Source organism: Lytechinus variegatus, chromosome 13, assembly GCF_018143015.1.
Source record: "Lytechinus variegatus isolate NC3 chromosome 13, Lvar_3.0, whole genome shotgun sequence".
Lineage (NCBI taxonomy): Eukaryota > Metazoa > Echinodermata > Echinoidea > Temnopleuroida > Toxopneustidae > Lytechinus > Lytechinus variegatus.
The window spans coordinates 10048850-10160803 of NC_054752.1; the positions used below are offsets into that span (position 1 = coordinate 10048850).

The 111954-nt window shown below is 36.6% G+C and overlaps 1 pseudogene; it reads right to left on the bottom strand.

Moving 5' to 3' along the window:
- Nucleotides 1–30712: 30712 nt before the first annotated feature.
- Nucleotides 30713–102508, bottom strand: LOC121426248 (annotated as a pseudogene).
- Nucleotides 102509–111954: the final 9446 nt, after the last annotated feature.

Consider the following 111954-nt stretch of genomic DNA (forward strand, 5'->3'; position numbering starts at 1 on the left):
CGATGAAGTTCCTCGCCATCAGCTTCCTCCATTTCTTCCCTATCAAGTTCGTCCTAAAAAGCCTGTAGCTCGGCTCTAGATGAACTTGCCTGTGTCTCAGTCATGAAGGCCTGAGTGTCGTCGACTCCGTAGGCCTGCGTGTCGTCGACCGTAGATGTTTCAGGGTCTCCTGAGTTTCTGGGACTCTGGACGTCTCATGATCACTGATGATACTATCATTACTGCGAGATGACAAGGGTATTGTTGATGATGATGGTTTCTCTTGGGATGATCGCATCTCTGAGATGTGTTCAGATGATGAACCATGATCAGCGGCGTTATCATCTTCGCAGACTTCTGTACCGGTTTTGGAACCAATCGCCACCTGACTGCCGTCAACATACTTCGCTTGGGGCTTTACAGCATCGGCCATCCCATGTGCCTCATTGGAGTGGTAAATTGCAAATTCGTCTACTGCCATCCCGTCCACTCACCACATGGTCTACATTCATTTCGTCTAATGCCATTTCGTCCAACATTTCGTCTACCACCCATTTCGTCCAATCACCATTTCGTCTAATAGCCATTTAGTCTAATAGCCAGTTAGTCTATAGCCAATTCGTCTACAACCATTTCGTCTACCAACCATTTCGTCTAAATCCATTTGGTCTAATGCCAAATCGTCCATTAACCAGTTCGTCCACCGTTCATTTGGTCCAATAGCCATGTCGGCTAATTTCAGTTGGTCCAATATCCACATCGTCTACTTATCAACTCGTCCAATTGCCATTTCGTCTAATAGTCATTTCGTCCATCAACCATTAGGTCCAATAATCAGTTCGTCTACCAACCAAATCGTCTACTAACCATTTCGTCCAATTCCCAAATCGTCCAATAGCCATTTAGTCTAATAGCCATTTCGTCTAATACAAATAATTTGCGTTATCCGAGGAGGGGAGCGAAATGACTTTAATACCTTGAAATTATTGATATTAGTTTTAAAAAAACCCTAAAAACTATGATAACTACTATCGCAAGGGTCGATTCAGTGGGTACAGCAATTCAGGCACCCCACCCCCTAAAACGCACACACACACGCGCACACACACACATATAAAAGGGGGAACTAAGATGGGGAAAATGGAAAAGGGTCCTTTTATTTTAATTTGTCGCTCAATTTTTATTTAAAAAAAAGAAAGGAGAATATTGTATTCCGATATCAAAATACGATAAACAGATGAAAGACAATATAGCCTTTTAAAGAAATATTATTGATCAATATACCCCCCCCCCCCAAAAAAGAGCTCTTCCCGATCTGTCCTATCTTCTTTCCCTGTAATATCCTCTCCCTTTTTGTTCGTTTCCCGTTGCTAGAAGCCCGCCTGCGCCTAAAATAAATGTAGGCCTAGTAGTATTGACAATAACGATGAGTATCATGTTTGTGATATACTCATGCTGTAGCAATTAATGGATATAATAATAAGAATGATAATCATCATAATGATACTAATAAATAATAATAATAATAAAATTCACAATAATACTACTAATAATAATAATTATGATGATCATATTACTAATATTAAAAAAAATGATAATAAGGATAATCATAATAGAAATAATATACATAATAAAAATAATTACTACTACGTAGGCGCGGATCCAGGAGTTTTTGAGGAAGGGGGGGTATTGAAATCACTAGAGTAGATTTTTGGTCGCGAGTATATAGGCCTGCCGGGTATAATTATAACACATCCCTTTTGCGGATCTAGCTTTTGCTAATGGGGGCAGGGGGGGGGGCTGTTGCTCGAAAAATGTTCATTCATTTATATATTCCCCTGTCTGCGGATCGAAGAGGGTTTTTTCCGTGTTTTTTTTTTTTTTGCTTGCGCGAGCTGATCTTTTTTTTTTTTATAAACATTTTATTTCATGTAGGCCCACTATTATTTTACACATAAAAATCGTAAGTCTTGACACTGTTTGAAATCCTGAACATTTCTCTAGATTAATAACTAATGCGAGGATTGCAAGCGCGCAGCGCGAGCTGAGAATTTTCCATATACTGACATGAAACGGGCGTTTTAAGGACTGCGTTTAGGATGTCAATTCTTCCGCAGCCCTCTTGTTAATTTCGGACCGTGCTTGTTCCACCGCGGTCCCATCCACGTTCGGAGGATGAGAATGCTCCATGTTCTCGGTTGGGTCTGGGTACCCCTCAGCTGCTCCTCCGCCTGCATCTTGGGTTACCAACGTGCCAGAGCACGTTGTCCGCTGGCGACATCGCCAGTATACCATTCCGTTTTTCCTCGCCCGTATCGTGTATGTATAACCTCGATAAGACACACATTGCTTCCCCCTTTGGGTGGAAAACACTTCCATAATGCAAAGTAATCAATGACGAACAACACTAGTCAACAGTGATAAAATAAATCAAGAAGTTGAAGAGAATTGGTAATTAATTAGGCCCACAATCGCGAATAGAGTCGACTCGGGTCGTAGAGGGCGCTAGTGCAGCATAGTAGACCAGTATGCGTATTAGACGAAATGAATATTAGACGAAATGGTGATTAGCCAAAATGGCAATTGGACATATTGGTTATTAGACCAAATGGCAATTAGACCAAATGATTGTTAGCCGAAATGAGTTTAGACCAAGTGATAGTAGACCAAATGCAGTTAGACCAAATGGAACATGGACGAAATGAAAGTAGACCAAGTGGTTATTAGACCATTTGCCTTTAGACCATTTGGCTATTAGACCAAATGGGAATAGACGTAATGATATTGGACAAAGTGGCTATTGGACCAATTGGCAAAAAAATACCATTAGACCAAATGGCTATTAGACCAAATGATAATAGATGAAATGGCTATTAGACGAAATGGTGATTGGACGAAATGGTAATTGGACCATGTGGATAGTGGACCAACTGATGGTAGACGAAATGATATTAGACCATGTGGGTAGTGGACAAAATGGCAGTGGACGAAATGGCAATAAACCATTGGAGTTCCTCCTATTCCTCGCAAGCTCCATATCCAGGCGTTGGTTCTGGGTTTGCAGGTACAAAAACATCTGCATGATATCTGGACTCTCAGCTGTACAAAAGGACTAATACGGAGTGTGGATATGCTGGGACTGGTGGACGAACAGCCAGCCATGCTACTGGCGCACTGGAAGGCGTGAGCTCGGGCGAGCTTGTAGACCGGGGGGGGGGGGGTGGCTGAGTAGTAGAATCTGCTCGGTGGGCCCACTTGGTGATAAAGCATCTGGTCCGCCGTGGGAGATGATTCTTCACTCGAGGGAAAATCTTTGAAGTTGCTGAAGACCAAATTGCTGGTTGAAATGAGCTGTCTTAGTCTTGCAACAAATTTGGTATGGTTTCTTAAGGCTTTTGTATACCTCTGAACTATGTGTTGTTTGCAGTATGGCAAAGCAGTACAGGATGAACTTCTTTCCCTTATTCGAGCTAAGCTCGGAGATAGCATGAAGCATATGAGCTGCACACAGGTGTTGGAATGTCTTCCCCTTAATGCCCTTTGGCTATTTGTTGACTATAGCCCATGTTCTTTCGAAGTAGCCTCTGCTGTTATCTGAGTGAAAGGATGATCATGCACCCTATATCAGTACCAATAAGAAGTTTGCTTCAACTTTATCTGGTACAATATTCATGAGATGTCTGTTCGTTGTAATTGCATTGATGAATCTGACAAGGTTGTTTGCAGTACGGCAAAGTAGTACAGGATGAATTTCTTTCCCTTATCCGAGCTTAGCTCAGTTACTCGTCTAGAGACAGTATGAAGCATATTAGCTGCACACAGGTGTTGGAATGTCTTCCCTTTAAATCTCTTTGGCTGTTTGTTGACTTTAGCCCATGTTCTTTCTAAGTAGCCTCTGCTGATATCTGATTGAAAGGATGATAATGCACCCTATATCAGTACCCATGAGAAATCTACTTCAACTCTATTTGGTACAATATTTACGAGATGTCTGTTCGTTGTAATTGCATTGATGAATCTGACAAGGAAATGCTTTATTTCTGATGAGTGTTGGACAGTTGATAACATCCCCATTATTGAGATGGCAGCTCTTATTGTGTTTGGCATCACCAGGGCATAATACAACACTTGTTTATCTGGTCCCAGAACTTTCTTTCACAACAGATCCTGTGGTATTAAGAGCTCGAGGTGGTGCCAGGAAACTGAATATCCGCTTGTGCAATCAGTGCACGGAAAGCTGGCTTCGAACACAGTGCCTCCTTAATGGCAAGCCTAGCTTTGAACACTTCTACTCCGTAAAACTTACTCCTGGCGAGTTCTTCCGGTGCAATGACTTTGTCCAACAGTGTAACTACCAGGTCCTTTGGGCCGGTGCAGGCGGCATAACACCTCTCATAAACACTCCTGTCCATCCTCCATGAATCAGTCGTGGAACCAATCACCACCTGACTGCCATCAACAAGGGCGACGTACTTCGCTGGGGGCTTCACAGCATCAGCCTTCACGTGTGCCTCATCGAAGTTCCTTCTTATCCTCGCAAGCTCCATCTCCAGGCGTTGGTTCTGGGCCTGCAGGTACGAAAACATCTGCATGACATCCGGACTCGCAGCTGTACAAAAGGCCTGATGAGGAGCATGGATAGGCTGGGGCTGGTGGACGAATGGCTGGCTATGTTCCTTGTGCAGTGGAGGGCGTGAGGTTGGGTGAGCTTGTAGAGCTGGGGGATGGCTGAGTGGCCCAGTTGGTGGTAAAATCGTCTCGGCGGGCCCACTTAGTGGTAAAGTGTCTGGGAGTGTTGGGTGGTCCGCCATGAAAGATGATTCTTCACTCGAGGGAAAATCTAAGTCGCGGAAGTCAAAATGGCTGGTGGAGTTGAGCTGTGTCGGTGGTGTGGGGGTTGATGCCCGAGTTGGTGGCATAGCTGCTGGTGGTGTGGCTGTTGGCGATGTGGCTACTGGAGGCGTTGGTGTTGGTGTCATGGTAACGGCAGGTGTGGCAGCTCTTGGTGTTGGTATTGGCTTGGAGGCTACCCTGGTAGATGCCTTTGTTGCCTTTGCAGTTCCTCTAAGGTTTGGTCATACTAAGCTGTTTTCTTTGTATTCATCTCTGCATCCTATCACCAATCTATCCCTAAGCATATTGTTTAATTCCTTAAACTGACATCCCTCAATGTTTTCTCTTCGTCTTGCAACAAATTCTGGTATGTTTTTGGGGGGCTTTTGTATACCTGTGAACTATGTGTTTGCAGTACGGCAGAGCATTACAGGATGAACTTCTTTCCCTTATCCGAGCCTAGCTTGGTTACTCATCTAGAGATAGTATGAAGCATATTAGCTGCACACAGGTGTTGGAATGTCTTCCCTTTAAATCTCTTTGGCTGTTTGTCGACTGTAACCCATGTTCTTTCTAAGTAGCCTCTGCTGATATCTGATTGAAAGGATCATAATGCACCCTATATCAATACTCATGAGAAATCTACTTCAACTCTATTTGGTACAATATTTACGGGATGTCTGTTTGTTGTAATTGCATTGATGAATCTGACGAGGAAATGCTTTATTTCTGATGAGTGTTGGTCAGTTGATAACATCCCCATAACTGAGATGGCAGCTCTTATTGTGTTTGGCATTTCCAGGGCATAATACAACACTTATCTTGTTCCAGAACTTTCTTCACAACAGATCCTGTGGTATCAATATTTAGTGTTACTTGCGCTGGTCAAAATACAAGATCTGTTCGTCTATTGTGAGGTGCACTTTGAAGGGGAAAATGGAATAGTACTGGATGAATCTCCCTGGGGTGAACTTAGATATTGGATGAACACTTGCTTATCTTGTCCCAGAACTTTCTTCACAACAGATTCTGTGTTGTCAAGATACAGCGTTACTTTTCTTGCGGTGGTCAAAATACTACAAGATTTGTTTGTCTATTGTGAGGTGTACTTTGAAGGGGAAAATGAAATAGTACTGGATGAATCCCCTTTGGATGAACTTAGACATTGGATGGATTTCCTGGGCCCTGTCTTACAAAGAGTTACGGTTTGACAATCAACAAATGAGGCCCAATTTAAATCCATCTATCAGTTTACTGAAAATTTTATCTTTTTTCTAGGGCTTATTCTGAAGGTGGGTTTTCTTCCCTGCATTTGCATTTGAAGCCCCCTGTGAGGGATTGGCTTGCCATTCCCTCTCTACTAAAAGTCTTCGTCATTAGATCTTTTAAGAATTTAGCTGCGCTAGTGTTGACTGTTTTCCGTTACTTCGAAGAAATGGGATCCTGCATGAAATAAGATCAGAGGGATATATTACTGCACATAGATCAATTGCAAATAGCAATTAGATGTATTCAAAAATCTATTGGCCCACGCATGAGAACTCTGACATCCGGAACGCTAGCTTCGAACACAACACGTCCTCAATGACAAGCCTGGCATTGAACACTTCCCATCTGTAAAAGTGTCTGGATGGTCCGCCATGGGAGATGATTCTTCACTCGAGGGAAAATCTTTGAAGTTGCTGAAGACCAAATTGCTGGTTGAGATGAGCTGTGTCTTAGTCTTGCAACAAATTCGGTATGATTTCTTTAGGCTTTTGTATACCTCTGAACTATGTGTTGTTTGCAGTATGGCAAAGCAGTACAGGATGAACTTCTTTCCCTTATTCGAGCTAAGCTCGGAGATAGCATGAAGCATATGAGCTGCACACAGGTGTTGGAATGTCTTCCCCTTAATGCCCTTTGGAAGTAGTCTCTGCTGTTATCTGAGTGAAAGGATGATCATGCTCCCTATATCAGTACCAATAAGAAGTTTGCTTCAACTATACCTGGTACAATATTCACAAGATGTCTGTTGGTTGTAATTGCATTGATGAATCTGACAAGGTTGTTTGCAGTGCGGCAAAGAAGTACAGGATAAATTTCTTTCCCTTATCCGAGCTTAGCTCAGTTACTCGTCTAGAGACAGTATGAAGCATATTAGCTGCACACAGGTGTTGAAATGTCTTCCCTTTAAATCTCTTTGGCTGTTTGTCGACTGTAACCCATGTTCTTTCTAAGTAGCCTCTGCTGATATCTGATTGAAAGGATGATAATGCACCCTATATCAATACCCATGAGAAATCTACTTCAACTCTATTTGGTACAATATTTACGAGATGTCTGTTCGTTGTAATTGCATTGATGAATCTGACAAGGAAATGCTTTATTTCTGATGAGTGTTGGTCAGTTGATAACATCCCCATTACTGAGATGGCAGCTCTTATTGTGTTTGGCATCACCAGGGCATAATACAACACTTGCTTATCTGGTCCCAGAACTTTCTTCACAACAGATCCTGTGGTATTAAGAGCTTGAGGTGGTGCCAGGAAACTGAATCTCCGCTTGTGCAATCAGTGCACGGAATGCTGGCTTCGAACACAACGCCTCCTTAATGGCAAGCCTAGCTTTGAACACTTCTACTCCGTAAAACTTACTCCTGGCGGAGCTAGAGTTCTTCCGGTGCAATGACTTTGTCCAACAGTGTAACTACCAGGTCCTTTGGGCCGGTGCAGGCGGCATAACACCTCTCATAAACACTCCTGTCCATCCTCCATGAATCAGTCGTGGAACCAATCACCACCTGACTGCCATCAACAAGGGCGACGTACTTCGCTGGGGGCTTCACAGCATCAGCCTTCACGTGTGCCTCATCGAAGTTCCTTCTTATCCTCGCAAGCTCCATCTCCAGGCGTTGGTTCTGGGCCTGCAGGTACGAAAACATCTGCATGACATCCGGACTCGCAGCTGTACAAAAGGCCTGATGAGGAGCATGGATAGGCTGGGGATGGTGGACGAATGGCCAGCTATGCTGCTGGTACACTGGAGGGCATGAGGTTGGTTGAGCTTGTAGAGCTGGGGGGTGGCTGAGTGGCCCAGTTTGTGGTAGAATCGGCTCGGGGGGCCCACTTTGTGGTAAAGCATCTGGGGGTGTTTGGTGGTCCGCCGAGGAAGAAGAAAATCTTTGAAGTCGCTGAAGACAAAACCGCTGTTGGAGTTTAGCTTTGTCGATGGTGTGAAGGTTGGTTCCCGAGTTGGTGGAATACCTGCTGGTGTTGTGGCAACTGGAGGCATGGCATCCCTTGGTGTGGTATTGGCTTGGAGGCTACCCTTCGTCGCCTTTGTAGTTCCTCTACCGTTTGGTCGTACTAATCTGTTTTCTTTGTATCCATTTCTGCATCCTACCACCATTCTATCCCTAATAATATTGTGTAATTCCTTAATATGACAACCCTCAGTGTTTCATCTAAGTCCTGCAATGAATTCCCGTATGGTTTCTTTAGGCTTTTGTATTCCTGTGAACTATGTGTTTGCAGTATGGCAAAGCATTACAGGATGAACTTCTTTCCCTTATCCAAGCTTAGCTCAGTTACTCGTCTAGCAATAGTATGAAGCATATGAGCTGCACACAGGTCTTGGAATGTCTTCCCCTTCAAGTTCTTTGGCTGTTTGTGGACTGTAGCCCATGCTCTTTCCAAGTAGCCTCTGCTGATATCTGATTGAAAGGATGATCATGCACCCTATATCAATACCCATGAGAAATCTACTTCAACTCTATTTGGTACAATATTCACAAGATGTCTGTTCGTTGTAATTGCATTGATGAATCTGACAAGGAAATGTTTTATTTCAGATGTGTGATGGTCAGTTTATAACATCTTCATTACCGAGATGGCAGCTCTTATTTTGTTTGGCATCACCAGGATGTAATACAACACTTGCTTATCTTATCCCAGAACTTTCTTATATGTAGCGTAACCTTTCTTGTACCGGTCCAAATGCCACAAGATCTCTTCATCTATTGTGAGGTGTACTTTGAAGGTGAAAATGGAATAGTACTGGATAAATCTCCCTGAGGTGAACTTAGATATTGGATGAACACTTGCTTATCTTGTCCCAGAACTTTCTTCACAACAGATTCTGTGTTGTCAAGATACAGCGTTACTTTTCTTGCGCCGGTCCAAATTTCACAAGATCTCTTTGTCTATTGTGAGGTGCACTTTGAAGGTGAAAATGGAATAGTACTGGATGAATCTCCCTGGGGTGAGCTTAGATACTGGATGGATTTCCTGGGCCCTCTCTTGCAAAGAGTTTGATTGATCGATCAACATCAACATGAGGCCCAATTTATATCCATTGATCAACTTACTGAAAATTTCATCCATTTTTTAGGGGTTAATCTGAGGGTGGGCCTCCTTCCCTGCATTAGCATTTGCTATTCCCTCTCTACTGAAAGTCTTCGTCATGTGGTCTTTGAGGGATTTAGCTGCGCTAGTGTTGACTGTTTTCCGATACTTTGGAGAAATGGGATTCTGCATGAAATAAGATCAGAGGGATATACATGTACATTTACTGCACATAGATCAATTGCAAATAGCAATAAGATGTATTAAAAAAAATCTATTGACCCACGCATGAGAACTCTGCAGCATTTTGAAGAATGATGTAAATGGATCATATTAATTTGTAAATTAAAAACTATTACAAGAGTTAATAAACAAGCTCAATCAATGCATTCCAACCACACAACAAATTTCCCTTTCCTTAATCTGTAGAAAATTTCAAAGGATATCAAAGTAAGGGAATAAAGTCTTTAAAATTGAAACCTATCGTATGAGTCATTGATTTGAAGATGGCGACAGTGATGATGTGGGAGTACATGTCCCTTTTAGTCTCCTATATGTACGAAAATGGCAAAAATTTCTTTTTTTTACTCGCCGTATGGGTCCCAGAGTGGAATTTTTCTACAGAAAACCTTGCGTAGTTATGACAATTTTTTGCTGACATGTTCAATATTTTGTGCACACACATTACTATCTCCCCTCCACAGACTTTGGAATTACCTGCAGTTCTTCGTTTTCAACAGCTTTCTTCCTTTCTGCACATTGGTGCTTAATGCACCCATACATGCAGGTCATCTTGTACGTTCCCATGATGACAAAAGGCACTCCATCACTTGGGATGAATGATGTCACCCTGACATCATGAAACCTCACTAGAATAGTTAAAACCTTTGAAAGAAATAAAACATTGAGTGATTATTTCTTAAAAGTAAATAAAACTGCTGCCTATTTGATACTAGCTTGACTTGGAAATTATAAATTATGAACTTAAAAATATTTACGTACACAAATTTCTCCACATTTTTTCAGTAGAGATCCACAATCAAAATATTCAAAACATAATTGTTAAAAAATCTAACATCTCAATTACATTAACATGAAATTGATTCATCAGACTATGCCACCAACAGATGTAATTATTTATATGTTTTCATAATTATATATATGATAATATATTATAACAAAATAATGCTGAAGATAATGCTTTCATTGCCAGTAAAGTTTTTATTGTTCGCTCAAATTTTCGACGGTCCTCCATCTTCTTCAGGAGTATATACAATTGGTATATACAATATATATATATATATATATATATATTTATATGTTACCACAAGAATATGTGTGGTACCACAAAATGTGTGTGGTATTGTCTGTGGTATTATGGATTACCACATAAATACCATAGGACTACCACACAGCATTTTTTAGGGTGGTCCTGTAAAATCTGCCTTGTGCCACTCAAGAGACATATTCCAAAGGACCAAGCAAGCAAGTATATTTGTTAATGTAGTGCCTTCCTTCACACGCAAATCATTGAGACAAGAGAATCTCCTCTTCCAACGGCCAAAGTTGCCCTCAATAACACATGAGCCTCTTATGTGCGTTACTGCAAGAACAGTTGGTACCGAGATACTAAATTCCTCAAAGACCCCGGTACCTTAGAGATATTTTTGGTGGGTAAAATGGTCCTCAATGATTTGCTCTCTCCTGAGCCTACCAGCAACTACATCATGAAGGCCAGGAGAAAACAGGTCCAGTAGCATCCCATTATCTGGCTCTGGTCCTGTAAAATTTGCCTCGCACCACTCGGGAGAGATATTCCTTAGGGCCAAACAAGCCAGTATATTTGTAAATGTAGTGCCTTCCTTCACACGCAGATCATTGAGACAAGGGAAATCTCCTCTTCCAACGGCCAAAGATGTGCTCAATAACACATCAACCTCTTTTATGTGCATTACTGGAGCGAGAGCAGAGGGTATCAGGTTACCTTGAAAATTATCCTGCAAATATATAATTGTACACTTGACAACACTAATGCCTATTAATCATGTGTATTCACATAGTTCACGGCAAACAAAGCAACACGAGCACTTTTGGGTAAGTGCTTCTCTTTGAACACTTTTTGTTTTTCTTGCATTTTCTTGGTGGGTTGAAAGTTGGTGTACATGCAACATCAATACGTAATACCCGTTGAATATTTGATAACATGTATGCTGGAAGATTTGTGCATGCCAAATGATACCTTAGTTGACATTTCTTGTGGTTACACTTAATCATGTAATCACCTGGGGGTTCATTGCATATTGGGCAGTTTCCTTGTGAGTTCTGTGTCTAAGAAGTATCCACTCCTTCTGTAGCTTCATGAGACATATCAGCCATTATTTTTCTTTGTTACGTGCACTGGAGACGCTGACAGGTTAATGTCCGCGTAGCGTAGAGGATGACGCGTATCTATGGTGAATACAGTTCTCTGCCTAGGCCTAGAGTTGAAACCGGTTCCATGGTAACTTGTTTTCTTGTGCGCGTCTAAAAACAAAATTCACTTATTTTCTCTAGAAAAGGTTGAAGTTTTTTTGGAAATTCATCAATTACTCCAAGGATAATTTGTTTAAGGAGTATATAATAAGCACCTTCCAAGTCAGCACACTGTCCGCTATCTGATGAAGTAAAATTTATTGGCAGAGATATGATATTTCCCGAAATAAGTATCCAAAAGTAGGAGCAACTAAAAACACGTCTGTCAAAATTTTACTAACAATGCGTTTGTATTCCCTTATTACTGGACGATAATGCTGCTTGGCATGCTTGCCTCTTCTTCAGCCACTCCGTGTGTGTGAATGTTTTTCCCACACTGCCCACACTTCATTACGATTTGTTTTTACTTTGGACATGACATGTAATCACATGCCAGCAAGTAAGTGCTGCTGACATCAACTGCCATTTGCAGCTTGTTGTATACCCCTATTGCTGACATGATTTGTTCCGGTAAGCCATCATGGGGACAGGTCAGGCAAACGTGCCACAACACATGCGACATGCAAATGAATAGTCGATGACCAAAATACTGCCTGTTAATAGTTTGAAACCTGGTGGGTGTTTCATAAAGCTGTTTGTAAGTTAAGAGCGACCTTAAGAACGACTGGTGATCCTTTCTTTTGGTAAATGGTATACACCATAGGTGATGGTTTAGTGCGTAAGAAAGGTCCACCAGTCGTTCTTAAAGTCGCTCTTAACTTACGAACAGCTTTATGAAACAGCCCCCTGGTGATATTGCCATTGTAATTATTTATTTGGTAAGTGAAGATAATACAAGAATACATATTTTAGAAGAAAAAAAATTACCGGTAACTATAATTGAAACTAACCATTCGAATGCCAGGGGCATATACATGTACAAGGATAACTTTAACTGTGGCAGTAAACTCTGTTTTTCTTCTCAATCACCGTCTAGCATGGTGATGACGTAGAGGGCGGTCTCTATCAAGCAATATCGCACTTGAAAGCTTGGTCTTCGTACAATTTAAGTGAATTCATCCTATCACAAAGACAATAACATATCAGTCACATTGGGCCCATGCAACTTCTCTCTTTGTTTTAGCCTTATATAAAAAATACCTACTCAACCAAACATTTCATGTTTAGCACTTTGAAGATCAGCAATGGACTGCACACAAAAATGGAAAATTAAAACCTGACATGAAGTATAATGCAACTGACCTTGCAGCAAGAGAAGGGTGTTCTTTAGAGCATCCTTTTCTCTCCTCTCAGACTTCAAAAGAGACTGTAATTCACGTTTTTTTTTCCAACTGTCGAACCTGGTCTTCTAAATCTAATGCAGTTCCACTAGAGTTGCCCTCATTGTCAGATGAGTCACTTATAACACTACCATGTACAAGGATAACTTTAACATAGATTGAGGTACATAGTTGATTTCAAAATTTTAAAACAAAATATATGTGTAAAGTCTGTAAAAATCTTTCTTTCATGAAAGAAAAAATTTAACAACAACTTGCTAGACAGTATTTATGATTGTTAACATAGAATATTCAATTTTCAGTGGATAATGGGAACTCGCCAATGGCACAAAAACGTAAAGTTGTCAAAAGTTGCCAATAAATAGGTTCATTTCACTCTGTTTTTCTTCTCGATCACCGTCTAGCATGGTGATGACGTAGAGGGCGGTCTCTATCAAGCAATATCGCACTTGAAAGCTTGGTCTTCGTACAATTTAAGTGAATTCATCCTATCACGAAGACAATAACATATTAGTTCTATGTATGCTTGGAGAAACAAGAGAAATTCAAACTGTTTCAGAAACTCACACTCGTTTTTGAAAATGGTTGAAGACATATCCTTAGTTTATTGACTAAAACAATCTTTTACATGTACCTTGACTTTTTGACCTTATATGCATTCCACTTTGTCTTTGATACTTGATTAGCCTTGTTTACAGTTTCAGGAAAATTGAATGATCATATATGCAAATCAAAATCCTTGACGTTTTTGCTCCCTAAGTTAAGTTTATTGACCTCAAATGACCTTTAACTTGACTTTAGTGTCCTGAAATTCATGTATAAAATTCATGTGTCACATTTTTATGAAAGTTGAATTAACACTTATGGAATTTGGGAGAACATTTTTCTTGGAAATAACCTTTGGGTTTAGTGTTTGCAACATAATTAAACTTTATTGACCCCAAATTACCTTGGTCTTGACTGGACCTTAGCTTCTTGATAAGACTTTGTACTTTTTGAAAATTTAAACATGATATAGGAAAAGGGTCATTTAGATGGCTTAGAGGGGACCCCTCCCCCCCCCCTCGCAATACAATTTGAAATTGGCAAAGGCTTTAAAGCATAGAGGTCGGGTTGGTGCTTTCGTACTTACAAATATTTACTATTAATTCTGTGCTACAACTTGATTTTGACATGTGAAAATATCTAAACTTGCCTTGGTCATAGATGTATGCATGTTTTGTAGATTTTTAAATAATATTTGAAAGAATATATTTAAACTTGCTCAGCTCCACGTCTTAAAGCTGAAGCACAAAGAAAATAATTTTGGCTAAAATTTTGTATTGTTTGGCAAAAAATTGTATCGAGAATATAGTCTTCATTCATTTGGATTGCAAGGGACCTTTCAAGAGATGCAGTCATTATATGGTTAATACATAAAATGAAGGAAAAACAAAGTTTTCTTAAGTGGATAAGAATTGTGAAAATGTGCCATAATAAAAGTTAAAATAACTTGCATGCATTCTGGATATTCCATACAATTTTACCAAATTAATTTGGAATGAATGTGTTATACATTCATTACTCATCTACCAAGCCTACTCATTAAAGCAACATTTCACATGTAGACAATACAAAAGTTTTGGTATTGTCGAACAGGTGACGTATAACTAGGGTCTGTAGATCAGGAGCAGGGGGGGGGGAGTTGCTTCCTGTTTATAATATAGTACCTTGATTTTACACACAATGTACTACTGCTCACTACCTCAATGGCTCAAGTTAATACAGGAAAAATTCAGGAAAAGGGAAGGTGAAAATGTAAAATCTGGATGAGAATGAGCACAATTCTGAATGAAATGCTTAAAGAAAAATGCCAGTAGTTGCGGTAAACAATGATTCCATGAGAAAGTCTGTAAAACCAGGCTTATTTGTCATATCATTGAAGATCTAGATCTGGTACAGTTACATAAACTGAACTTTGTGAAATCTTGAAATCTACACTGAAAAACATTCACACTGAAGATCACCAACACAGATAGGCACACGTGGGACAGTGTATTATTATTGCTGGAATAAAGACCCAACGGAAGTGACTGAATCCGCACTTATTTTGCTTATTTCTCAGCAATTACACAATTTCTCCCAGAATCCTTTGGCACATATTTTTTATTCATACAAACAGACACTTGGGTGGTCATTTTATTATATTCTGTAAAAAGTCATTTTGAGATCGTTACCAAAACTGGCATTTATCTTTAATATCGAAATGTACATGTGGATGTAGCAATAGCGAATATAAATCCATAAAGACTCAAGATTTTTTAGGGTCATCAGTCACATTGGGCCCATGCAACTTCTCTCTTTTTTTTAGCCTTATATAAAAAATACCTACTCAACCAAACATTTCATGTTTAGCACTTTGAAGATCAGCAATGGACTGCACACAAAAATGGAAAATTAAAACCTGACATGAAGTATAATGCAACTGACCTTGCAGCAAGAGAAGGGTGTTCTTTAGAGCATCCTTTTCTCTCCTCTCAGACTTCAAAAGAGACTGTAATTCACTGTTTTTTTTTTTCCAACTGTCGAACCTGGTCTTCTAAATCTAATGCAGTTCCACTAGAGTTGCCCTCATTGTCAGATGAGTCACTTATAACAGTACCAATCTAAAAAAAAAAAAAAAAAACAAACAAACAACAAAAACATGAAATCAAAGTGGGAACAGCTAGGGCATAACACCAAGGAGCAGTTTTTATGCAAATTGTGCTGCATGAAATGCGAACACATTAATTGGCAGCAGTAACATTGTACATGTTAGTTCTCAAAAATTAAACTACTGGTAAAAGTTGGAATAACAAGTAAATAGAGCACAGAAAATAAGGACAATTTACATAATTTAATAATAATCAACATTTATAAAGCGCTTAATACGCGTTGTTTCTACCCTTGTTAGATACAACTGAAATGGCAGAAAAAGGAAACTGCAAATTTTTTAAAGGTAAATGTAGACTAGCATACATGTACTTACAGATGGTAACATTCATAAGAGCTTGTGATGTTTTTTTTTATTTTCTTCAAACTATAATTGCTAAATACACAAATCATTTTAAGTCAGATATATGGTCTATGTTACTGTCTTTTCTGTGGTAATACCATGGTAAAACCATGAATACCATGGTAATATCATGGTTTATTTTTGTAAGGGTGATCCCATGTAAGGTGTCCATCAAAATAGAATTCAGATTTCATTACAATGTAATATAACATAAATCCATTTTTCCCATGAAGAAATGATAAATCCCCGCTTCTTTCTTTTCAAAAACACACTATTGTATTTCTATAATTATTCTCAATTATCCATAAAAGCTGAAATAGCAATAACTTAATACAGACTCCCTGCTCAAAGAAGCTTATCGATCATGATACCTGATGTAAGCTATACTTTTTGTTCTATCATACATGTAACTTTGTCTTCTCTTAGGGCGAGGGTTTCATTCTCCTTATTCATCAAGCAGCTCTGGACCTTTTGTAGGGCTAAGCGGATATACTCCTTCCATAGACCTCCTAGATCCTATCCCTTAACTCCCATGAAATAGACTTCAAGTGGGAGGCGGGGTCTGTAGCTCTCTCGGCACTAAATTCATCCAGTACCCCTTGAAATATATTTCTGCTAGAGATAATCACTCTCTTGTAGGGCTAAGCTGAGAAACTCTTTCCGGAGACCTAGATCCTATCCCTTAACCTCCATGAAACAGACTTTAATTGGGAGATGGGATTTGTAGCTCTGTGCTAAATTCATGCAGCAAGAGAAGGGTATTCTTTAGAGCATCCTTTTCTCTCCTCTCAGACTCAAAAGAGACTGTAATTCACTTTTTTTTGTCCAACTGTCGAACCTGGTCTTCTAAATCTAATGCAGTTCCACTAGAGTTGCCCTCATTGTCAGATGAGTCACTTATAACACTACCAATCTACAAAAAAAAAACATGAAAATCAAAGTGGGAACAGCTAGGGCATAACACCAAGGAGCAGTTTTTAGGCAAATTGTGCTGCATGAAATGCGAACACATTAATTGGCAGCAGTAACATTGTACATGTTAGTTCTCAAAAATTAAACTACTGGTAAAAGTTGGAATAACAAGTAAATAGAGCACAGAAAATAAGGACAATTTACATAATTTACCCTTGTTAGATACAACTGAAATGGCAGATACAGATAAAGGTAAATGTAGACTAGCATACATGTACTTACAGATGGTAACATTCGTAAGAGCTTGTGATGTTTTTTTTTTATTTTCTTCAAACTATAATTGCTAAATACACAAATCGTTTTAAGTCAGATATATGGTCTATGTTACTGTCTTTTCTGTGGTAATACCATGGTAAAACCATGAGTACCATGGTCATACCATGGTTTATTTTTGTAAGGGTGATCCCATGTAAGGTGTCCATCAAAATAGAATTTAGATTTCATTACAATGCAATATAACATAAATCCATTTTTCCCATGAAGAAGTGATAAATCCCTGCTTCTTTCTTCTTTTCAAAACACACTGTATTGTATTTCTATAATTCTCAATTATCCATAAAAGCTGAAATAGCAATAACTTAATACAGACTCCCAGCTCAAAGAAACTTACCAATCATGATACCTGCTGTAAGCTATACTTTTTGTTCTATCATAACTTTGTCTTCTCTTAGGGCGAGGGTTTCATTCTCATTCATCAAGCAGATATACTCCTTCCATAGACCTCCTAGATCCTATCCCTTAACTCCTATGAAATAGACTTCAAGTGGGAGGCGGGGTCTGTAGCTCTCTCGGCACTAAATTCATCCAGTACACCTTGAAATATATTTCTGCTAGAGATAATCACTCTCTTGTAGGGCTAAGCTGAGAAACTCTTTCCGGAGACCTAGATCCTATCCCTTAACCTCCATGAAACAGACTTTAATTGGGAGATGGGATTTGTAGCTCTGTGCTAAATTCATGCAGCAAGAGAAGGGTATTCTTTAGAGCATCCTTTTCTCTCCTCTCAAACTTCAAAAGAGACTGTAATTCACGTTTTTTTTTCCAACTGTCGAACCTGGTCTTCTAAATCTAATGCAGTTCCACTAGAGTTGCCCTCATTGTCAGATGAGTCACTTATAACAGTACCAATCTAAAAAAAAAATTAAAAAAACCAAACAAACAACAAAAACATGAAATCAAAGTGGGAACAACTATGGCATAACACCAAGGAGCGGTTTTTAAGCAAATTGTGCTGCATGAAATGCAAACACATTAATTGGCAGCAGTAACATTGTACATGTTAGTTCTCAAAAATTAAACTACTGGTAAAAGTTGGAATAACAAGTAAATAGAGCACAGAAAATAAGGACAATTTACATAATTTACCCTTGTTAGATACAACTGAAATGGAAGATACAGATAAATGTAGACTAGCATACATGTACTTACAGATGGTAACATTCGTAAGAGCTTGTGATGTTTTTTTTTTTATTTTCTTCAAACTATAATTGCTAAATACACAAATCGTTTTAAGTCAGATATATGGTCTATGTTACTGTCTTTTCTGTGGTAATACCATGGTAAAACCATGGTAAAACCATGAGTACCATGGTCATACCATGGTTTATTTTTGTAAGGGTGATCCCATGTAAGGTGTCCATCAAAATAGAATTTAGATTTCATTACAATGCAATATAACATAAATCCATTTTTCCCATGAAGAAGTGATAAATCCCTGCTTCTTTCTTCTTTTCAAAACACACTGTATTGTATTTCTATAATTCTCAGTTATCCATAAAAGCTGAAATAGCAATAACTTAATACAGACTCCCAGCTCAAAGAAACTTACCAATCATGATACCTGCTGTAAGCTATACTTTTTGTTCTATCATAACTTTGTCTTCTCTTAGGGCGAGGGTTTCATTCTCATTCATCAAGCAGATATACTCCTTCCATAGACCTCCTAGATCCTATCCCTTAACTCCTATGAAATAGACTTCAAGTGGGAGGCGGGGTCTGTGGCTCTCTCGGCACTAAATTCATCCAGTATACCTTGAAATATATTTCTGCTAGAGATAATCACTCTCTTGTAGGGCTAAGCTGAGAAACTCTTTCCGGAGACCTAGATCCTATCCCTTAACCTCCATGAAACAGACTTTAATTGGGAGATGGGATTTGTAGCTCTGTGCTAAATTCATGCAGCAAGAGAAGGGTATTCTTTAGAGCATCCTTTTCTCTCCTCTCAGACTCAAAAGAGACTGTAATTCACTTTTTTTTGTCCAACTGTCGAACCTGGTCTTCTAAATCTAATGCAGTTCCACTAGAGTTGCCCTCATTGTCAGATGAGTCACTTATAACAGTACCAATCTAAAAAAAAATAAAAAAACCAAACAAACAACAAAAACATGAAATCAAAGTGGGAACAGCTAGGGCATAACACCAAGGAGCGGTTTTTATGCAAATTGTGCTGCATGAAATGCGAACACATTAATTGGCAGCAGTAACATTGTACATGTTAGTTCTCAAAAATTAAACTACTGGTAAAAGTTGGAATAACAAGTAAATAGAGCACAGAAAATAAGGACAATTTACATAATTTACCCTTGTTAGATACAACTGAAATGGCAGATAAAGGAAACTGCAAATTTTTTTAAAGGTAAATGTAGACTAGCATACATGTACTTACAGATGGTAACATTCATAAGAGCTTGTGATGTTTTTTTTTATTTTCTTCAAACTATAATTGCTAAATACACAAATCGTTTTAAGTCAGATATATGGTCTATGTTACTGTCTTTTCTGTGGTAATACCATGGTAAAACCATGAGTACCATGGTCATACCATGGTTTATTTTTGTAAGGGTGATCCCATGTAAGGTGTCCATCAAAATAGAATTTAGATTTCATTACAATGTAATATAACATAAATCCATTTTTCCCATGAAGAAATAAATCCCCGCTTCTTTCTTTTCAAAAACACACTATTGGATTTCTATAATTCTCAATTATCCATAAAAGCTGAAATAGCAATAACTTAATACAGACTCCCTGCTCCCTGCTCAAAGAAGCTTATCGATCATGAAACCTGATGTAAGCTATACTTTTTGTTCTATCATACATGTAACTTTGTCTTCTCTTAGGGCGAGGGTTTCATTCTTTTTACTCATCAAGCAGCTCTGGACCTTTTGTAGGGCTAAGCGGATATACTCCTTCATAGACCTCCTAGATCCTATCCCTTAACTCCCATGAAATAGACTTCAAGTGGGAGGCGGGGTCTGTAGCTCTCTCGGCACTAATTCATCCAGTACCCCTTGAAATATATTTCTGCTACAGATAATCACTCTCTTGTAGGGCTAAGCTGAGAAACTCTTTCCGGAGACCTAGATCCTATCCCTTAACCTCCATGAAACAGACTTTAATTGGGAGATGGGATTTGTAGCTCTGTGCTAAATTCATGCAGCAAGAGAAGGGTATTCTTTAGAGCATCCTTTTCTCTCCTCTCAGACTCAAAAGAGACTGTAATTCACTTTTTTTTGTCCAACTGTCGAACCTGGTCTTCTAAATCTAATGCAGTTCCACTAGAGTTGCCCTCATTGTCAGATGAGTCACTTATAACAGTACCAATCTAAAAAAAAAATAAAAAAAACAAAACAAACAACAAAAACATGAAATCAAAGTGGGAACAACTATGGCATAACACCAAGGAGCGGTTTTTAAGCAAATTGTGCTGCATGAAATGCAAACACATTAATTGGCAGCAGTAACATTGTACATGTTAGTTCTCAAAAATTAAACTACTGGTAAAAGTTGGAATAACAAGTAAATAGAGCACAGAAAATAAGGACAATTTACATAATTTACCCTTGTTAGATACAACTGAAATGGCAGATACAGATAAATGTAGACTAGCATACATGTACTTACAGATGGTAACATTCGTAAGAGCTTGTGATGTTTTTTTTTTTATTTTCTTCAAACTATAATTGCTAAATACACAAATCGTTTTAAGTCAGATATATGGTCTATGTTACTGTCTTTTCTGTGGTAATACCATGGTAAAACCATGGTAAAACCATGAGTACCATGGTCATACCATGGTTTATTTTTGTAAGGGTGATCCCATGTAAGGTGTCCATCAAAATAGAATTTAGATTTCATTACAATGCAATATAACATAAATCCATTTTTCCCATGAAGAAGTGATAAATCCCTGCTTCTTTCTTCTTTTCAAAACACACTGTATTGTATTTCTATAATTCTCAGTTATCCATAAAAGCTGAAATAGCAATAACTTAATACAGACTCCCAGCTCAAAGAAACTTACCAATCATGATACCTGCTGTAAGCTATACTTTTTGTTCTATCATAACTTTGTCTTCTCTTAGGGCGAGGGTTTCATTCTCATTCATCAAGCAGATATACTCCTTCCATAGACCTCCTAGATCCTATCCCTTAACTCCTATGAAATAGACTTCAAGTGGGAGGCGGGGTCTATAGCTCTCTCGGCACTAAATTCATCCAGTACACCTTGAAATATATTTCTGCTAGAGATAATCACTCTCTTGTAGGGCTAAGCTGAGAAACTCTTTCCGGAGACCTAGATCCTATCCCTTAACCTCCATGAAACAGACTTTAATTGGGAGATGGGATTTGTAGCTCTGTGCTAAATTCATGCAGTACCTCTTGAAAGAAGTTCCTCCTGGAGATGACCACTTTATATGTCTCTCATTGCATTGCTGTTTCTGAGAGTGTCGGGTCTGTAGGGAGGTTCAGAGCCCTGCCCTGGATGAATTCATGTCCTTTGACAAGACAAGACGATCTTTTCCCTCCATAGATCCTCAGATTGGCCGTTAGGCAGAGCCAGGTCAGATGAGGTACTTCTCCATCTTGGACGATGAATGGCTAACACAATTACAATCAGATTCATAGCAGTTTGTTAATACATGCATATTCACGATGCATGCGGTCTAATTCTCCATGCTTACATAAAGGCATGGTCACACCACCCGAGCGTGGTTGGAGCGGTAGGGAGAGACAGTCAAATTTCGCTCACAAAATTGGGGAAAAAATAAAAAAACAATCGAAATCGAAAATGGTGAATGGTAGCGAGTGGTGATTTTTTCTCACCGCTCCAACAACGCTCGCGCGGTGTGACCAGGCACTAAGCCTTGTGTTGCACAACATTTCTAAAAAAACTCCTTGCTAAAGACTATTCATACCAGGTTTGCATCGGTATCCCAGTCTTGGCCAAATAATATGTACAGTATGTGCGTAGCATGTATGTAAGCCACAAGTTGGGGGCTGACTTAGATTTAAGCAAAATACTTTAAAAGCCAAAAGAGTGTATTTAAACAGCAAAGATGGTTTAATGTTTTAGTCAAGCAGAATACTGAGTAAAAACTTGAAATTCTGGCTTAAAGTATCACATTAAACACCTGCCCAGAGCATTATTAGTATCACATGTGTTTTAGTCCCTCTGAAGTATGGAATAAGGCATTCTTCCTACAGAAGATAGTGTTTTTTTTTTTTTTTTTAACAAAGGACATGGCACCACAAATGTGCTTCCAGGGAATATAATTATATTTTATATGGTACAAAGTTTAATATCCTTTCAGTTTGTATGTAAAAAAAAAAAATATTTGAAATTACGGATACTTTTTGAAGGTGGCCTTCTTGTCCCATTAACTGATTTATTGCCTTGCAAAATCTGCGTATACTGTGTTATGTAACACTGGTCCTATTAATGCCGGTCTCTGCTTTGTGCATTTGTTTTGTCACATTTACAGTTGAATTTGTATATAACTGAGCATGTACATGACGGTATGTATGATGAATTAATATATATTTTTGAAGAAATAAATTTGACATGAAATCAAAGATATGCATTGTGATGTTTTATGGTGTTTTTATGTCTGTCAAAAATTGTCAAAATAACCCATTTGGGGGGTACCAACAGGGATGATTTATCAATTCTTTTGAAAGAGAAGTACATTTTAACGATAAGTTTTAATAAAAGCACAAATTAGAGAGAAATGTTTGCCAAGGTTTGATTATATTCCATCTACGAACAAGATGGTTATGCATTTTAAAAGTTTTTATTTGTGACATATGCGAACAGCTCCCCTTATACCATGCAGTGTGAATTCCATAAATTCTAGTTCTTTTATAGAACATGACGAATAATATCATTCTGATAAGAACAGGTTTTAAAATGTTTCTGATGATATATCAACCGCACAGTTAAAGTCACTTTGACTTTTTTTAGAAAATGCATTTTGTAAAATTTATAATACACAACATATGGAAGAGCTGCTCGTCTGTGACTTAACAAAATCAGAACTTTAGAAATTCATGACTCCATCATGTTGATTTTCATCAAGCCTTCAAAATATTTTTCTCTATTTTTCCTGCTTTCATTAGAACCAATGTATCACTAGAATGAAGTTTTACAACACTGAATACCTACCTACTGAATACTCGAAGCAGTAGATAAAAATTCCTTTTAATCAATCAAAATTACATATTTTATTTTTTTCCTTATATGTTTCATAACCCTTCATTTGAGTTGGTAACAGTCTGTATGCGTTGTCTATAAGAATTGTGAATGTTGTTCATTTCGCAAAATTGGTTCAAAATAATCATTGGTTTTATTCATTTTACGAGCATTGTGTAGAGCTTTATAATCCCTCACAGAGGAAGATTCTGTTCTGTGTGTGAGGCTAGGAGTGGATAGAAATAAGATGGCAGTGATGACTATGATGATGGTAATGATGATGGTGGTGATGATGGTAATGATGATGGTGATGGTGATGATGGTAATGATGATGGTGATGATGATGATGGTGGTGATGATGGTAATGATGATGGTGATGACTATGATGATGGTAATGATGGTGGTGATGATGATGATGGTGGTGGTGATGATTGTGGTAGTGATGATGGTGGTGATGATGGTGGAAGTGATGATGGTAGTAATGATGGTGATGATGATGGTAATGATATTGATGATGATGTGGTAATGTAATGTGGATCATAATTACCACCATCACCAAACATTAAAACCACAACCACCAAACTTATCACAGCCACCACCTTCACTATTAACAGGAACATTGTCACTAGTCCACTACCACCATCATTACAAATTCCATCATTATCCTCAGCAGCATTATCAATGTTAATACCAAAAACTCCATTATCATCATCGCCATCATCACCACCAAAAGCATAATTGCTGTCATCATAACCATCATTATCATCACCATCATCATCACCATCACCACCACCATCACCATCGTCATCATTACCAGCATCATCATCACCACCACCATCATCATAACCATCATCACCACCATCACCATCATCATCACCACCATCATTACCATCATCATAACCGTTATCACAACTTTCATCATCACCACCACCATCATCATCACCACCATCATCATCATAACCATCATAACCATCATCACCATCATCACCACCATCATTACCATCATCATAACCGTTATCACAACCATCATCATCACCATCATTACCATCATCATAACCGTTATCACAACCATCATCATCACCATCATTATCATCATCACCACCACCATCACCACCTCCATCATCATTATCATCATCATCACCACCACCATCATCACCCTCCTTCCTCTCCTGAATAATTTCCATGGACCCCAAACACAAAAATTTCAATAAATGTCAATTTTGGAAGGTTGAAAGTGAGCTGACAAAAAATGTGGAAAACAATGCTGGATTCGCTTCTGCCATTTTGCGACTGATTGCAAATATCTGTGCTATAGGGCCATGGAATTATTTGATATTAACACTCGCTAACCTCATGATTCCTTCATTATGACACAAACATATCGGTATGAATTCTTTTATATTTTATTAGCATATACATGTATATATATTATACAAGAATGGACATGAATCAATACACTGTATAACATAAATAAAATACTTTCTTTTCTGTCCCATTCACCAACCATGAAATAGAAACAATCCTATGACTATCGATATCAATTGTAATAAAAATCATAAAACCATATGAATAGCCAACCAACCCAATATATATTTTAATTCAGATCTATATATTTCTGTAATACATTGGATTGGGTGAAATAAACTTATTTGGAATTGATAAACCAGGAATTTCTTGGAATACATTTCTTACGAATAAATGAATACATAGTTTATCCAGTACCTCACAGGAGAATAATAAAATACATGTGAGTGCTACGGACAAATATTAAAAGTAAATTCCATGGATATACAGAATACATTATAAATTAGTTGTGCAAGATATTGCAACAAAAATCATCAAGTTCAAGCAATCTTTCAGAACAACAAATTATTTGCTCTTTTGAATGCATATTCCATACTTACAAATTCAATACCACATACTTGTCAAGTATGATACATCTATTTATAAGAAAATCATATAAAGTGTAAAAGAACAAACAGGTGCACTAAATTCTTCCGTCATCTGACTGGACATTTACACCAGATACAATGGGCGTAACATGACGTGTGTTAAGAGCTAAAATGACATATGCAGTGGAAAGTATGTAAAATGTTCAAAAATATGAATTTACGGTTGTATATTGAATAATTCTATGACATTCACCTTTATAGAGCGCTGTTTATCAGAAATCATCTATGCCTTATTTGTGCTCTACAGAATGAATTTTAACTGTACATGCTTCCCTGATTGTTTGTCCTGAAAAAATTCATAATTTTTTTTTTAAAAGGCCATAATCAATCTGCTTATGAATATCACCAATATCTTGCAAACTTTAGAATATTTATACAATCTCTGAATAGTTTCTTGAGTTACAGATACTAGTTTTGGTTTGCACCCAGAATGCAAAGACTATATACCTGATTTGGGTAAAAAAATCTGGGGAAAATGTCTTCCATTTACTTTTTTAGTCTCACAAAAAATAGGCTGCTACTAGTTTATGTATGCAAACTCAAATATATTTTCTTTTTTATATTTGGGCATACATGTATATATCTTTACAGCCAGATATATTTCTAAAATCCTAGCTATATGTATGTATCCATTTTGTTATTTCACGTTCCATGATCTATTTAATGCCATTATTAATATAATAACAATACAAATTTTATTTCACATAAAAATTCCAGTTGGAAATGGTAAAAGGTTTCCAAAGTATAATCTTTCATAAATATGATAAAAATATTTGTTTTAAATATAAAAGAAAAAGTGTTTAAGAAGATATTCAATAATATTCACAAAAGATAGCTCATTAATAATACAGTTTGACATGATTAATTATTCATGCCAAAACAATGACAACGCATATACGTAATAAGGATAAGCGTATAAAGTAAGAAATATGTCAAAGAGGAAAATAGCAGTACTGTTAAAAATTGATTAATGATAAAAAAGAAAGTAATTAAATATATCTCAGAATTGGTCAACATATATTTTGAATATGTAGTTACCAATATAGTTACATTATCATGTATTAGCTAATTACTACGACCCATATATTTCTTTGCAATGTATGGCTTGCATACAATGGATATTTTCTTTTCATTATCGCAGGATTTATTTAAGCAAAAGAAAAGATTAAGCACCAACATAAAAACAAACACAAAGATAACAAATTTGAGAATATTTCAATAATAAAATTTCATAAAGCATATATGATATCAATGTATACTTTACAGGATAGATACTTAAAAACAGAAATAACTTTGAAATCCCTTTCTCATATTTCACTCTGAAATGAACTTCTATCCACCAAAAGAAATATATGGACACTGAACTGCATTATGGGCGTATAAACATACACATTTTGTACCTCACAACAAAAAAATGATATTTGAACAAAAAATGTTTTTACAAATGCAAATGTTTTTTTACTGCCCTTCTTGAAAATTTAAAAAAATACAAATTTTCAAACTTGCTTTGGATTTAAACACATTCTATCAGTAAATATACTGAACGGAAGTTTTTTATGTATAAATGATTTAATCAATTCAAAATAAAATTACCCTTTTCTTTTCGATCAACTGCTTTCGATTTGCAAGCTATTTCCTTTGGTCGAAACATATATCTAGCACCCACTCAAATGTACATTTCAAATACAACTATAGAAACAATCCTTATCTATTGATATCTCAAATCTGTCGTACAGTGATATTGTGTACAAAGATATACTATTACAAATACCACTCAAATTCATATGTTACAAAAATGATAAAAATACAGCATTTATGTATTGAATTTGTGAAAGATCCATGTTAATTACGAGGAAAATGAATTGAATTTTTTTTTCATTAGAATGATTTAAAAATCAAGGAGAATACTCAATAAGGCCTAATTGGACAAGGCATATAGAATACAACGGTCTTAAAAAGACAGCTTAATCCAATTTCACATTAAAAAAAAAAAAAATTTCACACTCGGGAGGTGCTCCACGGAGAGACAAGATGACTAAAAGTCATGTGCTTACGGTGGATATAAAAGAACTAGATACAGCTTGTTGTATACTGCTGCACACACACAACATTGAAGCTACAGAAAAAGTACTCCATGACACAAAAACCAGTATATGGGGCCATACAAACACATAAGAAACAACATGCACACTCACACACAAGAGAAAAGTGTGTAACGTCGTCCGCACTTGACCTTTTGGAGTACTCTTTGGTGTTTCTGGTTGCCTCAAAATACAGAAGTGCATTGTTGCTCTATTGCTTTTTGTATATCAATGGTGCCAACGTGCATGTGATATTTTGGTTACACTTCGTAATTCCGAAACACGCAAATTGCCTATTCTTCGATGTTCGTTAATACGAAAACGTAAAAGGGTTCGTTAATCCGAAAACGAAATAAGGTTCAATGTTCCGAAGGTTCGATAATCTGGAAACAAAATAAGGTTTGTTTTTCCGAAGGTTCGTTAATCCGAAAACGAAATAAGGTTCGTTTTTCCGAAGGTTCGTTCATCCGAAAACGAAATAAGGTTAGTTAATCATATAGTTTTCGGACTAGCAAACCTTCGGAATTACAAACCTCATTTCTTTTTCGGATTGACGAACTTTCTTAATTACGAATCTCACTTCGTTTTCGGACTAACAAACCTTCAGAATTACGAACCTTTGGAAATACGAACCTTCGGAATAACGAATCTTCGGAATATCCGAACCTTCGGAATAACGGAGCTTCGGAATTACGAATGTATGTAGATATTTTAACACACAATTTCAATGTTTTGTGCCCAGTAGAAGATGTCCTATAATAAGCATGATCTGACCAGTATGGTGATGTGTTGTTTACCCCACACAATTGGGAATTTCAGAGCAAATTTTTAGTACCTGAAATCTTTGTGAAACGCCCCTAGTAGTTTCTCATCAACCTTAGCTACATGTACCAGTCAAGGTGTTGGCCCACTGAAACAGGTATCACACACCCCCCCAAAAAAATCCAACTGTAGTTCTTACTTTACAAATCCACTTGAAACTGGATCCAGCCGGAAAAGCATTCCATTTTGGGGGCCATATTGTTTGTGCACAATAGTCGGCAACTCAAAATCTAGCTGGATCCGTGACCGTTTGAAACAACTGCAAACTGCAATTTCACGAGTTTGTCTTCACAGATATTCTTCATAGATTGGTCGTTCAAGAAACAACTAAGGACCCCTTTTACACGAGTGACAGCTGTCAAAGTCAGCTCCGGAGTTGGCTTCATGTCTTATACTAAATACACACATGTTAAATGGCCTCCGGCATCGGCCTCAGTCCACTTTGATATACACATGTAATAGAGGTCTAACTTAAAATAAATCCACACTTGTGTCGTGTTGGTGCAAGAACGCACTTTAGTACACATTTTGGTGCACCGCTTTGGTGCAATAACGCCCTTATGCAATGCACTTATGTATGCTGTCAAGGCCTTTTTGCATGCATCATGCATTGTGAAAAAGCGTGGTGTTAAGGGCATTCTTGCACCAACACAAAGAATTTGAACTACATCCACTTCATTGCAATCCCACATAAATTTATATCCAACCTTTCTTCTCTTTGGGGGCTGGCTTTTCAACTACAGTATATTACTCAAGACTGAATACAAAAAAGGCCACATCATCAAACTCAATTTGGTCTCTCTCAAATCAAGGTGCTTAAAACATTCATATTTAACTCAATGCTCTATCAAAAAACAATGATTCAATCTTTATTTCAATCTACTCTCATAAATGCAAGGCAGTCTTCTGACAATAATCTCAATCAATAAATCTCTTTAAGACAAAAGCCTTGACTACTTCATACTTGGAATACTCAATTAAAAACACCATTCATGATATACAGAATACATCTTGTCTGAATAAAGAAATACAAATTCTTCACAACTATTTTTGTATGATCACAATTAATGTTCAAGATATAGCTTAATTACAAAAAAGAAATATCTGCACAAATTTGTTGTGTGTGTTTTCTCACTTGTCAACATCACAATATTTTCATCTGGTTTAATAATTTCATATGAATTTATAACAAAGTAGCGCTCTGTAACATAAAGCTTAGTGACTAATCCCATATTTATGTTTTACAATCAATTGTACACTATAGTTTTTGGAATCAATCATAGAAATATGCACGATGATCAATTACTTTGCTTTGGATTACAAAGTTGATTGGTTCATTGCATAAAGAGTTGCAATCAATTGCAATTCCAAACACCAATCGCAACTTGTTTTCTAACCAATGAAAAGTATACATTAGGGACTTACAAATGATTTCTTTTAGCTAAGATCAAAAATATCTCTCAGTGAAACGGGGCCCTGAAAGTCCATCCTCCGACTTCATTAATTATGCACCGCATGGAGGGGAATAAGACACTAGCAGAGATGCTGACCTTCTTTACCAAAAAAAAAATGTTTCATAGAAGACAAAAAGAAAGAGTATTTTCTGACAGAAAAGTGTACATTACTTTAAAAGAAATTTCTCCCTGTCAATATTGCAAGCCGTAAAGCTAGCGAGAGAAGGGGTATGAGGTCAGATCGACCCATGTGCCTGATCACTCTAAAGGACTGTGCAGATCCCGAAACCGAACAAATTTCTGATGTTCCATCTATGAAAAGCCGTTCGTGAATAATATATACACGGCACATACTCCATAATAATAATTTAAAAGTATTGCCTTGGATACATAGCCAATATAAGGAACACAGATAGAAAAGCCCCCTCCCTCCAAAAAAAAGGAATGTCATATTCACAGGAAAAAAAAAATTGGCATGAAATTGTTTCGTAAAAGGTCACGTGGTGTCGCGATGCTATACCTGTATGTCGCGAATTGCCATCTCTGCACCTACATGTACATGAAAACATGGACGAAATAAGGAATGACAGAGGTGACATGTTTTGCCACTTTGATAAAAAAATTCAGAGAAAAAATGTCAATTCCATCAGATGTAAAAATTTCTTTACAAGAAACCTTTTTGAAAACAAATTGTTGCATCACAAAAATGCCTATTTTCTTTAATTAAAGCTTAGAGTGTCAGAAAATACAGTCTGTACATACATGTAAAGGTTCAGTAAATTTTGACACATGTAATTTGAGAATTCTGCTATAGACCTGTACAGATTCCAAATGACTGATATTTCAGAATTCTGCCAACTTTACAGATTACTTTATAATCTAATCAGATTTATCTTTAAGAAATAGGAGTAAAAATGTGCCGAAGACTCCAAAATATAACACTGACACCAACATTGACATTTTATCAACTTTATATTAATTGAAATGTCTTTACAACATCAATATGAGAAATGTTATCCCAGTTTTTTGCCGGGACCCTGCTTTTGCAGGGAGCCCTCTATTGGTGGAAGGGGTATACTACAGTGAATCCTCAACAGATACAGTATCTCAATGCACACAAGTGAATCGTTCTCTGACAACAGCTTATGTACATGATATCACACGGCCTAAGAGACCAAAGTGCGCCCTCACTCAGAGGACAAGCGGGATTGCTAGAGGATATTCATTCACATGCGTAGTTCCGATCAAGTTCAGACTACATGCTTCTAAAATCTTACTAAAATGGCAAATTTTTGATGCATTGTGAGATTTAATAGAGACAAAGACTTGTTCCTCTAATGCGTATCGACAGTTTTGTAGCATCGTGGAGGACGTACTCACAATAAGTGATGAATGTATACATATGATAAATGTACGCATGCCTTTGATAAAGAATTGCAGCAAATACCGGGATGCTACGACGGCGTGGCCTGCCCAGCGAGAGCAATCACAGGTAAAGGGTGCGTTGGCACGACCAAAGTTTGTCCTTTAACATGCGTCCTGACTGGTTACATCAATGAATAAGGTCAACAGTGTCTTCTTCTTCAATAGCTATGTATCCTATGTGTCTCCTGCGCGTGTCCACGAACTGTTTTCTAAGGCAAGCGCCAAAACGAACGTTGTGCTAGAGTTTTGTGGTTTCCGTTTGCTCACATCTTATGAGGGGTAGGGTGCTCACTTCCCCAGCATGAACATCTGTATGGTAGCATCGAAAAAAAATAAGAATAAAGATTTAAAACTACATCCATGATCTCTTAATTTGAACAAATACAATTTCAGCTCCTAGTCAACTTATTTTCTATACCCCCCTCCCTCTTCCTCCACTCCGACATTGCCAAAATCCAAATGAAAAGCCTACAATGGCAGTATTCTTTTGCGGACTGGCTGTAAAACGATACACGACTTACGTTACTGCTACCATTTCTTCCAAATTCAAAATATTTAAAGCAAATTCAAAGAAAAGAACACAAATAAACAATGTGTGATTTGTCAATGATAGTAAATAAAAGCAAATCACTGCAAATGTGCATGCACTGCAAAGAATGAACTAAATTTTGTCTCCTGTATACTTACCATAGGCATGCTTGTTGAAGAAATATGCATGATATTGTAACATTAAATTCCTAGTCAACTTCGACAGCAAATTACATTAATGTAAGAATATTATTATTAAAAGACTGTATATAAAAAAAATGATTCACTTGAGCTGCATGGCTTTAAATTGACAAGGATGCTTGCTCTGTTAATTGTAAATGCAAAATGAATAGAAAAAAAATCTTGCATGCGCCTAGCATTATACTGATGCCTAATATAAAAAAACAAAAACAGCCTAGATGGCATCAAATGAACTCCTAATCCTTATATTAATTGCTCACATTTTCCCTCTGCATTCACCTACCATCAACATCAAATGATAGCAGTTAAATTAGAATTATTAAAGCTACATACAAAACCAAATTAGAAAAAAAATTATGAAAGAGAACACGATTTCTTTCACTTTTCAAATGAAAACATATCAAAAATGACTCTAGGAAAATATGATATCAGACTGAAATCTAGTTTGTGCATCTAAAGATGAGAAAAGTGAAATATTGATGAGCATTTTGCATGCATTTTTTAAAGGATAAGCAGGCTGTACACACTGGAAACTCAATAAAAAAATGATCTAAGAATAGTAGTAATATTCCTGTAAAAATTTCACACTTGGTCCACATACTTGGAATCATTTTTTTATTGTCAAATACTGAAATGAAAAAGGTTTTGACCTTTAACTTAACGATCACTTTTCTCAGAACAAACATATTGGTGCAATACAGTGAAAAAAAAATGGCAGAAAAATAAATTATACCTTTAATACTTCCATATTTTTTTACTGAGACAATATAATGTACATGCATACATGTATAAGAATCATTTACATTGAGTTTCCATTGTACCATGGGATCTATGATTAACATTTTAGGGAAAAGTTTTTAACTTTGTTTCTTGTTTTATTCAAAACAAAACATAAATCGCTTCCACTTGTAAAGAAAATGAACACTCATCTTTCTGATACAAGTTGTGAAGAATTATGTTCCTTGAACTACGAACGTGTTTATCGCACAGTCTTTGAACATGTTTATAGCACGATTGGTCTTTCAAATGCACGATCAAAGTCGACCTTCCTCTTTGAATGTAATGTTTTTACATTCCTCAATCCTAATAATACTGCCAAATTACTGCTCATTTATAATGAATACAATGATTCAATGTTAAAACCTTATTAAAGGTGGGAGGAAAACAACTTTCTATGCATTCCCTTTACTGAACATATTTTTTTATTCTCTAACCATGCATTTAAAAGAAAAAAGATCTTGTTGTTTCCAATTTACAGTATTGGTATATTTTCAATACAAAAGATGGGGAAAATTGTGGTGCAATGAATTCAATACAGTGATGTATTTATAAGCAGTTCTTGACAGCATATGTGCTTTTAAGCTTTTGATTGGTACTTCTCCAAATTTAATATGAACATAAGAAAAATATAAAACAGAAGAAAACTCTTAAAAGGAATAAAAAGGCAAATAATATTCTGAGCAATTGACTTGTTTTACAGTCTTTCATAAGGTCATGCAAAACTTGACAGAAAGTATCGCTCAATGCACACCACAACATTGAAAAAAAAATCATATCATCATTTGCTTCCAGAAATGTAGGAATCATTTGCAACTGAACACCTAAGGAAATTAATAAGTGATCAAGCTATAGTGCCACAGTTTGCAAAACGCTTTTCAAACAACATTTATCAATTTCATCCCCATAGCATTTTTTAAGAAAGAGAAAATGCGAATGCAATTTTTATGCTATTTTCCATCCACTGACGTCCACATCCTTTAAATAAGATGGAATACAAGTGTAATATTCAATTTTTGCATGAATTAGAGCCATGGAATCGACTAAGCACTTAATGACAAATCCTATAACTAACATTTTATTGTAAGATGCTTCTCAGCCAATCAAAATCAAGGCAAGATGACAGATCTGACAACTTGTCGGACAAAAATGTTGATGAAACGCTCCCCTGGCCTGGTTTACTCTGGTGCGTGAAAAAAAATTACATGGGGACTCTTTGCAAATTGCCACCCCCCCCCCCCCCCGAATGCTCTAAAAGAGCCATGGAAAAACTAATAAAGAACCCCCGAAATTCCGATAGGGTCCGATGCAAACTCTAATACAATGCAGCAAAATTGAGCTGGGGCTTGAAAGAAACCCCAGAAAAAAGAAATCATTATTTTTTTCTTTGCTCTGGTGGGCATTTCATAAAGCTGATCCTAAGTTAAGAGTGACTTTGAAGAACGACTGGTGAACCTTTCTTAGGCGCTAAATAATCGCCATTGAATATTCAACAGTGAATATCATTTACTTTTACATGAAGAAAGCATCCTGTCATTCTTAAAGTCGCTCATAACCTACGAACAGCTTTATGAAACGCCCCCCTCCCTGTAAATATTTTTTTTGACTTGACCAGAAAATTTGACTAACAAAAAAAGAAGATTGAATCATGCAAAGTCAACTAGGTCTCTAAATATAGATCATACAGTTTGTTCTAAATCTACACTTATGATGGGGTGTCCAAACTTCGCACACTTTTCAAAAATATTCATCAGGCTTAATTTTGTCCACAAATTATTCATAATTTATACAAAACCAATTCAAAAAATAGTTACCACATTGACGGCAAGATCGTAAACTATAAAATCATGGACGAAAATGTAAAGTAGGTCACGGGGTTTTGCCGCTATCGCGATCTCAAAATTCTATTCCGATCGGCGAATGCGGGCTGTGCTGGAAAACCGTTCAGAAAAAGTGTGACCTAACTTCGCGCACCAAAGCTTTTGTGGAGATTTAAACAAAGACTCAAGCTCAAAAAGTGAAATACTTATATCAGATTGATGGCAAAATGCTATGGAATCGGTTAGTACCACATTTAACTCACATTTTTTATGATTTCTGCTTGTAAAATGGTGATATCGTGATGCTTGTTGCTTTCTTCAAAACGGGCGCTAACGGTGACAAATTTGCTGATCTTTTGCCAATATTTTCATGAATACTGGACTAATTCACATTGATGTCAGATTTTAAGGATATTGGCTAGTTTTGGAGATAATGACCGTCCGCAAAGTTTGGACACGCGCGAAGTTTGGACTCACTGCCATACATAACCATTTGACTACATTTAATACTCGAGCCTCTTCTACCGCTACATCAGCTACAAAATTTCTAACTATCAGAATCTATCGCATGCAGGTAACAACTAAGATCTTTTCTACATTAGGTGTTGAAAATGTGGTATTCTAATCGCAGTGACTACAGGTAGTTTAGCTATTGGTCAACTTTAAACGCTTTCATGGGGTACAAATCACAAACTCATGAACTACAAATTTGTTATACACCTGCAGAGAATTTTTTTCCCGAAAATTAACCAAACATGAATTTTGTTCAGAAATGCGAGGAAAATGATATGAGCATAGAATGAATTTAAATCTGATCTGTGTGTACAGTTCATTTTCTTTTAATGAATATTGGACTAATCATGGGCTGAAATCCCTGGGGGGACACGTCCCTCATACTCAAAATAGTAGGGGGGACACAATATCAAATGTCCCCCCTACTATTGTGGGTCTTTAGTGATGCTAAGAAATATATCACTCAAAATGGGAATAAAACGTACGTTCTTTTTTTGCTTGCAAATATATTTTCATCAAAATGACCTTAAATTTTAGGTAATAGCCTTTTTTTTTTTGCTTGTCAAATTTTCCAGACCCTTGTCCCCCTACCTTTTGGGAGAGATTTCCGCCCCTGGGACTAATAATTCAGATGTAACATGATTTAATGGAAGTACGAACAAAAATTCTTGTTTAGTTTTTAGTGAATGATTGTGTAGGATGGTTGTTTTGCTTAGTATATAACTCATCCTTATTGTTGCATTTATGCTTGGTTCAGTTATAAGAATACCACTAATAATGAATAAACAGACCTTTTGGAAATGTGAATCCCCCCATTTCCAGTCAGAATAAATATATGTATGTTCTTGCTTCATGAAGCTAGTGGTGCTCTTGATATGGATCTACAGGGTTTCGGATGGGATTGATAACTTTCTGTAGTTTGTGGATATGAAAGGAAGATAATATGCATCTGTTTGGGTGTGTAACTACCTAATGAGGTGTAGTCAATATTATGGTGAGTTTAATTGTATGTGACAAGTGCCCCCCCCCCCCTCTGCCTTCTCAATCAGTTTAGCGAATAGAGTTCTGTCATACTCATTTAGCAGTCAACATACACAGGGACGGATCCAGGATTTTCAAAAGGGGGAGCACATTTTCAAGAGGAAAATTTTACTTTTAATAAAAAAAAAAGTTCTCACTTGTGTATGAATGACATTTTCCCATTAAAAACTATGTGAATTTCAAAAGGTGGGGGGGCACACTTGTGTAAGTAAGGTATATTTACATTTAAAATTTTGATTATGGCTCTCAAAATGGGGGGGGGGGTTTACAGGGCGAATGTGCCCCACCCCTAGATCCGCCACAAAACCATGGATAATCCAGGAATATCTGCTCCTCAAAATATGACATTTGATCCACAACCTTCCCGTTTAAGTTCCAAAAGAGTCTCTGAAAATGACTAATTAATGATAAATCAATCAAGACGAAAATAATGCTCTAATGATAACTGTTTCTTCACAGTTGGGATTTTGTGATTGCCATACATAGAGATTTTGCAGAGAGAACATTCAGTTCCAGAAGGTTATGGCAGAATATTCTTAGAGAGACTAAAATCAACGATATAAACACTCAAGTGCTTTCTGCAGATTAATTGTCGTGTTTTGAGGACAGGGAATTTCTGAACTGTGTCATACAGCTCCCGAAAAGTACTCATTTGAAAATATCTTCAAGACATTAAACCTACATGTACCTCTAAACAAACATGCAGCAAATATTACTTTACCCCACACACCTACCTTTTCTCCCAAAATAAAATAAAAACAATCTGCTCTAAAGAGATGACATGTTCAGTTTAAAATCATGAAAATGAAAGCTTTGCTAGAGTCCAGCAGAAAAGATGGCAGGCAAAAAGTGCTTAAAAAAAATGTCTTGTTTACCTACCCATTTCAGACTTGTCTTCACCATTATTCAAATCCCTGTGCCAACAATTGCATATAAACATTCTTTAATGATTTGAAAAAAAGGCAATGCACTTCAAATTATTAAAGATTTAAAGTGAAAGAAAGTGGCTTGTTAATTTAATGCAAATTAACAAACTTGTCATTTTGAATACATGTAAGATGGTTTCATGCAATTAATTGCAAATATTCTATTTTCTACAGTATTGATTGCATCCACATCAATTTATGCATCATCTAATATGGATATAAATGTAAATACACGAGCATAATTCACTAATATTATTATAAATAATTCAATAAGGAGTCATGGAAGATTATAATTCACTAATTCTATATATAAAAAAAGAGTAATAATAAAAATCCATTCAAGAGCGATGAAAAATAGCTTAATTTAAGTCTAATTTCATTTTAATTCTGCATGATGAAAAGTAATTTACTGCCGATTGATAATCCATATTCCATAATATGTGAAAATGAACAAAGTTTTAGCATTAAATCCTCACATTTTTCATTTAATATGATAGAATCTTCTCGCAGAAAATGACTAAAATTCTGCTTCTCTAATATTCATATCCACTCATGCCTCTGGTGATTTATTGATATAGAATGAGGACTTGATAACGAGGACTACTCATTGAATATGATGGTACTATCACAAAGTATTAATGCATAAAAACAACATGCAAACATATGAAAATTATACATCTGTGAGCTCTGCACAGCACTTAGTAATTTTTGACATCAAAAGCAGCTTCACTATCAATATACTACAAGCATAAATATGCATCAATATTGTTGGGATTTTTTTTCCTTTAGTAATTTCTTGAAAACATACAACACGCCAGAATGTTATAGGCTCCCCTATCAATTTTTTTTTTCCCCGTCACTTGTGAAGGGATATTTTATCGCAGATTATTGAAGCCTGCCACAGAATAGCTTAGAAAGGAAGTAAAACCTCGGAATGCTTGACTATTGATACAAAATGTCCTTTTCATAGCATTTTAATTTTGGTGGTTTTTAAAAAAATTCTCTCTTCATTTCTTCTTCAATCAAGTTGGAAATTTATGACTAAGTATTATCTGTTATTGATTTTGGACATATTCAACATTTTGCATACGCTGCAGCTATGATGGGCTTTCACATTGAATATTTCTGAAGAGACTAGATATTTTTTCTAGATAGATGGCGTTATATAAATGCCTATTATCATCATGCACTAGTCATCACTACATATACTATTACAAGCATTTGTATTAGGGTTCACCGTCAACAAGATAGAATACTTACACTTCTGAGATCTCTGACCTTCCTCACATGTGCCGAAGAGTATCCCTCCTGAGTCTCTGGTGCCGGCACCTTTGCATACATGGAAGCTGGTCTGAACGGACGCGGTCCCTTCTGAGGTTTGGGCATGACACTCGGAGGCAGTTTCTTGCTTCCTTGGCTACCGACCGGTGGTGAAGTCACTTCCTTCGTAGAAACGGACGGCGACGTCTCGGTATTTAACGTCATTGTCTTGGTATTGTTATTGCTTTCATTAGGGGAAGTGTTGTTAGACAAGGGTGATGCTATGGATGGGGAGGTTGGGGTATCCTCTAAAGAGGAAGGCTCGGATGAGGTGGGTGAAAGACCATTGGTGACGGGGGAATCGTTGATAGGAGGAATGGATTCAGTTCTTAGTTCAAGCTTAGGGGTGTCGACGGAGAGAGATGCCGAAGCCGTGCCTTCTTTGGAGGATGTCGAGGTAAGGGATGAGTTGGAGTCACTACGTTGTCTTTGAGCCTCTCGTTGAGCGGACAGAACATAGGAGGATTTAGGAGCACTTTTCTTCTTGAGGATATCAGCAAAGACATTCCGTCTCCCACTAGGAGCAGCCTGTGTATCAGACTGAGGTTTTAATGGAGTTTCTTGTGGGGAAACCTCAGTGGATTTATCACCTTCTTTACTTTCCTCTTTCGTGCCAGAATCAGTTTCGTCTCCAACTGCCTTAGGCAAGGAGCCCTTAGCTGGGGAATCATGTTGGTCAACGGCAGGAGTGGGCGCAACCTGAGGCGGTGTGACCTGTCCGTAGAGAGGCATGGGCTGCATACCCATAGGAGTGTACATCATCTGCTGCGGAGGCATCATCACGCCCCCACCGGGCTGGGGTACCATGACGTAACTGCCCATCGCCTGTTGCTGCTGCTGCATCAGCATCTGCTGCTGCAACATGATCTGCTGTTGCATCTGTTGCATTTGCTGCGTCTGGTACGGGTTCACCTGCAAAGCAGCAGATGCTGAGGTAGGATTCAGTGCCAACTGTTGCTGCAACAGAGCCATCTGTTGCTGGAGTTGTCTATATTGTTCAGTCAATTGTTCCATAGTGGGCTGTTCCACTTTGGCAGTTGCATCTATCGTTTCACCTTGTTTCTTCGTCTCTTCCGTCTCCTCCTCTTTCTTTTCTTCTACAACAACCTTCTCTTCATCTTCTTTCCTTTCTTCTTTCCTTTCCTCTTTCTTTTCTTCAACATCCCCTGGCTCTTCTTTATCTTTCTCTTTCTCCAAACTAAGAGATTCCTCAACCGCATCTTCGGCCTTATCATCATTGTCCTGCAACGTTTGATCATCAAGCACTTCTCTCGTGACCGACCCTGACAAGGCAACCAAAGATTTCTCTTCCAACATACTCTCAGACTCCTCCCCTTGGGTCGGGGAGTAACTAGTAGTCTCTTTACTATCCTCGTCCAGACTTAGTTTCATCATTTTAGTCATGGCCGCCCTCTTCTCTGTTATGTCAGTAGTAGAAGCGTCTGTAAAGCAAGTTAAATAAGGCACACATTTAATGGGTTAGATTAACCTAAGAGATTTAGACTTGCAAGCCTCATACTGATGGTAAAACTAAGCTAAAAATGTTAAATCATATTTTTGGAAGAATTCATTAAAGTAAGAAAAAAGAAAATGAAGAACGGGGGAATTTAACAGTTTCTAAAAGACTAGCATTCATTGTTCTATTTATGACTTGAAACTAAGTTAAATAACTATTGATAAATCATTACAAAGTGAACATATTTGCCAGATCTAATATTCGCTTTAAATTTGCATCCTTTGAAATGGGCATGAAGTGCAAGGTACATGTAGCAAGAATAGAAAAAAATAGCACGATAGAAGAGAATAATGTTAAAAGAAGTGAAATCTGGTATTTTCATAAGTAGACTTCATATAGAATTCACTGCTCCAGAGTACCCTCAGCCAGAAGCATCCAATCAAACTAAGTTGAAATTGAAATCGATACTGACATTGGAATAGAAAATGAAAATGGAATTGAAATAGAATTTGAAATTGGAATTTGCATTAACATTGAAATTGGAAATAGAATTGGATTTTGAAATGGAATTGAAATTAAATTTGAAATCGACATTGAAATTTGAAAATTGAATATTGAAATTGAAATCAAAGATATATGAATGCGCATGTTCATGAAAATGGATGCAGCGAAGATATCACCCACATTGTCTAATAAATTGTTTATCACCATTAACCTTTTGGGGAGAATATGATAAAAAGTCTTATCAATGCAACATACATTTATATTTCGTTTTACATGAACCAAACTATCATTGATTTGTTCATCATATAGTTGAATTTTGTATTAATAAGTCACTTAACTCTTTTATTGAAGGAAATCTTCATTAACAAGCTATGCTTTTCCGGAGGTGGTCATGTCATTTCATTATATTGTATTCAATTTCGTCTTAATTTGCAAATTTCATTGTTGAAAATTTGAAATGAAATAAATTCTTTATCAATTAGTTAATCAAAGTATATTATAGCTCAACCATTATGTTTAAAATTTACAAAATACTATACACCATGAATATTTGTATATTTTAGAGTGTACATGTATATATTCTATCTCCGCCACCGCCACCACCACCACCCTAAAAGATGCGACAATAAAATGCAAATACAGATAATTGATATAATTATAATCAAAAGCATGCAGGAAAAAATGGATACAGATTTGAAAGCTCAAAATTGTTAATGGCAGGATTAGAGGAGCCTGAAATCCCATACAACATTTAGCGTGATTACAGAATAGCATGCAGATGATGACTGAATAAGAATTGAATATAAGAGTTAGGGAGCATATCGCTTGATCTTTATCAAGCTGAGTCTAAATATATATTGAATAGTTTAATAGGTAAGATATAATAAGACTAGAAACTGGGATAATTATAAAGGGCTCTCGATAAAATCCAGATTGCCTTCAGGAAACTGAAAGAATATAGAATCAAATGGAAATTCGGAAGTGAGAACATCATCTACGCTAAATGACCACTGCGGACAGACCATTGTGCAAATGAATGAAGAGAGCACTAGGATAAAAGAGTTTGACTGATAATTGGAATATAATAATTAGGAGAATATGATATAAAGAGGCTGACCTTTGGTTTTAGGAATGACAGGAGATGAAGAAAGATTGGGGATATTCTCCACAACTACTGCCTCTGACGAGATGAATTCGCTCTCGAATCCTGAAGATATCTCGTCCTCCATCCCCTTCTCTTTCACATCCTCTGGCCACAAAGATATCATTTTGTTCTTGTCTACTGCATCTGCAGACTCCAGGTAGGTGGCCGATTGCTCAGAACTGTGGGCATCTGGTTCGGACGGAGCATCGGCGAAGGAGTCATCGAGGAAAACATCATCATTGATATCGATGGTGTCAAAGCTATCATCAAACTTCATTGACCGGTGAAGGAGCATCAGGCGATTCTTGAGTGTGCCTTCCAATTCACCACTGAGAGAGTTTGGTTGATCAGGCTCTGAGTCGGGCACGGTTTGATCAACAGGAGATTTGACTTCTACAGGCTTTTTTTTCTGTTGATCTGGGAGTTGCATTTCTGTCCTTTGTACTGGTATTAAGATCAAGAGTGCATTCTTCACCAGCTGTTTTTCCAGTCGATCCCTGGGCTACGGGAGAGAGTTTGTCTTGCTTTGCTTGCCGAGGAGGAGCCACAATCTCCACTTCAACTTCAAAGATGTTTGGATTTTGATGAGAGCCTGGACTCGTCACAGAGGGTTTGCCATCTTTTTTATTGTCTGACTCATTCTGAGCTTTCTTCGAAGACTTTCTTGTTCGAATGGCTGGGGTTGGCAACGTCTCTGTACTTTCTGCTGCCACCTTCTGTGGTGATGAAACCTGATCACTCATAGAACCAGAGGATTTCTTCTTTTTTCTTCTTGCAGGAGCAACTGGTTTGGATGTTTCTTGAGGGTTACTGCTAGTCTCTACTTGCTGGGTTGCAGATGGTTGCTTCAGATTGGAAGTGATGTCAACTGATTTGACAGAATTTACATCAGTGGTGGATGAACTTCTGTCTTTCCTGAACGTAGGGGGCAGCGGAGGAGGCCTTAACGGTCTGTGTCTCAGAACCGGGGCAGTTGCAACCTTGCTGACATGCTGCTTCTTAAATGCTTCTAAGAAAGCCGACTGAAGAGCACTCAACGAAGAATCTCCATTATCCAAGCTCAGAGTCAGCGGAGGAGGACGTCTTGGAGCTTTCCTTTTCTTGTATCGCCCACTGATCTGATCAACAGAAGTCTGCTTGGTGATCTTCTTAGGAGCCTCATTGCTCTCTTTGCTGGGAGAGCCAAGCTGCGGATCGGAGGAGAACCTAGTGATCCTTGGCTTTGGTACAGGGACACCCGAATCCTTGTTTACATCGCTCACGCTGCGATCCCTTGATGCACCACACTGGCTCTCATTGGACGACTGCGGAGTCAGAAGACTTCTAGGTTTAGGAACAGGCTTCACAGGTCCATTACTGGATTCTGTGGTTAGTTGTACCATTTCTTGCGGTGATGGTTTAGTAAGACTGCACCCACTATCAAGCTTGTTGTTAGAGGTTAGTAGTAGCGGTGAGAGGGCTGATGAGGGGATGGTGCAAAGGAGTTAAAAGCAGTCAGGAGGAGGGGCAGGAGGAATGAGGCATGCCAGGAAGAAAAAAAAAAGAGAGAACAATTCACAACAGAGAGAGCTTAAAAACTGAAAGCAAAGGAAAACATAGTGGTGATGATCGATATCACAGGACTAGATCAAAAGAGGTGTAGGTGAAACCTTAGAATGAGAGGGATCACATCAAAGCTTTGGTCACACCAATGAAACGACACAAAACCGACTGATGATATATCATCGGAAAGGACATAAAAGCTTTGATCAGTACGGAGTCAGTTTCACTGGTGTAACAGTACCCTAAGAAGGGAGCATGCATGGACATGCATATAGGATTACTAAAACTGCCTAACTATATCACTTACAACAAGCTATTCAATACAGATCATTTCATGGGTGAGGGGGGGTGGTTCACATGCTTTTTTTCAGAGGTAGATACTGTTAATGGATTCCAAAGACATAAGGGTGCACATAAACTGCCCTTTCTCTATATTAAACTACAATACAAAAGGCACTTCTACTGCACAACAGCATACAGAGTGCACCAAAGAACTAATAAAAATAATAATATACAACATTTATATAGCGCTTAATACAAATGTTTCTAAGCGCTGCATACTATCAATCTAACAATCTGCATTGTGATGTACATATGGATTAGTTGTGTTGCAAAAACCTTAAGTTACTATTAAGATTCATTTATGCTCTAAAATTCATGAAATTATATTTTCAATGGAAACTTTCTATTCTTAAAGTAAATGTTAACTAAATATCTATTACCTAATTCAGAGTTATCAGATTCTGTGGAAATGTTATCTTTTCATTTGTTTTACATGTGATCTGTCCTATAGTTATAAACTCTAAATTAGATACATAAATGTGCTTAAATACTCTCGTTCAGTATTCTATCAAGCTTAGCTTCAACCCTTATAGGCTATATCATGAGTGATCGGTGCTCCATTATACTAATTCCTATGATATCTAATATTCTAATGCCCCAACTACTTTAAGCTACATTAATCTATGGAGGGAATGAGAAAGTGAAAAACAAGGAATCATTAATACTGGTTTGAATTGGGAAAGGGAACAAGAAATGAAACTCACAATAACATATCATCTTAAATGTATTTTAACTACTATTAACAAAATATCTTTAACAAGGTATTTTGTGTCATTATGTACCATTCATGCACAAAGATCACACTTGATTAAACATGCAAGTTATAGACGTTGCCCTACATTAACATTAATTTTATTTCATTTTTTGTCCTACATTTGAAATTTAATCTTTAAAGAAATCATTGATTATAAATTCTAGATATATTACATCTTTAGTGTGAACAAACAAAACAAATATTGAATTTAAGTTTACATTTTCACATCAGTAATACTTTGTTTTCATGTGTTTAAAGGAATTGGTAATAGTAATATTGAGGACTCTTGCTTTCATCTCGTAATAGGATGCATTGTCATAATAAAATTTATTATCCTATTAGTCACTGTACAGCTTGAAATTGATCAAATTATCTTATTTATTCTCAAAGAAACTTGGTTGAACAAGCACCTACATGTATCTAAAGGACTTAAAGTTTTATTTCCCTTTCTGAAATCAAAGTTTAATTCTCATACAACCTATCACTTTTTGAAGAATTTGTTTTGGTTGGAACATCGCTCTCATGTTGCAAAAAGAAATATAAGTAGGGAAGTTTCATTTGAAAGATGCGCTGCAAAAAGTGTTTAGAGAAATTCTATTCAGAGAAAATTTAGAGATATGAATAAGATTTTTTTTTTAAAGAATATGTGCTCTTCATATGTAGAATTGCAAAGTTTGAGTAAGAAATGTTATTCACAGCATACATTAGATGAACGATGAGAATAGAAATTAGTATGACGGCAACACAAGGGAAAACCAAACGCAATAGAAACTATTAGGCCAAATCGGGATTGTTAGGAATATCACAAAGTTCACAAACACCAAAGTATAGTATAACACCAAAACAAAATCACTTCAAAATACAGATAAAACCAAAAATGACACATTAAAGGAAGCCACAGCTAGATTAATAGGGCTTGAGATGATCAGAAATGTTTTGTCTTACCTTCTTTGTTGTCATCTGTCGCTTGTTCTGATTGGTTGGTTGGTGCATCGCTTGAGCTAGGCTCCGTGGTATCCTCATTCTCATTGGTCAGAGTTGAATCTATTTGAACTTTCTCCCCCGACTCGGGATCCTCTGGCATCGATTGGTCAAAGCTTGCTACGTTGACCTCTGGCGCGTCGACCTCTGGTGCATTGACCTCGGCCACACTGACCTCCGACACGCTGACCTCTTGTTCTGCTGTGACATCACTAGCCAAAGCTAGAGGTAATGATAAAAAAGGTAACTACTTGGTACAAAAAGTTCTCATGGTTTAGGGACAAGTACTCATTATGGTCTGCGAGGTCCAACAATTAAAAAAAACACAAAGAAGTTCATGTCTGCTAAAACCTACTTGCTGTTAATCACTGATCTTTTATGATATCTATGTTCTGAAAGGATGTTTCTCAAAACTAATCAATCAACACTCATTTCATATTGTTCACTTTATCGATTCACAAATACATTGTACTGTGATATCAGAAGCTGAAAGTGGAAATTGTACACAACATTGGAATCGGTACATTTTCCTTTTATTTTGATTAAAAAATCCTTCCATTTTAAACATTAATTTCTTATATGATGAAAACATATGAGAATTTGAGTTCTATTTATTGCAATCTTTATTCTACATGTATCTTGTGTTCATTCGCCAATTCACTTCAGGGTAGACTATAATCCTCAATATAGATACAGTCATTGCTCTCTACCATACCCCACCCCTTTCCATTTGAAAGGGGAATCCAACCCAAATGAAAATTTGTTTTTAATAGAAAAAGTAAAATCAGACAAGTTGATAAGTGAAAGTTTGAACAATATTGGACAAACAAGAAAGTTATGATTTTTTAAAAGTTGGAAATAATGGTAATCATTACACCCATGGAGACTTCAAATTGGCCGCACATGGGATGTCATAGTGATGTAAGGCAAGGACTACTCTTCCATGTACTCCAATACATATTACTGCTAAACTGTCGTTTTCCCCAAAAGTTTTATTTCAAATTATATTTTTCTTTCATGAGGACATAAAACAATATATTACCTGGATTATATCAAAATTACTGCCCCAGGGGAATAGGAACTTACGAGAAAACCACAAATCCCTGATAATAAAGTACATGGCCTATGGGAAAGTTGTCCTTGCCCCTTGTCACTTACCTAGTTGCCAATTTGAAATCTACATACTATTAGTGATCTCAATTCTAAAGCAGCTATAATTTTCTTATTGCTTGACTGATTTCTTTCAAACTTTCACCATTCTGTTTGATTTATTTTTCTCCTTTCAAACACAACATTTTATGGCCGAGGCTGGATTCCCCTTTTAATATCAAAGAGAGTACTACTGTTCATTTCTTTCAATAAAAGAGAAGGACTAGTGAAGATATCAATGACTTGTAAATGAAGTGATGATCATCAATTTGTAATTTGCACTTTTAGCAACCAGCGAACATGTAGCATAAATGTAAACAATACACATTCTTAAAGAGGTAGTATACACATTCTTTCTACAAATAAAGCAGTCATTATCACTCACCTTAAAATGAAAGTGTTAAAAGGCAAGCAAAGTATTATTGGCAAGGCAAATGGTTTTTACATGCAGTTGATACATAATGATGCTATGCTGATTAAAAACATGCAAACACACACATGCAAACATAACACATAAACAGAAGTGACACAAGTGGCGTTAAAGGCACATCAATTACACACAAAACTTGTTTTAATCAATTGTCATTGTAAAGTATCATAATCTGGTAATCGATGCATGAACTGTACTAAAAGGTGATTCAAACGAACAATATTGCCAATAGACCTCATGCATCAACGTCATCGTGCTGTCATTTTAGAGGCTAAGCCTTTTCCTTGCAAGCATTGAGTATCTGCAGCTGGCGCATCTCTGACAACTCCCTTTACACATATTCCTATGTCCTCTGAGGGAGGGCGCTATGAGGTTATGACTTCATATGCATAAGGTCTATACAAGCTGGAGGGCAGAGGATGCCTCCTCTCGGAAACTGATGTTGCATGGACAAACCATGTGAACAGTGAAGCAGTTAATGAAGCATACGAACAGAGTTTCCACTGGAAATGCAAGTATTTCAGCAGCTTATAACACTTGTCGGTGAAAAATCAGTGTTCAAAACTTCATGAAAGGCTACTCCCTCCCCTTTCCTTTTGAAAGTGAGGACCTTTTTTTTGGGGGGGGGTCAAATTTTCCATGGGCGAAATGACCTTCAATATTAGGTGAAAAACACCTTTTTTTTGCTTGTAAAATTTTCATCAGGAAAATGTGCCCCCCCTTTGGAAAATCCTGGATCCACTGTCCTCTTGACATGATTTGACCAATGCCGTCAGGCCTTTTGCACTTAAAAGTGAAACTCTAAGTCATACTTCAATCTTGTGAAACCCCCCCCCTCCGAACTCCCTCCAAAAAAAATTGTGATTGGTTTGATCCGTATTATGTGCCATTAAGCACAATTTTATGGGCATTGTAAGATGGTCATTTTGAAAGTGATTACCAAATTTCTGGCTCAATTTTTAGTTCATTTTTTTCCATTTCATTCAATCTCTAATTTCATTCAATCTCACGAGGTTTTTAATCTCTAATATGACTGTATCTCAAAAATCTTGTTGATTCATGTCTGAAGTAGGCATAACAGAGTTTTTCTAAAGAGAGAGAGTGAGAGAAACACAGCCCACAGACTGTTTTAAGATCTTGTTGCTCCCTCTTTAATATATGCATTTTGTCTGAATTATCCTAATATCCTTCTAAGTAATATGTAAGGGCAATGTCAATACAAGGGTCCAAAGATTTGAATTAGAAACAATCTAAAGTTTTTCTTATAAGAGAAAAAAAAAAGGAAAATGAGTGCCATCCCCTCTAAAATGTATGCATTTTGAAGGAAATATTTATTCTACAGTAAGCATTGAGTAAGAACAATATCAATAAAAAAATGTCTTACGAGCTTAGTAAATGCATTGAATTTTTTGCTAAAATGAGAGAAGAAAAGAGAAAAATGACTCTAACGAATAGGTGTTGTTCCACCCAAAGTGCATGCATTCTGAACGAAATATTCCCCGGTAAATAATGCATACGAACAATGTCAATAAAGAAGTCCAAAGAGCCCTAAATGCCAGCAGCATATGGACTTTAACCAGGTAATGTCTTTGCTCACGCTACCGTTCAAATAATACCACATCGCCTAGATCAAATAATAGTTCTGTTACCTGGGTAGGTTTTATGATACAAAATCATAAAATAATGGTAGTCCGAGGGAAAAAGGTAGTTGAAATGGCTAAAAATAATTGTTTCTTTTTGCACTCCGTTAGTGAAAAATGCAGGAATCATGTGAGATTTTGCTTAAAATATGATTCATCTCCATCGAGACTTAACATGTGAATAGGTCAAATCGTTCTTAAGTACATGTATAATAATACCGAAGGCTCGTGTTATGAAGGTTTGAACATAATTTTATGTTTTAATTTCACTTGTGTAACTAAAAATGATTTTGAACCAACAAACATAACTTGAAGCAAAAAGCATTTATAACAAGTGCACTGCAGATAAAATCGAACCATCATGTTAAGTAACCTACTCAAAAGAAAGCACAGATTTGACACATCAATCACTAGTTTTTCTCTAGTTTTTATTCTCTGACTTTGGGTAATAATCCCCTTCATCGTCATGTCATCAATATGAAAACATAAGTCAGCTATCACTCCATAATTAATCATAAATCGTTAAAATGTCGTTAACTCTGAAAGACCTGTCCCTGCTAAAAAATATCTTCCTTTAACCTATTCATCACCTGAATATATAATTGTTAAAAAAACAGGGTTAATCAAGTTCCTATATGTAGCAAATGGTATAACATGATTTTTTTTTTTTGGGGGGGGGATACTTGACACAGAGTTTAGAGCAGGAATGTCGAGAAACACAGGGTCTCTTAACAATAGGCCCTTTGATAGTAAAACAAATAAACAAATATACTGTATATCACACAATCTACTGCAATCCAAGAAAACACATAGATGGTTCGACAAAAAACTACAAACTACAGGTACCCATTTCATAAAGAACTTGCAATTGTGGTAACTTTGCCATATGTTATAGAAGGGGAAAAATTTCACTGGGGCTGGGGCACTTAAGCCCCCAAAATGCTCAAAAGAGCAAAAAAAAGTAGCCCTGGAAATCCCATTCATTATAATGTTATTGGGAGTGTTGAAGATTAAGGCACTACGTTGTGAAATAAAGCCCCCTAAAATAATATTTTATTTTGCCTGTGTTATAGCAGCCAATCAAAATCAAGGGTACAGTGGGTAGTTACCATAATTCCAAGTGTTTGTGAAACCGGGCCCCATACATGAAAGTTGAATGTAAACACACAGCAAGCAGCAGTCTACACACAACTTACATTCGTGGCCCACCGCTAGGGGCTTCTTCAAAAGCGTCCTCCATGCTTTTAATGAGGCTGGAAGTGGTAGCGGAGGCACCAAGGCTACTGGCAAGATCAAGGTCTGCGGGGGGTGCAAGAGTCACGAGGGGGGTTAGCAAGGATTGTTGGGAGGGGGGTTCTGTAGGTACCTTAGCAAAATTCTGAGCCACTTTCTCGCTGCAGATTTCCCACTCAGGGCCTTATACCTTTGAATCCCCCAGTTTCTTCATAGAGAAACCATGAGGGGATAGAAAAAGCTACTTTGATAGTTTGATTGTAAGGGCAAGGCAATGGACACATGTCCGACTTCTGTTAAGGTACCTATCAATTGGGTGGTTTATGGGTGTGGTCAAGATGGGTGCAGTTTTAATAGTTGGAGCGGTAATGGGTGTGGTTACTGGTAGATTGGGCTAGTTAATGGGGTTTGGTTATTAACGATGACAGGTAAACTGTTGTATGTCTGTGCAGGTATGGTTAAATAGGCGTGGTCAGTAGGGGTGGTAATGGATGTGTTCAAGATGGGCTGGTAATAGGTTTGGCCAAGATGGGGTGGTAATGGGTGTGGCCAAGATGGGGTGGTAATGGATGTGGCCAAGATGGTGTGGTAATGGGTGTGGCCAAGATGGATGGTAATGGGTGTGTTCAAGATGGGGTAGTAACGAGTGTCGTCAGGATGGGTGGTAATGGGTGTGGTCAAGATGGGTTGGTATTGGGTGTGGCCAAGATGCGTTGGTAATGGTTGTTGTCAAGATGGGGTGGTAATGGGTGAGGTCATGATCCCTTCTCTTACGGGTCTCTTCTCCTTTTTATCCTTTAATTTTCCTTGCTTCTGAAAATCCTAAGGGGATCGATCGAACCCCCAGCTATGACCTTTGACACCATCACCAAAAGATTAGCACCGAATTTGAAATCACCAAATGGGTGTGATAACAGGGAAGTATGGCCGTGAAGAGGTTATGATTATAGTGTTAGTATAAAGATGGGAATATTTATCACGAAAGGTTACAGAAAACTCTGTTAGTAGCCAACAACTTTGGAGCAGCAGTAGAGCAATATATATTGACAGCTTTCTACACTAACGCAGTAGCTTCTCATTCAGGTTACATGTACATCTACATTGAGATGTGGGAACATAACATGATATGCAACCATGTATTAAAACAGAAGCAAGTTTTAAAAAGTATCATTATAACATGCATATTGTGGTTAATGCAACTTAAGAATAACTACATGTAGGTATTAAGATAGTAGATCTACATGTATGGTATTCATCCATTCTTTAAGCCTCTGAATACAAACTATCGTTGTTGAGCATTGTGCCTCAGGGATTGACATTTCTTGCAAGATAGCATTCATAAAATCTTTCTTTTCACTTTGAGTGATCTAAAGAATATACATAACACTTAAAAATAAAAGAGGCATTTTCCTTAAAAAAATATATAGACATGGAAGAGTAAACATCTTTATCCTATTAGAGGACTACGATGTATATACATACATATACATATATAAAGAGATGAAACATCATTAGTTAACATCACATCATATCATACACAGTTTACATCAAAATAAAATGATTACATTCATGAGGGGGAAACATAATTCGGAGGACACACATGAAAGACGCAGGGCACAATAGGGAAAATCTTTTAAACAAATTGATGCGTAGTAAATGAGTTGTGTTAGGGGAGTACAACATTAAGTATATCAATGAGCAAAGTTAATGCAACTATGCAAGGTTAGTTATGGAGTTACAGTACTTTAAGATGGGTGATGAAAAAAAACAACTTGTGGAATAATTTGTAAGAAATGACTTTGGTTTGTTTACAGACAGAGATTAAAGTTTGTTTACAAACAAACTTTGTTTACCGTACAAACAGATATTAACTGTCATCTCACCTGAGGAACACTCACTGGGCGTATCATTGCCTTCGAGCCCCACCCCCGGGGACAGCGTCAAGCGCCCCTCCTGGATCAACCTCTCCACATCCTCCTCGGGTTCCCCCGGGAGAGGGGGGCTCTTCGGGGGGCGGAGGGGGGTCAAACACCGGTGGTGGTGGAGGGGCATAGTCGGGGGGTGGTGGGATATCTTCGTCGGGAACTGGGAAATGAAAATAATCATGCACATGCAAATGGGCCCTGAACGGGAAGCTTCTTTCAACTTCAGAAAATAAATACCTGTATTTGATTTGACATCTTTAATTCCATTTTTTGTTAATCTACCAAATGGTCAAATAACAAGGCTTGTAGATAAAACTGGAAGTTCAGGTCATTAATTGTGAATTACCGTAACAGAATCATTACACAATGTTTATGTATCCAGTGTGAGATATCAGGACGAACAAATTCTATTTTAAAGTTTAAATTCACAAACTTTCCCCAACTTGGTATTTTCACAAAATAGATACATGGCAAAGTATATTTATATACAGGACTTTATATTTAAGATTCTAGTTTGAATTTTCAGCCCAAACTTTCCAAGCGTAATCAGCTGTTCCTTCTCATATATTACACTGATTATGAAAGAAACTTCTTTGCTCAGTGGACCTTTTAATTTCCCTTATTCTCATGAAAAATTGAGAAAGCTCACAGTTTACCAGTATTTTCACCTTTCCCCAGAACTCAATCTTTACTTCACAGGTATCATAAATTAATTGTAAGAAATACATATAATACCCAAAAAGGCCATGGAAGTGAAAGATGTGTTTATACAGCAACATGCCAAAATGAGGGTATGTATAAATATGATCGCATCTGGGTTGAATATAATCCAATGTGTCACATGTAACAATCCAATAAGCAATCAATACCAAAGGCCCGATATACTAAAAGCAAATTACATGCATTAACTATAACTATAGTACAAAATAAAAGCTGTAAGCAACATGCACTTATAAAATCAAGCAACTACGTATAGCTATATATAACTAGTGTAATCTTCAAATTCAAGAGTCAGTGCTGTTTTTAATATCAACTGCTTTATTTTAGTTCATTGAAGTTAGAGTTGTACAAGTTCTTTAATCTCTCAGGTCAGAACTAACAAAGCATAGAATTGAAAGTTACATGTATTAATGGCGAAATTAAAATTTGGTTTGTTAAATAAATGTCTATGCTCATGTGTGCTCATCATGAGATTGGTTGTAATTACCTTCATCCAGAGTTGAAAAATCAGGTTCTACTTGGACATCCTCACTCGAAGCAGCATCACCACCATCTTTTTTCCTCTCTAAGGTGGATGACGGCGTGTCTGAGGGCGTGTCTGTGGGCGTGGCAGTGGGTGTGGAAGTGGGCGTGTCTTGGGGTGATTCAATGACTTCAGCGGCTCCGAATGAGATGTGTCTATGCTGATCAGCGAGTGCGGGCGACTCGCTTCCATTATCGATGGTTACCTCTGGAGTCGGTTCCGCTACTGGAGGTAAGGGCGCACCCCCTGCCGGAGGGGGTGCAGGCGCCCGCCTCTTTTTGGACACACCGTGAGCCGAGCGCGACACCCCCTCCACGGAGGGTTTGACTACATGTAAGTGTCCATCTTGTGCTGGTTCCTTCTTAACACCTGGAGGTTTCGGTGCAGGTCTCCGCTTTTTAAGGGTACTGCTCTCTGCACCCTCGGTACTGTCTGCTGATGCTTGCCTGACTGGTGGCGGTGCTTGAGTGGGTTCTGGAGGTGGTGCTTCCTTTATAGGTGATGCAGTTACCGGTTCCCCTTCTCCCTAGTATGGAAACAGGTGGAATAATCATACAAACAATTGTTAAATACACATGTTTACAGTGATACCAAAACTCTGTTTTGCAGAGTAAATTTAAGATATTTTTATGAGGCTTATGCCATCACATCGGGTTATCGCATCTGGTCGGCAATTAGGTAACCCGACCATTTGAGAAAAGTCCCCCTAAGTTCCCGCAAGGTCGGGTAAGGTATGCCTGACCTTCTGTAAATTTTGTTCATAATTTACAAAAACAAACAGGTAAAGTGGACCCTAACATTCATATCTTTGACTGATCATTAATTGTCACTAAACATTGGGTAAAGTGGACCTGACTTTTCAGGAATTTACGGGGCCATTTTCTGGAATGATCAGGTTTGCAATTACCTGACTGGTAGCAATAACCAGATGTGGTGGTGATTCAAAACCAAAATACGACAACTGTTTGAAAAAATTTAATAAAAACCTGCATATTAATGATACTTTTATTGTAATAACTGAGCTGACATAAACTTGCCATTGGTCAGTCTACATAGGTTCTTTTAAGAGTTTTTTTTTCTTCAATTTTCTTTCAAAAGCTGGTGTACACTCCATAGGCATCTATTAAAATCATTTGCTATAAAAATTCTGGCAAATTTTTTGCCAGTTTGTTAATGTGTAATTTTCAATGGCATAATTTTGTTTGCCAGAGTTTATTTTATAGCAAAGGTTTTATACAACGAGCCCCATATATATTGTAAGTACTACTGCAGTAAAGTGATGTTTATTAGAGTTTTAAGAAACAGATTTACACCCTAATCATTAAATTGCCACAATATAAGTTTATATATTTAACATCGATGAAGTTCTGTATATTTTGTGACAGGTTTAATGAAGCAATATTCTAAGTAGAGATATACTCTTTCATGATTAATAAGGAGATGATGTGCTGTTGCTCCAAAATCTACTTTTAGATTACAATTTTTTTACACAACAGATCATTATAAATTTCATTTAAATGATATTCTTTTATCACTCTAAAAGCATAATTATGAGTGTGAACACATATGAGACAATAAAATTATGAACACAATCACATATTTCATAAAATTGTTATGAAAACAGATTCATCTGTCTGCTGAATTTACCTTTTTCTTGCTTTTCCTCCCGAACACACTCTTTTTCTTTTTCTCCATAGGAACAGGTTCTGGCTCATGTGGGGGAGGCGCTGTGAAAAAAAAATCCCAAGCAATCCCAACAAAATCATTAAAAAAAATTATAATCTTTTAGTTTACAGATCAAACACAGTTTTTTTACATTAAAAACAATAATGTAGACCTACCCACATTTAAAAAAAGTCTAAAGAAAAAGACTTGATCATGCTCGTTCCCAGGTTTTGCAATAAAATGATGATAAAGAGAGAGAGAGAGATCTAAACTCTAGCAGAATTAAGATGATATTAATTAAAAAAAAGAGGAGAGAGAATGAGAGAGCAAAAATGGTGGGAAATACAGAACCAGGGGCTCATTTCGTAAAGAATTACAACTGTTGTAACTTTGCCTTTATGACATCTACCATGGCAACAGGGCTCAGCAGCCAATCAAAATCAAAGTTACCATGGTAGTTGCCATAATGGCAAAGAAACAACAGTTGTAACTCTTTATGAAATGGGCCACTGGCCCTGTCTTACAAAGAGTAATAATTGATCCAATCAATCGTAACTCTATGGAAATCCATCAGTGTCATAATTTTTTCTACATGAAATTTGCAAAAATGTCCTTTGTAAACAAAGACGAACACACTAAATTGTCAAGAAAACAATGGTTTTATGAATATTCATCACAAACTAGAAAACATTTTGAACCAACATGCATTATAGATGTGGGTGTTGCTGGCTTTCCGTAGTTGAGGTTGATCCGATCAATCGTAGCTCTTTGTAAGACAGGGCCAAGTAAAATGGATGTGAGATAGTAGGTGAGAAAGGAAAGATTCTATTTTATTACAAGCAAAGAAACAAGAAATCCAGGAAGATCTTGGCCCAGAAACATGAAGCTCAGTGATTGAAGTTGGGGCTGGCTTCTACGATTGATCATATACAATAATCAGTGCCATCAATCATATCAATTGCTAAGCTTTATGATATATGGCCCTGGTGGGTGTTTCATAAAACCGTTTGTCAGTTAAAGGTAAATGCTAGTTTTGGTAACGATATCAAAATGAGTTCGTACAGAATCCAATGAAATGACCACCAAAGTGTCTGTTTGTATAAATAAAACGCATGTTCCAAAGAATTCTGGAAGAAATTGTGTAATTGCTGAGAAATCAGCAAATAAGCACAGGAATTGGGTAGGGCGTCGGGCCCGACGCCCTAAGCAATAATTATACATTGTCCCACGTGCGCTTATCTGTGTTGGGGATCTTCGGTGTGAACATTTTTCAGCGTAGATTTCAAGATTTCACAAAGTTCAGTTAATGTAACTGTACCAGATCTAGATCCTCGATGATATACTGACAATTAAGCCTTGTTTTACAGACTTTCTCATGAAATCAGTGTTTACTGCAACTACTGGAATTTCTCTTTAAGAGCGACTTTAAGAACAATGATTAATCACTAAGGTTTCTGTTACAGGGCTCAGGAAGCAAACATATAGAGAAGAGAAAAAACATGGATTCTATCATTCAGATCACGTAACACAGCATGGATTCCAATCTACAACAAATAGATTTAGACAGAGAAAGAGACAGATTCAGCAGGTGCTTTGGGCTGATCAGATGAATACAATCTCCCGTTGCCATGGCAATTTGAGCGTCGGTTTCGGGTACTGTATTCATGCATGATTCAAGTATCGGAGTCGAGTCAAGAGGATTCTGTTTAAGCGAAACACTTCAGATCTAATCTTTCTCAAGTGATTTGGTGTCGTGTTATACAAGACAGGGGAATGAAATTGAATGTTAATCAATGTAATTCTGACTGTCAGCTTTCCTCTTCCCCTTATATAAAAGAAAGGTTAACTTTGATAAACATTTGAATGCCAAAAAATGATTTTGTCATATACTTTTTTTCGGGGGGGGGGGGGCATCTGCTATTTTAGTAGTAAAATCAAAAAGACTGATTTTGTTCAAATTTTATTTGTCACATTTATACAATTCTAGGTTTATCGTGTATTTTAAGGTAAAAAAAACAAAATTAAATAAACAATCTAGTCCTTTCAATTCTTACATGTACATGTATTCCCATTAGGGTTATTGAAGTGTTGGCCCTCTTCCCCTGCCACATTTTTTTTTCTTTCTTCTCTTTTAATCCCAAGTATAAACCATAAACAGAACACAGTCCGCTTAGAAACACCATTATTAAGCCCTTAAAAATAATGTATTATGATTATCATTTTGCCCCCCCCCAAAAACAAAAATACATTCTTTACAGTGAATGGGACAATATATTACTGCCAAGTATTAAATGATGTATGTTCTGGGCACTTGGTGTGCAGTGTCATTGTTCTACTATCTATCCACAACTTCATTCAATGGCAAATTTAAAGCTGTTCGAATGACCATGTCAAATCAAATGTACACAACTGAATCAATAATACAACACTTCCAAAACAGAAGGAAAGGCATTTCTTACAGAACTACAAATATTTGTATCATTACATATATTTTATCTAGGTAACATAACAAGACCAAATAAAAAGTGTTCGGTAAGCACACAATAAAATTATGACAAGAAATATCAGTAACCAGGGACCCATTTCATAAAACTTGTTATAATAACAAATCTACATAACCGTTAGAAGCTACTGAAATCCTTCAATCTGACTGGCTGATAGTAAATTTGTTATAGAAATTGTCCGTATGTTACTATAACAAGTCTTTATTACACAGGATCCAGATTCGGTCAAGGTACAATAAAAAAAACCCAAGATATAAGGAAAAATAAAGTACTCACGTCTTAAATCAACAAGGACAAGTTCGTTGACCCCACCGTAGTCATTGAGGCTTTTTGAGTAATCGATATCTTCGTCCGGATTTTTAACGAGCCGTAACCTGCATTCGTGGGCCTCGATACCCCTCTCCTCATATACCTGCGGCAAGAAGTCTTGGATAGGTTTCTCCGGATTCACTCGGAACAAGGCTTTGTGGTTCTTACCAGAAAGCACCGTTAAACGCACGGTTTGCTGAAAGAAAACAAAATGGAAATGGGCGTGTCAGAAAGAGTATCAATACAGCACTAAACAATAATATCCAGGGGGAGGGGAGGTTCAAAGAGAGTTAAGTATTGACTTAGAGTTGCACTTAAGTGTCTAATTATGTGCCGAAAAAGGTATCACTGTATTGGTCAAATTAGGCTAGGAGGGGGGCTACTGCATATTAATCAATAAGATCGTGTGTTACAAATCATGTGCACATCAGCACTAAGCACGATTTTATGTCATACTTAAAGGTCAATTTAGAATCATGTCTTGCCAAAGGACATGTATGTTAGTCAAAACCTCATTGAAAACAATCGTCATGATTTTAGTCAAGACCCCCCCACAACTAACATCGGAGTACAAACATAGTAGATGAATCAAACGATGTATGGTAGAGTATCCGTCTCACAACTGGGAGATCGGGAGTTCAAGCCCTGGCCAAGCTCAATTGTCACTGTTAATTGGGAAAAATGAATTTTCAAGGTATTTCTATTTCAAATTTTTATTTTGAACAATAAAATAAAGATTTTTATTACTTTAATTTCCATGTAAAATTAAATTTATTCAATTCACAGATATTATTACCCTATATGAAGGATGGGCTAATATTCCTCCCATAAAATTCCCACAGGGACACAAGACAATCTTCTTCATGGTTGACGTCAAATGAATCAGGAAATATATATTCCAATAAATTCAACGGCCACAGCTTAGGTCTTTCAAAGTCCAATAATCTATGTCCAAAGATACAGCTTGAAAATGGCAGGTCTGATCAACAGATGCTAATACGATGAGGTGACGATTAAGCCGCAGGTCGCATTTACTTGTGCAAGTCCAATACTTTCAAAGACGTCAGTCTCAATTTTAGATGCCAATGTTGTCCATAGGCCTACCTATTCCCAGAAATTAATCTCCCAACAATACAATTTAAATATATAGAATACACAGGCAGCAACTTTGAAGCCTTAACAGTTCAGTAGTTACAAAACGTGAGAATTTGAGAATTTTCAAACATCCAACTGTTATCCACAAGTCCATTCTCGATCCGCAAATAAATCTTCAGCTAATAGACATTCACAGACCAACTAAAAGTAGGTGATAATGTAAGCTCCAACTTTCAACACCTCTGACTGAAGCCACTCAATGAAATCTATAAAGCCGACTCCCTTTATCCGACAATGATCTTGGTGCAAAAGACCTCTTAGCAATTGCTTTATGACAAAGTGAAAGGGATATTACTCAAGATCATGTGCGAGTTACTTGTGTAATACCGAGAAATTTTCAAAGATGTCAGTTTGAAATGCCACCGTCATCTACGAGCCGGAGTATGGAAATAAATTTTCCAACAATACAAGTTAAATGTATCCACACTTTCAGGCCTGAAGAGTCCACTTCTATAATATCTTCAATCAAAGGACATTCATAGATCTACATACTAGAACTACAACAGAGATGACAATGTGAGCTCTAACTTTCATCGCCTCAGATTAAATCCGCTCATTGAAGTCTATACAGCCGATTCTCTCTTTATCCAACAAAGATCTTGGTGCGAAAGACCCCTTAAAGATTGTTTGAAGTGCGCAAGGGATCTATTAATCACTCGAGATCAAGTGTGAGATTAAACTTCCTCTGTATGATATCCTGTAGCAACCTAATACAAACAAGGGATTGGACTTGCCCTACGAGTTCAGTTAATCCCAAGGGCGATTAGCACAGTTTAGAGTGAAGTTCACACGACTGTCATTTTCAGGGGCAGTGGAACTGGATGGGGAGGGGGCTGGGCTTTACCCCCCCCCTGCCTTCTTTCTTATAATAAATATCTATCAAACAATAAAAGCAAAAATCTTATTGTGATTTTCTACATGTATATGGTTAGCCAATAACCCGCCCCCTCCCATTTCAAAACCATTCCGAGGCCCCTGATTTATATTATTATTACATTATTATTTAATAAGGATATAATTGATATACATATATATTTCAAATTTAAATGAACATTTCGGTAGAGAGACTGCAACTTGAGTACCAGTAAACAAAATTCCAAGTTCAATTGAAAAACAGACCTGGTTAACAAAAAGAGATCAGCTAGGTTGATGCAATCAATGGAATCAGATGGGGGGGGGGCCTAAATCAGACACAATCAATTTTACATTGGCTAAGAATGCCTTCTCGCTAACTTGCACTGTATTGGTTCACTCACTTCTTGTATGTAAATTATTTTGAAAAAAAATAATAAAAGCAGCACACAATTCCATCTAACCTACCATCAAAGGTCCTCTAATAAATATTTATATTAAATTTAGCAATCATATTTAGCTCAAAATGCCTTATTGCAGACATTGCAGTGTATTGATTCAATTACTTCTTCTTGTATATAAATGATTTAAAAAATAAACCCAACAATAATAAAAGCAGCACACAATTCCATCTAAGCTAGCATTGAAGGACCTCCCCTTAAAGTGCTCATATTTTTAGGAATACCAAATGTCAAATGCGAATGTTTAATCTACGATGGTCACGTGTGAACACAGGTTTGCAGAGTGCCTCATTGCAAAGGCCATTAATACAAGTTGCTTAGTCTAATATTTCCTAAACAAAGTCTAGGAATTCTATTTGACATTTGGGACCGGTTTCATAAAACTTGTTATGATAACAAATTCGCAATAACAGTTTCAAGCTACTGAAATCCATCCATCTAATTGGCTGAAAGTAAATTTGTATTGTACATTTGTCGTTTTAAAGTCTTTGTGAAATGTAACCCACTATATGAAACAAACCTTGATGTATAGCTTGACCATGATATATGATTCAATCAGGGTTATATCCTTTACCCATTTCTGAAGTTTGCCGGGAAATTAATACTATTATTTCATCAAAAGCAGACAATATTAGACAAACTTAAACAGGCAATGTGTTTTTTTAAGTTAATATTGACCAGACTTTTGTGAGTAAAAAGTGCAGATCAATTATCACAATGACTGTCTATGTGTGATGTTTCCTTTTTTTATTTGTATAACTGCCAGAATTTGGAAAATATTAATATTATTATCTTTTGTGCATCAAGATTTCTTATTTATTACTTTACAAATGAAAGTGACCTTTATTGTATGGTGGCCTAGATAAATATAGAAAATATAAAAATGCAAACATCAATATCAGAAAGATATAGCTAGTAAAGCCTATAAAGAAGAATACATGAATAATAAGGTCTAGTCAATTGTAATTATTAATCAATATATATTTTGGGGAAAATATTAGAAAATCAAGTTTCAAAGATTTTCATTTTGTATTCTCGGTGCATCTTTCTTCATTAACTCTCACTTTACATTTGCTCAGCTTTCCCTATACAGTGCATCCGTAAAAGAGGAAACCCATTTTAAAATATAGATTTAACAAGTACTAAATACATGTATGTTTTCTTACTATAGATTTGATACTCGTGGCAAGAGTGGAATCTCATCAATAATTTGAAACCAACAGCTTAGCAAATTGTTTTTGCATGGCAGATTACAAACAATAAATATTGAGGCATATCAGAAACGATTTGCGCAGAAACTCACGTGTGAATCTGAATCCACTCTCATTTCAGGGATCAGTGGAAGAAACTTAATAAAGAATACAAAAGAAATGCTAATGAGCCAATCGTTGAATGAGCACAGTCATCATATCACAAACCATTCTTGTGCATTTTTTCTGCGCAACTTGGTTTTGACATTAAAAATTTAAAACTTATCTTACTTGTTAATGCGTGAAGTGTTTGTCTCTCATTAGGTTTAAAAATAAAGAGGAATAATTGAATTATATGATTATGAATTAAAATACAAAATATCATATTCATTTGTCTTTGAATGAAAAAGACATGGGAATCCTGGTTTCCTTTTTTCTGGGACACACTGCATATGTTGATATTTATCCAGCACTATGGGTCTTATTCATTATGAGTAGATTCAATGCCAGGCCTTACCATCGTAGTGGTGTATTTAAACACAAATACCTTGAGATATGAATTAATCAAATGAAATGCAGTAGTACAGGGGAGAGATATGATCTTCACTGTGCATGTGCGTCAGCATGGTCATGGCAATCGGGGGAGGGGGGGGGGGGGAGGGGTGGGTCACAAAGATTAAATTGCGACTTAGAGTCATGCTTAAAGGTTGACTGGAATGATACGAAACGCACCACCATAAGGATGAACATGCGGTAGGACAATTCCATAAAACATGCACGTCTGACCCCCCCCTCCTATATGTGGGAACTTCATGAAATTTTCTGTCTCTGATTTATTGTTTTTTGACAATCTGTAATAATGTTCTCAAAGGACTTTGACTCGGTCAGTTTATAAAGTGAAGTAAGACTTGAGAAGAAAAAAAATGGAGGTCGGATACATTACAAAAATACTTAACATTTTATGGAATTGCCAAATAGTGTGTGTCCTCAAAGCATGATTTGGCCGATGCTGAGATGCGTTTTATACTGCACTGCTCGCAACTGGAAATTTAAGTGTGACTTTAGGAAGGTGTTGCAAGAAAATATTTGCAATCAATTGCAGATGTTCTATCGCAATTTTAAAATCTACAGATCAGATTTAGGGACCGAAAATAGAAATGTGACGATTGATCGCAGGTTTCTTGCAGTGCCCCATAATTCCTACTTAAATTTTTGTGAAACAACCCCCCCCCACTATATGATCTATGAGCATATATGTCCTCTATATGTCGCAATGAAAGAGATCATCCGAATTAATCTTGATTGTCCTCAATCCCTAGTAATGACAGATTGGACTAGCCTAAAACAGCCTTGAAAGCTACAAGCTGCACACAACAAACACGTTCACAAACTGAAAGAGAGTATAGGCCTACACACAGATATCATAGTTAAGACTTTGAATTTACTCAACTTAAAGAAAAAAGTCCACCCCAACAAGAAGTTGATTCAAATAAAAAGAGAAAAATCCAACAAGCATAACACTGAAAATTTCATCAAAATTGGATGTAAAATAAGAAAGTTATAACATTTTAAAGTTTCACTGAATTTCACAAAAAATATATGCACATCCTGGTCAGTATGCAAATGAGGAGACTGATGTCATCCACTCACTATTTCTTTTGTACTTTATTATGTGAAAATATGACATTTCTATTTTTCTCCTCAATGTCAAGTAAAACGTTAATTTTTTGTGTACATGTACCTCTAAACGAGGGATTTATTCATAATTCATCACACGTCATAATAAACTGAACATCACAATATATCTAACATTTTCTCAGGCATCTCTTATCTGGCTTCTTCATTCTTTGTTTGTAATTATTCTATTTTCCATTTCTCTTACAAAAAGGTATTTCAAACTTAAATCTCTTCTGTCTAGACCATATCTATTTCTATTATGCAACATTTTATGTATACACCAAAAGGCGACTGTCATTGTTATATCGGTATTGATTTTTAGGAAACAAAAAGTATTCACATGAATTTTGACTTTAAAAGTATACATAACAACACTCTTAACATAAGAAAAGAAAAGAACTGTTTGTTCAAATCACATTCAATAAAAGTCTTCTTTTACATGACATTGCATAGTGAAACAATAATTAATTCCTCCCTGAACATGTGGAATTAGCATTGTTTAATACTATATGGTTCAGTCAAGAAGATCCTTATTGTCAAATTTGTAAGAAATGAAATATTGTATAATTCAAACAATTAAAACCAAAATAGTGAGTGAATGACATCATCGACTCTCTCATTTGTGAAAAATAAGCGAAACTTTAAAATGCCATGACTTTCTTTTTATACATCCGATTTTGATGAAATTTTCAGCGTTATGCTAGTTTGATTTTCTCTATTGATTAAAATCAACATTATTCTGGGGTGAACTTGACCTTTAACTATTGGAAAGAATACAATGCCAAATAAAGGGTGTATAACACATATGATCAACATTTCTGCAAACAATTTTTTTCTCATGAGTGCAAGTTATTAACCCCTCCCTCCCACCCCCAAAAAAGGTGTAAAAATAAAAGTGGTGATAATATAATTACTACACTATCCTTCCCTATGTCTTTGTATCTCTGCCAGTCAAGTTTTTATTTATTTCTTTTATTTTCCTGATCATATGTCTTTCTATGAATTTATGTATGTATGTTTTATTCTTCTTTTCTCTATCACTCTATCATCTCTTGCTCTCTCTGATTTTCTGTGTCTTTTTGTCTCTAAGGCCCGAATTCACAAAGGTGGTTTTGAAAACCCACGGTTAAGTCCATGATTTATGCAGATTTCCTGTATAAATTACGCTTAATTTAGTGAGTATCGGGTGCTTGTATAAAACATGTCCAATGCCGATGCGTGCTTTTGTCACAGTACGCCAAATTGACGCCTGTTACCATGGTTAAATACGCTATTTCATTCATGAGTCCACTGTTTGAAGAGTGGACTCATGAATAAAAAAGTGGACTCATGAATAAAATAGCGTTGATAACAACGGCAACAGGCGTCAATTTGGCGCACTGTGACAAAAGCGCGCATCAGGAGTGGAATTTTTCATACACGCGCTAAATTAAGCGTAATTTATACAGGAAATCTACATAAACCATGGACTCACTCAACTGTGGGTTTTCAAAATCACCTTTGTGAATTCGGGCCTTAATGTCTCTCTGTCTCTATGTCACTGTATTTTTTCTCTTCCTTTCTATTGAGGGGGGGAGGTAATTTCACTGTATCATTGTCTCTTCCGTATTTCTTTCTTACTACATCAGTGCCTTTCCTTTTTCAGTCAACTCTCTATCAGGGGCGGATCCAAGATTTTCCCAAAGGGGAGGGGGGGCACATTTTTCTGAGGAAAAATTTGACAAGTAAAAAAAAAAGAAAAAAAAAGGTCTTCACTTTCAAAAGTGGGAGGGCACACTTCTGTTTTAACAATACAAATTTCTACAAGAAAAAATTTAATTTGTATCTCAAAGGGGGGAGGGCTGCCTGTGCCCCCCCCCCCCCCTTGGCCTTGCCAGTGCTCTCTATCTACCTTTTATCTACTGGTACACTATCCCCCCCCCTCTGTCTCTTGCTCACTATCCATCATCATATCACTGAAAGAAACAATTGCCCATTCCAAATTTCCCTTTCCACTTCCTCTGCTATTAAACAATTTTTCAGTATTCATTCAACTTCTACTATGGGGTGTGTTGGAATGCCATTGTACTAGCTAGGACAACCTTCAAAACAAAATGGCTTTTAGAATTTGCCAGGAACATAAAACTCCAGTCTCATGAGAAAAATAAATTGGTGAAAATTTAGAAACAGATTATTATTGATCTATACACAGGGGTATGACATTGCTTGCTAAATCAGTAAACGTGCGGTAAAGGACATATTCCAAAGAAAAACATTTTATTCAGTATTCAATCAAGGACATGCTGTTATAGAATTGTGACATTCCTCTTCAAATCAGAAATGTATTTATTCATGCACCAAAGAAAATATGTTTTTTATTGTTGTTGGCAAGTCATGAGGAACAATAACAGCACACATGTAGCCTAAATTATCTTTATACTCTTCTCTTTGTATTTTATGATCTTTTAACAAACGTTTTCTTATTCTGAATTAATGAGACTATACAGTCATATGCACTAAATGAAAAGAGAGAAAAACAAAATCATTTAGTCTCTTGAAAGAGATCTAAGTACTGCATTTTATTTTGATGTACTTATTTTACACACTTAAATGTATGCGTAGAAATGACCATGATCATCCTTACATTTTGTATTTCAATATAGGCCTTTAACCAAGTTGCAATCAGTTTTTATTGTGGTATTTTATCATTTATACTCCTTGAATACTATTTGGGGGAAGGGGGAAGGCGCAGAAACTAGTAAGCACCTCCTCCTCTTTCTCAATTTATCATTATAATTTCAATCGGTCAGGATAGCAAATACTGAATTTCAATTTGTCCTGAATATTATATCCAACAGAACACCTACTGATCATAAAGGCAAATATTAACCGACCTACTTCACATGGCAAACAGTTCAGGGTGGTATTTTCGTCTTTATGCCTACATGCACATCATATGAAAGACTGTAACCGCGTTTCTTTCAATTATTAGTATGTATTGATGAATGAGTGAATTGCTCTGATAATCAATGATAACAATCGTGATGCACTTATCATATTTTTATGACGAGACCTACTTTTTATAGAATAACAACACAGATCTTGCATAGTGCATGATATAAAGTACATATATGCTTCAAAATGAAAACATGGAAATCATTATCCTGGCTTGAATACTAGTCACGTACCAAGTTCTTTAAGCAGAACATTATTGTATTTTTTACTACTTCATCAATAATTATGAACTTTTATCTTTTCCAAATGGACCCAGTGAATCACTCCCACATGTTCAATCTGGCTAGGTCTTTATGGCTGAAGGTCTGGCACAGGACAGTGCAAAGTCCTTGTGCAGAAATGGGGCTACAGCAGGGATGGAGACACTGCCTGCGACTGCAGGGAGGAAGAGAGGATGCAACAACTCTTGGTCTGCCCCCTTCTACCACAGCCACAAACTGCCAAAGATCTGGGGCCCATGTCAAAGGACTTACAACTCTTGTAACTTTGTAATAATGGCAACTACCATGGTAACAGGGCTCAGTAGCCAAATAAAATCGAGGTTACCCATGGTAGTTGCCATAATGGCAAAGTTGCAAGTCCTTTATGAAACAGGCCCCCTGGGCCCATATTCTGAAGTCAGGTTTAATTCAAACTCTGATCCAAAGTTGTGGTTTAACTATGGAAAGCCAATTGTGACATAAATCTTTAACAGTACAGTAGAGGTTCATAGTATATAAAGCTCATTTGACTAACAAATCATTCTTAACAGTTTAGGAAGGATGAAAAGAAAATTGCCTTCACCATCATAAAGAATCAGGAAAATGCACAGTAAAAATAGGAAACATATTACAACGTGAACAAATTTTGACATGTTTGGCTTCCCATAATTTTAGCAGAGTTCGACCATGGTCTAAGTTAAACCTGAGTTCAGAATACAGGCAAATGAGTCTTTTAACCAAAAATCCAGATCTTGTACCCTCCACTGTACAGGACTTGTGTAGTGACCCGAGAGGAAGAAGAACTTTTTTCTCCCTCTTATTTTCTCTTTCTCAAAATATGGGCCTATGTAGGTAGGCCATTTGTATGCATATTTGCACTAAGGCATTCCTGCCTATTCCCGCTCAATTTACTCTTTGATCAACAAATCACCTTAAAAAATAATATTTATTCATCGTCCTTACCTCAAATTGTGCAGCTTTCATTTTATCTGACGTTCGGATGGACATGATCTCTCCTCTGCTTAATTTAGGAACTATTTGAAGTTTGGTTGTATCGAGTTCACCGATCCGCTGGCTTGCTTTGAACTGAATAAAAATACAACACATATTCACATTATACCCATCTTTCTTTAAGTGACAAGCAATAAGGACAATGATTTTCCATTTACTGGTAAATCAAAATGGAAAATCTGTTTTGGTTATTTACTTTTCATGTGAAAATTCATTCAATTACCTTTTCAAACAAGGCAAGAGCAATTTTGTGTCTCACCCACTTGTATAAATAACCAGAAATATCTTGATTTGCGAGGGCGCGCAACAGAATTGTATCGAAACTTCATTGTGAAATGACTGGGATGATAACACTTGTCATAAGAGCCTTGCTCGTAAACTTTAATGTTGAGCTGAAAATGACCTTTGACCTTACCATGTGACCTCCGACTGCAGCATAATATGCAGGTCCCCCAAGTCCATCTACCTTCCAAGTTTGGTTGAAAAGTGACTTACGGTTGCGAAGTTAGGTGTCATAAGAAAGTCTTGCATGTAAACTTTAATGTTTAACCTGAAAATATCCTTTGACCTTACAATGTGACCTCCGACTGCAGCCTAACATGCAGGTCCCCCAAGTCCATCTACCATCCAAGTTTCGTTGAAAAGTGACTTATGGTTGCAGAGTTAGGTGTCATAAGAGTCTTGCATGTAAACTTTAATGTTGACCTGAAAATGACCTTTGACCTTATCATGTGACCTCCGAGTGCAGCATAAAATGCAGGTCCCCTAAGTCCATCTTCCATCCAAGTTTGGTTGAAAAGCAACTTACGGTTGAAGAGTTAGGTGTCATAATAGAGTCTTGCATGTAAACTTTAACGTTGACCTGTAATTGACCTTTGACCTTACCATGTGACCTCCGACTGCAGCATAACATGCAGGTCCCCCAAGTCCATCTACCATCCAAGTTTGGTTGAAAAGAGACTTACGTTGCGGAGTTAGGTGTCATAATAAGAGAGTCTTGCATGTAAACTTTAACGTTGACCTGAAAATGACCTTTGACCTTACCATGTGACCTCCGAGTGCAGCATAACATGAAGGTCCCCCAAGTTCATCTACCATCCAAGTTTGGTTGAAAAGCAACTTATGGTTGTGGAGTTATGTGTCATTAGGTTTGTGACGGACGGAAGCCGGACAGACGCCGGACGACATTTGGATCCCTATGTCTTGCCTTCACCTCTGGTGGGCGAGACAAAAATGGAATTAATGTTTATGCTGTGTATGATTTTTAAGACCAAATGGAATATCCATTTTAGGTCAAGTTTGAAATGGAATGACAGGTTTTTCAGGGATTCCCAAGAAACAGAATGGCGGTGTGAGTTTGAAGCCTAAATAGCCATTGAATCATTTTCTATTTACTGCACACCGAAAGAGAACGGGGGGGGGGGAGATTTCCAAGAAATAAATATTCAGTGATATTTATATTTATTGGGATCTTTCATCTTGAGCAAAGCGGTCTGAATTCGAAGCCTAAAGAGCCATTGAATCATTTATATTTACTACACACCAAAAGTAAATCGGGGGGGGGGGGAATTTCCATGAAACAAATATTATTTAAGTTGATTTTAATTAATTGGGAACTTTCATCTTGAGAAAAGTGGTCTGAGTTTGACGCCTAAAGAGGAGGGGGGAGATTTTAAAAAAACAAATATTTAGTTATATTTATTCATTGGGAACTACATCTTAAAATTGGGAACTTCATCTTAAAAATGGTCTCAGTTTTAAGCTTTAAACTTGAGCCACTGAATCAACTTATTACACACCAAAAGAGAACTTGGGGGAGGAGGATTTCCAAGAAACAAATATTTAGTGATTTTTATTACTAAATTGAAAACTTTAATCTCAAGAAAGTGGTCTGAGTTTGAAGCCTAAAGAGCCATTGAATCATTTCTTTTTACTACACACCTAAAGAGAACTGGGGGGGGGGGGGGGTGGGGTTTCCAAGAAAGAAATATTTAGTGATTTTTATTACTAAATTGAAAACTTTAATCTCAAGAAAGTGGTCTGAGTTTGAAGCCTGAAGAGCCATTGAATCATTTCTTTTTACTACACACCAAAAGAGAACTGGGGGGGGGGGGGTGGGGTTTCCAAGAAAGAAATATTTAGTGATTTTTATTACTAAATTGAAAACTTTCATCTCAAGAAAGTGGTCTGAGTTTGAAGCCTAAAGAGCCATTGAATCATTTCTATTTACTACACAAGAATAAGGGGGGGGGGGGCGGATTCCAGAAAAAAAATTGTGATTTTTTTTTTACGGCTAAGTTGCTCTTAGCCAATCAGACGAAAGTATTTCCAGTAGCTTATAACATTTTTCAGTGAAAATCACTCACTAGTTTGTTTCAGTAAACCTCAGAAACCCCAGACCTCAACCACAGATCTACAAACATTCATCTACATCCCTGGATATGTTTCTGAGTGTTTCATCACTACCAGCTGTGCCCGGGCCAAGGGATCACCTGGGGGTCAAAGGTCAAATCCTTACCAATGAGATATCTGTTCTGTCTGCGGCGGCTGAGATGATCACATGACCTGTCGGGTTCAGCTTGTTCTTGGCTGCTATCATCACTAGTAGGTCCATCATTTGTAATCTACACACAATCGGAAGAAATGTTTGAAGATTAGCCCATCTAAAGACTTGATAAAGGCTCAGTGGTGTGAATTACAATGGAGAACTATTATTCTCAGAAAATCTTACAACATTGTGTGCAATGACTGAATACACATCAATTTTAAGTGATTGATTCTTTATGAAAATTTGATTTTTCAGCATTTGCATCCTTTAACTCTCATGTTTTTACGTCTGAAAAAGTTGCTTTGAGTATTTTTTTTAATTAAGCGATCATAAGTCATAGATGTATCCAGAAATTTTTCTTCCACTCAATTCGAGAGAAATGTTTTTAGAGAAAATAATAAAAGCATATCCCCCTCCCATTTACTCTCAAACCCGATTTTATTGCAAGCTTAGAGATGGTTTCTTTTACACAAAATGCTATTCATGATATATGGTATTCTTCTGAAATCTAATCATTTTTAAAGTTACCTACAAAAGTTAATGGTTTAAACTTACTTTGCATCGACTGTTGCTGTGACCGAGTTACCGGCTGGCAAGATTATCTCAAGTGTTCTCTGCCCCGCAGTCCGGGGTACGTCCCCTCCGCTACCGGACGATGTATGGCTGTTAGACGGGGAGGGTGGGGCTCCGTTGGACTGGGTGGTAGATCCATTGCTGGGCGGGGCTCTGGTAATGGACGATGGTTTGGTATGACTAGCAGGCTCAGGGATACCGTGTGTCTTAAAAGACTTCTTGGACCTGAAAGAAACGAAAATGGAAATGGTTTAACCGATCAGGAGTATTCTTAGAAAAGGATGATGGGCGGCTTTGTTATATTGGGTAGTTGATCCATTGCTGGATGGGGGCTTTGTAAAAATATGATCCTTAGGGATATTACTCTACTCATCTTAAACTACTAGGCTCGTATGTTGAAGTCGGGTTTAACTTTAATAAACTCAGGTTGAAAGTTGTGGTTTAAGTATGGATAGCCAATTGTTACGTAAATCAATAACAGTAGAGATATCATAGTTCAGCTCATTTGGCTCTCAAGGCATTCATAATTGTCTAGGAAGAATAAACAGATGATTGTCTTCATCATTGATGAATCAGGAAAGAGCACAGTAAACATAAGAAACACACAACTTAATAAAAATGTTGATACTTTTGGCTTTCCATACTTCAACCATAACTTTAAACCTGAGTTTAAGTTAAACCTGCTATCAGAATACGGGCCCTTTTCATTGTGGAAGCATGGTGGCATAGCAGTTCTGATTCTCGCCTTGTCATCAGAGGGTCGTGTGTTCAAATCTCACCACGGCCTAGTGTCCTTTGGCAAGGCGTTAATCCACACTCTGCCACTCTCTACCCAGGACCCAGGTGCAAATTGACCACAAAGAAATGGTTTTATTTAAAATCAATTTGCATTCACAAGCTAAACAGCACAACATTTACAAGAACATCCAATTGGCAAAAATACAGTATCAATAGACATCAATTTCATCAGGTAATGTGGAGCGTTGTGGCCCAGTGGATTAGTCTCCGGACTTTGAAACAGAGGGTTCGAATCCCAGCCATTGCGTAATTTCCTTCAGCAAGAAACTGCTCCACAATGTGTTGCACTCAACCCAGGTGAAGTAAATGGGTACCGGTAGGAAGTAATTCCTCAAGAAGCTGGGCGCGCTGTGAACGCCTAGCTTAGCCTAGCGCCTTGAGCACCTAACAAAGTGGGTATGTGCGCAATATAAATACCCTATATTATTATTTTTTGTCTAGATAAAACATTCACAATTAGTGATTCTTTTCAAAAGAGACACAGAAAAACAACAAGTCACTTACATGTAGGACTAATTTATTTTTTCAGAATCTTTAAATAATCCATATTACAATTATTTTAAGAATCAATTTACTTCAGTCAGTCGGCAAGCCCCTGTGTTAATGAGCAAATGGGCCAGATTTATCCAAGTCCTCTCGTGGCTGAATTCATGTCCCTGCAAAATCTCGTGAATTGTGAGACTTTCTTTCTCAAAGAATTTAACCACTTTCTCCTGGAGTAAAATTGATTATTTTTGTACCATTGGGAAGAGTAAATGTTACTCTTTCATAAAGGTTATTTTTTTGGAATAAAATATTTTGATAAATAAGTGATTTTTTTACGAGAAAAGATGCATCAAACAGAAATTTCTTCCTCTGTTTTCACTTGCAAATTGTGCAACATTTTGTGTTTTAGGTACCAACATTATTTATATCATCAAAAAGCTCAAACTCTATACTTTCTTACAATGTCACTCTTGATATGTGGCATCTTTTAGATGGGTCAGCAGCCAGCTTTTTCCATCAAGATGCAAGACAAGATTTCTAAAATTTCTGAGTAACATAAAATCCAGAGTTCTGATTGGCTGAATAATGTTTTCACAACAACAGGCGCGGGTTATTTGAAGAGATTACCACATGGTGAGTGTGACCTTGCAGAGGCCCAGTGTGGGGAACATTGGAATTTGCCTGGGTGTGTGGTCTCTGTGACCAATCAGAGTGCAGTATCTTTGTTTTTGAGCTGCTAAATGTACTTGGCCTATGAAAAGCTGGCTGCTGACCCATCTAAGATACATCTTCTTATACAAATTATATCATATTAAAGCGTAGATCTTCAGCTTTATTATGATCTGAAAATCATTTGTACTCAAACAGAAATCAAGTGTGAAAACAACAACATTTGTTGCATGAAAAAATCATTTTGTTTCATTTTTTATATCAAAAGTTTTCCCTATACTACAACATTTTTTAAAGAATTCCAAACACATGACCTGAAAGAATGATTCTTCTTCTTTACAAAGATACCAAAAACATGAAATTTGGTTAATATTTAGAGCAGCAATGGCAGAATAAAAAGAGGTGTTTTGGTTCGCACCAAGCTCATTAACTATGCAAAAACCCTATAGTCATGAATATCACTTGGATAAAAGAAGCTACTTTTTCAGGGCTTGCCGACTCACTGTACTTTGGGTGTGTGCATTTTAACAAGGCCTTCTCCTGGCTTTTTAGTACACTCCTGTTTCCCCATTCATTTATCTTTCATCTTGTTTTTATATTGTTTCAATGATTTGGCAAAAATACTTTATCACTTTCGCCTATTTTTATTTATATTTCAATGATATGTTTTAATTTTTATTGTCTCTTTGTTTGTATATGATCATGATATCGACTTGTATTTTCAATGAATTGGAAATAAATGATGTATTGAATTGATTAATAAGATTTTAACAAAACTTCTGAGACAATGTGGAGGCTAGTTGAGTCACCTCTACAAGTATACAGTGTATCTGAAATAACATTCAGAAATGTCAAGGTTTTGAAATGAATGTAAAAACAAGACAATGATGAATGAAAATTGACTGAAGATATTTGAGCCTCAATTTTCACTTAATTTGCGTAACTATACATTGTACGATGACAGCTTTGAAGTGTAAATTTCGAGGAAAAAAATCATTGCTAATCATCACATGCATTTGAATAACTTTTTTTGGCATGTGAAATGACTATGCAAACATTTACATACAGGTGGAGTATGTCTAGTTCTACACAGTGACATTCACTCGTCATTAATGTCAATTGGATCATTTCCAATTTTAATACCTATAGGATGACCTGTATTCTGTATGAATAGCAAAGTCACCTGCCATAAACAGATAACCTTATAACTTTTAATTACTTTAATAGTATTTGGTTTGAAAAATTCCTGCATAACTTATGACTAAAGTACAACTTTGTTATGGTCCAAGCAAAATGAATTACACAAAGGCAGGTGTCAAGGGAAGGGGGGGGGGAGCGCTTCTCCAATTATTCTTCAAGTGACCCCACCCCAAAAAGGGATACAATTTATTTTAAAGATATAGGGAAAAAAGAAAGAAGAAGAAGTATCAAAATGTCAGAGTTACCATAACTCATAACATTATATCATATAATAATAATATTATGGTTCTTTTATATATATATATATATATATATATATATATATATAGGACAGATGTATATACTCTACTACTATCTACTATTTCAACCCCCCTGATCAAAATACTTGCATGTACATGTGATGTCCAAAAGTCTTATCTTTCAGATACAATTTATGTACCTAGATAGTTAGAAGGCTACATACCTCAGTATAATTCTTGGTCAAAGGTCCAAATGATACGAGACCAGTAGGCCTATATCAAGTACTAAAGTCTATCAAAAGCTACAGGCCTATATACACCCATTTTTTCTAGGTTTAACAACTAGATGTTATTAGCTTTAACAGTGATAAAGTGCTCTTTTGACATAGACTCAATACTGATCAGAAGAGAAACAATGTGATGCAATGTGTAGTCCGGGGAGGGCACAGCTGGCCAGTGCCCCCCCCCCCTTTGAGAAGCAAAATTAAAATTTGTCATGTAAAAATGGCATAAAAACAAAAGTGTGCCCCTCCCCCCCTTTTGAAAGTGAAGACCTTTTTTTTTGCTTGTCAAAATTTTGGGAGGACGAAATTTCATTAGTTTTTTATTCAATACCTTTTCTTTTTTTGGGGGGAGGGCTTGTCAAATTCATCCTCGGAAAAAATGTGCACCCCCCCATTTGGAAAGTCCTGGATCCGCCCCTGAAGTTCAAGGTTTGATCAATATCACTTGACCTACATGTACATGTCTTATAACATGTTGTAAACAATGAATAGAATGGTATAGAATTCTATATGCTTTGGTTACAAACAACTGAACTAACAACTGTTTCTATTCATGTGGAGGACATCTTCTCCTTATAATCCTAATTCCTTAATCCTTGAATAAGATTTAACACAATGTGCCTTTAATCACAATATGAAACTTATTGCAAACAATTCCTTTCAATAAAGAAGATGAATTGAGGCATGGCCACTCTATTCAATATTGGTTTGAACCACATTGATATATAGGCCTACATGTATCCAACTGATACACCTTTCATAAACCCCTTTCATAAACCCCATTAAAATGAATTAGGCGGCTAATAGCAGCATAATTTGGTCGTAAAATTGGAGGAGGACAAGAGTTATCCGCATTACTCTGATGCTGCTATTATCCGCATAATAGCAGCATCGGGACAAGATTTTGAGTTTATGAACGCATTTCCAAATAATGCGGATAATTGCCATGGTGCGGTCACAAGGTCACCCTTTTCCAACACAACCGCATCGGAGGGGGCGTGTCCAGTTGTCATGGCGATTATCCGCCTTTTTCAGGACGGGCGCTCGTAAAAATAATGCGGCTTATTTTCGGAGTTTATGAACGCAATTTTTATTGAATTATCCGCATTACTCTTAGGCGGCTAATTGGAGGATAGGTTTATGAAAAGGGTATGATATACATTAGGCCTATCCTTTTAAGAGGTCAGACATTATTAATCCTCACTGAGAAGTTTCTATAGCTAGTAGTATAGAATAAGTAGGCTCTAGTCTTGAGGACTCCATGATGTTTTTTTTTATATTTTGATGTATATTTCTTCATCATGATGAAGAAATGATGAAGAAATATATGTCAAAATATTAAAAAAACATCATCATGGAGTCCTCAAGACTAAGCTCTCAATATAGTTATGTAGTAGGATTCCTTGTTTCATAATGTTGCATATGATATGTGCAACTTTACCTGTTAGGGTGCAAATCAAATTCTCAATAATCTTTATTCCCATCTTTGAAGATTGGATCTCTTTATTGTAAACAAGCCTCTAGATGCAAACTACATTGTGTGTTTATAGCCAAATTTGATCAGATATACTTCTGGGAAATTCGCTCCCAAGTATGTTTAAGCCTGGGAGAAGAAAATTAGTTATATCTCAGACAAGCCATCAGTCTAGCTTCATAAAGAGTCACGTGGAGCTGGTTAATTTCTCAAAACAAACATAAATAAACTTGATAATGAGCCAAAGTTTGTAATCAGCACCAGATAGGCCTGCAGGTATACATACATGGAAGTTGAATGTCATACGCATACCAAAAGTTAAAAGCAATAATGTAAAAACAAAACACCAGGCCCCTAATATAACACCAAAAGATTGATCGTAGTGATGATTTCAACAATTGATCATGCACAATGATCAATGCAATCAATCATAATTACAATATCAGCGCTATAATCAATCACTAAGCTTTACATTACAGGGCACAGGTATTATAACCAAATACCCAAATATACTGACCTTGGAAAACAGCACTCCATGGTATCTAAAAATGTTTGTAATTCTCAGTCACTCCTAACATGCTGCACTACAACCCAATACACTCTGCAGGAGGTCCGCACCCAACACAGGCAATCATCAAGCCCAATCTTGAACTTTCCCCTGTCTTAACAACTCCTGTAATGGACACCCCGGTCTAGAATGTCACCCATGCTTCCAAGCGCCATGAGCTAGTTCAAAATATAAACCAAGATCAAGAAACCTTCTGGCAGGGATACTGCGTAGTAGTGCCTTGGAAACCCTATCCAACCAATTTCGCTGAAGGTGAAAAACAACACTCAAGAATGTTCCTGCACTCTGCCAACATCACAAGCAGAAATTCACAAGTTTATATATATCCGTAGTAAACAACTCGGTGGAGAGCCAGTCGATAGTGAAAACTATTGCCCTGCCCACTCCGATCAAGAGATCAGTCTAAAACCCCGAAAGAATACACCTCCCCCAGAACAATGCCGGGCCTGTGTATATATACAGCAGCTCGGGAGGAGTACAGAGTTCTATTGACTTGTATATAGGAAAAGAGCTGGACTGAACAATAGAGAATGCAAACGAGACAGGAACAATAACGACTGGTCTTCAAATACAAAAGACCAAATAAAGAAGGGATTTCAATTCAATGTGTTCTCCCCTACTTACTAGTGGTTGCTCACTAGTATTTGAGCTTCAAATCTACATACTGCTGCCGAAAGCTTGGTAAGAATTATAAACCATGCCACAGCACTTCACATACTCACCTACTCTTAATCTGAAATCTGTTCTATTCATTCTATTCACGGTGACTGTATTTACACTACTTCCAGAATACATGTACATAAAGTTACTTCTGGATTTTTAAAGCAGTTTTATCATTATAAGAAAAAAAAAACAAATATCAAAGAGGAAGTTTTCCCGGACAAAAAGTTTGTTGAAAAATACCAGAAAAAACAACAAATATTGGTGAAGTTTTGAGGAAAATCCAATTAAGATTAAGAAAGTTAAAACAATCCTAAATTTATATGACATCATAATAAATGAGCAGCTGCCTCATATGTTATGTAATATAAAAAAGAATTCCATCAAAGAAGAAAATATACAAATTTGACAACAAGTTGTTCATTCAATAAAAAGAATTCAGACCAAATTATCTGAAATATCTGAACTATTTTTCATAATTGCATATCAGAAGTATTTCCTATATCAAATTCATGACTAAGCTAACAATTTTTTTTCTTCAAACAGTGCATAAACTAAGTACAGTGTATTCATGTCTCAACTTTTGTTACACATAAACATAGCAATTATAAACAAGAAATTATTTTCTGGCCAAAATGGAAATTTATTTTCCTAATGTATTTAATACAAATTGACTCAAAGTACAGATTGGCGTCACTAAAACACATTAGTTGCTAAGAGCCTATCAAAGTCTATAAGATAATGATCTCCATGATCCTATCTCAAAGTGATTAATATTCTACTTTTACCTGTATGAACTACATTTCCTACCATTTTCTTATTTGCCTACGATGTACTTCTACCTTGATTGCATCCCCGTGTAATTTGATTGGGATCTAATTTTCTCAATATCACTTGGTATTTAAATTCCAACTTTTTCTACAAGTACCCATGATTATGTCCCAAGAGGTTTGTACAATTGTGTCATTTAGGGTGCAAAAGACCCAGGGGGCCACTTCCACTGATGAGTGGATACCATGCATGACCAAAAAAAAAACATGTAAAAAGGATCTCTTTTTCAAGAAAGGGTATGTTACGTACATGTACATAACAACATAAGGGTGTCAAAAGCACTGAAATAATGATAAAAGGTATATTATATTTTGCTCGGAGAACTATGTGTTTACAGTCCAGTTTCCGAGGGTATAAAAAGAATGCAACATTTAGGGTCCAATTTGAGTGAGGTTGAGTGGGGTGGTACTAAAAGTAAAGGTAAAGTTGACGTCCGTGACATTAAGATATCGTTGTACTTGTTTAGGGGGTCAATTCAGGGAATACTTGTCAAGGGGTACCGTTTTGTTTCCATTACTTGTTAAGGGAGGGTTTTACATGCCAATACTTGTTAAAGGTGCATTTTCAGAACATGGAAATACTTGTTTAGGGTGCTTTTTGAAACCCCATGGTCATGCATGGTATCCATGCATTTGCCAATGGAAGTGCCCCCCCCCCCCTGGCAAAAGAATCATACAGGATCATTTTTTTTACCACAAACCTATTAAAAAGAGAAACAATAAATTCTAGTAGCCTGGTTGGGAGATGGGCAAGGAAGTTTTCTTTCCAAAAGCAATGTAAACTATACTAAGGTCGAATCAAGTGATCAAATATTAGTTATAAGTACAGTAGGTACCAGGGTTTGGCTCGATTACAAGGAAATTGACCAATTACTTAATTAATTACATTTTTTTATTAATTGTAATTAAAGTTTTGAATGGGAAACTAATTGTAATTAAAATTTTTAAATGTAATTGACTTCAATTACTGTCAATTACTTTTAATTACATTCATTTACTATACAATAAACTTACTTAATTATTATCTAATTTCATGACCTTTTTCATGTCATCTGCTTCAGCCTCAAAGACAGTAACGGGCAAATTCCATGCTCTTTAACCTTCACCTTTTCAGTTTCTCTGTAACTGAAAATTATGTAGAAATACATGTATGTGGTAACTAATATATACAGAATAAAACTTGGTTTCAGTTATGACTTTTCTAGAAAGATATTGAAATTGAAAAAAGTAATTGGTAATTGTAATTGAAAAAATGCAATTTAATTGAAAAGTAATTATAATTGAAAATTTCTTCAATTACGTAATTGTAATTGTAATTGAAGAAATTAATTAAGCCCAATCCTGGCAGGTACAAACCTACACATCGTTTAATATACATGTATGCAGGCAAGATTCTGAATATGAATCAGTCTTGCATTTCTATTTCTATAATTCTAATGACATAATGCAGGATGCTAAATAACTTTTTAGAAGCACCTGCCCAGCTGGGCAAGTAGATTTTTAAATAGTTGGAGTATACTTGGCCAAAATCTATTTCACTCGCCCCAAAATATCCTTGAATTTTTTTTATCTCTTCAAAAGAAAGTTTTGCGGTTTTATAAACCATTGACCTTTTTCTAAATTTTTGACATGAACTGATCTAACGGTACCATGTTATTGCATTTATTTTTCCAAATTGATTTTATCTTGCCTGCCATGACCAAAATTAGAGTCCATATCATATCATCGACCTCCATTTTGGTCATTTTTCTGTGAGAATTTTGCTTGCCCGAATCGGGCAAGTAGGTTTGGTCTTATCTTCAAAACACTTGCCCAACTCTAACTTTTACTTGCCAAAGGCAATCGGGCAAGTGCTTATGTAGCACCCTGATAAAGGTATCAAAGGGTGTGTTTATGCTTCCATTGCGAGGACAGAATCAGCGTTTTCAAACGTCGATTCAAAACGCTGATCGTAAACGTGGTTCTGGGAGTATCGTTTATGCTTAACTTTTCAGAGGCAAAATCACGATCTCCAGCTGGCTTCGCATCGTAATTTTCATTGAGCAGGAAAGCGAGGTCGAATTGGGCGCGCCCTTTTTCGAAAGTTTTTTTCCGAGTGTTGTTATTACGTGGAGATAACATGAGCAATGCGACTGTATTTGCCCACGGGTTTTCATCTCACCAGAAGCATGTACCAAATGACGTCATTTAAACACGTTTACGATCGTGGTTCTGTTTATACTTCCCCAGAAAGCCTGATTCTGGTCAAACGACGTTTACAAACGCACCTTTTTGTGAGTTTACGATCGGCGTTTTGACACAGCGTTTAAATGAAAGTAAGCATGGACGCGACCATGTTTTGGACTAATCATGTTTGGAAACGCTGATTCTGGCCTGAAAAGTGGAAGCATAAACACGGCCCAAGTATCATGCTTCATTCACAAACTCATTTCATTTTCCAGAAAAATTCCATGAGTGACGGTCCATTATTATTATTTCATCAATCACATGATCAATGACCATTCTCAAAAACAACATAACTTTCATGAAAATTAAAATATTTACAATATGATGTATCATCTGCGAATTCACAAACTGACAGAATCACTGACCTTGGCTTTGACCCCCTGCTCAATAACGGCATATTTTTATGGAAAATCACATTAGAATTGCAAAAAATATTGCAATCATCAAGTCAATTCGCAAAGTGGCAATTATCGAAGGTAATACACAACAAAAGCATACAATTTTTGTCCGGGAAGTGAAAAGAAACTATTCATGTTTGAACCACAACAATAAACTATTCCACAAGGAGACGAGGAGAATTCCTTTTTTCAAGTGTGTAACAGGGCATCCAGGCTACAGTGAACTTCTATTCAAAACATAATGGTATATCATTCTGAGTCATGGTACATTTATTTATTTATTTATTTATCTTCTGAAAATATGCCCCCTTCCACCCCCCCTCCAAAAAAGGTTATAGATTCAATAAAATAAAATAAAAAAGACTGGTATATAGCCTCATACATGTACTTTAATTGGTATCCCCTGCTGCCCCCCTTATAAAAGCAGTTCTAAGAGTAAGACTTCAATGAAGGAAAATAGATTATCATACAGAGTGTTTTAACAGCGATGTACATTAAAAACGTGTGTTTTGGTCAGCATCAATTGCCCATGCAATATCAGAGCGTATCCCTAAATAAGACCAAAATCTGACAAATTTGCTGTTGAGGACGAGACCATATTCAACAGTCTAGTGTGCGTGCGCGAATGCATGAAATATACAACGCGTACAACAATGAAAGCAATGCCATGCGCAGCAGAGATCACACTTATGTTTCATGTCTTCATGACGAATTACCTGAAAGTCGCATGTCAATGACCAAAATTGATTATGAAGTGATGATGCCATAATAATGTGATAAGTGATATGACTTGTTAAATCAAATTTCTCCTATTTTTTTTTTTGGGGGGGGAGGGATATAAAGATAGATGATAAGGATGGCTTTATTTCATGAAATACCAGAATATTCCACTCGATAGGGCCAATGTTCCACTCATCTCCGATTTGTGGAATATTTTCCCAGACTCTTGTAATATTTTGGGTATTCCATTCCGAACCATCTAATATAATATAATTATTACAGTCCACCATCATCGGATAAAAGAAAATATTCTCATAATTCATAATTATTGAATTCCTGCCGTGCAGTTTCATAAGCTTATACAGTATTCCCCAAATTGAGCTCCATTAGGATGAGAGGGGCATGTAGGCAAGGAAAAATTATCTGAAGATTAATGTTTGCTCACAATCCACAAACTGTAAATAAAACATATACACATGTACTCACCACATAAATGACATGGCTGTCGATTAATAAACACGCATCTCTGTCTATAATAATCCAATTACAATGTCCGATTCGGGTCGCGTCGTCGAAAAGAAATATGAAAATTGACAGGAATAAATCCTCCCTACTTATGACTGGAATGGATCATAATTCATTCCCTGGTCTTTCCTAAGGCTTTGATGTTTGAAGAAGTGATAACAGAAAGGTATAATGTTGGTAGAGCGCTATCAAAACATACACGCCCCACTTGTGAGCATGCGGAATATAATGGGTTCGGGGAGAATGGTATATAGATTGGGCAGCGGCCTATATATGTTTGTTCTGTGGCATGCTGTCTAGAGAGGCTGGCTTGATCAATCTGATATCTCCTCTACCTATTTCCATTGTTCATAGAGCCTTGATTCTATTCATAAGAGTCAGTCATGTGTGCGCGAAAGGTGAATATTTCAGAATTGACTCAACACAGAGAGGTCCTCTGTTGAGACAATAGAAAAGGAAAAGAGAAAGAGATGGAGAGAGGGAGGGAGGGGCGGGGATGATCAGCAAGGGGGGGGTAAGAAGAAAGATAGGGGAGGGAGGGGAGAGAATGAGTCAAAAAGTGAAAGAGAGAGAGAGGGGCAGCTCTGAAAGGAAAGAGGATGTACAGTGATAATTTTGTGTAGAATATCAATATGAATGTTTTCAGACTAAATTGCTTGGAAATACTAATAAAGAATAATTCACTGCAGGCTGACTCTTACCCCTTTCATAAACCCCATTAAAATGAATTAGGCGGCTAATAGCAGCATAATTTGGTCGTAAAATTGGAGGAGGACAAGAGTTGTCCGCATTACTCTGATGCTGCTATTATCCGCATAATAGCAGCATCGGGACAAGATTTTGAGATTATGAACGCATTTCCAAATAATGCGGATAATTGCCATGGTGCGGTCACAAGGTCACCCTTTTCCAACACAACCGCATCAGAGGGGGCGTGTCCAGTTGTCATGGCGATTATCCGCCTTTTTCAGGACGGGCGCTCGTAAAAATAATGCGGCTTATTTTCGGAGTTTATGAACGCAATTTTTATTGAATTATACGCATTACTCTTAGGCGGCTAATTGGAGGATAGGTTTATGAAAAGGGTATCTGAGCGCAAAGCGAAAAAAATTCATTCAACCTTTAAAACAAAAGACCAGAATAAAAAATCATATGAAATAATGCCTATATAATACAAAGAAAATTGATTTCAATAATATTGTAATTCATTCATGGTAAATTTGCTAAGACAGAGCTCTTCAAAGTGAATCTTGACCCAAATTAGTATATTACTCAAAACAGAAGGTCTCATTTCATATTTAGCATAATCAATTGAATTACATAAATGTATACAATTTTTGACATAATTATTAACAAGTAATTTTGTAAATTATTCCAAGTACAATATAATCAATAGCTGAGATCCTAGGGGGAGCTCCCAGACCCATCCCCCTTCCCAATCAGCTGTATAATCTACCAAAACAGCCCATTGTGACTAAGAAGCCGTTCTCATTACGCTTTCTAAAACTAGTTTATTGGAAACCGATTCAGGAAACCAGTTTGGAAGATCGCTTTGCTAGCTTTCCCACTTGATAACACGATAGTAGTTTTCAAAATCACTTCATGTAAAGCGCTCTTGTTGCTATGGAAACGCTCTCAGTGGGGTGACACGTTTCGCGCGAAATTCGAAACCACAGCATAGGCATTCTACACCTGTCGTGTGGAGTAGTGCGCTCAAAATGTGCGAAGATCGCTTCCCGAAGAACGGTTTTGTCCTCACTTACGCTAAAACCAGTTTAACGAGGCAAAGCGATCTTGAAAACTACACCGCGAGGTGGTTTTCCAAACTGGTTTGAAAGATCGCTTCCAAGACCGATTTGACCATTCTCACTATGCGTTAAACTAGTTTCCACTTAACTAGTTTCCAGTAAACTAGTTTTAGGAACGTAGTGAGAACAGCCTCTCATTTTCTCTGCAAATCCCTTTTATAAAAATACCCTATTATTAGACTCAGTCTAGCGACCCTTTTGTTAGTGAATGGTCTCCTGACTCCTGGGAGTAGCTTGGTCTATTGGGATGTCTTGATATAGACACAACTCCAGAAGGACTTTTCTGACATCTTTCTGAAAATAAACAGAATTTCAGATACTTTGCACACAAAAGAACTAATCTGTAATAAAACCTTGAAAACAGTTGCTAATGTCAGAGAAGTTATGTAACGACTAACGATGCAAACAAATGTGACATTTTGGTTTATATGTTTACATCTGCCACTGGTCAATGACTACTCTATTGTTTAGGAAACTCTACAGTACGTCAGGGGCCATGTATTATGATATGATCATAATATAATCAAGGGCAGTCTATACAGGATTTTAGAATGGGGAGGGGGATCCAAAAACCCACTTTATATAATTTCCCAAATAGGTCACTTTCACCTTCGCTCTCCAAACAAGTTTGACAAGCCTATTAGCCTACGCCCCTCCCCGGAGAGTTCGACTTAACTATCAAAAAAACAAACAATTTTCATTCACACTTCCAAAGAAGATACAATACTGTAGGATAGGCCTACTATTTGCATATAAATTTAGGTAAAAGAGACCTGGATATGAAATCAATAAACCAAACATATAGGACCTACTGTATAGAGTGAATGACAGACAGTCACCGTTAAAGAGCAGGTAAAATAGTGACTGAGGAGGGAGAAAATAAGTGTATCAGTCACCACAACAATGCACATTCCATTGGCATTGCATTTTAATAAGAAGACTTCCAACAAACAACAGCTTTACCTGCAACAAGTGAACATCATCTTCGCAATTCATTTGTTGACGTGTTCCTCCGAACTAATAAAAACAGCAACAGAAGTAGTATTACACCGGTATTTCCAAAAAAGGGTCCAGAGGGATGGTTACTACTCCAGTCAAACGAAATGAAAGTTAAGATGTAGCCTACGTTGTATCCCAGAGTAGTATGCCTCAGTGTAGACTACCTCAGAGTTTATAAGGTGGGGTTCTGTTCGATTAGTGAATAACAAACCTCACAAGTGAGTCTTTAGTCGCAGAGCTACTCTCTATAGAATGCCACAGATTAACTATAATTCATTCCGATTTCAGGGGCAAGGGGATATTAAAGAATAAAAAAAACCTGAGGGATAATAGATCCACCAAACTTTGGTCTCTGGTTTTCGAGTGCATAAAGTTCCTTTTTGGTTGTTCGATGAGGCATAGCTGGCATAGTTGAGCTTCTCATCGCTATTCATCTGTGATGAGCACAATCGAACCATTCCTTTCGGGTTATGAAATTCATATTCAATTCTCTTTCAATGCATCTGCAGTTTAACAGAGAATATAGCCTGGGAAAATATGCGAAAAATCAGATTTGATAGGGGGGAAAAATTGACATTGTGGAAAAGTGTACAGTTTGTGACCCCAACCATGGTGAAATATTGACCATAGGGAAAATGAATTTTTCAGAGCACACTTTGTTCAAATATTTGATGAACAAAAAGTACGTAGAACTGTCACTAAATGGATTTGAAAAATAAGCTTTGTTATTGTAATAGCCTGTGGGCACAGTAGAGTGGCGCATAGTCATAGACAGCGAACGGTGGTCTGTTGGCTCTGTACGTACAGCGTCCATCACACAACCGGGAGGTCGGGAGTTCAAGCCCCGGCCACAACACACCAAAAAGACGTTAAAAGATGGGAGCTGCTGCTACCCTGTTTGGCTATTGAAGGGATAGAGCATTATCGATCCGGCGGTGCTCAGTGGCTGGCAGGCCCATGATTACTTGGCAAAATTAATTTTTGGAGAATTAATTTTTCAAATTTTAATAACAAAATATGCATTTTTTATGAACATTTCACAGTGGGTGATCTAAAAACAACTTGTACAAATGAGAAAATGATTAAAAGAAAGAGAACAGAGAGAAGGAGAGAGAGTGATTGAAATGAGATCATCATGGAATTTAGAAACAAAAGATACATGGTGGAGTAACATATAAAGCAGCAACAGGTATCCTTAAAAGGGTACATCATGATAGCTTTACCGGGCCTATTTTGCAATCAATCACAAAATGGAAATGGGCAATCAAGTGTATGTGCATATCGGTCAGCATATCTACTACCAACCAATTATATTAAACCATTATTTGGACTAACAGTAGATCATAAATATTTATTTTCTAGAGCCCAGGAGTGTCACAGAAAGAGACTGAGGGCATGCAAAATATTTTTAAAAAATCACAAATGAGTGCATCCCAGAAAAAAAATGTCACAACAAGATCAATTTTTTATCATATCTTTATCATAAAAAAATTATCAATATTCAATAAATGACAAAAAATTGAAAAGCTTAGATCCTGCATACATCTATCAACAGTAGACCTCAGATAATATCTGTGCAAGTGCCGGTAAAGGTATCATACAAGAGTCTGACCATGGTATAGGGTACATGGTCTGACAGACAGTGGCAGGCAACCTTATGTATTGACCTCAAATGACCTTTGCCCTTGGCATATGATATGCGATACCGTCACAAGAGGGCACACCCTTGGGGCATCCATGACCAAAGATTGGATGTTACTCAAGCGTCATAGGAGTGTTTCATGAAAGGACTTGTCAGAAGTTTTATTGGGATGTTACCATAGGAACATGCGCTTCTCAGCCAATCAAAATCAAGGAAAGTTGTAAGATCCTAAATCTTGTAGGAAAAATGTTGATGACACAATTCAGATATAAACTTATTTGTCACAAGAGAGCCTTGCAGGTAAACTATAATTATAATAGATCAATGATGATCTGACAAAATTTGGGACCTGATGGCCGAATTCACAAAGGTGGTTTCTGCAGAAACCACCTTTGTGAATTCCGTCCCATAAGTTTCAAAAGCCCTTACATAAACATCCAATGAGCGAGAAAATAAACACAAATTATGGTATTTTACACATTTTTATGCCATTCAAGCTGGGGACCACTTGCACTGTAAAATACAATTGTAGTTCCTTCTTTACAAGTACAGCGCGTCCCCAAAAAAATGTCCCTCTGATATGCGGCTTAATAACTTCCAAAAATAAAAATTATTCTCAATGAAATGTATGGATATTGGAAGCCCATCTCATGTCCTAACTTCTATAAAAATTTCATTGGTCTTGCTTCAGTGGTTTTGAATACACAGCCTATTATGTAACAGTGGTGCTTTTCAACCCATTCCAAGTTTATATGCATGCAACACTGCTTTGTGTTCTGCACTTTCTTGCATATCAACCACCTTTGACCATTCTGACCAAGAAGATTTCACCTCTATCTCCTTGTTCTGACCAAGGAATTCCCTGATCTGACCAGGGAAATCTCCATGATCTAACCAGGCTCATCAAATCACAACCTTGAGCATGTTCAGAAGGGAAAAAACAGTATTGACAGTTCATTTCATGTTTGATAAACGGGAGATGCACAATGATTGAGACAACGGGTCATGTCAGTTTCATGCATAATTCCAACAATACTGCATCTTTGTTTTCATTACTTTTTTTTTAGTTAATTAGCTACTGAGGTCAAGTTCAATAATGCAGTGTAACTTTTTAAAAGAAAAAAGTCAAAGTTTTCTTTGGCATAGTTCCTTTGTGCAAAGGGTGATTAACTTGTTGATTCCCCCTTTTTCAGCTTATTGTACTCATCCATCATTCACATTTTCTTTCAAGTTGGTGCACTGATTCCCCTTATCAATCATCAAACAAACTTAATTTTTTATGTTTCTTGTCCTTCTGAACATGCTCAAGTTTATGATTTGATGAGCCTAGATATGATTAGGGAATTATCCCTGCTCAGATCCTGGATGTAAGAATGGGGTTAACATGCCATAGACAATGAAGAAATGCATCAATGCTGCAAACTTGGAATGAGCTAAAATGCACCACTGTTACGTAACAGAGTGTGTATTCAAAACCGCTGAAGCGTGACCAATTAAATTTTCATAAAAGTTAGAACATGAAATGAGCTTTCTACTCATGAACATTTATTTGAGAATCCTACCACATTTTAGAATTAATTCAGTCCTATGTCAGAGGGACATTTTTTTTGGGACGCGCTGTACAGACCTATGTATGAGCTTTTAAATAAGTAATAATATCCCTTTGACCTATTTTTTTAAAATCCTTTCATGTTCACATATTTACACCATATAAAATGGAAGTAATGTTGGTCTTTAATATTGACTTCATTAACTTAGGTTTACACTGCATTAAAGGTAAAATATAGGAGTTGCAGCAAACAATTATTTCATTTACAGAAATTTTTTAAAATCAAGGTTAATTATCAACACATCTAGATCCGGTATATTAATGTGAACTTATCTTTGTGAAATCATGAAATCTTAGCTCAAAACCGATACTTCTGATGATCACGAACACAGAAAAGCATATCGGTGGGACAGTGTATCAATATTACTTGGAAAAGTACCCGACATTTGATGGAATTCTGTGCTTATTTTGCTCATTTCTCAGCAATTACGTATTTTCTCCCAGAGCCGCTTGGCACACATTTTTTATTCATACATACAAACACTTGGGTGGTAATTTTATTGGATTCTCTTCGAACTCATTTTGAGATCGTTACCACAACTGGTATTTAAGACTCATAACCCAAATGTTGCCAATACTAATAAACAGGTAGCACAAGCATGTACCAAATCACCAATAATAATCATTTGCCATATTACAATATGCATATTGCAATAAAGTTATGGGTAAAGGGGGCTATTACAAGAGAAATAAACATTTTCTTTGTTTGTGGAGTGGGTGGAGGTGTGTTGACATATATTAGATTCATATTGATAAGCGCTAGTGGGGTGCAAAGTTTAGGTCAAAAAAAGAGACAATTCTTCAAAGATACTAACATTCCAGAAACAAATTCCTTTGCTTTCGTGAATGAGCATGCACAAAGCAATAAATTCTTTCTTTTGGGGGTTAATATAATGCACTCATAAACCACAATATTGGTAATCGACAATTGCGTGAAGTGCTGAGCAACTGGTTAAGAACTTTAGGCATGTTGAGATTACGAAAAAGCCCCCTTGAATTCTTGGTTAAAAATTATAATGTCAACTCTCTGTTGTGGTTAAATCATATTCATAGAGAAGTTCATTAACCGTAAATCCTGAATCTGTTATTTAATAATATTCAAATCAATTAAAGACATTGTTTGGTATAAAAAAGTACAGGATGCATCACTTTGAATGATAGTTCATGTACACTGTTAAAAAATCATTTAAACAACATTGTGTACTATGTGAATCGCACAGTATTGTTTAAACATGTGTTTAAAATCTTAAACAACAAATTTTAAATTCAAATATTTAATTATCAATCATTTAAGGATGGTTGTTTAAGACTTTAAAACTTGTTTAAACAACTAATGTATGATTCACATAGGAAACAGCATTATTTAAATGTTTAGCAGTGTACAAAGTGTAGGAGTTGAATGATCACTCTCACAATCCTTCCTTAAACTTTCAAAGCAATAAGTCACATTTAAGAAATGGTATATTAGCCCGTATAAGGTCTATATATACCGTGTTTACACAGTGACATGGCTCGGGGGTTCGACACGCGAGCCGTGCTCAACACGGCAATTTTATGCTGTGTAAACGCGATCAGTGTGATCCGCGAGCCGTGTCGAACACGGCTTTTTTGATCCGCCAAAATCGTAGGTTTCAACCCGCGAGCCGAGTCAGACTCGGCAATTTTTTCGTGTGTAAACAGAAAGCCGTGTCGAACTCTCTTGACCAGGTCACTGCGCGCACTTTCACTTTTGGCATTGTTGTTGTTCGCACGGACAAGATTCGATTCCGGCGGTGAATTTCCCGCGTTTAATTTGCGACGTCATAATTCTTCTTCCGTTCGAGATCCGCGAGCCGTGTTGAACTCGCCTTTTTATATGTACGTATAAACGCGATCTCTGATCCCTTCTTCGCAGTGTTCAACCCGGCTCGCGGATTCAACACCCGAGCCGAGTCAATGTGTAAACACGGTAACAGAGTGTCATGCAAGTCAATATTACCAACATTTAGAGACCTTCATCTAGTCAACTCTTTCCAGCATTGTTTCATTTTTCATATTGAAGAATAGCATTATTTTTCTAGTGATTTGGCATCATAAAGCTACACTTCAGACAATGAATATTTCCTGAATAAATTTTCAGCCCATTCCATAGTTGAGTTAGAAGCAGTTTTAGATCAATGAGAAAATCACAAAATAATCCATACCCAGTCATCCACACCAAATACACACTCTCCCTTTTGCATGTAATTTACATACATATACAGTAAATGTCATCACACAAAGCAATATAAAATAGGGTAAGTCTACCCCATGTAAAAGTTTACTCTTATACAAGCATAATGCTTAAAATTTCATCTAAATTGGATAAATCAAGAAAGATATGAAATTTCAAAGCTTCCCTTATTACATTTCTATTACAGTCAATATATGCACAACACACAAAGTACATGTACATGTCATATGCAAATGAGAGAGGCAATGATTTCACACACGCTCTCCATTTCTTTATATTTTACTGTATTTCTTTAAATATAGAATATTTCTATATTTGCAGACTCTATGACAGTGATAGAAGTCCCTACAAATGTTCCTGTAATCAAAATACTAAGTACCTACTATTCAGCGGGTATTTATTTTCTCTCAGGAATATTTTGAGTATTTTGCTTTTACATTGGCAGAAACACTGGGCCTCATTGCATGAAAGTTAATATTATAGTAACTTTGTCATCCAGCAGTAACTACCATGGTAATGCTGATCAACAGCCAATCTAGAGCAAGTAACCATTACATGGCAAAGTTATTATACACAAATAGTACGGGTATTACAACATGCAACAGGCCTTTGCATTTTCTGATCGGGTAGTTCAAGGAAAATGTCCAGATCATGCAGAGAAAACCCGGTAAATTACATGTATCAAACTTCGAGGCGGTCTGAATACGCCTAGACATGGAACAACAGGCAATAATTTATTACCAATAATGCAATGGGAGTCAACCTGCCTACTAGTGATGAGTCATACATTTATTGTACAGCTGCATATCAGCCAGCAACATTGACAAATTGATTTTTTATTCTTTCACGATCCTCCAACTTTACGACTATTTGACATTAAAAATGCATATTATCAAGGACTGTCTTTATCAAAATGCACAAATACACAGTTGTACCAAGGTAACTCCTTGGTTGTACTGTACATGTACAATTGTACGGGTAAACAACATGTACTTGCTTGAATGAGACATATACATTTATGATGCGTAAACTTGTAAACAACATATTTGCTTGTATTCTGTCAAATTATCAATATAATTATGCAAAGCTTTAGTGCCTACATGTACATATTTGGATGCCTATTTTTTTATTTTGCAGATTTGTATAATAGAATTATTGAATATACTGTTTTGTAACTACATATAGAAATGAATATGATTAAAAAATAGAAACATATCAATGACAAGAAATGTACATGTATTTGACTGTAAAATACATAAAAAAAACTTTCATTGATTAATGCTCACTATAAATATTGCCAGTTATTAGACAATTGTAAAAAATATAGTACATTCAATGACAAAGATATTTCAATGCAAACTTTATACTAAACTTGATTTGAAGGTTACTATATAGATTCCAATACTGTGCTCTAAACTTATAGGATTTAAAATAAATCCATATCAGCTGTTAATAGTAATGAGCTGAATATTGGATTTATTTATATTCTTAAGGATTAACTTTTCATTCTCAAAAGCGTTGAGTACAAGTATTTTAGCTTAACATTTAACTCCACAATGTTTAAATCTAAATCTAATATTTGACTTGTCACTCTTCACAGCAGATCTATCTGAATTCATTCTAAATCCTTGTAATTAAGAGTTTGATCACCAAAATACACAAAACTATTCAACTCCAATGTTAATGAAAAATAAGTTGAATTATTAGAATGCAACCTGCTTTCTCATATTAAGGCTGATAGGGTTAATTGGAGAGCAATATTCTTCTTTAAAGTATTAAAGCAAAACAGCTCTAAAATTTGATTCACTTTTTAAAGCCAACTTTACCTACCACTATTCAATCTTGGCAATTTGGCATATTTTCATCAAATATGAAAAAGCAATTTCCTGTTATACTATTATTCAACAATGAATTATAAATGAAGATGAAATATTTGCTGATTTCACGGGTATTGTGTGTATCATCAACCCACAGGATTAGGGATCATTGTGTCTTCAAGGGAGTGAATGTGTTCAATGAATTGCAACGAATCAAACTATTTACTCATATCGGAGGTATGCAGGGTAAAAGAATTATAGCAAAAAAAGGTGTAGAATTGCAAGGTTTATTTCTTCCATGCCCAATGTACCAGAGAAACGGCTTCAAAAATAATATTCAGTGTAGTATAAGGCCGTGTTTATGCTTCCACTTTTCAGGCCAGAAACAGCGTTTCCAAACGTGATTAGTCCAAGACACGGTTGCGTCCATGCTTACTTTCATTTAAACGCTGTTTCAAAACGCCAATCGTAAACTCACAAAAAGGTGCGTTTGTAAACGTCGTTTGACCAGAATCAGGCTTTCTAGGGAAGTATAAACAGAACCACGATCGTAAACGTGTTTAAACAACGTCATTTGGTACATGCTTCCGGTGAGATGAAATCCGCGGGCAAATACAGTTGTATTGCTCAATGTTATCTCCACGTAATAACAACAATCGGAAAAAAAAACTTTCGAAAAGAGGCGCGCTCAATTTGACCTCGCTTTACGATGCGAAGCCAGCTGGAGATCATGATTTGCTATGAAAAGTTAAGCATAAACAGCACTCCCAGAACCACGTTTATGATCGGCGTTTTGAATCGACATTTGAAATTGCTGATTCTGTCCTCGCAATGGAAGCATAAACACACCCTAAGATAGTTGTGATGTTTATTATCTAGTCCTACATAGGCCTTTATGCACAATTTCTTTAACAGAGAAACAAAACAAAATACTATGAGTTAAATGAGTACCTGTATATGATTTGTTTACATGCCAAACCAGGGATGTACGAAATATTGATATTGTGATTATGATTACTGACTTGAAAAGAGACTGTTTTTAAACAACAATGCCTACATGTAATCAAACATGTATCAATTATTTGTTTCCAATTATAACAAAAACACACTTCCCCATTTTTGTAGCTTCATTAATGAACAGAGTTTTTAAGCCCCAAAAGTAAACCACCTCCCCCCCAAAAAAAAAGTACACCCTGTAGCCTATAAATTAATTTTTTAAAAATCATTACATTACAAACATGCGTGCAGATTTTGAAAATGTTCTTTGTCAAAAGTGTACATGTACATGTACTTCTCTGTCTTGGATATTTCTTAGAGTGCAATCAATATAAATCAAAGCAATTATAAAAAATTCTGCCTGGTCTATCAGTTAAAGGGGAATTTCACCCTGAAAATGTGGTGTTAGTTTGGTAAAACCAGAAATGTCAGTGAAAAATATTGATGAAGATATATGATGAAAATCCATCTAGGAAAAATTTCTTAACAAAAAAATATGTATCAAATAGCTCTGGAAGAAAATGTACAATTGCTGAGAATTCAGCAAAATAAGCACGGAATTCCATCAAATGTCAGCTATTTATCGAAGCAATATTACTGTCCCACATGCTTTCTGTGTCAGTGATCATCAGAATTATTGATTTTGAGCTATTCTTGATTTTACAACTGAGATAAGTTTACAGTTTTACCTTTAGATGTACACTGTATGGGTATATTTTTACAATTAACCTTGATTTAATACTTACTCATTAAAAAATTGTTTACTGCAACTACTGTGTTTTACTTTTAAGGTTTTTTTTTGATGAACAAGGGCAATAGTAGGTACTAAAAAATCATTATAAAAGTGCGATAAAAACAACTAATGACCTAAGGAATGCAATATACAGGTACCTGTCATTTATGTTTATCTACTTGTGGCCATGAGCTGTGGCTCGTAGCTATGACAACCAACCAGTTTGACATCTGTAGGCTTCTTAGAAAAAAAATTGATGCTACTGCCATTGCTAAAACTACATGTATTTGTAATTATGTTGTCATTTTTTTACTTGATAATACGAAAAAACTCATGGAGGTATATTACTCCCTGTTAAATTTTTTTAAGACCAATGTGGAGTTTGCTGCTCTGTATGGTAAAATCATCAATATTCATGATCTGATGGATAGTCCGGGGTTAAGGCATTAAAGGGGAAGTTCACCCTGAAGAAAACTTTGTCGTGAAAATAGCAGAAAAAATAGTAAGAAATATTGGTGAAGGTTTGAGGAAAATCCGTTAAAGAGTAAGAAAGTTATTAGAGTTCAAAATATTGGATTTGTGACGTCACAAACGAGCAGCTGCCCCATGTGTTATGTAATATAAAATGTATGAATTTCAAATTTTGTATGGTTCCTGATGCCTTAATTTTTTTTCTTTTCATGATCGGGTATGAAATGATTTGTCTATTGATATACAAAAGTTACAGTGAAAACCATTTTCAATTTTCTGAGAAAATGACATTTCATTGATTTTTACCATTCGCTACGTAGGAATGTTGCTCGCACATGACGTCACAAATCAAATAATTGAAATTCTAATAACTTTTTAATTATTTGATAAATTTTTCTCAAACCTTCGGCAATGTTTTTCATTAATTTTTCTGCTATTTTTACAATAAACTTTTTGTCAGGGTGAACTTCCCCTTTAACCCCGGCTGAGCAGATAGTATGGGGTTAAGAAAGACAGTAGGTGGTTTCAAACCGCCTCGATCACAAGAATCCCTGTTAAATTACGGGAACTGTTTTCGGCTAAAAAATAACCATTAATTATTCCTGCATTCACCCCCCCCAAAACATACCCTTCGGGATAAGTTCCTGAAGTTACGAGCATGCGCATAGTATGGACTGATAAGCAGGCAAGGCGCGAGATTCAAATTCACTAGCCCTGCAGCCACCCACGGTGCCACACCCAACGACACGCCGGGCTAAAAGTTCCCGTAATTTGCTTTCAAATCGCCAAAATACCTCCGACCTTGGAAAAATCCCTGCAAAAGTTCTCGTAATTTCACCAAGTACCTACTATTTAGCGAGTATTTTCTTTCGGGGAAATTACGCGTAGTTTGATTTCACATTACCAAAATACTTGGTATTTTCTGATTGGGGTAAATTTCCCGATCATAGAATACCTGGAACTGAAAAACTTCGAGGCGGTCTAAAACCACCTAGTGAGAATTTAAAAAAAAGATAGTATGGGGTATAGTATGGAGTTAAGGATAGTATGGGGTTAAAGGAAATGCAGTGTAAAAAGCATATAAATGTAAAGAAATTGAACATCCTGTGCTTTTGAGTTTAAAATAGTCGATGGAAGAGAACAAGATTAAAAATATTGATTGCCCAGAAGAAATGTCATTTTCAAAATAATCTTTCGAGATACAAAGCTTGCATCATTTTCAAAATAATCTTTGGAGATATAAGGCATATACTTGATGTTAATAGCTTTAATATATCTGGAAAGATTATTTTTAGAATAAGATAACATGGCATACTTTTAACACATCAGAGATGGTTATAGAAAGGCATTGTAGCAAACACTCAACTAATAAACTGTATTATCTGCATATAAGTCTAGTCCCTCTTGTTTGCCTTTAGTATTAGCTGAGACACAATGTCATTAAGAAGTTAGAACAATACTTTGCCTCTGATAATAAACAATGAGCACATGTTGGGTCACAGATACCTGAATACCTACACGTGTACACCATGCCCCTCTCAAACTTGTTCAGCAACTACACAGCGGAAGGACGGCAGTGGTCCTGCCTGACCGGCACAGACGATTTCTGACCACCACTCATCTTGAAAAACACTGTTTCCATCCACTCTTTAATTTCAGTTCAAATGAAAAGATTTTCAAAATGAACTCCTTGCACAGAGGAATTGCACTTGCATTCGCTTCCATCTTTAATCTTGTTTCATCTGTATAATTTACATTAAACATTTATTTTAATAAACATTTTATTTTCAAGATCGGCTAATTAATGTCAGATTCTTATTACATTGATGTCCTGTCACTTTTAGCTTTAAGGCCACTTAAACTCAGTCTGAAAAAAAACTTTGTAATGACATGAAATATGCTCTTTTTTGTTGGCCCTTCATTCTCATAATTATGTTTTTCATGTTTTTATTTGGAGTGTAAATAAATTGAGTTGAATTTTAAAAAAAATATATCGACCACCACTGTTGTTCAGACTCTAGAAACGTGTTTAAAAATGTAAAATGCATAACTTTGTAAAATCAGCTATGAGAGACATTACCAAGCTCATGTTAAAACTCTGATAGAAAAACTTAATTAACACTTTCTAGACATTTTGAGATTTTAGAAAAACTCTTGACAATTAAAAAAAGTTTTTCAGGGATTATTTATTAGAAAAAATGTACAATCACCAATTCATTTACAAGTTGCTGTTTTAAAACAGGAAAGGTTTTTTAAATTGTTGAATTTTCTTTCTCCTGTAAAAAAATGACAGAGAAACTGAAAATGGTTTCATTAAAAAAAAAATATTAAACAATTGCAAAACTTTGCCTTAATTTTTTTCATAACTTCTACATAAAATGTGTTTTTTAAAAGGACAGTTCAGAACATTGTTGAAATATTTCCTGAACTATTATCCTGAACAGCAATAAAAAAAAATCAAATCTGAAAAGCAACATTATTCTCCGGAGGCCCAGAAATCTGTTCAATACATGAAAGTAAAGCAACACCCATCATAGATACAACCATTGACGAACATTCACCAGCTGAAGTCATAGCCAGGGAAACACCCCCTTACACAGAACAATTCATTATTGGAATAACTAGGTATTGACATCATACAAGCCCTCCTAATGTTCAGAAATTACAGATGTAAATTTAATTTCAAGTTGCTGGCTTTGGCACTGCAGGGTGGAAGATCAAAGGGCAAACCCCTTTCACACGTGGTGGTTCGTGGTTCACCATAAATATGTGCACCAAGTAGTGTATGAAAAAGAATTACCCTTTTACACCTGGTGGTTCATGGTCAGGGTAACAGTAAAATTTGCATAAATATGTACACCACTGAAGTGTGATTCCGTTGACGTCGAGAGCGCAAACATTAATGATCAGATAACATTCATCTTGATACAGAAAATACAGGTATAGTGGTGATTAAAAGTTAGTGAATCCCACCAGAAAATGAACATTTAAACAGTGTTCAAGTTCTGCCATATTTTAGCTATTTTATTGTGAAGTCAGGTGACAAAATATTATTCAATAAAGTTTGTTTCTCTGGGCTCACCAAACATTGTAGTGTTGGTGTCTACATTTAACACTTTAATTTGATGGATTGCATAATCTGTTTAAGTTCACGTAGGCCTACATGTAAAATGTACCATCCAAGATAACATTCCTTTGCACAATCCAAGATAATATACCCAAAATTCCCAGTATAAAGAGGAACTTTGATTTACCAGAAACTTTTTTTTTCAGCACTGATGTTTCAAAGCGTGCTTTTGGACAGTCTACCCGATCAATCACATTACAGACTATTTTCACAAACTCAATATTTACATCGTATATCCTAAGCAGGTCGATTGGTTGGTGCTCTCCATTCCACGGAAGGGTCTAACCCGATACAGATTCCTTCCTGCCAGATACCCATTCACTACATGTACACATGGGTGGAGAGTGGCAAATGTAGATAAATGCCTTGCCATAGGACTGAGTCATGCAGTGGGGTTTGAACCCCGGACTTTGCAGCTCAACGTTCAGAGACTTAAAACATGGCCAAATACAATAAAAATCAAAGGTCAATCGGCAGAATTACCAGCCAATTTCCAAAGAGCGCAGGAATAAAAACAAGAGAGATAGAAATACAGTGTACTTACTTTCCTGATATTTGAAATGACATTTTCTTCATGTTGTCTGGTTGGTTCCCTTTGCCCGCTGAATGGGCCCACTTCAGCATCAAATATTGAAATTATCTCACAATCCCTCAGCTTCCTTCAAGGACAGCGGGTATTCAGTCCAGTCTAGCTTGAATTACTATGGAGTAGTCAGTGCTCTAGAATCCTATAGTACACTCTATCACTTCATAAATGAGAAAACCTGAAAAACACAAACAATTTAAATTGCTCAATGTTTTGGAATTGGAATAATGAATATAAAGCGCAATCCGGGGTTTAAAGTTTTGCTTTGAAAACCGTATATGCACCTCCTGGTCGCTATGCAGATGAGAAGACTGATTTCTTTTGTATTTTATTAGGTGAAATATAAATTTTTTTAATTTTCTCCTCATTGTCAGGTGAAACAAAATTTTATTCTTCCCTGAACATTTGGAATTTCCATTATTTTAACAGTTTATTGTTAAGTCAAGTTGGTTTTTATTGTCAAATCTGGAAAAAAATGAAATATTGTATTTATTTCAAGCAATAAAAAACAAAAGAAATACATGTAGTGCATGAGCGAGGCACATCATCGACTCTCTCATTTGCATTTCACCAACTTGTGCCTATAACTGTTACGTGACAAACAAGCGAAACTTAAAAATAACAGAACTTTATTATTTTACATCAGATTTTGATGAAATTTTTAGCGTTGTGCTTGTTTGATTTGTCTCCATCTATTAAAATCAACAAATTTCTGGGGTGGACTTGACCTTTAAAGATAAATTCCAGTTTTGGTAACGATCTCAAAATGACTTTTCACAGAATCTAATATAATGACCACCCAAGTGTCTGTTTGTATGAATAAAAAATATGTGCCAAAGGATTCTGGAAGAAATTGTGTAATTGCTGAGAAATAAGCAAAATAAGCGCGGATTCTGTCACTTCCGTCGGGTCTTTATTCCAGCAATAATAATACACTGTCCCACGTGTGCCTATCTGTGTTGGTGACCTTCAGTGTGAACGTTTTTCAGCGTAGATTTCAAGATTTCACAAAGTTCAGTTTATGTAACTGTACCAGATCTACATGTAGATCCTCGATGATATACTGACAATTAAGCCTGGTTTTACAGACTTTCTCATGAAATCAGTGTTTATTGCAACTACAGGCATTTCTCTTTAATAAGCATACACCTTCTGGAACGAAAATATATTGTCAAAAACCCTTCAGTCTTTGTCAAAAAAAAGCAGTGAACCAAAACAGCAGTGTCGCCCTGGACTCTGGACACACAAGTGACAAACGTAAATTTGCAATTTTTTCGTCCAGTCCGGATCTTAAGACGATCGAGTGTCCTGTTCACCAACTTTCAACAAAAACCTCAGATTCCGCTGTTCAATGGTGATTTGACTCGCATTTCAATAGATTTACCACATTGCAGAATCTGTCCCTGCGAAACCTCCCTTTTTCCTGCGTCCTACTATAAATGAATAGACCAGTAGGCCTCCATAACTAGAGATTTGATTCTCTATCTTTAACTCATCAACACAATACGCAAAGCTTGTATAAGATCAAATGACCTGGTCAATTGATCTTTTATGAGCTTTGTGTAATGTGTTGATGAGTTTGTCCGCTTTGGGTCTCCCTCCAAAGAGTCAAAGGGTGTGTTTATGCTTCCATTGCGAGGACAGAATCAGCGATTTCAAACGTCGATTCAAAACGCCGGTCGTAAACGTGGTTCTGGGAGTGCTGTTTATGCTTAACTTTTCTGAGCAAATCATGATCTTCAGCTGGCTTCGCATCGTAAAGCGAGGTCAAATTGGGCGCGCCTTTTTTCGAAAGTTTTTTCCGAGTGTTGTTATTACGTGGAGATAACCCGCGGATTTTCATCTAACCGGAAGCATGTACCAAATGACGTCATTTAAAGACGTTTACGATCGTGGTTCTGTTTCTACTTCCCCAGAAAGCCTGATTCTGGTAAACGACGTTTACAAACGCACCTTTTTGTGAGTTTACGATCAGCGTTTTGAAACAGCGTTTGAATGAAAGTAAGCATGGACGCAACCGTGTTTTGGACTAATCACGTTTGGAAACGCTGATTCTGGCCTGAAAAGTGGAAGCATAAACACGGCCAAAGAAAAGTCAATACATGCAGCCCCCACTAGAATCAGACTAAATCCAACTAATACAAATCAAAAGGATTATAGAGCTTAGCTTAATCCACTAATCCCTTCACAAATGGTTTCTTCTATGAATGTCTGATTCAAACTTTCTTGTGAGTCATGGCCTATAGATGTACAACAAAAGTTCTCTTTCTTTGAGCAGCACTCACTCATTGACACCCATTCTAGGAAAGCTTGCTCACATTTTAAGTATAATTTCAAACCCAAAAGATTTTTTTATAAATCAGTCTACAGGCCATCTTTTGGTGTATTGTCATACTGGTGAACTCAGTGTGCAAGACAGTGTATGCATATCGTCCTTTAAAAAAGTGCTTACATTAATAGTACTACAAAAAATACTGATCCTGTTATAAACTAAAACATCTTACTTATTATTTCGTGTTGAGTGTCAAGGCCAGATCAAGGATTTTATAACTGAACGGGTTGTTTTGTCCTATACAAACTATATTTTTTGATAACTCCATATTTTTTTGTATTATTTCTCTCTCATTTGATTACATATATCTGTATTTGTACTTTGTTATTTGCTGTGTTATCTATTGTACAAAGCATTGCTTTTTAGTGGGTCCCTCCATTTCCATCTTAAGTTAATTTCTATTGAAAAATAGTATACTTATTTAAAACCTCCAATGTGTTGCCCACATTGTCTAAGTGTTTTTTTTCACAACATATGTATTTTTTTTTCTTTGCAACGGATACAAATATTTAAGTTTATATATAGTATACAATTTTTTGTTTGATGGAGGTGAAATAAATAAATTTGAATCTGAAAATGCACACACGTCAACTTTTCATAAAAGAAAACTGAAAAATCTCACTGAAACAAAGAAAAAATCTTTTCCATGGGCAATTACACACTAAAAGTGTACCACACTATGTGCACATAATTTTGAATTTTTTTTTTTTTGGGGGGGGTTATTTTTTCTTCCTTGAAAAAATCAAATCTTAACTAAATCTGATAAACACTTATTGGTTAGTAGGTATGTGAACTGCAAAGAAAGCGGGTCAAGCTCTTCAGACAACTCACGGACAAATTATAAAATGTTTTCACTCAAAAATGAAATATTTCACCACCCCTCCCCCCAAAAAAAAAAGAGCACACACCCACACAAAAGTTTATTTCAAGGGAGGGGCACTATGCAAAGTTTTGGAAAAGGAGGTCGGATGACATGCCCCCCCCAACATATACTTCTGATCAAAACATGACGAAGGGAACAACATGCTCAGGTGTTTTTTAAACACATTCAAATTTCTGCATATACACCAATTTGTTAAAATTTACCCAGTTGTCAGAAATAACAATAACATACATGTATATGCAGTGGCGAATCCAAGATGAAATTGACAAGCAAAAAAAAGGGGTATTCACTTCAAAAGGGGGGGGGGCACACTTCTGTTTTCTTTTAACAGCATTTTACATTACAAATTCAAATTTGCTTCTCAAAGGGGGGCACGAGGCCATGAGCCAGCTTTGCCCCCCCCCCCTGGATCCGCCAGTGAACGTGCATATTAGACAAAGACCTTCAAAAGATTACAAACTACATGTAAGGCATGTATAATGCACTCAAGAGGTCATTATTATTAGTACCATTCCACATAGACCAAAAGATTCGGTCTCTGTTTTATTGGTTGTTCCGCTGAACTCCGTTGGCTCCACTCATCAATTACAGAGACCGAAGTTCTAACTTGATGTTTACAGGCACTCAGTGGCCATGTTTATGTAACAAGGGAATTGAGCAGCGCAACAGCCAAAGTAAGTCACTGTTTTTTGTCCTTTTAAAGTTTATTTTTTCCTGTTTTTCTTTTGGTGCATTTCGGGCCAAAACAAAATAATAATCTTCATTTTGGTCCAGTTCTTTTCATATATTTTTATTAAATAAAGACAACAATCGATGAGCCCCGTCAGGGGGATTTTGCATTTGTTAACCCCCTAATGGTGGCTGCACGATCGCAAGCCATCTGTGTACGAGGAGAAATAGGAAAAATTTAAAAATGTAAAAAAAACTCCTCGAAACAGACGGCTGCCAGCTGTCTACATTCAACAATGACATGTAGCCTATACATTTTTAAAATGAAAAGTGGTATGGATCTAATTGTACCAACTATATTCATGCTAATTTGTGTAGATCCAAAGTGTGTTCCGGCTTAATTTGGCATAATGACTTTAAATGAACCACTCAATTAAAGGACAAGTCCACCCCAACAAAACCTTGATTTGAATAAAAAGAGAAAAATTCAACAAGTATAACACTGAAAATTTCATCAAAATCGGATGTAAAATAAGAAAGTTATGACATTTTAAAGTTTCGCTTATTTTTAACAAAACAGTGATATGAATGAGCCAGTTACATCCAAATGAGAGAGTTGATGATATCGCTCACTCACTATTTCTTTTGTTTTATATTGTTTGAAATATGAAATATTTTGATTTTCTCGTCATTGTCATGTGAAATGAAGTTTCATTCCTCCCTGAACACATGGAATTCCATTATTTTAACATTTTGTGCGTCAGGCAAGGAGGTCCTAATCATCAAATTCGTAAAAATTGAAATATTGTATAATTCAAACAATAAAAACAAAAGAAAAAGTGGCCAAATAGTGGTTTTGGAAACCACTCATAGATTTGTGTACGCGGATTTGTGTACAAAGTGAATGGAGGTGGAAATAGGGAACCGTGCGTGCGACTGAATAAAGCGCTGCTGTATGAAGTGAATGGTGGTTACCTATATCACGATAATGCCGAAATAGTGAGTGAGTGACATCATCGACTCTCTCATTTGGATGTAACTGGCTCGTTCATATAAATATTTTATTAAAAATAAGCGAAACTTTTGAATGTCATAACTTTCTTATTTTACATCTGATTTTGATGAAATCTTCAGCATTGTGCTTGTCTGATTTTTCTCTATTGATTTAAATCAACATTTTTCTGAGGTGGACTTGACCTTTAATGAATTACTCCTGGTCTTTTCAACGTACACACACAACATCATCAGTTGCAGTTTAAACAAACCGCCAGCTTTGCCTTAATTACAATGCAGCTACAGGTGCACACAGCGGTACCACACGATTCCCTACCAAACACCACCAATGTCATCCGGTGAGTTTCGGCGGCAGAGCAACGACGGTTGACAACAAATCAATTCTTTGCATCTCATCCAACTCCGCTCAACTAAAATGACCCTTCACGCAGCCTACTAATCTAACAGATTCATTTCAATTAAGTTCATTAATTGACAATAAACGATTAATAACTTACAAATTAATAACTGCAAATATTATTTTCCGTCCGGCTACCAAATGCCATTTCCGAATCTCCGTACCATAGCAGTTTCGATTTGGAATAGGAAACAATAATACAGTTAATCGGTTGAATACCCAGTATCAATTTTGCACCCGTTCTCTGAGTCACCGCTATGTTATGTCCAGTGCTTCCGTACTGCCAACTACCAATGCAAAATGGTTTTGGTCTGGGAAAGGGGTGTGGCCCATTCCCGCAAGTGAGCTAGCTCCTGAAACCTTTAATTTCTCTCGGGATGAGGTGAAAACATAAAGATATAAATGCGTTATCCTACTACTCTTTGGTTGTATTGTTGACATTGGCGGCGGAAGCCCCCCCCCCAAAAAAAAAAAAAAAAAAAATAGGGGGGGTCCGAAACCAACATTTTAGTAGAGGTGGGTCCACCTGAATTTAGGGGGACGCAGGAAACAAAATTGACGGGCAAAAAATATATAAAAGGTGATCAACAGAAATTTTAGGGGGGACTGTCCTCCCCCACCTCAAATTTAGGGGGGAGGCAGGACCCCTGCCCCCCCCCCCTTCCCTCCATCTATATTATTGTTTATTTTCCAATTTCGCTTCCACTTGTTTTGTCTAAAATATGAGGCCGTTTTGATGATTTAATCTCATCCGAATCAGATCCCGCCAATTAATTTGGATTTGATATTCAACACAAAATATATATCCCGACACCAAGTTCACATCGGAGATTACACACTGATTTTCATATAAACAAAAATGTGGTCAATTGTGAGAAAGTTAAGGCACTCTTTTTTTTAAAGTCAACTGCTATCAAAGGGGAATCCAGCCTTGGCCATAAAATGTTGTGTTGGGGAGGGGAAAAGAATAAAACAGATAGGCGACAGTTTGAAAGAACCCAGACAAGTATATAGTTGCATTCAAACTGAGATCACTAATTAATACTTCAGGCGCGTAGCCAGGGGGGGCGGTGGGGGCGGTCGCCCCCCCCCAAAAAAAAAAAAAAACGTCCCCAAAAAGAAAAAAAAGAAGGGAAAAAAGAGAGGAGAAAAGGAAAAGGGAAGGGAGGAAAGGGGAGAAAGGAAGCTTTGAGTTTTTTTTTTCCTTTTTATTCTTGTTTTTTTCTAAAGAGAAACTTTTTCAATCTTGCTCCAAATTTATATATGAATTTTGCTTCCGCGCTGCGGAATGACATTATTGAAGTTCTCCATTGCTTCCCCCATGCACCCTTTCTCAAACCCTGTTTTTCCACCTCAGCTACATGTGTTTCTCGCCAGTTAAAGTTCAAATGTATACATTAGGGTGTGGAATTAGAGTAAGGTTAGGCCGAAGTATATGAAGTTATTTTTTTTTAATTGATCGCGCAACTTCTGGTCGGGTCGGCTCCGGGCGGGTAAAATCTTTATATCAAATTCCGCCGTCACCTCCATAAAGTCAACTTCTCCCGCTTTTCAGGTCATTACTTGGGGCAAACAGGTTCCTGATTTAAAAAGAGGAAGGTATAAATAAAATTTGTGTCGTATCAAATAAAAAAGTACAATATTTTTTTTATTGAATTCTATTAAACTTCATGTCATTTCCCTGCACATTCATCTCCTGTCCTGTTTTGCGCCCTCAGTTTGAAATTTTGAATGACACTTAAGTTTCTTTATAATTCAAAATGAAGCGCTTCAGGATAAGTAAAAGAAATTCGGCATCCTTTCTTATCTAATTTCAATAAATAACACAATTTTCAACTTTTTGCGCACTATTTTCCTTGTAATGAAGTTCAGTAATCATACAAAATCAATTGAATTAAGAGCCGTTGGGAAATTAGAGATATCTGCATTTGATGAAACGTCCGCCCTTTGAAATTTTAGAGTTTCATTGCTCTGCGCGGGGAGGAATATCTTCCTCCCGGCATATACACTTCTTCTCCTCTGTTTTGTGAGTTAAAGATATGCACTGTTGCTAAACTAAATTGTTTGTAATAAAATCTGATCTTTCCAAGGGAAGTATTCAATATATCTTTGAGAATACCCTTTTCTCGGGACCCTTTTCATGGCAAAGAAAATTGATAAAACGCTTTAGCTTCCTCGCTTCGCGCGGGCTTATTTCATTTTAATTTCCTCCATTGTGTTCCCTTTTGTGCGTTCACAATGACTTTTGAAAACAAGGTTCATGAAAACAAGGTTCAAAATCGCAACATAGTCAACTATATTGGAGCTGATATACTAAATACTGGAGCTGATATACTAAATTTATGAAACACAAAAAGCTTCGCGCTTCGCGCGGGAGGGGAAACTCCCCCTCCCTGCACCCACCCCCTAGGGAGCGCGCTTCGCGCGCTCTGTAAGTCCTCTCCAAAATAAAATCCTGGCTACGCGGTTGACTTCAGTATATAGATTTCAAATTGACAACTGTAAGTAAATTATGACAAGAGGCAGGGACAACTTGTGGCTTTCTTTTTAGTACCCATTCCCCTTGGGCAGCAATCAGGTATAGTATATTGTTTTATGTCCTCATGAAATAAAAATATAATTTGAATTAACTTTGGGAAACAAATGATGTTTTAGCCATTATTTGTTTGGAGTACATGGAAGAGTAGACCTTGCCTTACTATGACATCTCACAGGGGCGGATCCAGCTTTCGCCAATAGGGGGGGGGGGGCGAAAATATTTTCATGAACATTTTTCTCGATTGACAGCTATAATCTGATTTTTTTTGGGGGGGGGGTTCTGGGGGTAGTCCTAATTAAAGACTAAAGTTTTAAGTGTATGTTGTTTTATTGTTATAAACAAGATAAGGTATCTCATGTGGTCTAAATATATAATGCGAGCGCGAAGCGCGAGCTCAAGTTCTTTTGATATTTTTTGTCCTTAGACCTGAAGATTCTGAGGAGATTTTATAATCATGAAAAAGATAAGTATCCAGCTAAACAATGCGTGCGCGTAGCGCGAGCCGAAAATTTACAAAAAACAACGTGAAAAGGGATTCAATTAGGATTGTTTTTAGTGATTAATGAAGAGGATACAAGTAACACCAATTAAATGATGAGAGTGTGAAGCGCGAGCTCAATATATTATGATATTCCGACCTGAAAACTGGACAGTCTAAGTGCGTTTTTATTCAAATAAAGAACAAGCTGCGTGTCTTAATTTTTTGATATACTGACATGATAAAGGAGCATTTTGACAAATTTTGGTAAGAATTTCCAGAGGACAGGTAACTCACAAATCAAACAAAATGTTGATACAATTAAACAATTTGTGTAAATCAAACAAAATAATGAAAGCTTGATGTGCGAGATAAAATATTGTGTGAAAATTGATTGCAGAACTGGATATATAAGTGCCATTTAATCCTCTTGAATGGGATTCATTACACAGGCAATGCGAGCTCGAAGCGCGAACGTAAATTTTGATATAAAATATATTTTCCAATTCTTCCTCTCACCTTTTTCTTGTTTCCTTTCGGGGTCGGGCCGTTCGTTACGAGGCTGTAAATTACACATCATGGGTATGATACTCTTTATTACTATTTCTGTTTTTCATACTTTCTATCAAGTTAAAGAGTACACTTTTTTCTGCAGGTTGTCAAAAAATAGGGGGGGGGGGGGACACGGCCAGCTCGGCCCCCTCCTGGATCCGCACCTTTCTCATATGCGGCCATTTTGAAGTCTCCATGGGTATATAGTGAATACCAATAATTACAACTTTTAAAAAACATCATAACTTTCTTTTCGTTTGTCCAATATTGTTCAAACTTTCCTATCAACTTGTCTGATTTTTCTTTTTCTTATAAAAACAAGTTTTTATTTGGGTTGGATTCCCCTTTGAATTAAAAAAAGGATTCCCTCACGTCAGAGACTTGGGCCAAAATCTCATATAGAGGCCCTATCGAGTTCGTACAATGTTTTTTTTTCTTGTAAGTAGTGTATGTTCACTGAAAATGATCGAAACTTTCTGCAACAGTATAATAAGTAGAATTAGTATTGAATTCGCGTTGCAATATTGAGATTTAGTTAAATTTATTGTTTAAACTATGATAATGACATTATTTGGGGCTAACCTCGATTAGCATCTTGCTAAATTATGTTAGCTCCAATTACCAAATGTTTTGTTTATATTTGATGTACTATTCCTTGTAATTGTACCTGATGTGATATTTGTGATAAATTCAATTCAATTTAATTTAAAACCCACACCATAAAAGGTTTTGACACCACAGGCAATTGGTATCCGTCGATCACTAGGTAGGTAGTAGCCTCAAATTATGGTATCACTTTCTTTTTCTGCAGTCGATTTCAAAGGACGATGCAAATAGCAACAACGAAAAAAAAACGAAAAAAATCAGTAACCTTAAAGGACAAGTTCACCCCAACAAAAAGTTGATTTGAATAAAAATATCTTAAAGTTTAGCTTAATTTCACAAAACAGTTATATGCACATCCTGGCTGTATGCAAATGAGGAAACTGATGTTGTCATCCACTCACTATTTCTTTTGTATTTTGATACATGAAATATGATATATTCTAATTTTCTCATCATTGTCAAGTGATACAACGATTAATTCCTCCCTGAACATGTGGAATTAGCATTGTTTATATGTTTCAGTCAAGTTGGTCCTTATTTTCAAATCTATAAAAAAATGAAATATTGTATAATTTAAACAATAAAAAACAAAAGAAATAGTGAGTGATGGACATCATCGACTGACTCACCTAGTTGTGCATATCACTGTTTCGTCAAAGATAAGCAAAACTTTAAAATGTCATAACTTTCTTATTTTACATCCGATTTTGATGAAATTTTCAGCACTAGGCTAGTTTGAGTTTTCTCTATTTATTCAAGTCAGCATTTTCCTGGAGTGGACTTGACCTTTAAAAGTAAGTTGCCATATATCTGGGCTTGTATGTATCATAACTACGTCATTGATGTTTCAAAATTTTGCTGGGTGAAAGCCTTCAGAATAAGAATACACTTATGGCCAAGTTTCATTTCCGTCTCTTAAAAAAATTGAGACGATAAAATGATTTTGTGTTTTTTATTATTGTGGCACTCTATAAAACTAAAGTGGAATTAAAGTTTGGGCTAATTTATTCATAACAAAATGAAGGTTTTGACAATATTTTTTAACATTTCAGATATTTTCAACTACCCTATGGGCTATACTATTCATAATCTTGTAACAGGAGCATAGCCAGTGGGGGCGGTTGTCCCCCTAAAAAAACATTCGGTAGGGAAAAAAGAGAGGAGAATGGGAAAAGCGAAGGGAGGAAAGGGAAGAAAATTAGCTTTGTGGGATTCTCTTATTATGCTTTATTTTTTTCTCAAAAGAGAAACTCCTTCACTCTTGCTCTAAATTTATATGAACTTTGCTTCCGCGCTGCGCACTGTTAAATGACAATATTGCAGAGGCTCCTTTGTTTCCCTCATCCTCTTCTCTAACCCTGTTTTCTACTTCAGTTAAATGTATACATTATTAGGCATGGAATTAGAGTAAGTTTAGGCTGAAGTATATGAGGTTATCTTCTTTTTTTGTTGAATTGATCGCGCAACTCCTGGTCGGGTTGATTCTGGGCAGGTAAAATTTCATATCAATTTCTGCCATCACCTCCGTCTAGGCGACTTCTCCTGCTTTTCAGCTCATTACTAATTAAACAACCACAATTTAGGGGCAAACAGGTTCCTAATTCGTGTCGCATTAAATAAATAAAAAAAGTACAATATTTTTAAAGTTTCTTTATCATTCAAAATGAAGCGATTCAGGATAATTCAACATCATACATTTGTAAAAAATGATTTCAATAAATCGCAGAAGTTTAAACTTTTTGAGCAATATTTTCCTTGTAATGAAGTTCAATAATCTTAGAAAATCCATGGAATTAGAGCCGATGGGGTATTAGAGGTATCTGCATTTTGATGAAACGTCTACCCTTTGAAATTTCAGAGTTTCATTGCTCTGCGCGGAGAGGAATACCTTCCCTACGCCATGTAGGCCTACCCTACTTCTCCTCTGTTTTGCGAGTTAAAGATATGCACTGTCGCTAAATTGATTCTAATCAATTCTGATCTTTCCAAGGGAAGCATTCAATATAATTTAGAGAATACCCTTATCTCAGGACCCTTTTCTTTGGAAAAATGCTTTAGTAACTATTTTTTTTTCAAATTTTATCCCTTTTTTGTGCGTTCACAATCACTTTTTAAAACAAAATCACAATATAGTCAACTGAATAGGAGTTGATATATTTACTATAGAGACAAGAGACGGCTCCTTTTGGTTTTAATTTATGAAACACCTCCCTGCTCCCTGCATGCAAAGCACACTCTGTAAATGTTCGCATGCATTTCAGGGGCGGATCCAGCTTTCGCCAATGGGGGGGGGGGCCGAAAAATATTTTGATCAACATTTTTCTCGATTGGCCGCTACAATCTGGCATGTTTTTTTGGTTACACTTCGTATTTCCGAAGCTTCGTAATTCCGAAGGTTCTTTATTCCGAAGGTTCGTAATTCCGAAACACGTAAATTGCCTATACCTCGATGTTCGTTAATCCGAAAACGAAAAAGGGTTCGTTAATCCGAACATTTGTGGCGTAATTCCGACGATTCGTTATTCCGAAGGTTCGATAATCCGAAAACGAAATAAGGTTCGTTGTTCCGAAGGTTCGTTAATCCGAAAACGAAATAAGGTTCGTTGTTCCGAAGGTTCGTTAATCCGAAAACGAAAAAAGGTTCGTTATTCCGAAGGTTCGTTGATCCGAAAACGAAAAAAGGTTCGTTTTTCCGAAGGTTCGTTAATCCGAAAACGAAATAAGGTTCGTTAATCCGAAAACAAAATAAGGTTCGTTAATCCGAAAACAAAATAAGGTTCGTTAATCCGAAAAATGAAAACCGGGAAAGCAGAGGCAGAGGCAAGGGGAGGGGGGCGGGGGACACTGTTGCCGTTCAATTATCATATGAGGATGGGAAGGCAAGGGCCTTCTGAACGAATTTTCGTTGGGGGTAAAGCCAAAAAATGAAACTCATACGTCAAAATTGGGACTGTGGTGATATTTTCACCTTAAGATTATCATCTGCTTGAAGTCATTGCCTGTTTGATAGTGATTAAGTAGAGAATAACTTTTTTGAAGTGACTTCTTATTATGGCAAAATGTATATTTAGGCTTTATTTTTCGGGAGAGAGTATAATGAGCGAGCGGCTTGGTAAAACAAATTCAAAGGTGAAGTTGTATAACGTTTTTTGTGGTCAGTTATTCTTAAAATGGCATTATTGCGAGGTGTTGCGAGCGTGAATCACAAGCTAAACTTTAGGTTATTTCAATAAAAAATGAAAATTAGTTTTTAAAAATCCGAGCAGATTTCTACTGTCATTAAAAAGATGTGCATCTCACTAAAGAATTAACACGAGCGCAAAACGCGAGCTTAAACATACTGACCAGAAAAGGAACCTGTTAAAGAAAGCATTTAGTGACCTCTTTAGGATGCATATTTCACCAATCGAATGAGAGTGCGAAGCGCAAGCTGAAAATATTCAATATTCCAGCCTGAAAACTTAACTTAACTTGTATACTTTAAAAAGAGTATTTTATTTCGAAAAAACATGAAAAACGGCATATTTATTTTTGAAAAAGGAACTTTCCCATTTTGGAAAATATTAATTCCCCTGTTTTTTATTCCATTTTTGATGCCCCCTGCCTCCCTCCCGGCGGATCCAACTTTCGTCAAATAGAGGGGGGGGGATTTTTTTTAGCCATATTTTCCTTGATCGGCAGTTTAAAGTTTATTTTTGTTTGTTTCTTTGAAAGGGTAGTCCTAACAGTCAATAATTAGCTTTATCCTTATAAAATAAAGTAAATATGTAATAACATGATAAACCCTTTTTAAATAATGCGAGCGCGAGCTATATTTTTGTTAATATGATGGGCAATATGTTTGTGATCTTCAAAGCGAGATGCCTATGTAACTAAATTTAGATAATAACTGCTAGCAAGAAGCGCGAACAGAATTTTTAAATATATAAGCTCTGATCTGATCTAAAGGGGACATTTTAAGAACTTTTTGCAGTTAGCCATGAAGACGATGCGTGTTTTAGCCAATGGCGGCGGAACGTATTTTTTTTTTTTTTGGGGGGGGGCAAAGTAAAAAAAAGGGGCCAATAGGGGCAATTTGGTGCAAACGGATATTTTCACCATTAGATTATCATCCAAGAATGCTATAGAATGTCCAGTTTTCAGGTTGGAAAATCGGAAAAAATTTGGCTCACGTTTCTCGCTCGCATCAAGTATTGTTTATTGAGGAACTCATTCTATTCCTGGTTACAAAAAAGAAGTATGAAATGTCCAGTTTTCAGGTTGGAATATCACAAATTTTAAGCTTGCGGTTCGCGCTCTCATTATATAGTTCGTGAGATATATATTCTATTCATGAGTCACTAAATGCAGTCCTTAAAAGATTACTTTCTGAAGCCTGTTGCATAAAACTTTTTACCTGAGAAAACTCTGGTAAAAACTGAAAACTAAGGTTAGTCTGATTTCCGCCAATTACTTTAGCACAGGGCAAAAACTCCTGTAAAAACAACCTGAGTTTTCTCAGGTAAAAAGTTTCATGCAACGGGCCCCAGGTCAGTATATAAACAAATTACAACTCGCCCTCGCATTAATTCTTTAGAAAGATACACATCTTTCTCATGATTACAAAAAATGCTCCGAATGCTCACTTCACGTCTTGTTACATGAAATGTCTACTAGTTTCAGCTTGCGATTCGCGCTTTCAACATCTCACATGGATCATTATTAGTATTATTTTCATTTTTATTACCAGCAGAAGCTGTTATTAAAAATGACATCCCCTCCAATACAAATCCTATTATCTAGAGGTTGCTCGCACGCTTCCAACACACTTGATCCCCTGCATCTTTAATTAAACCATTTGCTTATAGGCATCAATTGCTCAGATAAAATCGAAATTAGCCTATGCTTGATCAGGGCGCCATTCTTAATGAAATACATGCTTTGGCCCCAACACACATCATCGATCGTTATTACTATCATTGCATAATATCGTGTAATCTTGTAATGACAACATCGTTTTTGTTACCAAAATGAATTATTTTCATTTTCGGAAATACGAACCATATTTAATTTTCGGATTAACGAACCTTATTTCGTTTTCGGATTAACGAACCTTATTTCGTTTTCGGATTAACGAACCTTCGGAATTACGAACCTTATTTTGTTTTCGGATTAACGAACCTTCGGAATTACGAACCTTATTTCGTTTTCGGATTAACGAACCTTCGGAATTACGAACCTTATTTCGTTTTCGGATTGACGAACCTTCGGAATTACGAACCTTCGGAAATACGAACCTTCGGAAATACGAACCTTCGGAATAACCGAACCTTCGGAATTACGAAGCTTCGGAATTACGAATGTATGCGGTTTTTTGGGGGGGGGGGTTCAGGGGGTAGTCCTAACTAAAGACTGAAGTTTTAAGTATTTTTATTGCTATAAACAATATAAGGTATCTCATGTGGTCTTAATATATAATGCGAGCGCGAAGCGCGAGCTAAAAATCTTTGATATTTTATGTCCTTAGAACTGAAGATTCAGAGCAGTTTTTATAATCATGAACAAAGATAAGTATCCGACTAAATAATGCGAGCGCGAAGCGCGAGCCGAAATTTTGTCATATAGTAACGTGAAAAGTGACTCAATTAGGACTGTTTTTAGTGATTAATGAAGAGGATACAAGTATCACCAATTAAATATTGAGAGTGCGAAGCGCGAG